General features: G+C 45.7%; 2 protein-coding genes and 1 long non-coding RNA gene across 8 annotated transcripts; 2 read left to right on the top strand and 1 right to left on the bottom strand.

Annotated features, from left to right (window-relative positions):
* Positions 1-1266: 1266 nt before the first annotated feature.
* On the bottom strand, positions 1267-21029 carry Nme9 (NME/NM23 family member 9). The gene is made up of 11 exons (XM_077795283.1): positions 20971-21029; positions 17840-17897; positions 13008-13111; positions 12070-12141; positions 10193-10309; positions 8696-8771; positions 6007-6089; positions 5649-5741; positions 4637-4791; positions 3392-3528; positions 1267-1406 (listed from the first exon to the last, which is right to left on the bottom strand). Exons 1-11 carry the CDS (start codon positions 21001-21003, stop codon positions 1342-1344), a joined length of 993 nt encoding a protein of 330 aa, XP_077651409.1. The 5' UTR covers positions 21004-21029; the 3' UTR covers positions 1267-1341.
* On the top strand, positions 3494-5575 carry LOC144253312 (uncharacterized). Its single transcript, XR_013343264.1, has 3 exons — positions 3494-3540; positions 3962-4061; positions 4876-5575. It is a non-coding gene; the product is annotated as an uncharacterized LOC144253312 (long non-coding RNA).
* Positions 21030-44894: 23865 nt separating the features above from the next.
* On the top strand, positions 44895-95373 carry Mras (muscle RAS oncogene homolog). Of its 6 annotated transcripts, none has more exons than XR_003300437.2 (6): positions 44895-45021; positions 65537-65747; positions 87542-87695; positions 88718-88817; positions 90183-91221; positions 91980-92352. XR_003300437.2 is itself a non-coding variant. In XM_026385007.2 (6 exons), the coding sequence occupies exons 2-5, from the start codon at positions 65555-65557 to the stop codon at positions 90237-90239; spliced, it is 504 nt and encodes a 167-aa protein (XP_026240792.1). In that variant the 5' UTR covers positions 44895-45021; positions 65537-65554; the 3' UTR covers positions 90240-90264; positions 91980-92330. The 6 variants fall into 6 exon arrangements, 5 of the variants coding, with proteins under 5 accessions (XP_026240792.1, XP_026240791.1, XP_026240788.1 ...); XM_026385007.2 differs by having other exon boundaries at positions 90183-90264; positions 91980-92330; XM_026385003.2 differs by lacking the exons at positions 90183-91221; positions 91980-92352 and adding exons at positions 93081-93160; positions 94524-95373 and having other exon boundaries at positions 44899-45021.
* The last annotated feature ends 21787 nt before the right edge of the window (positions 95374-117160 follow it).

Here is a 117160-nt window from a genome sequence, read left to right on the forward strand (position 1 = left end):
ATGACTTTTGTACTCCAAGTCTTGCCAGCTCTGTCATGGGCACAGACTTGAGCCCATGTACAAAGGAAGAGCACAGCCCCATGGTGAGCAGTGTGCCCAGGGCTCTGGAACAGTAGATCCCACTTTTCTGACAGCTCTGCTGGGCTTATTGTTTGATGCAGAGGCCCAGGACAGATGCTGGTTTGCACTGGGGGCTTGCACGTCTCCATTCAGAGGCAGCACAAGGTCATGGGAATGCAATGGCCTTCAACAGTAGGGTCAATCCAGTGTCTCAGGCCGTAGTTCTTCAGGCCAGGCTTGTCCATTTCTCTCCAGAACCAGCACAGTTTCACACTAGGCTGACAGGAAATGTAATGTCCCTGTGAAGAGCTGTCTTCTGGGAGCCAACTGCCCATGTAAAGAACTTCTTTAAGTTGGAAGAGTGGACTCCTCTGGGGGAAACCAGCAAATGAGATTGCTGGCATTTTCCTCTTGGTTTTAAACAATACAGCCTTTTCCTCAGAAAAGACAGAGGATGCCTGCACTTGGTGAACTTAAAATAGCCTGAGAACAAGCTGGTAAGAGGGAGTGGGAATATTTGCTGGAAAGCTAATAGTTACTTTTTACTAAAACCCTGCATCCTTCAAAGGAAGAACCTGGAGAGACAGCTAACCCAGGCAGTTCAGTGGAAGGCAACCTGGGGCCCCACTCAGAGCTCTAAAGTCTGAAATTAGGCTTTAGCCAAATCAGAAGCCAAAGAACTGGGGAGGGAGATATCAAGTAAACTGGGTGAACTCTGGTTCCACGTGTAACTTCCAAGTATTGCCGATGAATGTGCTCTGACGCATGGAGAACCTCAGGTGGGCAGATCAGGCACCACTGAATGGCCATGCATGATTTGGACAGGAAGCAGGAGGCCCCGCCAAAGCCAATTGACACCTGACCCCACATTGGGAAGCTGCCTTTGTCAGACCCTGGCTTGTTGCACTACTTTTAAGTCCATAGTTACCAGGTTGGGATCTAAAATGGTTTAACCATAAAGGAGGTTTACTCTTAGGAAGACACTGCCCCCATGTGGCTCAGTATCCTCTAAGATGACACCAGAGTACAGTAACCGATGCCTATTTGTTTTTTAAAACCTGATGACAGGATATGGGAGAATGTGTTCTATATACTGTTTAATAAGGAGAAAGTATATGCTATTTTTTATTTCCACAAAAGACAGGTAAACAAGGAAGCATCGGTGCTTATAAAAGCATGTTCCTATTCTGAGGTTCCTTCCAGGCAGGCTCCAGTGTACTGACATCTCGTGGCCCTGTGGCCTTGCCCTTGGTCATATGCTCAGAAGAGCAGCACAGCATCTCAGTCCATGTCCTCAGGGATGCAAAGCACCTCCATGGCGCATGGTGCTCCTTTGGTTTCAGTGCCTGTGGGATGACAGATGTTCTGCAAGACTTGTGAAGCCAACCCTGCCCCACCCACCATCTGTAAAGAAACAGGGAAAGGAATAGCTACCATATCACTGAGGACCAAGCTAGGTGTCAGGCTAAGAGGTCAGCAGAGGGGTCCCAATATGTCTTAGAATTAAAGAACTAGGAAAACGAGTAACATCTGTTGAGTACTTAAGATATGTCACCAGGTTAAGCTTTACATCCTGTCTCTGCAACATTTCTGTGGAGGTGTGCCCAGGGCTCTGGAACAGTAGATCCCACTTTTCTGACAGCTCTGCTGGGCTTATTGTTTGATGCAGGGGCCCAGGACAGATGCTGGTTTGCACTGGGGGCTTGCACGTCTCCATTCAGAGGCATCACAAGGTCATGGGAATGCAATGGCTTTCAACAGTAGGGCCCAAACCATGTTATTAGTTTGGGGTTATAATGGGCATATCATTATCTCTCCATTTTCACAGATGAAGAAACTGAGGCCCAGAAAAGGTAAGTAATTTTCCAGAAGTTATTTAGCTGATGAATAGTAGAGCCAGGATTCAAATACAGTATCATCGTGTCCTGAACCTTTGTCCCCCGCCCCCATGCTTTCTTAGCAGAAATGCTGGGTAAGTGAAGGCACATGCTGCTCCCCAGAATTGAGAAGATGAGACACATCAAAACAAATAAGCAGAGGAGCAGCATTCCAATCAGGTAGCTTCAAAGTGGTGGGCTGTTCCTTCTGGAACTATCCCCTTTGCTCAATATCACCTGGGGCCAAAGTGAGGTTTGACATCTCCCAATACTCTCCCCAGCACCCCAGTGAGTTCACCCTCCTCTCAGTTCTGAGTGACACCTCCATGCCTCCAGTCATCCCTTAGGTGGATGAAGATGTCCCATGACTGTGAACACATAGGAAATGCATCATAAGCCGTCCCAGGCCAGGTCCTTGGGAACGCTGGCCCCAGCGGGGAATGACTGGAGAGTAACAGGTACTTGGATGTGGCTTGGGTCTTTGATCCACAACAGTCACACTTCCCTGCAGGTTCAGACTCCCTAGGCTCTAGGTGCACTCAGCCTGTTCCTCAATTGCCAGTGGGAATAGTCACCTCAGGGCAGTGGCAAGGACTCAACAAGGGCCAGTGCAGGTCAGCCCCTGTCCACTTTCTGTTGTGGCTGGGTTTGAGACCTTGAAACCATGAGCATAACAAACATTTAGCCAAATACCTTGGGTTAAACCCAAACATTTGGACATACATAGGTTATTACACTTCAGATCTGCACGCAGCCTTCTCCAAGAATGACCTTCATGTCCTTTGGTTTTTCCCAGAGCATTCATGTGGATATTCCCAGCTCCTTCCACCTCACTGCATGCTCAATGCAGATGTAACTTGGGCACAGGAATAGTCCTGGCCAATTCCTCCACTGGTGGCATGAGCTGTCATATGCACTCTGGACCCTGTGGGGTTCTCACCCAGATTTGGAGGTGGTGATGACTCAGGCTGCCTTTCCCAGAGGCTGAGTTCTCTTCATGGAGAAGATGACCTGGAGCTCGTGCCACAGTGGGCTCCAGGAAGAGGGCCCTCCCCTGCAGCCCTTGCTTCTCAGCCCACTAAGGGATTCAGGAAGGGGGAGGCAGAGCACAGGGGACATGCAGGAGCAACACCGGTTTTTGCAGGAGATTTCACTAAGTTGCTAAGACCTTCCCAGTGGTTTTCACAGAGAAATACAAAATGCCTTTATAGTGAAAATAGGATTCCAAGATAAACTAAAGATGTAGTGAGGTACAGAAAGGCATCATTGTTTCTCTATGAAAATATAAGACAGTTTAATATTCATATCCAAGTTACCTGATGACCCATATTTTCAGAACAGAATTTTTTTGAATTAGTTACCAAATGATTACCAGTTCCACACACACCCAAGCACTTAGTCACAAACTCCTATTCACCGAGGTTGGTCTCCCACAGACTGCCTTGGTGACTTACCCTGAGGGGCCTCCACATCTTCATCTGAAAACTTGACACTGGGGAAGAGTAATGCCAGCTCTCTGCTGGCATCTTCTCGGTCGCGGCTCCCATGGACAGCGTTGAAGGGCATCTCTGTGCCATACAGAGCCCGGAGACTGGGGACATCGGTAAAAAGTGAAAGAAACAATTGTTTCATTTGAAAAGAAATGTCTTGCTTTCTGGCAACATGATTTCCAGATACAAATCAGCACTCTGCATTTCTGTGAAATTGCTTTCTTTGTAGAGATACCAAGAACAATAGCGAAGACAGCAGTAGGCAACATTCATTTGGTCCTGGCAGTGGTCTGGACCCCCAGCTGGGTGTTTTACATGCAGAATCTCCTGCAGTTCACCAAAGCCCTCAGGGGAAACCCTGGTATTTCCATTTTAGACAGGTGTAATTGTGTAAGCACTGAGCTGCCATGTGGTCAATATTACTACCATGCACTTGATACAACTATTTAGCTGGGACTTCCTGTGTGTCGAGCAGTGTTCTAAATGCCTCTGTCCTCCAGTGATGGTTATTTTACTTATATCCTCATTTTATAGATGAGAGAACTGAGGCTCGGAAGGACTTGCTTTAGTGACACCCCAGGCTTTCTCACTAGCCCAGCTGCCTTTATATGAATGCTCTCAGCCCCTCACAACTGTAAGTCTGACTGCAGCTCCTTGGCTTCTTGCTAAGCTCCTTTCTGTTGTCTGGTCCTCTCAGCTTCAAAGGCTAAGACATGCAGATTTGGCATTGGTGACACACAGGGCCAAGGAGAAAGCCAAGTCAACTCAGAGCAGTGTGCGAGCAGGGTACTCCAGATTTCAGGGCCTTGGGACACCCTGGGTGGAAGGGGTTGTGTCTATAATGCAGTTTCTCAGGCAACACGGCAGTGTCTCTGGCTTGACAGGCTTGAATGGGGCCCCAAAATCTGTATTCTGGAAGCACTTGGTGGGACCCTCTGGCTGAAGAGAGAATGGTGACCAAGGACCATTGGACCAATCTAGCAGCAACCTTTAGAAGAGGGTAGAGGAGGGGAGGAGGCAGCTCACAGGGGTGCTCAGCAAAGACTGGGCACTGGATCAGAAGGGGATGGCCTCAGGGTCCCCCTAAATTTATAACAATGATGAGGTCTCCTGGTCAACAGAGAGCTTCGTTACCCACAATTCTGCACCGAACACCAAGTGGGGTAGAGGTTTTGAGATGGACGGAAGGACCACAGCTGCTGACATCACCTTTCAGGCTGCTCTCTCCTGGCCACACAGGGGTCACGGGGCCCCATTAGGGTTCGCCAGGCAGTAATCACATCCTTGCTGTCCTTGGTCCTGGTGAGGATAAGGAGATGGCTCGGTCCACTGCACATGTGATGTACCAGCTTTTCAAATGCCTCCTGGGCACAGGGAAGGAAAACTGTTGACATGGGGCAGGGTATACTGGGGCCTGAAGAGGGTCAGAGAATCCATCCTACCCACAGGATAAGAGGGAGTCAGTGAGCAGCCTTGCTGGTGTGTGCCTGTGGACACTTAGCCATTTCCTGGCCACCTCTGCCTGTTGTGGGGAAGATGGTGGTAGTGACCCCCCACCCCCAGAGAACCCAGAAAGGTGAGCCTTGAAGACCAAATATATGGAAATTGTGTTGATGCTGCAAATCCAAGGGGTAGGATGTAACTAAGTGTTTTGTTGTTTTGAGATGCTTCTCAACCCTTCTTCTTTCTTCAAGTACCAAGGCTCTGGCTCCTCTTTGGGGAACAGCTCTTCTCCATTTCATTTGGTCCTACTTTGACAACCATGATGCTTAGCACCCCCAACGCACCTCTAACCTGAGAGGTAGGGGCTGTGACCTCTGCTAGGTCAACTAGACTCCCAAGGAGGTGAGTCTGAAGTAAAAGCAAATGGAAAGCAGCTGAATCTGGGTTGTCTTAAGTTTTGTGTTGTAAGGCTTTGGCTTCTGAGCTCCCTTCATTCCTTTTCTCTCCAAGCACTTTGTTCATTTTTTTTTTTTTTGTTAATTCTGTGAGCTACAGAGTACCCATCTAGTAAATTCTTTATTTTGTTACTTAGTGTCAAAATCTTTTCCTTGAACTGATAAAAGCTATGACTGTGATTCTGAGTGCAAATTCATGACCCACTTGCTATTCATATCCTTGTCCTTCATAATGTTCTATCATCTCTCAAACTACTGTTAATCTATAGGCATAATGTTGGAGGAGGAGAACGTGGTAAGCATATGGGAGCAGATGAGCTGACCTCTCCAGCTCTGTGTTGGTAGAAAAGACGCATTTCTGCCTCGGTCATGGTTCTCTCTTCGTTTGTTAGAATGTCAAACCCAGCTTCTTGGATCTATAGAACATATATAAGTATTCTGAAAGGGTAAATCAAATCCAAATGTGCATTTAAATTAGTTGAAATTTAAAAAATAAAGATAAGCAACTTTAAAAACAGTGAGGACCCTCATTCCCCCAGCATCTGTCCCAATCAGATTTGAGTTCCAACCCTATGGAATCCTCCTTTCCTCAGCAGGAATCCACTGCCTGCTACCCCATCCCTACTTATCCAACAGAGAGGAAATGAGGACAGTTGTGCTTGGTAAGTGTTTCCCCTTTACCTTCATAATAATCTCATCAGTCTTTCCATGGACCACTGCATCTGGCTTAATGATTGCCAAGGTACAGGTCTCCTCTGATGATACTGAAATAAGCCAGGGGATGTGCAGTCAGATTTTGGTGTTTGAGGCACTAAGAGGCCACTTGAGGGGACAGTGCAGCCTCTACATAGGTTCCATTGCAAACCATGTTCCAGGCCAAGGCTTGAGCTCCTGGTTCTCTCCCCTGGCCTCTTTGCTTACCCTGCAGACCCTGACTCTAGTGGATGCACCCACCTAATTCAACTTCAGCTGGGCTGTGGGGGACAGTACTTGGTCCCTGGATCAGGGGACACACAGGTAAGAGGATTGCTGCGAAATTAGGAACAGGAAGGCAGAAACAACTCAATGGGTAGGACTGGGAACAGAGTTGCACAGAGGGTGCTGGAGCAGAGACAACACGGGCCCAGGAATCCTCACCCCTTCCCATTAGCTCCTGAAGACTCTGAGCCTCTAACTGCTATCTGCCGTATTCCCCGCTCTGCTGGCTCCTTGTCTCTGCCTCTTTGAACCTTTCCTGCCGTGTGGTAAGTATGGCTGCCCCAAGTCCTGAATCAGCATGACTTTCCAGCTCCAGCACATGCTACCAAACTGCAGCTTCAGTGCTCTACCAGTGAACTCATCTTCTTGATCCAAGGCACCACCCAAAGCCCACTGGCTAGTCTACGGGTTGGCTGCCCTTCAGTCAGTGCCCACCCGTCCAATCAGATGTAGCAATGAGAAGAAAAGAGTCCACTGCTTAGGCCAGGTTCTGGAAAGGTCTATAAGGAAACCAAAGTCTGTCCACAAGCCCATCTCCATCACACTCCTGCTTCTGTGGCCTTGGTGTATTACCTGCTCTCCCCACAGGATCAGCATACCCCCCTCATCTATTTTCTGTTTCTCAACCTTTATACTTGATTATGTTGCAGTGAAACAAAACAATATCTACATATAAAGAGGACCTTTGGCTCTGGAAATCTGAATAAGGTGCTGAAAATACATGTGGGTAAGTGAAGTCTGGGTCCTAGTCTGTGACACTATTGGTTGATGGTGGAACCTATATGAGGGGTCCTGGTGGGGCCCTTGAAGGATGCGCCCCTCTCCTCCCATGCTGTGCTCTTACCACAGGCCCACAAGTAGCAGGCCCAATCAGTCATGGACTGAATCCTCCCAAGCTGTGAGCAAAATAAATATTTCACCTTTATAATATAATCAATTATTTCAGGTATTTGTTACAGTGACAGAAACTCAACAGTATAAATCATTTTAAGCAATCAAACCTGTCAATTTTCCTGGGATTACCAACATGCTATGAGCACTTAGTCTTTTATAATAAATCCTGTTATACATTGGCTGACTCACAAGACCACCTGGAGGGTAGAGTGAGAAGAGGCCTAAGCAGGGCCCTGGAGAACTCTAGCTGGAATGAAACTCAATGAAGGAGATGCTGAGGAGGGGCCAGGGATGTGAAGGAAAAGGAGAAGAGTCATGATACCTTAGTGCCCAAAAGAGAGAACAGTTTCGAGAAGAAGACGCTATGAATATCATCCTGCTCTGCAGGGAGATCCCACAGAATATGGACCTGGCACCAAGGAGGTCCAGTGCCCCCTGTGGGCACCCTTTCAGGAAGCAATGGGTACACCCAGAATGCAGCAGGTCTAGCACGAGTGGAGGGTGAGGGGTGGCCCCAAGAGTATGGACAAAGTTCAGGAAGCTTGGCTGTGAAGGAGACGGCTCAGGACAAGGACAAGGTTTTGTGTGGTTTTCCAGGTTGGAGAGACTTGGGAGGAAATCATGGAGGAAGAAAGAAAGAGGAGATAATGCAAAAAGGAGGCAAAGAATGTTTCCTGCAGAATCAAATGGCTGATTTTCTTTTTGCACTTGATGTTTTTTTGCTTTCCTAAGCCACAACTCCAAATAGCCTTATTTAACAAACAAAAAACACTTAAAAACAGTCTCTCTACTTTGTGCAATAATAATTTAAAAACCTGCTTTTGTGTACAACCAGAGATATGAAAAATCGTGCTCTATTTGTATAACATGAATTGTAATGCATTCTGCTGCCATATATAACAAATTAGAATAAAACATTAAAAAAAAACCCTGCATTTGTCATCAGCTCAGTTCCTGAACTTGATCCTGGTTCCCTGGCATCTCAGTTGCCACCAAGAGACGCCTTCCCAGCAGTAACCTAACTCCCAGCTGTCCTCACTGGCCAGCCAAGTTGCCCGTGAGTGAAAATGAGTTGATGCTTCAGCAGTAAGGGAAGAAGAGCGCAGAGCTGGGGAGGGAAGGTTTTCTGATGTTTGAGAAAGAGATGATTCTAATAGAAACTCGAACTTTCCAGATCAGCCAACGACCAAGGAAACACCAGCATTATTGCTTTGCATGACCAATTCTTCTACCCTCCATGTAACACTTAACAGAGGCCTGGTGATTGCCACGAAATCCATGCTTGTTATATTTGAATCATGATCTGAAAGCTGTGAAATGTAGCCAAGATGCTTTTATAGGGCAGAAGGGAGATTTGACCACAGAACATTTGAACTCAGGTGACTGGAGACATTTCATGGTCAATATTGCCAGAGTCCAGATAGCTCAATGACCTGATTACTCACATCAGATCTGAACCTCCTTTGCCTTTGGCCTTGCTCATTGGTTCTGCACTCACCCACATCCTCATCTTCTCCATCGTTTCTTTCATGGAGAAAATATTCGTCTTCATCAGAAAGAGCCTCATCTTTAATCTAGTACAAATTGGTCAGGAACAGAAAATAGTTAGCCAACTTAAATTACCCCTAAGACCTTCAAAACCCTACAGAAATGACAAAAAAAAAATAAAGCTACAAAAGGTGGAACTAGTGGCAAGGGCAAGGTGATGAAAGTCCTGGAGACTTACAAGATCCTTTTTAGTAGCAGGGTGATGGGTCACAGAGAGGACCAAGAAATTCATGCTGATCTTAAATGTTAGAGTTTGCCTCTTTTCATAAGCATTAAGTAGAGACTAAGGAAAAATAGAAAGTTGGCAAGAGAAAGAATTAAACTGTAAGTAAATGTTAAGTGATAGGCTAAACAGTGCAGAGAAGTAGAGGGAGAGATCATTGTTCCCCAGAAGAGGCATATAAGAATGGAAGCATTTGCAGATTTCTTTCTTGAAGAAAACTGGTTTGGGGAAAAATATGATTCAATGCTAATTCATTCCATTAAAAAAGAGCTTTGCTATTTGGAATTGAATAAGAAAACTTGAGCAGTTTAGCAGATTACAAAAGCACCTGGAAATACTGTGTGTTGGTTTTCAAAAGCAGACAATTATTTGTGAAGAATGTGTAGTCTGTGTTATTGTGGAAGTAATCAAAATCACTAGCTAGGCTGATCCTGTTTTTATAGTAATGACAGCTTGGTTTCTAAATTAAGGGGATTACAAATAAAACCTTCAGGAACTTGAGTTTATGGGTCACCCAGAGAGACTTTACCCCAAGGCTGAGTGGGAGACTCTTCCTTGTTATCATTTGGATAGGTGTCTCCCAAAAGCCCAGGTGTTGAAGGCTTGGTCCTCAGCTTGGCGCTATTGGAAGGTAGTGGAATCTATAAGAGGAGGGGCCTAGTGGGAGGTCTTAGATCATTGGAAGGGAATTGTGAGACAACATGGTCTCTTCTCTGCCTTCGTGAGGGAAAGTTTCCTCCATTGCATGTTTCCATCATAATGTACTGCCTAACCACAGGTCCAAAAGCAACATGCCCTACTGATCATGGACTGAAGCCAGCCCCTAAAACTGTGAGCCAAAATAAACCTTTCCACTTTTTAAGTTGATTATTTCAAGTATCTTGTTATAGTAACAGAAATCTGACTAACATACCACTACTCAATTCTGTAAATTTATTTTCCTTTCTGAACTAATGGTTAAAAATTGAAGTGGAGGGTGAAAGAAAAATGAATAAAAGAAATTAAAGGGTCCTGGTTGAAGGGGACAGCTTTTAAAAGGCTTCAAAATGCAGATATATCACAGCATTGTGCACTCTCAGTGAGGAACAGATCCAATGTGGGACATTCATGAAACTTTCCTCTCATAGCTCCAAGAAAATCAGGTGAAGGTGGGAGTGGGGGGACTGCTGGCTTCCCATACAAGCAGACATAAGTTTGTTGTTTGTGGAAGTGACCTCTACTTACCACTTTCCGTTCTCTGCCTTCAGCTAGCACCTTCTTTTCAGCCTCCAGTTGGTCGAGGATGGTCTTCTCCAGCAGTGGAGCATTTGCTCCCCTGACCACAGCCACCAGTTCTCCTCCCTATAATAAACCGCACACCTCATGAGAGCGTCTTCACACGTTAATCTCTTTCAACATTGGGAGTGTTTAAGAGTATGCCCGGGTCAAAGTCCATTGACCCCAGGCCCACAGCCTCTACCACCCGTTTCCAACATGGGATATTCACTTCTTCTGCCACCTTCTGGGGCCCTCCCCAGTAAAGTCAAGTCTGCTTTAGATCTGCTTTAGTTCCTCAGGTCTGCTCTTAGTTCTAAAATAATCTCTCGCTGTGATCTCTACCTTCCACCTTGTGCCCCTCCTTTCAAAGCTTCCTTCAGGGCAACTGGTAGTTAGTTAAAGGAGGAACAGTACACAAAAAGTTGGGGGTGACTTACATATAGCCTATTTTTTAACAAATATTTATTGAGCACTTACTATGCCAAGCACCCAGGCAGAGGCACACACCCTGCCCCAGAGGGGCACTAAACTTGAATAGGCACTAAACTTGAAAAGACATAGTCACTGAATGAATGAAGGATGGAGTAATCATTCCAAATAGACAATTAGGCTATGATAAGGTAATCACTTTAATAGGGGAACTTATAAGGTGTTTGGAACTTGGGGAAAGAATTCCCAACACTGGCTGGGGTAGTCAGGGAAGACCTCACAGTGGAGGTGTGTTTAGGGTGAGCCTGAATTCTCTGTTTCACTTTACAAGAGTCTCTATATGCAGTACCCAAAAGGAGTGAATCTGGAGAGAGGGAAGGCCTTGTAAAGCGAGCTCCCTTACATTTCCAGCCATCCTGTAGTGGCCCATAATAGAGTTGGAGATTGAGGCTTGTGTTCCCACCCAGCCAGGAATGGTTTATATGCTTTCATCACCAGGGACTTACACAGCCAAACCATTGTGAAAATGATCCCCTTCCTGCGCTTGAGCTCCGTCTGGTGTGGCCACAGACACTCATCTCTGATCTTCCCACTAATCCCTCCCTTGCCCCAATCTTAGTTCATGGTATAACTTGAGTCTCTACCGAAAACTGAAGCTCAAATGTTTCGTTATGTTTCCCAACTTGTAAGACTTGCAAGGCTGTAACAAGCCCAGGAGGCCTACGTTTTCCAAACTAACAACCCTGGCCTGGCTCTCAGGAGCCCTGGGAGAGAAGATCCCACTTTCTCTTAATACAATGAGGGGCTGGACTGGGTTGGAAATAGCCTGTTATTCCATTTCCTTCAGGTATAGCAGTTGGCCTCAACCTGGGAAGCCAGATCTGACATTGGGCCCTAAGGGGCATGGAGTGGGGCTATGGATGTCACACTCAGAGACATCCACATTAGATTGTCAGAACACGGTGCCATATAGCTTTCCTCAATAGTCTCTCATGTTTCTTCACATTTTATGATTGAAAAGATGAATGCAGAGCTTGTCTGCCCCATAAGGAAGTATTCATTTTTGCTAAAATTTCCTCTTTATGAACAGAGGATAGAAATCTTCAAACCCTGTGCTCTGAGAGTGAATCCATAGTCTAATGTGTACAGGAGCCAAGAAGGAGCATGGGTATTTGAGTGACTCATTCTTTCCCAAGTACGGCCAGTCAGGATGGCTGCCCCAGCCAACCGTAACCACCAGAGAACTGTGTCCTCTCTCTCCTGGGGAGTAGGGATGACCTGAAGGCCACTGTCCTAAACAGGGTCAGGATGGTGTGTGTCATCAGGTCTGAGGGAATAATGACATTGAGTTGCATCTATTTGAAAGCTAATGATCTGTAACCATCAAATAGTTCTTATTCTACAGATGTACTTACTGCATAAAACAAAAAGGTTGGCGCACACTTCCCTCGGTATTTTTCGAGGACATCAAGACAATCTGCCTCTGCCTAAAGAAGACAAACTGTCAGCAGGCACCCACTGGACCTGGGCACAGGGCCCTGGGAACTCCATACCCCCCGTGACCAACCTCCCCAGGTGAAGCCCAACTTGCTCTCCTGCTGCTCACTCTAATCACAACTGTCCTGTCAACATACTGGTAATTGTGAAAAGTGTACTTCCTTAAAGAGTCTAATGAGGAGGAAAAAGACTTTCTCTTTCTCTCACCCAGCTGCTCCACCAGTCCAAGGAAACTCCACCATCTGGTGTCCTTCTGCAGCCATGACTGGCAACAGCAGACATGAAAAATCCTCAGACATTGCCTTTGATGTCTGATGAACCCACTGTATGTAGACACCACAGATCCCCCAGGGGAGCCAATCAGCAACACCCTTCCTATAGAAGCACCAAATCTGAGTCCCAAGGAGAGACTGAGTCCCAAGTGGAGAGTCCTGGAAATCCAACTTCTTGAGAGATCAGTGTATGTTATATTATCTCCTGTCTTCACTGTCTGTGAACCTTGAACCCATGCAGCATATGAACAGTGTCTCTTGCACACTTCTCTGAAATTTATTTCCATTTCCACACATGAAACAAAGCAAGCATTTGCTATAAGGTCCCCTTTATGAAACAGTGGTTGGAAATCTTGAAACATGGTGCTCTGAAAGTGATGTTTCAATCAATAGTGTTCATGAGACCAGGAGTATATGCATAGGAGTGACATGGATTCCTTCCTTTCACACAGCATAAAGAGACTGCCTGAGCCAAAAGGACTGCAGGGGGTGGAGGGGTAAGGATCTCTACATCTAGAGAAATTAGAAGGCATCATGACAATGTCAACAGTGTTTTATGACCTTTTGTTTGGAGGGAATCTTACTAATGCAAAGTGCAGAAGGTCCAAGCCAACCTCAATCCTCATCTTCTGGAAGAGGCTTACCACAGGTTTGCAGGGGCCACACCAGCCTTGGTAGACATCAACAACTGTGAGGAGCCAAGAAGCAGGGTCAGCAGGCACCCTACCCTCCAGACAGGCACAGCCATTCCCGTACATTCTAATGCCCTCAAGTCTCATCTGTTTGCAGGGATACTTAATGGTTAAAGGAGTTTTTTATTCCATCAGACTGTGAGCGAGCATGGAAACCACTGTCCCTTGTTCTTATGAACTCAGTATTCTGAATTCAAAACATATTGAAGAAAGTATGGCAGAAAATAATTTTCTTACAGTGGCCTCTTTACCTTACAGATTTTTCAGGCTACATTCAGGGTCAAACCTGGCACAGGGTGACCCTCAATGATTATCTGAATTGGACTGAAACCATCTGTTCCAAAAGAAGAGCCATGAAGGTTACTGTGGGTGACCAGTCAGCATATAATTGACTTACCTACTCAAGAGTAAACACAATTTTAAACTTTTCCCTGATTGATAAAAGCCATTTGCTTTGAGTAAAATAATTTATTTTATAAAATCAGTACTTTTCTCCTGTAAAGAGAACTTGTTGGAGAATGAGATGGGAACTTGGATTCCATTATCTTTTTTGATCCCGATCTATAGAGGGTGTCATGGCTAGGCAGGCTCAACCAACTCTTGTGTACCAGATATATGCAGGAACTGCCCAATCAGGAGGCAGCAGCAAGAGCTAGACTGTCACTTACTGGAGGCCACATTGTAGAGGAGTGTTTTCAAGGAGCCTCACCACTTAAGAGTTTGTGCCTAATCCACACAGGTGGGTATTTCCATTCAACAGCTACCATAACCTAGTTATAGGCAAATAGTGTAAAAATTGCTTATAATTTATTAGGTCTACCAGCTTTAATAGCATGCAATTTTTAATTTTTTAATGCAGATTTATATTTCCATACTTTCACATCAAGTGAGTATGATTACTCTAACAAACTATCATGACAAAAATTAAGCATAGACTCTGGTGGCACAGCATTAACACCATTTTATACTAGCCAGAGAAGGCATCCTTCTGGGTGGAGGGCAGGTGTACTGGGCATTGCAGAAATGCTGGCCATGCATGGGTAGAGAAGTAAGCATGCTGCAAAGCCTGGGCAGCTAGGCACACACAGGGGGAATTCAGGGATCCTGGGCTGCCTGCCCTATCAGACCTGCCCAGGCCTGTGTGATGGGAAATGGTGGTGGGGGCTCATTGGAGAAGTCTGAAATGTGAACTTGAAGACCTCCATCTGGATTTATGTGGCCATAAGGAAGGAGTCACAGTAAGTTTCAGAGAGGAAAGGAACCTAACTTTTCTTGAGCCAAAGCAAGCATCTGTGCTTTGCTTTTTTCTCAAAAAGCCCACTGAGTTGAGAATCATCCCAAGATAGAGATGAAGAAACTAAAGTTCATAGAGGTGAAGCTGCTGGCCAAAGGTAAGAATTCCACACAGGGTGGTTTATAAACAACAGACAGCTGTTTCTCACAATTTTGGAATATAAGAAGGCCAAGACCAAGACTGGCAGTTTTGGCGAAAGCTGTTGTGTTCACATGTGTTGGAAGGTGAAGGACAGGAGGGACAAACTCCCTCCATCAAGCGCCAATCCCATTCTTGAGGGGAAGAGCCCTCAGGGATCCACTTCTTAATGCCACCATTTTGGCCATTAAGTTTCAACACTGGAGTTTTAGAGGAGACATAGTCAATCCCTAACCTAGCAGAACCAAATACTGTGCCTGGCTCTCTCAGGTCACAGGACGCGTTCTTTCAGCTGCTCCTGGAAAGAAGGAAGACACGCCAGTTCAAGAGCAAGGGCTGGCTCAGCAGGCAGCAGCATTTTACAGAATGTGAGACCTAGGCTGGGTGGGAGGGGAGGCAGCCAGACAGGAGCTGCAGTGGGGTGAGAGGCCAAAGAGGTGGGGACCACAACCTCTGAAAAAGGAAGTGGAGATGTGGATGAACACCAAGGGGTGTGAAAGGGACTCCACCTCTGAGCCTGGCAGAAAAAGACCTGGGTGGAGTTGGAGAGAGAGTTGAAGGGATGGGGAATGTTGAACTAGTTCTAGTTGGGCTGGTTTTCTGGTGCTAACCAAGAGATTGCACAGGTAACCAGACACTCAGAAGGAGAGCAGGGGCAGAGAGGGGGCTTTGGCCTCCTCAGTGTCCAGGTGGAGGGATCAGACGCTGGGCTTGAGAACAGGACTCACAATTGGCCAATGTTTGGATTTCAACACTCTATGGTGATGTGGGCGGAGGCAAGAAAGCATTTGAGTCAAACTAGGAGGGCAGGTTCTACTGCAAAGAAAGACAGTGGGCCTGGATCAGCTTAAAATCCCCAGGCAGTATTTGCATCGACAGTTCACCTGCCACTTCTACCAGCTTCTAGTCCCCTCTCATTCTCCTTGGCTCTTGGCAGGAGCCATGGGAACAAACTCCACCAACTTAGGAGATAGTCAGGTGGGGCCTGAGGGACGCTGGAGAGGGCATTAGGAGGTTGACTCCTAATGGCAGGAAGCAAAATGGAGAAGACCCCTGGAAGAAAGGGCAGAGATAATGAGAGTGCCTGAACCGTGTGACCTGACTAGACTCGCATGTTTGAAGGCAGGTGCAAAAGAGCCAGCACAGGAAGACTCCCAAGACCATTGTTGACCTTGGAAGCAAGTTTCTGCTGGCCCCATGGAGAACGAGCATCTATACTGTGTGTGTGTGTGTGTGTGTGTGTGTGTGTGTGTTTTCATCTAGCTGCCTGATGATCAGGGGCCAGGAGGAGCCTGGCTGCCTACAAGGCCCTAGAGCATTAGAGCAGGCTTGGCAGAGTCAGTGTTTGGTATGGTGTTGGTGCTTAGCAAGATAGCTGGCATGCAGGAAATTATCAGGAAATCACTGCTGCTGAAGAAACAAGCAGTGGTTGTCTCACCTTGGAGTTGGGTTCCAGTTGCCCAGACAGAACACAATAATTCAGTCTTGGCACATTGAAAAGGCTTTATATAATTCCTCAAATCGGAGCGTGTGGCAGTACTCACACCCACACAAATGGATCAATGAAACCAGCATTTATTTAGCATCCACTTGGCCCAGGTCTGGGAAGGTGGGCTATAGATGAGAGATGAGAGTGCCAGTGCTGTGTGTTAAGAATCTAATGGCACCCACATGGATGGGGGTGAGGGGCTTGACAGAGTCCAGGGGCTCCTGAACCATACAAAGTTTCCGCAAAGATTTCACCCAGGGAGGCTACTTTGGAGCTGGGTCTGGGAAGGAGAAAGCTCTCAACAGGCTGAGATGAGTCATGATATGCCAAGGAGTAGGGACAAGAGTCCTCTTCCCCATGTGGAAGAGTCATCCAAATGGGGTGCAGAGACATGGATAAGAACAGATAGAAGCAGACATGCAGAGAATAACAGAGCCCAGAGGTAATCTGGAGAAAGATATCTAGAGGGAGAGAAAGGAATAATGAGTGCGAGGGAGGTAGTAACCTCTAAGATGTCTCCAAAGATCAGCTTCTTGGTACTCCCTGGGCTGGACCTAGTGGGTTTCTAGTGATCAGAAGAGGGCAGGAGGATATCACTTTCAAGATTAGGTTAATAAGGACTGACTTCCATCACATGTGCTCCCAGAGCCCTGCTTTAAAGGAGCAAGTTGCCATGTCCTGAGCAGTCTCATGGAGAAACTGATAACAAGAAATTGATGTCTCTGGCCAACAACTAGTGAGGATTTGAATCCTGCCAACAGCCACATGAGTGGACCTGGAAGTGGACCTTCTAAATTTGGCCAAAAGCTTAGAAGCCAATCTGCCCCAAATTGAGCTTTAAAACCTTCCAACAACTGTACTCCTGAGCCAGAGGCACCCAGCTAAGCTGCATCTGAATTTCTGACTCACAGAAACTGTGGGACAATAAATGTTTGTGGTTGTAAACCACTAGTTTTGGGCAGCAACAGATGACAGATACAAGAAGGATAAGAACAAGGAGGCCCCTGGGCAGTGGCTATGCTACTTCCTAGTGATTACTGTGCTGTTCCTGGTTCCAGTGCCTTATGATGCCTGGCTCTTCCTCCTATCTGAGAGTTCCAAGAGATCCCCATTTTCCTTCTAATGCATTCTCCTTTTGTGCCTCAGGTAATTAGAAGAAGTTTCTGTAACTGAATACCAAACAACCCTGAGAATGACAATCAGCTCTAAAATAAGGAAACCCTGCTTTCTGACAGTACTGACTCATTTCCTGAACCAAATTTATGATGTTCAAGCCAGATATAAATACAATACCCATCTTTCTCCTCAGGAATTTGTTCTAAAACCCCTAGAGGATGCCTGATACTTCAAATAGTACCCAACATTTTATAAGCACTTCAATACCATGACAGTCTTTTGGATAACTAAGCAGGATACTCAAAAGACTAACGGGCAGGTAGCATATACAGTGTCGATTCACTGAACAAAATGATGATTCATGTCCCATCAACCCATGGGATGATGTAAGAGTCCATCATGCTATTCAGAATGGTGTATGTTTTAAAATTTATGAAATGTTTATTTCTGGAATTTTCCATTTAATGTTTCTGAATTGTGGTTGACTGCAGGTAACTGAAACTAGAAAGCAAAACCACAGACAAGGGGAGAACTACTGTACACACAGACACAAAGAAAGCACCTGGCTGTTTATGAGGCTCAAGGTTATAGGAAAAGGTTATTGCAGCCTTCTCTTTATGGCTCAACACTTCAATCAACATTCTTGAAAAAAATGGATCTGAAAAAATATATTTTATTTTGAATTACCAGTTAGTCCTTTGGAACTCAGCATTTCTTCCCAAAGCTCCTGGGTGCTGATGTTGACCTAAATTCAGAGAATCAAATGCTGTAACACCGAGGGCACAAATGGGGAAACAATTTCATGAATTTTGTTTTTCTCCAAAATACTTAGAAATACATTCAAGTTTTTCTCTCTCCCCAATCTTCTTTAGTCCTTCCCTTTCTTCCTGTTTCTTTCCCCCAGGGTAAAAAAAAAAAAAAAAAAAACACTAAACTAAGAGTGATATATATTATAATTAGCATTTTAAAAAATGTTACATGTTATTTCTTCAGAAACAGTATATAAAATTTCTTGGTGTCTTTAAAATGTACATGAACAGTATAATACTATAGCTTTCCTTTTGCAATTTATATTTTCACTCAGTATCACAAATAATTAAGAGTTGAATTTATTACTATTCATTCACTTCTTTTTTCTTTTATCTAAAAAGAGTTCTGGTTTATATTAGACATGGAATTCAAGGAGAAGTGCATATTATCCCTCTTCATTAATAGTAGACATTTTTATAAAGTATACAGAATGTATTTTACTTTGAAACAATTTTAAACTTACAGAAATTTTGCAAGTACATTATAAAGTATGTGTGAGGGTATACTTTGTTGATATTTGAAAGGAGATTGTTAGCCTGATATTCCATCATTCCCAAATACATTATCCTATATATCCACAATAAAATCATCAACATCAGGGGGAAAAACACTGATATACTCTTACATTTAATCCTTACATGCCATTAAAGTTTTACCAATTGTCCCAATAATGTCCTAGATAGCAAAGGAGGTAATCAGAATCCCACACTAGTCAAATCTCTTAGCATCAATTCACCTAGAATAATTCTTAACTCTTTTATTTTCAAAATCTCAAAACTTTTAAAAACTATATGCCAATTGTTTTGTAAAATGGTGTGTCTAGTTCCTGCTGATTAGGTTCAGGTGGTACATCTTTAGATTGGTTGGAGTATTAGAGAAGCTGAAGAGAGTTCCTCTCCTTACATCCAATCAGGTGATACACAATTTCCATCTGCCGATTAACCACCAGAACAAGGTGCTACTCTCAGACTCCTGCACTAAAAAAACCACTCTCTTTCCTCTTGTAATTAATAATTGGAATACCATGAAAATTACAAATTTTTTTAATACAAGTATGCTAAAGTCTGTATTCCTATAAAAGGATAGGATACATTATCTGTAATAAGGGCAGGAATCATGTAACATCTGCAAGTCCTCTGTGAGAAGTCTCTTTTTTTAAGAAAGCATACTCCTGACTTTTTGTTTCTATGACAAAAAAAAATCAGGATATAAAATTTCTTAGTGTCTTTAAAATGCATATGAACAATATCATACTGTAGGTTTCCTTAAAAGAGGTAAGAGCCTTAAACATCTGTCATCCTGGAGGCACAACTACAGTCCTGGGGCAAATGACAGGAGAGATCAGAAAAGCTCCCACTCCCGCCCAGAGGCTCAACTGTAAGTCACTGGCAAACTCTCTGTGGCCCTTCCTGTCATGGAATGAGCTACATCACCTCTGGGCCCAGGACTCTGGGTAGCTGAAGAATCTCACCCCTAGAAGAAGGGCAGGAGGAGAACAGAATAGAAACTATTTGAACTTCACTAAGCCCCACGTTTAGTAGAGAAATAATGGGAAATGTGTTAACACCTTTGAACAGATTGCCTCAACATCCTATCATTTCTGATTCTTAGTCACAGAAGGAAACCCAGAGAGAGGACAGGGTTCCTAGGATGGCAGACCCTAGGCACTGCTTTCAAGAGGTTTACTTTATACGTAGGTGATACACAGATTCCTTGGTGTGAGTGGGGAGGGGCTGCTGCTCCCCCTTCTCCTCAGCAAATGGTACTTAGAGCTCTGAAGAATACACATGAAAAAATAATATTGCTAACATATTACCCCCAATGGGGATATAGGACATAAACCTATGAGATGATAATCATACGGGCCAATAACATCAGAGAAACCACAGAAAGCATTCAGACTGATCTGGAAACTTCCAAAAGAATCTCATTACAACTCTGCAAGTTATGTATTCCTCCCCTCCCCATTTATATAAAGGATATGGGACTCATATACGCTGAAAAAAAATGATACACACAGAAAAAGTGGGAGGGCAAGGTGCTCAGAATCTACTACAGACAGAAGATTCCCACCTTCAGAGTCCTAGAATAGCAAAGCCAGAAGACCCTTAGGGATATCACACACACACCCTCATCCCACAGATGGGCAAGCCATAGCCCAGAGAAGTTATGTAATATATTTTAAATCACAGAATTGACTTAGAGAAAATTTCAAGAAGTATATCTGGCTTCTGCAGCCTAAGCATGTATCTTTTGGGGTTCAGTTGATTTATGAGACATTCTAAAGCTTGTTTTTAAATGTACCCATATTACAGATCATTCAATGATCTTATGACAAAGAACTCTCTCCCAATTCCAGGGCCCAGGCATGCATGTTTTTACCATAGCTGTAGAATCACCCGATACTTACTGTCCAGGACCAAGAAGAAAATAAGAGGTAACAAAAACTTACAGTTTCACTTGTCTTAAGTGCAAATGAAGTTAGGCACTCTGTATAACAAATGCTCATCACATAATACATCTCAAAGCATATTGTTAATAAGCGAAGAGAACAGTGATGGAGAAATCTGCACAAAGCACAGAGGTACAGAGCCATGCCCAAACTCAAAATCATCTATATCATATTCTCCATGCAAGTTTCCATGTTTCAGCAAAGAAGTTCAACTATCACCTGGGAATTATGCTGGGTAATCTTTCCTTAGTTTTGATTTGTGATAACGCATGTTCGGGTCCTTACGGTTGTATATGCACTATAAGCAAAAAAGCTTTTGCCCAATTTTGTTTATATATATTTATGCATAAAAAGTTTGTCATCACGAGGGGTCCGAGATAATTTTTTTTTAACTTTAAGACATAAGGGTAGAAAACTCAAGTTCTAGAATACCGTTACATACTGCTAGCAAAGAGAACATAACTTTCATACTGCACCCTCCCCTTCTCTCCCCTCCACACCACACCACACTCCAACCCTAACCAAGTGCTAGAAGCTAGCGCCCCTGGAGGCTTACCTGCAAAACAATTTCCTTCTTCTTGCTGCCCATGGTTCTGCAAAGAAGACGAAGCCCTGTTACCGTCTGGGCCCTTCTGGCAGCGGACTCCCTATAACCGCTGTGCCAATCAGCATGCGCAGAGCCTTCTTCACAAAGCCCCCCGCCCCCTTTTTAAGGTGCTTCTAAGTGGCAGCAAATCAAGTCTCTGATAGCAAATGAACACCGCCTGAGGGGAGCGGAGCCTGCAGGCCACAGTGGGCGACCCGCCAGGAGGTTTTCTGGGGATCTGCGAAGCCCCTTCGCCACCCCGGATCCGGGCTCAGCTGGAGCAGCCCGTCACACACCCGAGGGCTGGGGGGGGGGGGCGGTAATAGGGGGTGGGGAGGAGAGGATCCTGTTGTCCGCGCGGTTCCCCACGTACTACCGGGAAGCGGCCACTGCGAACGACCTCTCCACCGGTACTCAGTCCTCTACGCGCCGGGAGTCTCCAAACGACTCTGCTACTAACCCGCTACGGTCGTCCTGGCAACCCAGCACCCCGCCCAGCCGTCCCGAGAAGCCGCCGACACGTCAGCCACGCCTCCTGGGGCTTTGCGCAATCTCCTAGCCGCACTCCCGGTACGTGAGTGGCACGGGGGAGTCCCGCCCCTTGAGGGCAGCGTTAGGCTCTAGGAAGGCCCTCATTGGCTGGAGCGTACGTATGTCAATGTCGGGCGGATTTGAGGCAAAGACCTGACCCTTGCGTGCATCCTAGAATCGCATTGCTGGGTCCCTGCATCCTTCCTCCCCGGCCTGAGCTGATGTGATGCTTTTCTTCCATTATGTACTTGCATAACGCGTCCCAGGCAGGATAGGTTTTGAGGGAGTTTGAAAGGGTTCTCTTGAAGACAAAAATAAAATAACATAAAATTATGAATTTAAAATTAAGTATGAATGTCAAGTATAATAAATACAAATATGAAGCAGTTGCAAACAGGGTAGTTATTAACCCAAGTAGTTCAATAAATAATCACTTTAAATGTGAACAGTCTCAATTACACCAATTAGGATATTGGGGATTTTTTGATATTTATTTTTTAGTTGTAGTTGGATACAATATCTTTATTTTCTTGATTTATTTTTATATGGTGCTGAGGATCGAACCCAGGGCTTCACACGTGCTAGATGAATGCTCTACGGCTGAGCCACAATCCCAGCCCCGTAATTAGGATATTGTAAAAAGCAAACAAAAAAACAAGGCTGAATTGTGTGTTGTCTGTTTAAAAAAAAAAAAAAAAGACAACCTCTTCATTTTTGTTGTTGTTCCAATGTTGTATTTTTGTCCCTATTTTTATCGGCGCATTATAATTGTACATAACAATGGATTTGTTGTTACATTTTCATACCTGCTCACAATATAACAATTTGGTCAGTATCATTCTCCTGTATTTCCGTTTTCCCCCTTTGCCTCCTCTTATTCCCTTTCCTGGACCACTCTAGTGATCTCCCTCCAATCTTCATGAGATTTACCCTCCTAACCTTTCTTTTCCCTTTTCTTCTTCAATGCATGAAAGAGAACACAAATTTTGATTTTCTGAGTTTGACTTATTTCATATAACATAATGTTCTCAATTTCCATCCATTTTCCTGCAAGTGACATAATTTCATTTATCTTTATGGCTGAATAATACTCCATTGTGTATATCTACCACATTTTCTTTATCTATTCATCTATTAATAGATATCTTGACTGGTTTCATAGTATGACCACTGTGTATTGTGCTGCTATAAACATGAGCATGCATATATCAATATAGTATGCTGACTTTAATTCTTTAGGATAAATACCAACAAGTGAGATAGCTGGGTCATATGGTGGTTTCATTCCTCATCTTTTGAGGAACCTCCATACTGATTTCCACAGGGGTTGTAGTAACCAACAGTGTAGACGTGTTCTTTTTTCTCCCCATTCTCTCCAGCATTTAGTATTTGTGTTCTCCATGGCTGCCATTTTAACCAGAGTGAGATGTAATCTTAGCATAGTTTTGATTTGCATTTCCTTAATTGCTAAAGATGTTGAACACTTATTCATATATATGCTGGCCATTTGTATTACTTCTCTGGAGAAGTGTCTGTTTACTTTGTTTGCCCACTTATTAATTGGGTTACTTGTTATTTTTGTGTGTGTGATAAGTTTTTTGAATTCTTTATATATTCTGGATATTAATCCTCTGTCACAAGAGCAGTTAGCAAAGATTTTCTCCCATTCTGTATGTTCTTCACATTAGTGGGTTTTTTTTCCTGTGCAGAGGCTTTTTAATTTGACGCCATTCCATTTATTAATTATTGATATCATTTCCTGAGCTTTAGGAGCTCTCCTAGGAATGTCAGTGCTTATGCCTATATGCTGGAGTGTTGACCCTACATTTTCTTCTAGGAGTTGCAGTTCTGGTCTGATTCCCAGGTCTTTGATCCATTTTGAGTTGACTTGTGCAGGGTAAGAGATAAGGATCTGATCTCATTCTTCTACATTTAAATAAGCCATTCTCCCAGCACCATTTGTTTGAAAGCCTATCTTTCCTCCAATGTATTATTTTGGCACCTTTGTCAAGGATTAGACAACAGTATCTGTGTGGGTTTGTCTGTGTGTCTTTTATTCTGTACCATTGGTCTGTTTTATCTGTTTTATGCCGGTACCATGCAGTTTTTGTTACTATCACTCTGTAGTGAAGCCAGGTATTGTGATGCCCCCAGCATTGTTTTTTGACTTAGAATTGCTTTGACTATTCTGAGTCTTTCATTCTTCCAAATAAATTTTAGGACTGTTTTTTTTATATTGCTGTGAAAAATGTTATTGGTATTGGTTGCATTAAATCTATCTATAGTTTTTTGGTAATGTGACCATTTTAAAATATTAATTCTGCCTATCCATGAACATAGGAAGTATTTCCATCTTCTGAGGTCTTGTTCAATTTTTCTTCAATGTTCTATAGTTTTCATTATAGAGGTCTTTCACCTCCTTGGTTAGATGTTACTGGGTAATTTTTTTAGGCCTCTGTTAATGTGATTATAGTCCTGATTTCTTTCTCAGCAGATTCATTATTGGTATATAGGAAAGGTGTTGATTTTTGTAGTTAATTTTGTAAACTTGATTCCTTTCTGAATTTGTTTATTATCTTGAGCAGTCTTCTATTGGAGTATTTTGGATCTTTTAATTATAGGATCATATCATCTGCAAACAGTGATAATTTGACTCCTTCCTTTCCAATTTTTATCTCTTTTATTTCTTTCTCTTGCCTAATTGCTCTGGATAGAATTTCTTCTAACCCTACCTTCCTTGGTGATTTTATCATGAACAGTTGCTGGAATTTTATCAAAGGCTTTCTTTGCATCTATTGAGATGCCTATGTGATTTTTAACCCTTAATTCTATTTATGTGGTAAATTACATGTATTGATTTGTGTAGGTTAAACCATTCTTCGATCCTGGAAGAAAATCATCTTGGTAAAAATGTGCAATCTCTGAATATGGTATTGGATATGATTTGCTATATTTTATTAAGATTTTTTTTCATCTAAGTTCAATAGGGACACTAGTCTGTAGTTTTCTTTTATTGATATATCCTTATTTAGTTTGGGTGAGAGTAATACTAGCTTCATAGAATGAATTTGGAAGTGTTCCATCCCCTTCTTTTCATGGAATAATTTGAGGAACTTTGGCATTAGTTCTTTTTTAAAGGTCTGGTAGAATTCAGCTGAGAATCCTTCTGGTCCTAGACTTCTCGTTTTTTGAAGGCTTTATTATTTATTATTTATTAATTTTTACTTCTTATCTTTATTGTTATATATTTATTAATGGAAGGCATTATTGCTTCAATATTGTTGCTAATTATTGATCTGTTTAGATTTTCTGTGTCTTTTTTATTTAATTTTAGCAGGTTGTATGTGTCTAGAAATTTACCCATTTCTTCTAGGTTTTTAGTATAAGTTTTTAAAATAGACCCTAATGATCCTCTGGATTTCTCTTATGTCCATGGTGATTTCTCCTTGTTCATCTCTAGTTTTGTTTATTTGGGTATTTTCTCTTTATTTTAGTTAGTTTGGCTAAGGGTTTATCAACCTTGTTTATCTTTTCAAAGAACCACCTCTTTGTGTATTGTTCAATCTCTATGTATTTATATAGTTTCCTTAGGGTTTTTTTTTTTTTTTGTGTGTGTGTGTGTGTGTGTGTTGATTTCTAATTTCATTCCAGTAAGATCAATAAGATACAAGGAATAATATTCATTTTTTTTGTATTTGCTAAGAGTTGCTTTGTGTCCTAAAAGATGGTCTGTTTTGGAGAAGATTCCATGGACAGCTAAGAAGAAATTTAATTTATCTGTTTTTGGATGAAATATTCTATAGGTGCCTAAAAGGTCCATTTGATTTATAGTATTTTTTAGATCTAAAGTCTTTACCAAGTTTATGCCTGGATTCCTATCTTTTGGTGAGCAATGTGTGTTGAAATCCCTCAGTATTATTTTACATTTCCTTTCTTTGTTAACTAAAAAGCCCAGTGGAAATAATATCATTGAGGACATCTAACACTGAGATTTAGGTTTCTTTCTTATATTTATTTTTTTAATTTTAGTTGGACACAATACCTTTGTTCCATTCATTTATTTTTTATGTGGTGCTGAGGATTGAGCCCCGGGGCCCCTCACATGCTAAGCAAGCGCTCTACCGCTGAGCTACAACCCCAGCCTGAGATTTAGAAAAGAAATCAGCGATCCTTAGAGAAGTACCTGATTCTAGGACTATAGTAGAAATATGCAAAGTGAGCCTGGGATATTTTGTGGAGTCAGAAAGTAAAGAAGTGGAAATAACTAAATAAATAATAAATAAATCCTACATTGATGGACTATGTTAAAGAGACAAGATTCAAATGAAAGAAGTCCTAGTGACCAAATTTTAGCAAGAAGTGGAATGAAGGGCTGGGGATATAACTCAGTGGCAAAGCACCTCTGGGTTCAATCCAAAAAAAAAAAAAAAAAGGAAAGAAATAAAGAAAAAGAAGTGGAATGAGCAAGAAAGTAATGTAATATTGGATTATAATCCAAGTTATAAATAAATATCTAGTAATTCATATTGGTATAAATAGATTATTGAAAAAATTAATAAATGGGAGAGAAGAGACACATCTCCTCTATAGAAGATATCCAGATAATTTATGTAAATATTCTTCCCTAAAGGAGGGGAAGCTTTATTTACTACTCCTTAAGTATGGACTGTGCGTAGTAGCTTCCTTCCAAAGAGTATGGAAAGGGTCAATGAGAGAGTGATCAACAATGGGAAAACATAGCAAATACTACCTCAGCTAGGTGACCAAGATCAACCATAGTGATAAATCAAACTGATAGTATGAACTCTTGTGTCTTTGATATGATATGATGAAACTGCATTTTACCTCTGTGATTTTCTTCCCCCTACCTATAACCCCCGGTACAGTTATGAGAAAAATATTAGATGGATTCCATTAGATGGGCATCCTTCAGTATAACTGACCAGTACTCCTCAAAACTGCTAGGTCATAAAAAATGAGAAAAGTCTGAAAAGTCTCTCAAAGCCAAAAGAAGCCTAAGGAAATGTGATGACTACATGTAACAAGGTATCTTGGAAGAGATTCTGAACAGAATGTAACAGAAAGGGGAAATTGGGTAAAAAATTAAGGAAATATGAATCAACTGTGGATTCCAGTTCGTAATAATGTGTCAGTATTCATTCATCGTTGTAACAAATATGCTAATGTGTCATGAGCCATCCATGGGCTGTGTGTCCCCCTCAAGCTCTGCCTTCCTAGGATCCCACACCACACCTGAGATGGGTGTGACCTGCCAAGATGTCAATCAACCTGACTGCAAGACATTACAAAGCAAGACTCCACCCTTGAAACCTTACTCCTGCCTTTGATGTGTCCCCTTAAATAAACCACAGGAGCCATTTTGTCTTTGTCTAGTTCAAGAACCCATGTGAACTAGATCTATCAGGGGCTTGCTTCGCTTTTGTAAGTATATTTCTGAGTGTGTTTTATTACTTGTTAATTATTTGAGATATTAAGATTTAGGGTGGCTTAAGTATTTAAGATATCAAGACTTAGGGTGGCCATTTAGGATGGCTTGGATTCCTCTAAGCTAAAGAACCCTCCAATGAGACACTGGCCATCTTCCCCTTGAAACAAATGTAAGATGGTAATAGGGGAAGCTGTGGGGAGAGAACTCTGTACTATCAATTTTTTCATAAATCTACATCCATTCTAAAGAAATAAAAGTTAGAATTTTGGTCTTAGGCTTTGTTAGATATGATCTGAGATGTTGAATACAGTTTTATGTCCACATTCCTATTTTTTGTTTTGTCTTGATGTTCTCCTCCTGAAAAACCACAATGTAGAAATAAACTCTGGAATTATTCTTTGTTTGCTTATTATAACTCCTCAGTCAGCAGGAAAACATTACAGCCAGAGATACCTCCATACCTTTCTCCCCAGTTTTGTCATTTCTTGCCTTTGGCCAAGATCTCTAGGTACTTCCTTATTACTAAGCAACACTCTAGGTTCTTTGGGAAATGAAAATGTACAAAACAAACATTTTGTATGTGGAAGGCTCAAGGCTGATTTTTTTAAAAAATGAAAAACAAACAACAACAGCAACAACAAAACCCAGATGTTTACAAACCATTACAATACAGTGAGGGGCTGCATGGAGGGCAGATCTTTGAGGACTATCAAGCATTAGAGATATTGGGAAGAAGAGCTGCCTGCTAAGGTAACCAAGAGGGCCCCATTAGAGAAAAGATAAAAAGAAACAGAAACTGAGAAGAGGGCTCCAAAGAGAGGGTAGTAAACTATTGCACAAAGGTTAAGTAGGTTGAAGGCTGAAATGCATACATTGAATTTATTGATTTGAAGGTCAGTGGTGATTATGTTAAGGGTAGTTCCGTGACATAATGAGGGAAGGAGGCTGGAAACTTCTATACTGAAGAGTTAGTGGGCACTGAAGAATTGGAGACTGTGGACAGAATGTGGTGCTAAAACATACACCAAATAATCTCCATCTAGGAGCATTGGTACTTGGCCAACAATCTTCCATGAAGTCCAAGGAGAAGGAGATACTAAAGACTGACTCCTAACTCTGATCCCACCACACTCCTGCGGTCACCCACTTCCGCTATGAAGCCACCTATATTTTTCTTGCATTTAGTTCCATGACAGCATTTAGTCCCATGACAACCTTCCCCAGAGCCACGGAGTCAGTCCGTAGGACAGCATTTCAAACTGAGTTGACCCTATGCAAGTCATGTTCATTGCCCCCAGATGGTGGCTATTCAAGTTCTTGAATTGTTTGGCATCTCCCTTCAAACTTAGTTTCTCAAATAAAATTCCAATCAGATGCAAATTCCTCCTGCCAGTGCTTTGAAAGAATTTTATTCCTTTTAAATGCATTTAATTTCTTAACACATGGTCTCTACTATAAAATGTAGTCACATCTTTTCCAGGCCGAACCCCAGAAACCAATTTAGAAGAAATACATTTCCCCATTTGTCTGGGATACCCCTAAAATTCCTGTAATCCTATGCAATTATTAATAGTGTGGACAATATGGAACTTTGTTAACTTTTCACCAAATGGATCATCTTGAGCCACCCCTGCTTTTTACATCTTGATTTAATGAAAATTCTGTCTTTCTCATGTTTGATGATAAAGGTCAGTGATTTGCTCTTGTCCAAAATCCAGATGTCTTTCTCAGAGACATCTGTTTTTAATTAACCTGGCATAAGGAATGTACTTTTTTTCATTTTAAAATTTGCTTTGCTTTGTTTTAATGCAAAACTTTCTAATTTTAAGGGTTACTGAAATGTTTTAACATCTGTAAAATTAAAAACAAATTATTTCTCCTGCAACTCATGTTCTTTGCCACCAGGTGGCGGGTTACTCAAAGGAATCTCTTCTGAGAGTCAAAACAGCAGGAGCATTTTCTTCATCAAAATACTCCAGAACTTCTTTTGTTGGTTTTATATAAAGCAGAGGGAAAGTGTATCAGGAAATGCACTAGAATATTAAGCATGTACACTTGTGGCTGGTTACGGCACAGCTGAAATCCTGGCTCACTCAGTTAAAGCCATCTGTTTAAATGGTTGTTACTATCAAGTAGAACTGGCTACTTTACATCTTATAATTAGTTATTTTGTCGCTGTGTTGACCCAATTTATGTGAAAGGGTTTTTTTCTTTTCCCCTAAGAATTCACACATCACTTGAGCTTAATTTAGCTACAAATATTAGTTTTGGGGGGGTGGGGGTGGGGTGGGGTGGGGTGGGGGCTATGCACTAATGTCACAAATGCTTTTATCTTATAGGTCAGAGCTATCTTGTCTCCCAGAACATCTTTTTCTTTTAAGCTGAAGAAGGCCTAATAAGTTTTGGTGTTTACAACTCCTCTCTCAGTCTTGGAAAAAAATAAAAACATTCTCCTTTATACTACAGCTAGGCAATTTATGTGAAAATAAATATACTTCAAAACTATGCATATTCACAACATAAGAAATTCTGAATTATTTGAAAGAGATATCTTGCCATGTGGCAATATTACAGAAATATTTGCCTCCAGATTTCTTTCTTCCTTTGAATCTTTGGCACTTGATCTAAAGGCCAAATATTGGCATGAAAGAAATTTGAGTATATATCCACTAGATACTGGGGTTAAAACTGTGAGGGGCTGGGGTTGTGGCTCAGTGGTAGAGCACTTGCCTGGCATGTGTGAAGCACTGGGTTTGATCCTCAGCACTGCATAAAAGAAAGAAAGGTATTATGTCCATCTACAACTAGAAGTAAATAAATAAGTAAAACTACCATGTGACAGCTGGACACCTTTCTCTGGCACACTTCATCTACCTGTTGAAGCTAACAGTTCCTGTAGAGGACAGCTAGTCCTACCCATGGCTTTGCTGGTGAGGAAACTGAAGAGTGTGGGTGTGTGGTTGCCCAGATCCAGGGAACCCTTCAGTGGTTGGCAGGGCACAGAACCCAGATTTCCTTACTACCCTGTCCAAGGTCCTGGTGTCGAACCACCCTGAAAAACTAAGCCTGAAGTCAGGAGGGATGCTCTGGAATAAGTCAGTATTCCACCAAGACCAGCTGGTCAACTGAAGATGATGCACAACATCCTGCAATGTGACAGAAAACTGGATTTAGGTGTGGCTGGTGGAATCTGTCTACTAGACAGTTAATCTTGTATATGTGTGTCTTTTGTTTTTCTTCTTTTTGAAGATAAAAGGAAGGGTCAAAGAAATTGTTTCCATTGTATTTTTTAGTTAGCCTTTTCTACCCCAGTCAGTAATCTCTTTCCTGAAACCAATTCCTTTGTTTTATCAAGTGGTTTGATGAACTACTGTATAAACCAGGGCTTTTTCTTTCTGTAGCACATGCTTAAAATTTTGTCTTCTGCCTCCCAGAATAAAATATTTCTCGAGGGAATAGAAAAGATTAATTAGTGACCTTGCATTCTATTAAACCATGATGAATACGTATGTCTCTAATAAAGGTAGAAACATTTACTCACAACTGTGGGTCAGTTAAATATGCACCATGAACCTTCAAGAGCAAAGTGACCACCGCTTGGAGGAGGGAGAGGGAATATTCAATCACAGATACATGCAATGGATTCACAAATTGGAAATACATATCAAAACTATAACTGCAAAATCATATTTTATAAGTTAAAATTGTTTTTGTGTTAACTTACTATGACTACTGTTCAGACTTTGTTCAGAAATACTTTTTATAGGCTTTCTTAGCAACAAAACAAAACAAACACATATATCTATGGATAATGTCTCAATATTCTGTATATATATTTATTAATATGTAAATATTCTGATTTTTTAAAATTACTATGTTCCTTAAGAAAGAATTCAATGCAAGCCTAGTTGTGAAAATGGTATGTAACATTGTGTTCTGATATCAACTTCCAAGAAGTTCTTTATATCTGTTCTGGCAGAATACAATAAATTATTTTAAATTAAAAAAAATACTTCAGAGGGCCAGGGTTGTGGCTCAGTGGTAGAGCACTTGCCTAGCATGTGTGAGGTCCTGGGTTTGATCCCCCACACCTCATAAAAGCAAACAAATTAAATAAAGATATTGTGTCCATCTACAACTAAAAATATATTTTTAAAAATACTTCAGAACTGATGTGACTGTGTAAAAGAAGAGTGAGACCTATTCACTTTTTATAGCTCAGTTTGTAGAGCACTTGCCTTGCTTGCACAAGGGTCTGGGTTCAATCCCCAGCACCATCAAAGAAAGGAAGGAAGGAAGGAAGGAAGGAAGGAAGGAAGGAAGGAAGGAAGGAAGAAAAGAGCAAATTAAAGCTGATAAGAATGAGGGAATAAGTACATCTTTGTCTGACCCGACTCTTTTCTGCTTCCACTTCTTTTCTTTTTTCCACAAATGCCAGCCTGTCTCTCTGGTGACATGCTCTGAGGAAGTCAAGAGCAAGTAGTAGAACTGGAAGCTTAGAGCCAGACAGATTGGGAATGGATCCTGGATCCACCTACTACCCATGTCCTATGTACCTCAGGTAAATTACACCAACTTCCTTAGTCTGTTTCCTCGTCTTCTTCCACCTTTGGGGAATGTTGTAGAGATAGATAGACTCTTCCACCGTTTCTTGACACTGAAGCCAGTGTTGTTTTCAAGTCCCCTTTTCAGGATGGAATCCTACTGGCTAGCAGCTCCCCCGTCAAGGATCACCAAGGCAGTGCCCGCCACCCCTGGCACCCTGATGGAGACAGCTGATTAGCTTTCCTCAGTCAGCAGAAGTGATGAGTGTCCATTCTGGACTCAAGTAGCTAAGTATAGGATGTCAAACCCTCCATACTCTGCCTCTATCTGACAGCTTGATGTCACCAGAGTGACTGACCACCCCAAATTTTAAATGTTTGTGTGCTTATTGCTCTCTTTGTGCCACAACATCTTTGCCTACCTCTAGGTCATGAATCTATTCCCCTTATTTTCTCCTGGAAATTATAAAAAGTAATAATTGTAGAAATTAAAAATCATAAGGAATTATTACAAAGTTACCTTTACATCTAGGCTTATGAACCATCTCATTTTTTTTTTTTTTTTGAGATAAGGTCTCATTATGTTGCCTAGGCTGATCTGGAACTCATGGGTGCAAGCATTTCTCCTGACTCAACCTTCCAAGAAGTAGGGACTACAGGTGCACACCATACTCTTGACTCAAATTCATTTTTCAATTGAAATGGTTACTGACATCGTTGTAAATTCATACAGTTGCAAGAAATAGCTCAGATAATCCTGCACACACTCCACCCAGTTTCTCTTAATGGTAGCATTTTATGGAACTATTGTATAGTATCGCAACCAAGATGCTAATGTTGATAAAATCACTCATCTTAGACAAATTTCCCCAGTGTTAGTTGCCCTCATTCCTGTGTATATATGAGTTAAGTTCTATAGGATTTTATTCCCTATGCAGGTTGGAGCATCCACTGCCTGGCTCACCACTCTGAGCACAGGATCCCCTGTGTGGCCCTTTATAACCACACCCATCTCCCTCTTGTGTATCTCCCCTAATATCTGATAACTGCAGTTCTCCAGTTCTCTCCTCCATTTCCAAAATGTTGTCACTTTAAAAAATGTCAATAAAAAAGCTATACAAATGATATACTACAGAATGTAACCTTTTGGGTTAAGGTTTTTTTTCCCCCCCAGCATAATTCTCATAGAATTTGCAATTTCCCTGAACACTCATCCAAGTGCTTGTTTGCACACATTCATATTTTAATTCCTCTCTGTTGCTGCAAATTCCATGGTATTGGTATACCACAGTTTGTTCCAAATTAATTTTTGTGTGAGATGTGAAGTAGAGATCAAGGTTCACTTTTTTATGTGTTTCTGGCTGTGCAAGCACCAGCTGTTGAAAAGATCTACCTATACTTCATTGAATTGTTTTGGCCCCTTTGACAAAAGTCATTTGGCCATGCAAGTGTTTCTTTCAGAACTCTTGATATTCCTCCTGATTACTAGAAATCAAGATTACCTTAAAATCAGGTAACCTAAGTCCTCCACCTTGGTTTTTCTTTTTCAAAATTCCTCTGGCTATTCTAATTCCTTTTGAGTTTTATATAAACTTCAGAGTTGATCTGTTAATATTTTTCTTCAAAAAAATCCCATTGAAAATTTGATGAGTATTGCACTCATTCTAAAGATGATTTGAAGAGAGTTGACTCAATATTGAGTCTTCCGATCCGTCAATATGTGTGTCTTTGCATTTATTTTTTAAATTTTAACAAGATTTTATAGTGTCAAGCAACCTTTGAAGTCATGTATATTTTGTTCTAATCAATGCTACTATTAATGAAATTGATTTCTAATTATTTGTTGCCAGAACATAGAAATACAACTTTTTAAAAAATATAGACCATATATTCTGAAGTCTCACTAGACTCACTCGTGCTAGTAGTATTTTTCATTGATTGTGAGGATGACTTTGAAAACACAAGCTAGTGACCACAGAATGGAAGCAACTTGTCTTTCTGAGCCTAACAACCTGCATTAACTGTGTGGCATTTTCTTCAAATTGTAGAGTTGACCATCCAACTGCTGACCTATATCATGAACCCCTGTAGGGCAGATTGTCCTGGTGACTTCCCAATGAACCTTTTATCACAGAGCCTCAGGTTGCCATCACAACAAAAACCAATGAGCCCTATGCTGCCCACGGTTCTTGAGAAGTTAGGGTAGATGGCAAAGAGCCATTCTTCATGTCTACATCAGTCTGATCATAGGTCCCTTCTGTTGGCAGACTTTTCTCCACCAGGCTCCCATGTTTCTTCCCCAGACTGTCTTTATTCCTGACTATCTTTTCAGGAATGTGTATAGACTGAACAGCCTTGAAAAATAAAGACTTCTAAAGGAAAGGAAAGGTTTGCGTACAGCTTTGGAAGAAATAACGTTTCCCTCTATAGAAAGCATATTTACTTCCCAGTGTAAAAGCTTTTGGTTTCTTGAAGGTGGGATTCTCCTGTGACACAACCCACTCCAAGTACAGGTGTCACCCTTATGTGACACCCGGCCCTCTGCATTGTCCTGTGAAAACTGAGCTTCAGGAAACTGGTGCAAAAATTCCAGGAACCTGGCTGCTGCTTTTGCTTGGAGTAGTAAACTCTCCTTCATCTCTGACTCAGAACTTTCATATATTCTGCCAGCATCCATAAAATTTGGGGAGGATAACTTTTTAGCTTGCAAGGAGGATAAAAAAATCTCAGACATTTCTGTTTCCTGTCTTGTCTTCTCTGAGATGAGGTCTCCCTGTGATGCCTAGGCTGGCCCAGAATTTCTGGGCTCAAGTATCCTCCTGCCTCAGCCTCTCAAGTGCTGGGTCCGCAGACACACATCATAGCATCAGATTCCGCTTTACATTTCTTGGCAGCTCCACAGAGGTAATGAAATTTTCCCTTTGATTGTTTAGGCTCCTCTGGGAGATTAGACAGCATGAACTTTTAACTGCCCAGATTACCCCTTGCCCATCCAGTTGGGCCAACAAATAAGCTTTTGAAGCAGAGCTGTATCTCAGTCCCACAAAGTCCTTATTACCAAGAACCTTTCTTCCAAGCACTTCCCCAGTAACTCCCTGAATGGTCCTGGGATTCCACGGCTGATTGGTACTCCATGAAAGCCTTCACCTTTTTTCCCCCCAACCCTCTCTCAGTGATGGGCATCAAAACTCTTTCCAAAAGTTGAGGGCTTAATTCTAAATGACCTTCTGGGACCTCTAAATTCCCCTGATAATTATCTAAAAGATTTTTTTGTGCATATTGGAATGCTACGTACTGTATTTATATTTGTTTTGATATAAAAATAATGTTTGAAATTCTAAACATTGGGGAATGAAAAGCAATTTCCCGACTTGTTTGTCAACAGGAGTGATGCTATTGGATTTCCGAAAATTGGGCTAGATTGAAATAAGGAAGCCCAGCATTTCAAGTTCAGCATCTAAGCAATTTTTTTTCCTCTGTCTCGGCATTACAATATCTTAAATATTAAGAATCACAGGGCTGGGGATGTGGCTCAAGTGGTAGCGCACTCGCCTGGCATGCGTGCGGCCCGCGTTCGATCCTCAGCACCACATACAAACAAAGATGTTGTGTCCACCGAGAACTAAAAAATAAATATTAAAATTCTCTCTCTCTCTCTCTCTCTCTCTCTCTCTCTCTCTCTCTCTCTTCTCTTAAAAAAAAGAATCACAAAAATATGGAGCAACAAATGATGATAAATTTTCACTGCTTTACATGCTGGGGCTGGGAGAAAAAATGAGAAGAGGGAGAAAAATTGAGCCTTATTCACAGGTCAGATTTGGACAAGGGCTGGGACCTGAGCACAGGCTAAGCTTTCCTGTGCCATCAGGGGAAGGAACATACCAGCGTGGAAATCTGCCCTGATCACTGGGTCCTTGGACAGAATGATGTAGAAGATCTGTGCAAAGGCATTGTATCAGACCCAACTTATTGGCCCACCTGCTCCCCAGGCCCTCAGCCACTTTCCCCATGGAGAGCCCAGCTGCCACCACCACCAGCTCATCTCTTGCACCACCAGCTGTTTCAGCCTTCGCTTGGGCGAATGCCAAGCCCTCGCAGGGTTTCCTTTGCACTTGCTGCAGCCAAAGCCACAGCAGTCCCAGAACAGCCCTTCTGAGCGGATCCCTGCACCCCTCTTTCCCACCTCTCAAGGCAGGTGAAGCACAGGATCTGGGTCCTCCAGTGGCTGCCTTGAAAAGGTGAATGATCCAGCCTGGAAATGGAAATGTATCAGGAAGGAACTTTGACCCATGAAAGACAGAGACAGGAAGGAGATGAATTCTTCTTCTCTCCTTTCCCTAATGGACACCCCTGAGTCTCGGTGGTTGCACATACCCTGCACCATCCATGGACCCAAAGGACATTTTCTTATGAATCGACGGTCTGCCTGGTTAGGGGACCACCTTTCATCTGCTTCCCCCTCTTTACTCTGTCACTTTCCTTTTCCTCTCACTTTTGCTTCCCTGGGATTGTACCCTCCTTCGAAGGGGTGTCAGTATGTATGCTTGGCTCTGGCCCTGTTTTCCAGGTAATTCAGGTTAAGAGGATCCCCTTCCGCACTCCTGTTCCCCACCACACTCCCACAGAACACATTCTAATATTAGAATTACATACACAATTGCATTGTGTATGTAATTGCCAAATCTAATTCTGTTGCACGTGCATATGTATTCAGTTATACAGGGGTTATTGTATTCTACATTTCATTCCTCACTCTATTTCTGATGCTTTCAATCATCTCTGTTTTTAAGATCTGTCCGTGTTGATGTGTGAACCTCTGGTCCTGGTACTCCACGGCCGCTTGGTACTCCATGTAAGCTTCCCAACCCTCTCTGCAGTGATGGACGACATCAAGACTTTTACCAATTCTCTCATCTCAAAGCAACACTATGCAAGTTTTTTTCTTTTTTAATATTTATTTTCTTTTAGGTGTAGATGGACACAACACAATGCCTTTATTATTAAGTGGTGCTGAGGATGGAACCCCGGGCCCTGCCCATGCTAGGGGAGTACTCTACCGCTGAGCCACAATTCCAGCCCATTTTTTTTTTTTTAATTCCAGTACTGGAAATAGAACCCAGGGGCACTTTACTACTAAGCTACATCCTCAGTTTTTAAATTTATTTTTTAACTTTTGAGACAGGGTCTTGCTAAGTTGTTGGGGGATCTCTCTAAGTTCCTGATTCTCCTTCTCACAATGCTGGGATTACAGGTGTGTGCCACTGCACCTAGCTACTCAGCTAATTTTTATTGAAAACTCTCTGATTTCACCTGGGGTCAAATGAAGTCTTGACCAGTTCTGTTTCATAACAGTAAACTCGGGTTTTTCTGTTACTTACTGTTTCTCTAAACTCACCCCCAATATGCGCCCTTTTGTTGGAGTTGCCTTACAGTCAGAGAAGACTTACCTAATGCCACTGCACAGTGGGAGATGCAGGTGGTCTTTATTACCTGGCTTCTCTGGCATCTGCAGGTACCTACACATCTGCTGGGATCAGGTTGTTGGTCCACACAAATGGCCACTGCATCCTCCCATGTATTAAGGTTCATATGATCCTCTGGTCTTTCTTTTCTCTTCTTTCTCATTTATTTATTTATTGGTATAAGGGATTGAACCAGGTGTGCTTAACCACTGAGCCACATCCCCACTTTTTATATTTTATTTAGAGACAGGGTTTCACTGAGTTACTTAGGGCCTCTTAAATTGCTGAGGCTAGATTTGAACTCATAATCCTCCTGCCTCAGCCTCCCAAGTGTCTGGGATTACAGACCTGCGCCACAGTGCCTGGTTTTTCTTTTCATTTTTTAAAAAAGATTTTATATTGTTAGACCTGTTTTAAGTGCATAGCAAAATTGAAACAAAGGTGGAAATTTTCTATGTGCTACTTGCCTATGCACATGCATGGCCTCCTCTGTTTTCAGCATCCTTCACTAGTGTTAAGTTTGTTACAGTTGAGGAACCTAAATTGACACATCACAGTCACCCAAAGTCTACAGTTTACATTAGGTGTACATTCTCTGGGTTTTGGCAAATGAGTATCTATCATGATGGTGTCATTATAGTTTGACTGCCCTAAGACTCCTCTGTGCTCCACTTATTCATACCTCCTGCCCTCAACCCCTGGCAACCACCAATCTTTTTACCGACTATATACTTTGACCTTTCAAGAATGCTAGAGAATTGGAATCATATAGTGTGAAGCCTTTTTAGATGGGCTCCTTTCACTTATTAACATGTCTAAAGTTTTCTTCCATGTCTTTTTAGGGTTTGAGAAGATCATTTCTTTTTAGGGCTGAATGACAGTCCATTGTCTGTATGTACCATGGTGTAATTATGCACTCAGCTACTGAAGGATATCTTGGTTGCTTCCAAGCTTTGGCAATTGTGAATAAAGTGGCTATAAACATCCACTTGCAGGTTTTTTGTAGACCTAAGTTTTCAACTCCTTCAGGTTACACAAGTAATACCAAGGAACACAATCGCTGACTCCCATGGGTTTTATAAGAGACTACCAAACAACTGTCTTCCAAGTGGCTGTTCCATTTTGCAATCTCATCCGCAATGAGTGAGAGTTCCTAATGCTCCACATCCTTAGAAGAATTTGGTGTTGTCAGCTGTCTGGGTTTTGGCCATTCCAATAGGTGAGCGGTTGTATCTTATCAAAATTTTACTCTGCATTTCCTTGATGACAGTGATATGGTGGATTCTTTGGCTTTAGAGAGCCCCCCCCCCCCGCCCCGCTGCCCCAATGATGTTCCTGCTGCAGACATGTCCTGTTCATCACCTCACTAGGAACGCCATCAACACGTTTGCTGTCTGTTTTCTCCTGTCCCTATGCTCTGTGGCTTGGGAGCCTCTGAGAAAACTTTGCCAGAGAGGCATAGCTTCCTCTCTGCTGAGATCCTCCAACCTACCTGGGGACCTTTAATTTCCACTGCAGGAGAACAGGCTTCTCTTCTCGGTTCTCATGGGCTCGCTTGGAAGATTTCTGCAACATCACAGCCAGAATCACACAGCACATCTCTAGGGGCACACTCCACATTCCAAGGATTGACTCACCATGGGTTATTCCTGTGGAAAGTTTTCCAGCAACTTCTATGGTGTGGCACCTTTCTGTGGATAGCTTCCCCTGTTGGATGCTCCCTAGGGGATTCCATCTGCATGGAACATCAGTGAACTTCATCATCCACTGAATCACGGCTGCACCATTTCCATATGAATCTCAGCTTGATGGTAGGAGGCAAAGCGCAGGACCTTATCCAGATTTGTGCTTTCCTTGGGTGTTGCTATAACCAAATTGTTTATAGTTTTCTCTTCCTGAGTAGATAGACCCCTCTTACTTTTAATAATTCTTTTTGTTAAATATCCTTGTCCAAATTACTGGGTGATTTCTGTATCCTGAGTTAGCCCTGACTACTGATACATGCATATACCAATTTATGCTTTCACCAACCACGTGTGAGACACAGTTCTTCTAAATCAGGGTATTTTTGTTTGTTTTGTTTTTTTGTGCTATTGGGGATTAAATCCAGGGCCTTGCATATGCAGGACAAGTGAACTACCACTGAATTACATCCCTGGCTCCTACAATGAGTTATTTTAAAGTCCTTGTCCGCCAAACACAACATCTGAATCACCTTTGTGTCTGCTTCTACTATCTGTTTTTTTTCTTTCTCTCTCTCTTGCTTATCAATTATATTTTCATGTCTTCTCACAGGTCTAGTTTTTGTTTATTTGTTGGGTTTTGGGTTTTGGTGCTGAGGATTGAACTCAGAGCCTCTCACATGCTAAGCATGTCCTCTACCAGTGAAGTATACCACTAATCTTATCTCTGTTTTAGTTTGGTTTTTAAATTTGTTTTGTTTTGTTTGATTTATACTAAGGGTTGAACCCAGGGGTGCTTTATTACTGAGTTACATCCCAGCCCTTTTTATTTTTTTATTTTTAGACAGGGTCTTGCTAAGTGGCTAAGGCCTTGCTATATCACTGAGGCTAGCCCCAAACTTGCAATCCTCCTGCCTCAGGCTCCCAAGTCATTGGGATTTCAGGTGTATGCCACCGCATTCAACCTATTTATTTTTTATCATATGCAATCATTGTGTATAATTTTCCCTTTTTCCTCTGTTAAGCAGATGGGGGTGAGGAATGATCACAGGAATATAGAATTGAACTGGCTTGGGACCGGTTTTGATTTAGAAAACTCAACTTCTATAGAGTCTTCCTGTTTTTAGCATACTAATCTCATTTCACCCTATTCCTAGGGTGAGAACCTCACAGGTCTCTGTATCCTCAGCCTTGGAAGACTGGAGATCCAGCTCTGCTCTCCAGGAGTTCCTGATTCAGCAGTCCAGACTCTGTCCCCATGAAGCTTCAGAATCTGTTCACTGTTTAGAGGTGGGAGCTGCCTTGGCATTTGAGGCAGGCCCTTTTCTGGGGCAGTGCGGGGGGGGGGGAGCCTTTGTTTTCTAAGAACTGTAGAACTGTGGAAGATTTCATTATGCTTTTATATGCATTCCTAGGCCCAGAATTCAGCAAATGTTATGTGGAGAAAATTGGTTATGTGTTTAAGGCCCTCTATGTTCTAATTTGTCATCCCAGCACATGTGGCCACTTTGCTGGTTCCTCCTTCCTCCATTAAAGTCCTCCTTCTGGGCAAAACTTGATCTTTAGTGAGTGCCCCAAATTGGCAAGTGTCCCAGACAGGGGTGGGGAGGGATGGGGGAACAGCTGGAAAGCCTCATCTCATTTTGTTGCAATAGGGACATTAACCTGCTGTGACCTATTGGATCCTACCTTGAAGCAGAAATCTGGGCTTTTAAAACTCAAACTGAATTTTTTTTCTTTTCAAACTATTGTCTCTAGCAAGTTAAAGTTGACCTTTTTTTCTTGACAAATAACTGCTATAATATCACTCCATGGAGGCTCTGGCTGTCAAAATGTGCATTTCACACTGTAGGACATAACCCATTAGTGGGGTAGGAAATTGATTTAGTAGGTCTTGCCAGCATCTTTTAATGACAGAATAGAGCATATTAGATCAGAGGGCATCACACATAGTCAAGATCCACATTGTGAAACTTTTGTTACACTTCTGTGTGTGTGTGTGTGTGTGTTTTCTGATTTATAGTGCAAAACCTATTTATTCCTATGGGTTGCAATTCTCCCCCCCAAATGTAAGAGCCACTGAATTTTAGTTTAAATGGGGGAAAAGCCAAGACAGAGGAAACAAATGCTTAGAAACAAACCTGTTAGTTGAGGATGGACAACCTTTTGAAGTTTGGTGGAAAGCGGGAAGCAGACTGATTGGAAACTGCTCTCTGGCCCCAAAGAGCAAGAGGGAGCCCACGAGAGGGATGAACTACAAGCACCGAGAAGAAACCCTGGGAGGCCTCACTCCTGAGGAGACTGCAGGAGGCTAGGAGGAAGGGTGAAGAGAAGTGACTGGACCAGGGTTGGCAAAGGCCTTGGAAACCTGCGAGCAGACTGTAGTTCTTGGTGCTAAATCATGGACAGAATATGAAGAGCCTTGTACTTGGCTCAGGAGAAAGGTCTCTTGAGAGCAGGAACCTGCATGGGGCTGGGGAGAGCTTCTTTTGCTCACCTGTGGTTGGAGTTTCAGGGTCTGGAACAAGTGCTGTTCTGCTCACCTTCCTCCTGCTTCCCCAACACCAAATACAGGGGACTGATCTTTCCATGGAGGCCACCTGATGCAGTGGAAAGAGCACTGGCTTTTTGTAGTCAGAAGAACCTGACTCTCAGCCCACCACCTTGTGGGCATGGCTCACAGCTGGCTCATATCTAAAACAGGGCGGTAAGACCTTCAGGACAGGGTGGTTAGAGGTGTATGTGGACCCCATCACCATGCTCAGAGTCGGGCACGTCATATTGAGTGCTCAGGAACTCAGAGCTACTTTTACCCCCAGGGACCATACTGGGATTAGGAGTTTTAGAGGAAGATTGGACCACACTGACCTGGCTGATTCCAGCCCTGCAGTCCCCAGGTCCTCCTGGGTTGCTCAACAACTAGGCACCATCTTGAGTTTCTCTGAGGCACCGCATTCAGCAAGCTCAGGCAGAGAAGCAGGCACAGGACACAGCACAGTGGATGAAACACTTGCTTTGTCACTAACTGGGGAGGTCCCAACTGGGTCAGTCCAGCATCTCTGTATTTGCCCCATTTCAGGAATTGGTTCCTAACCCAGTGGCTGGCCTTGGACCTTAGGGCATGAAATCTGGGCCTGAGCCCTGCCTGGGTTCTCGGTCAGGGGTCTGGCCTTCTACCATGATTCAGACACACCATGCCGATCTGCTGGAATTTGGGGAAAAGATTTCAGTGCAATCGTGCCTCAGTGTAGGGTCTGACCCTCCCTTCTCAGCCTAGCTAGTGCTATGTGTCCCTTCCAGACCTGGCTCAGTCATCAGCTTTTACTTACCCCCACCCACAGCTTAGGTTAGATGCCCTTCCTCTGGCGCCCACCAACCCCCATGCCACTGACCCTGGTTGGCACTCAGCTTGTTGGCAAGTAGGTACTCTGACAAGTAGGTTGCTGCTCTGGCAGTTTACTTAGTGAATAAACTCTCAAACCCAGGCCCTGGTTTTCTGCTCAGTTACCTGTTCTCTGAAGCCTCTGCTTGCCAGCGACTGAGCCACATTTCAGGTTTCCAAGAACAGGAGGCAGCCCAAAGGGGACAGCCCACCCCTAGCCACAGCCTGCAGGGTTTCAGCTCACCCTTGGAGGAGCCCAGGTTACCTGGATGTGCCTACTGTTTCATTCAGCTTTTTTTCACTGTGGCCAAAAGACCTGACAGATACAACTTCAAGGGGGAAAAGATTATTTTGGCTCATGGTTTCAGAGGTTCAGTCCATAGATGGTTGATTTCATACCTCTGGACCTGAGGGGAGGCAGCAGCTCATGACTGAAGGACATGTTGGAGGAAGGCTGCTCATTTCGTGACAGCCAGGAAACAGAGAGCAAGCTCTGTTCAACAGGGACAAAAGACAAACCCCAAAGGCACGCCCCCGCCCCCCCCTCCCCAAGGATTGCCTTCCTCCAGCCACACCCTACCTGCCTACAGTTTCCACACAGTTAATCCATATCAGTGGACGGATCCACTGATTAGGTTTCAGCTCTCATAATCTAATCATTTCCCCTCTGAACATTCTTGCCTTGTTTCATGCACGAACTTTGTGGGGACATCTCATATCTAAACCATAACAGCTATCAGTTGTGAAAGTTCCATTTTTGAGAAGACCTGTTGTTGAAGATTTGTATATGGAAACAGTGTGACGACATCTTTTGACTCTCATGGAGATATTATCTCAACTCTGCTAAGGGCCACAGTCAGGGACCAGGAGAGGACATTTCTTGACAAAAAGAGCCCACTAACGGTTGACAGATAATCAGAATGCCTCTGATCACCTTCCCTTGGGCCTGTGGTAAATGGTAGGGAGAAGAAAAGGCAAGTTCAGGGCAAGACCCAGCCAGTCAAGGTAACCCATCTCTGAAGTTTCCAGCCGCCTCTGTTACGTCCCATTGCCAAGGTGAGGTACTCTTGGAGGCATCCAATCTACTCTCCCTACCCTGGGGCCTCTTGGGGTCCACTTGACCTTGGAGCAGCAGAAGGGAGTGGGGGCAGGAGGCTACAACCACTCTCACCTAATGGCTACATGGGTGGCTGGGATGCCAATGAGAGCTTGCATCACACTGAGAGCCTCTGCAAAGCCCTCAGGACACAGGATAGTGAAGTCCCCTTAGGTTTGGGATGGAGGGAGAGACTCTCAAATGGGAAGGGAGTGGGTTCCCTGGATGTGTAAAGTTGGCTCCAAGTCACTTACTAAAAGAATGTCCTCAGAAATGACACTGATCTTCAAAACCTCAAGATGGGACTGGGGATATAGATCAGTCACTAGGGCCCAATATGGGAGAGGTCCTGGGTTCAATCCCCAGCACTTGCCCCTCACCCCCACGCACCAAAATGCCACTTCATCCCCACTAGAATGGCTATTAAAACAAAACAAAACGAGAAAGATTGTTGAGGATGTGGAGGTGAAACCCTCTGCATTGTTGGTGGGAATGGAAAATGGTGTAGCTTTGGAAAAATTTGGTGTTTCCCCAGGGAGTAACCCATATAACCCAGCAATTTCACTCTGAAGTCTGTATCCAAGAGAAATGAAGACAAATGTTCAGACATGTACAGGAATATTCATTGCAGTTTTATTCATAGCAGCTGGAAATTGGAAGCCTAACTATCCATCAACTAATGAATATATAAGCAAAATGTTGTATTTACATGCAACAGAATATTATTCTGTCATGATAAGGAATTAAGTACTAACATGTGAGGACACATATGGACCACGGAAACATCGTGCTAACTGAAAACAACTAGTCACAAAAGACCACATGTTGTGTGATTCCATTTAGGGGAAATGTCCTGAATAGGCAAATCCACGGAGACTGGAAAGCAGATTAGAGGTTTCCAGAAGCTGGGGGGCGGGGAGAATGAGGAGTGACTGTTCGTAGGGTTATTTGGTGGTGGTGAAGGTGGGGTGATTAAAACGTTCTGGAATTAGATCAGAGTGTTGGCTGCACAACTTTGTGAATATCCTAAAAACCATTGGGTTGTATACTTGAAAAGGTGGAATTTTATGGCATGTGAATTTTATCTTAAAAATTTAAATGGGGCAGGGGGTACGATGCGGATGCGGGGGTGAAACAAACGAACTCGTGTAGAACGTCGCCTCTCGCCATTATCCGCATGAACTTTGGGCTCTGGATCTTAGCACCCAGAGGGCCTCAGGGAAACGACTAGGGCTGCAGGACCTAGGAAGAAGACGGCTGGGGACTTGAAGGGGACGCGGTTAATTAAGGTGGTGGCCTGGAGCTGCCCAGGACTGGGGCAGAAGTTGGCCCGGAGATTTAAAGGCTGGAGCGCCGATGCTTTTAAAGCGACCGGGGCGAATTCCCATTCGGCGCCCACCTCCAAGCCAGCTGCCCCGCGCTGCGGGTGGGCTCTGGGTAAGTGGGGGAGGCAGCGGTTTGGGGCCCGGCGGGTGGCCTGGCCTGCGCACCCTGCTGGGCCCTGGGGACTCGGCGCGGGTGGGCCGGACCCTATCTCGGCGTGCGTCTGCGGGGGCCGGGGTGCTCGCGGGGGCGACAGGGACTCGGCTCGGTGGCCGGGCTCCCCCGGCGCCCGCGGTGGCGCTCTATTTTTAGCAGGCGCTGTTGCAATATAAGGAATGCGCGGCGCGCCAGGCGCTCCGGGCGCGCGAGGGCTGCGCGGTCGCTTTAAGGAGGCGCCGGGGCGGGGACGGCCGGGGCGGCCGGCGGGCTGGCTGGCGGGGAGCCGTCAGTCCAGCTGCCGCGGGGCCCGGCGGGCGCGGCGCTGCCTCCTCCCGGGCACGATCGTGGAGGAGGCGGCCTGCGGGCCAGAGGCGAGCGTGGCCGGAGCGCGCGGTGAGTGGCCGGCAGCCGGGAAGGGGAGGGGGCCCGGCGCGCCGCCCCCAGGCCGGGCGGGCGCTTTGTTCCGGGGCGGGAGGTGTGGCCGCCCCCCGGCTCCGCAGAGCTCTCCACGCGCGGGCTGCGTCCTGGGACTGGCTGTGCGTGGCCTTTTGCCCTCGTCGCGGGCTGCCGCGTAACGGTGTGCGATTGAGAGATCGGTCCGCCACCAAGACCCCAGAGGGGAGGGCCTGCTCGCGGCTCGGGGACCCTTCCACGGTAATTACCCTGGGGTTCCTCGGAGGGGAGGTGGGCTGCGGGACCAGGTCGGAGCGCGGGGGGGGGGGGGGGCTCTTTCCTCCTTTAAAATGGCCTTAATGGGGGCCAGGGATCCTCCCGGAGAGTTGTCAGATTCATCTGAATTATAAAAAAGCAGCCTGCTGTATAAACAACTCTTAACTGTGCCTGGATTTGGGGAGGTGGGGCTCTGGTCACAACTGAGGCCTGGGCTCATGCATAGAACTGATGCAGCAGGGTCCCCACGGTGTGTCAGGCATGGTGCCAGCTCCTCCCCCGCCAGAAAGAGTGACACCCCAGAGTGGTTTGTGTTGGGCTCTGGGAAGCCCAGGGGTGTGGGAGCCCACTCCAATATGGGAGGTCAGGGAAGGCCTCCTGGAGGAGGTGATGCCTGGCAGCAGCGGGGGCCCTGGACACCCAGTTAGATCCTAGATGCACAATGGCCCCTGCTGAAGTGTAGTCTGGAGAGGGGAACAAAGACCTCTTCACCCGGGGGTTTGATCAGAGCTTCAGGACTCATGCTCTCTCCTGGACCAGTTCAGAGAGGGTGACTGATGAGACTTGCAGTTGTAGCCTCCAACCTAGCTGCAGGAGTAAGCAGATCAGACCTAAAAGCCTGGGAAGACCCCAGTAATAACCGCAGGACTAACAAGGATGAAGCACTTGAGGTGGACTTGCTCATCATTTGCCAGTGCACCTCCAGAAAGATTTTATGATTATCCTTGTATGCAAATGGTGAAATTGGGCCTCAAAAGAATCAACAACTTGCCCAAGATCATATCTAAGCCCATGCTTTTGGCCATGTGTCTGTTCTGGCCCCTGTTGTGAAAGTCTGGCTGTGAGGGGCTCAGATGCTCTTGGTGCAGCCTATGTTATGCATTTAGAATACAGCATTCTCTGCAGACTCACACTGGTGGGTTCAAGTGTGAGGTAGTGGTTGTGTGTATTATTAATAACTGACACGTGTCAGGGCTCAGCCGTGAACAAAGCACTTTCATAGAGACAGATCTTAGAGTTTCTTCTGCTTCTTTTCGCCGGGAAGAAACTTGAGCTGCTAACATTTTATAAACCTCCCCAATTTCCTGTAAATCGCGTGTCCCTGCTGACTGGGGCTGAAAATGTTTCAGGCCATGGTTTTCACCCGTGGGTCTGTTCACACTGCCCAGCAGCCAGTTAACATCTCTGTCTGTGGTTTGTGGTGTAGTTTGGCCTTTCTCTGCCAAGGGTGGGAGGCATGGGCTTTGGTGTTCTGGGGGCTTCAAGGTCTGCCAACCTCTTTGGGGGAGGGGGAGGGGGAGGGTGTTGAGTAAGCCCAATGCGCTGGTGGAAACTACCCCCTTTCCCCTGATGTGACCTTGTCATTTCCTAATGCAGAGGGGAGGTGGTCAAGGCCCCCTGGGGAGGCAGCTTACTGCTTTTCAGAGTAGTTACCTTTGTTCCTGCATAAAGCAGATTCTGTTTTCCAATTCTCATGTTTTCAGCTATATATAAGACATTTTTGTGACAGGTGTAACTTTTATATTAGTATTGACTCTAGTCACAGGTATTTTACACTTTCTTATTAAGGGACAAGTCAGCTACCCCCTGGGGTTGGTTTCTGAGCTCCAGTGGTCATCTGGAACAGGAGGGACTGCTGGCTCTGATAAATTGAGCTTCTGGGGTGACTGGTCCTAACATCAGTCAGAATCACATATTGACCAGGCTTCTGTGTCTAGTGAGTTCTCAGGGAAATATGACCTCTGGTCTGTGGTTTTTTTACCTGGCTTAATCATTATAATTTATTCTACCAATGAAATGCCCTAAACAGAATGTGCCTCCCTGAAAGTGATAGCAGACATATCTGCTCGGGAGCACTCTGTAGTTTGTATAAGCCATACTCATGTGAACCAAGTGGGAACAGGTTCTTGTGCAGAGCTGGAATGTTCTCAAGTGTCCAGAGGGCATGCATGAGTTCCAGAGGCTCAAGACCTGCCAGGCCTGAGCAGGTATGAACCAGCTATGAGGTAGTCAGTCACCTTTGTCTGGACATGGGAAAATCTAAGGAAGGATCTGGGTGAGTTCCCTGTGACCTGGGGCATCTGGCAGGTACCCATTGTCTGGGGACTGAGCAGAGAATTAAGCTTGGAGAGGAATTATTTTGGTAAACTCTCTGAGGTCTTGCCCTCATCATCTTTGACACTGCCTCCGGGCTTTGTATCCTGAATCAGTGGGGATGCTTTTGGCTGCAAGTAGCAGAACGAAAACAGCAGTAGATTAAACAGACCTCCGATCACCCAAACATGCTCTCAGCTCTTGTGAGGTCACTGTGTACTTGTGGCAAGTTCTTGCACGGTACAGGTAGCCATGAAAGCTGAGGGTCTGGAGTTCAGAGTTACAGTTTTAGAATCACTGCCTTTTTAAGATGTTAATGAGAGGTTCAGAAAAAAAAATTGTTTGATGTGCAGAGTTGGGTGGATAATTCAGGGGATTCATGGAACTTTGAAAATGAGCCCTTCATCCATGTTGCCCACCCCTCATCTAAACCATGCTGCTTCAATAGTGTTTACTGAAGACCTGCTTAATAAGCCAGCCAGGCCAGCATATCATCCAGGGCAGACTGGGAGGGCAGAGGTGGTGTCAGAGGTACAGAAAGTAGTGACTTTACTGTTACCCAGCCTGCGGTAAAGTCAGTGAGCTCCGCGGTCTGACTTCACAAGGCCTCACTGATGTGGTGGGGGATGAGGGAAGGCTGGGTTGTGCTCCTGGGCACCTGCCCTGTAATCCATGGTGCCCATCTCTTGTTCTCCAGGGAGCATTCCTGCCACATGTGATGAAGTTGGTTTGATCTATTCCCAGAGGGCCCCCAGCCCTCCTTGGCCTGGCCCCACCACGGGGCCTTATGCAGCCAGTGTGTTCCCAGGCTGCTCTCTGCAGCCATTGCTCTTGTGGGAGTCATGAAGCGGCCATGTGAATGTAGCTTCTTAATGTCCCTAATATTAATGTCCTTTCCTATTCTTGGCAGCTTCACAAGATGGGGGCCTGCTGATGGCCAGATGGCCAAATGACAATGTGGGTCATCACCAGTTGCTGAGTTGACATTCTGGGGCTCAGAAGGGCATATTCTCTGTCTAGAGAGCCGGGCAGCAGGCTTTTCCATGGATGAAGCATCACAATTTTAATACGAGTTGTTCCACTAGTGAGATCGCGGGCAGTGCCAAGACAAGGATGGATTCGGCTGTGCCACATGAAATAGTGGAGCCCAGGGGGTGGGATGGAGAGTTGGAGCTCTGCGCTCCACTCCTGGTCCTCTGTGACTATCTACAGGGCTTGGGTGGGGCCTGCGCTGTGCTTCAAGGGCCCAGGCTCCATCTGTGACTTCTCTGCCTGGCCCTCAGGGTTGTCAGGGGGATTAGATGCAATACACAGATGAAATATGCTGAGAGATGAGAAAGGACCTGCGGATGCCGAGCATTATCAGTGTTCAGGCAACCTCAGATAACAGAACCCTGCGCCCGACAGGGCCCCAGAGCATGTTTAGTCTAGATTCATACCCAGCAGAGCACATTTCTCATCGTGAGGGGGAGATGGTTCTGTGGGACACAGACAGCCTCTTCCATCCTAATGGTTACATACTTGTTTATATGCATTGTAAAAAAGCATCACATCAAACCCGTTTCCAAATGAATATTTTACTCACATTAAGGCTGAAGATTATAAATTGAAAGCATGCTTTTTTTTTTAAAGTATAGTGATTTTAAGGTAGGGATTAATAATAGTAGTAGACAAATATGGCCAGAGTGGGAAAGTGACCCTCTGAGCCAAGACTAGGGAATTGTCGACAGCTACCAAGGATGGGGCTTTGTCTGTGAGTGGACCCTTTTAGAGATGAGGCTCCTGCTGCCCTTCAAATCAGTCCACTCCCCTTAGGGCCCGTTCATCCTTAGAAAGCCGTTTCCTTTCTCCCCTTAACCTGTTCCATACAAACCTTCCACAGTCTTGCTTTTCTCCACCATGAGCAGTTTTACTTTCTCAGCTTCTCCAATGGCATGGTTTGAAGACAGCTTCTTTGTATCACTGCTTCTCTTCCTCCCTCTCTCCTTCCCTCCCTTCCCTCCAGACATCCCTATGTTTTTCCTTCAACAAAGACTTGTGGGCCTTCCCTGTGCTGTACTCTTCCTACTCACTAGCTCTAAGCCTCACAACAGTCAGCCTTTCACAGATTTGGATACTGAGGCTCAGGGAGTTAGGTGGGGCCCCACAGTTTGTCACCTGAGAGAAACTGAGGCAGAAAGGAGTCTGACTGGGTTATGTTCTAAAGCACATGCCCCTTCTACTACGCCTGTTGTCCCCAGGACTGGAGGCACAGTCCTTTCTCTGCTGGCACTGAGGGTGTGACTATATATAATCAGTGGTACCATCAGCCCAGGGCCCCTGAGGAGAGGGGGCTGTGCATAAAGTGAGGCAGCAGAGGTCATGGAGGGTGTAGCCCTGGACAAGGCAGAGAGAGTCGGCAGTCATCTCCCCCAACTCTCACTAACCCTATATTCAACTGTGAACCCCTAAATCACTTGTGTACTTTATTTTAATTTTTTTTTTCTGGTAGGGGGATTGAATCCAGGGGCACTCTACCACCAGTCCTTTTTTTTTTTTTTTTTTTTTTTTTTTGGAGTCAGGGTCTCATTAAATTGCCCTGGCTGGTTTCAAACCTACTATCCTCCTGCCTCAGACAGGCAAGCGTCACTGTACCCGGCCTTTTTTTTTTTTTTTTTTTTAATTTTGAAAAGTAAAAAAGGAAACATCATGCACCTATTACCCAGAATGAGCAGCTGTGACCATCTTGTCTGCACTTGACCGTTCACAAGGTAGGGCAGGACTTAGAACAGATCCCTCATCAATTTTCCTGACTGGTTTGGGCCCATCCTGAGCCTGTGGGAGGGTTTGGGAGCCTCATCCTGAGTTTCCATGTCCTGGCTCTCTCTTGACTTCAGGTGGCCAGCTAATCCACTGGAAATGCCAGCTGGGCCTCCATCAAGGATGTTCATAGATGCTCCTTTTGTTACCTCTGACCACACAGAGGAATGAGATGAATATGCACTTTTGGCTTTGACCTTCTTCAAAGATGCTCATCCACCGTCACAAACACCTGCCTTGGCTGTTGTGGGTTGCAGAGCACAGTTTAGTCACAGCTGCCCCAATTGAGCTGTAATGTAGAGGGAAGGTGGCAGGTGTTCTTGGGAAAGACAGAGAAGACACAATTCTATTTTTATGACTGACAATGACTTGTTCAGCAGCCTGTCTCAGACAATCTTTAACAAAATACTTTTTGTATTGTAAAGTATAGAACTACTTTAGAGGAAGGGGACTAAGTCCACAGGGCACTTTCAAATCCCCAGGGTGACCTTTTCCAGATCTCCCTTAGGAACAGACCCCAGGTGCCCAGTACTGGGTCCTCCTCTCTGCAAAGTGGGAGTGAGGTGGCATAGTTGGCTCCCTATGAGAACAGGCCATGTCTCCTCCCCCAGCTGCGCTCAGCCTTCTCCTCCCCACCCTGGGTACACTCTGGAGGCTGGTGTGATCCCATTTGCACACAGCTTGAGCTGGAGTTAGAACAGCGAGCAGAGCTCTGCTTTTTAAAGCTGCGCAGTGAAGATCTGGACTTTTCTGGAAAGGCCTTCCTCACCAATCAGAATCCTTTTCCAGCAAGTCACAACGGGGGAGCCAAGAATTGAGCTAGTTTCTGAATACACGTTGGAGACCCAAGGTGGCCCCCAAGTCCTGTTTATTAAGTGGGGAGGATGAGGTGAAGCGCTTTCAGTCCCTGAGTTGTCAGCAAGGAATCACACCTCGGAGTCCTTCTCCCTCTAATGGAGATACTGCCAAAGTCAGCAAGGGTGGAAGGCGAAACCTCAGAAGGACCCTCTCTGCTGGGGCACGTCCCACTATAGAAGTGTCATCGATGAAAGCAGTTAAAGCCATGTTAAAACCAGGTCCTACTTAATTATACAGAAATATTCATGCGTGTCGTCCTTACAGGCCCATTTTTCTAAGGAAAGTTGGGGTTTACAGAGAACCTGCTGTAAGTACTGTGTGTTAGTCTGTCCCCAGGGTTCCAGCTACTGAATGCAAAGTACTGACAGGCACATGGACCTGTGTGGAGATTGCTAGAAGTGTGGTGGAGTTTGGAAGGGCCACTCACCCCTGCAGGAGCTGGTCATTTGGGGGAGGGGTTGGGGACGGGTTCTTGCCTCCTCAAAGCATATTCATTTCAAAAGCAAGATTAACTTTAATTCCATTTAGTATTTTTTTTATCCCTTGTTATCTCTTAGAGTTTCAACATACTTTCTGGAAAATTCCCTCTTTTGAGATAACCCACAATTCACCTCTTCATGTTTTCACTGGAAACAGAGACCCTGAGGAGCAGATAGAGGCAAACGCATCTTTCTCAGCCAGCACCATTCCCTCACGAGTCAGGCCCAGAAGCCCAAAATAGCCTCTCTCATGTTCTTCTTTCAATGCCTGCTTTATTGTAACCGGAGATGAGGGAAGAAGGGTGGAGATGCTGTCCCAAAGCCTCAGGGGGCACATATATGAAAAAGACCTCATGGGAGATGTCTCCTCAGCCTTCCCTGCTCTTGGGTTGAGATTCCTGGCAGAGCTGAAGGGCTCACCTGGGCCCCTCTCCCCTCCAGGGAGTCAGGCTCTCCAAGGCCCTGCCCTGTTGGTGCCCTCAGCATCCAAGGCCAGCAGCCTCAGCTTTCATGTCCACCTCCACTCACTGACCCCCCAGCCCCACCCAACCTCAGTGGACAGCAGCCTGAGTCCACTTCTCTGGGGCTGGGTGGGTGTTTCCTGCATGTTTGAGATTTTATGGAGGAAATCAAAATAAAGAAACAAAGCCTTTGTTTTATTTCTGGACTCCAACTGGGGATGGCTGGAGGGATGGAAAGGGACAGCAGGAGCTGGTCACTTGGCATGTCAACAAAATAGCCATTCTAATAGAGCATTTCACAGGGACTTTTCTATTTAGGGTTGGTGTGGGCGAGTAGGAAAGATGGACGGAGGGCTGAGATCCAGGAGGGCTGAGATCCATCTGCGTGGGGAAGAAGAGGGTGGGGTAGCCTTTGCCCCAAGCAGAGTCTGTGGCAGAGCTTAATATCCAGGCAAGGGCCTGGGACCTCCCAGGTAGGCCACAGAGTTGGGGTGCCCTAGGCACTCTCCATCCTCCCTTCCTGGGGGGACCCCCCTACTGCAGTTTCTGCTCCACTCCCTGTTTATATGAATCATCTTGAGGGAGTCCCCTACCTCCATACCCAGCGAGGGGAATGTCACCACTGTCCTCTGTGTCCCTTTCTTCTCTAGTCAGGTTATGTTTCTACATGTGTAGAAATGGGGGAGACGCACTTCCCAATATTTCCTAATCTTCCCAAAGGATTCTCTCATTGGAGAACTTCTCCAAGGGTATCATGTGTTTTTGTTTGAAAATTGCCCAAGTATCAGTGAAATCCCTGTTTGATTCTCCACCCTGTTGTATATCACAGACTTTCTCCAAGGGCTTAAAAGAAAGAGGGTGTGCTGTGGCTCAGAACAGGGCAGAAGTTAAAATCCAGTGTCAGAAATCCTCCCTTTGTTTGATCAAGCCCAGCAAATTTCTCCCTGGCTGTCTCTCTCCTCAAACTTACTTTCCTGCCATTTTCCAGGGACCAAGTTTCCTGGACGCCTAGCCCCAGACCTTCTGAAAACTCCAAATTTCCATGACTTTTGATTGCAGAGGAATGATGACCATCTATTCTGAACGAGGCTATGAACTTTTTACCTTTTCTTTTTCTTTTTCTTTTCTTTTTTTTAATCTGGAAAGGGTCATTAAAGAGTTTGTCTAAACAAGAATTATGCACCCTGGAATTACAGTAAGAACCAAAAACTAGAAGTGTGGAATGGTTGTAGTCATTATTACCAGCCAGATCAGATTCTTAAGTCAGGCCTTCAAACTCAGATGTTAATTTTTTTTTCGTGCTTTCCTCTTTTTTTTTTTTTTTTTTTTTTAAAGAGAGAGTGAGAGGGGGGGGAGAGAGAGAGAGAGAGAGAGAGAGAGAGAGAGAGAATTTTTAATATTTTTTTTTTTTTTTTTTTAGTTCTCGGCGGACACAACATCTTTGTTGTTATGTGGTGCTGAGGATAGAACCCGGGCCGCACGCATGCCAGGCGAGCGCGCTACCGCTGAGCCACATCTCCAGCCCCACCTCTTAGAACATTTTGCAGAGTAGCTGTCAGGATTTGAGATGATGTAGATCAACAAATATTTGTTGAGCACCTCTGTGGCCAGCTCGTGCTGGGTACTGACAATCTACTAAGACACATTACATCATAAACAACTAAGCATTAAGTACCAGCATGCAGAGTACTGTCAAGGCAAACAACTAGGTGCTTACGGAGAACATAACAGTAATCTCTCCGAGTCTGCAGTGGGGATCAGGGAAGCGTATGTAAGGTGCTTAGCATGCGGTCCGGGCTTAGGAAACAGGCATTATAAATATCAATCTGGGTCACAGGACTCAGCCTGAATCCTCATGCCACTGGTTGCTGCTACCACCCACCAACAGTTTTGCAGACAGGTGTTTAATTGGCCTGAGATTATGCAGCTAGCACAGGGGCAGACAATTTTTAGCTGTGACTTTTAATGAAAGCGCTGCATGTAGAGAGCAGGGGGTGGGTGCTTGGCCCCCGCAGCTGGTACAGATGTCTGGGTGAGCCCTGCCTTTGGGAATGGAGCAGCCTGTCAGCTCTGTGCTCCTTCCACGCTATCGCTGCCAGGCCTGGCCAGCCGGGTTTGGAGGGCAAAGAAACACAGCAGCCCTTTAGTGCTTGGAGGGCCGAGGTGTGGAAGGTGGCCTCCTGCCTTTCCAGCTAAGCGGGCTTAGAATCCTGGGTCCGGAGGGCCCTGCCTCCAGTCCTGGCTGGACCCTGAGCACCGGGCAGCCGTTCCTTCTCCTGTCCTGCTCTCTAGGCCTTCGCAGAGGAAAATCCCACACCTCCCCGGCCTGCTCATTGCCATGCCCAACTCGTTCTCAGGAAGTTTCTCTTTTATTTGGCCCCAGTCCGGCTCTCTGCAGTCGGGTTACTCTTTAAAAAATGGAGATTGGATCACCTCACCCCACCTCAGGGAAAAGCCTGGACGGTTTCTTTTGATAAGCAGAAAAAAAAGTTCAGGTTCTCCGTTAATGGTGTTTAGTATTTTGAATATGAATGATGAGAGCCAATCCCAGCAATGATTCCTTTTTGGAGTGCCTTTGGACCCTTCACCACCCTGGGTCTGACACACTCCTGCGCAGGCTGTGCCCTCCCCCTGGAGAACACTCCTCTGGAAATTTTCCTCCGGCCTGAATAACCCCTGCTGCTGCTCCTCAGGGTCACTTCCACTTCCTTTCATCTCAGCCTCTTTGCAGCCAAAGCCAGGCCAGGCCAAGGCAGCCAGAGAAGGTCTTCTGCCTGGGAACAGCCACCCCACTGGATATGTGCCGCTCAAAAAGGGCCAAGGTGGCAGCTAGTGACCCGGGCTGGGGCCACCATGAGGGGTGGGGATGATTTGTTTGCTTTGTACCATGTGTAAAACTTTTAAATTGGTGGTTAGTATTTTAAAATCTGGTCTACACATAACTCAAATTTATGGACACTTTTTAAAAAATTTAAACTGGTAGCTCTGTTGCAGATAGTCTGTGGTTGCTGTGGTTAACTGTGTAGGGCCCTCAGGGGGCCCAGAGACAGAGAGGACAAGGTCCAGCCCTCAGCCTCCTGTCCCAGTCTAGCTGATGAAGCATCCCCAGCTCCTGGATGTGAGGGGAAGTGGAAAGGGGCACTTTCCAAGAAGAGGTGAATGGCTCTGAGGCCAGCCAGAGGATGTATACTCATGGCCTTGGACAAACCTCAGAATTCTCTGTCCTTCAGGGTTCTGGGGGCTAACAGGGTCTTCTTGGCAAGGTGTAGGTGAATTGTCAAGAGGAGTCATGGCTGTCACCTGGCACCTGTGGAAGGAGACTCCAGGAGGTAGCAGAAGGCCCAGAGGAAGCAAGACTTCTGGGGCTCAGTTCAAAACATCCTGGGGAAACTGAGGCAGCTCCCTATGATGGGTGGTTTCTAGGCAATGTCAGCAGAGAGCACTCACTGGTGGACTGTGCCTACAGATGCCCGTGCCCTATCAGGGTCTGGAGCCTGGTCACTGAGTACCATCCTTGGAGACACAGCTGGGAATCAGCAGGAGCAGAGACTGCACAGAGGGTGGGAGGAGCTTCAGGCACCCTTGGGTGAGCTTTCCAGGAGCACCCATGAGAAGCAACAGTGCTGGAGTGGTGGGGGACTGTGCTGGTGGAGGGGGTCCAGGCCAAGGGCAGACACCAGCCACTGAGTGGGTGAGCCTCAGAGTTGCTGAACTTTGACCTTGAATTTTAAGTAAAGGGCTGAAGTAAACTGAGAAAGGAAGAGAGAGTCAGGGCAGAAAAGTGGATGGGAAGATGCCGTTGAAGCAGGGTTGTACAGGGTTGAACCTGAGCAGCCCAAGACGGGGCCGTGCCAGAGGGGTCAAAACAGGGAGAGGCAGGACCTCAGCCCTCTGGCTGCAGGAGTGCAGGGCCCTCAGAGTGGGCAAGCCCAGGGTGTGTGGAGCCAGCTGTCCCTGTACGGTGACTGCTAGCATGACCTTCTCGGTCACAAGCAGATTCCTGTGGAAGGCTGCAGAGGTTCTCCTTAGCTGCAGGTGCAGCTGACCCAACACTAGGAAAATATTAATAGGCCTCCAGGGACTGAGATTTAAAAATAAAGCCACTTACCCCTCTCTTGCCTCAGCTGCCACCCAATAAAACCATGAACCCGAGGGCAGCCTCCCCTCACAGAGCCCACGCTCCACAGGACAGGAGACCCTTTCTCACCCCTAGATTGAGATCCCTCCCTGTCCTCCGCGAGTCACAGGGACACCGTGGGGGCAGGGGTGGAACTAGAGGCTGTGCTTAGTGTAGGGATGCAAAGATGAAGATCCCGAGTTTTCAGGAAGCCAACAGTGACCTCCTCCCCTGCCACCTGCCAACCCCCCCATCACCTCTGCTGTCCACACGTCCACACCCCACACTCAGTTGCAGTACCCATCGCCTTCTTGTTTTTTAACAGCCCTGATTCATATTTTGAGGCTTCTCTTCCTCATGTGGACACACTTGTCCTATTGTTTACCTGGATAATACCTATTTGGCCTCCAAGACTGCATTCTGGCATTATCTCTACTATGAGGGCTTCCTCAATACCCCCAGACCAGGCAAGATGTCCCCCCACTCTTGGGCTCCCACATTACTTAGCCCTCTGTCTGTCACCTCTCTCTGCCTCCTCTTTACACTGTGAGCCCCCCTAAGGGCTGAGCTGGGCTCAGACTCCTTCATCCTGGTATCCCCTATTCTAGGATCCAGCACACAGCAGGTGCTCTGGGGCACTGACTGGGGTGTCGGTCCACAGGGTGAATGGGTGTGTGTCTGGAGAGGAGAGTGGCTTCCATTGATTCCTCTACCTCTCCTGGTTCATTCCTTTGGGTCAGGTAAAACCGGGCCCATCCTACGTCCTGTAACCTGTCGGCCTTTTTCTCTTTTTTAAGAATATACCCCACAAGCCGCAGGGCATAGAGAGGGCTGGGTTTCTCAGTGCAGAACACTTTTGGATTTTTGGAGACAGTGGGTTTAATGTTGGGTTCTCTAGCAGTTTGGTATCTTTCCTGTACTCTGAATCAAGGAAGCATCCCCTGGGTACTTGGGGACATATAAAAGAAGGCATGGATCCTGTCTCTGCAAAACTTAATTCTCATCTGTCATTCAGTCAACAAGCACCTGGGGACTTGCTGTCCTAGGGTGTTGCTGTAGAGATCAGCACCAGGCTGAGACATGGGAGCTGCCTTCCAGGGCAGATTGAGAGCTGAAGCCAGGTCACAGTTGGCAGGAGAGCCTTCCAGGGAGAGAGATGCTGGGTTACGTTGAGCTGTTCCCTGTGGGACAGTCTGAAGGGAGCTCCAGAAATTCAGGGAGGGCTTTGGAGCAGCAGGGCTTCCTGCAGGAGAGACTTGGGATGGATTTTGAAGGATGCTGATGTTGGATCAAGCAAATAAATATCCCCTTTCATCCCACCATGAGACAGATGCTGCTGCTGCCCCACTTGTAAGAAGGTAAGCCACCTGCCTGAGTTTCCAGGCTGTCTCATCCCACAGCTCAAGCTCCAGGTGAAGGACCAGCCCACAGCTGGGCAGGGAACAGCTCATGTGTGGACCACCAGGGGATGGGCTGCAGTAGGGACCAGCACAGTGGGAGGGTCCCCCATGGAGGTGCTAGAAAATGAGTTCTCGGAGCAGCCTGGTGCCCACAGCTTCCGTTCTGATCCTCATTGCAGGGGACCGCAGCAGACCTTGTCCCAGTCAGGATCTGGGGTGGCAGGGTGTCTGTTCACTGTGATGAGTGTCTGCCCTGGGTGCCCCCTAGTTCCTGACCTGTCCTTGGTTGCCTCCTTCACTCTGATGCCAGCTCCCTGGCTCACTGCTGACCTCTCTATGGCACTCCTGGACCTGCCACCTGTACCCTGGCCTGGCTCCACACACAGGTGTCCACCACCCTGCCAGCCGTGGGAGGTCACCTAGCATTAACAGGCTGGCTGTAGCTCTGGAACCACACCGGGTGGTTTCAGATCCTGTTGCTGCCACTTTCTAGCTGGGCAACCTTAGAAAAGGTATTTCACTTCTCTGTGTTCCAGTTTCTTCAGCTGTGAGGTGGGGCTAATCCAAGCCCCTACCTGATAGGGCTGAGGGGAGTTAATGAAGTGTCTTCCAGCAGCACCAGACGCAGGTCTCCTGGCTGTTTTACCATGATCTCTGGTGGAAGAGGCCTGGAATCCAGGGTGATGTCTGCCATGGCTCTGGGGATGGGGAGGGGCTGTACCCATGCCCCACACTTGCCATCTAGAGGCCCTGTTTAAGGTCTTTTGCAGCAGGAGATAACATACCTGGCTGGCTGGGTGGTTGTCTTAAGAACAAAGTGAGCCGAAAGCCCAGGGGGCTTCCTGGAGGAGTTGGGTGGTCTAATGACAGGGTTGGGCTGGAATCAGCCAAGATATGAAACAAAAGGGCTGGGGCAAAGTCTTGCAGAGGGCAGAGTGAACCATTAAGGGATGCCAAGTGGCCTGGGCCCCTGGAGGGTCAAACGCCATTTATGCACCACCCGCAGGTCAGTGACTCTGGGGAAGCTGCCCATTTCTGGGAATTGTGCAGAAGGGAGGGGCAGCTCCTGGAATGCACAACCATTTCCTCCACATGGGTTGGGTTACTCCCCCCAATGTGTCCTCATCCCCTAGAGCTGGGCACACCCAGACATCATAAAGATGAGATTAGCTTCCCAGGACTGATTTAGCTCCATGTGAACTCACTCTGTCTGCCTTATATATCTAGAAAACTTGCAGCTCAGCTAATGAGGTTAAGGGGGCAATCTTTAAAATAATTAGTATTGAAATAGGCAAAAGAGCAATGATTACCAAACCGTGAAATCAGCAGCATGTTTGGGAGAAGCGGTGGGTTGTCCACTGCCCGAACCTCTAGCAAATCTGTGGTCCTGTAGTCAGGGCCAGGGAAGCAGCCGCAGGATGCAGGATGCCCTACAGGGTCCTGACTCACCCTGACAGTTAAAGCACAGCTGTGGGATGATGCAAACAAATAGACGATTAATTGACAGAAGACTTGGAGACCGTGTGGCGTGGCAGTGCGAAGCATGATCGTTGGTGTCTGAGCGTCCACAGCAGAGGTCCACTACACAGTGGCAGTTGTTGGTTGCTGTGCAACTTCTCCAGGGCACCACTGGCTCTGGTCAGGGCTGTATGATGCTGCTTTGCAGCTAGGCCTGGGATGTGGCCAGGCAGCCCATGCGCCCTTCAATGGCCTCTGTAGATGAAGCCATTTTTTTTTCCCACATGTACAGCTCACCTGGAGCCACAGACACAGTGGGAAACAAGCTCTGTAGAAGCCCTAGAACCTGGGAACTTGGGAAGAAACAGATTTGGAGAGGAATTCTAGCTAGTGGGCACTGCTATCTTGGAGGATTTCTGGGGCCCACTGATGTCCAAGGTATTTATACCTGTTAATGTGTTAGATCCTGCCATAGTGTACGTGTTGTATAGGTGGTGATGGGTGGGGCCGGGAAGTGGACTAAATCACCAGAACCTGCCAGGTCAGAAGGGAGAGGAATAGTTGTGATATTAGAGTCATATGGTCCCTGGGTGGGGGGCAGGGAGGGTTATAAGTCCAAGGACATTGTGGCTCTTCCCTGGCTTGCTTCAACGAATTTGCCTATCAGTGCAAATATGTCCTTGCTGAGTGACCCTCTGAGTTATTGTCACTGGGGCCTTGCACATTCTTGGGACTCTGTTTTATACAGGAGGACACTAAGGCTCCAGATAGTTAAAAGCCTTGTCCCAGACCATACAGGGAGCCCATGCCAGAGCCGTGAGTAGAACACAGGCTGCCTGGCTACAGAGAGAAGGCTGTGACAGACCCCCAGGCTGCCACACTGAGAGCCCCTGGAACTTTGCACACGACTGTTCCCAGGAGGTTCCAGACCCACCCGCCACAATTTGAAAATTGCTTCATGAAGAGCCCATGTTGGGGTCACCAGGCCACCCAGCCACCCACTTCCTAGGGGTGTGCACCAGCCCCTTTCAGAAGGATGGACATCATTGTCCGGCCCTTTGGCAGGCATGAGGGAGAGCTGGGTGGTAGAAGGCTACATTGGGGCAGGGTCAAGTGGTCTATCTATGCATAGACACAGAACCTTCCTTAGTTTGAACCCTACTCAGGGTCATGAGAGTCAAGGGACAAGAAGACGTGACTCTTGTCCTCACAGAGCTTACCACCTGCTTGGAGAGGTGACTCCCCTAATTGAGAAACAACTGTAGATCACGCAAGATGATGCCAATTATGGGTAAAGAAAGTGAAAAAACAGGCAACTCCTGGGTGCTGTGGTGAACCCCAGCATCTCAGGAGGCTGGGGCAGGAGGGTCACATGTTCAAACCAACCTCAGCAACTTAATGAGGCCCTAAGCAACTCATGAGACCTTTCCTGAAAATAAAAAATAAAAAAGGGCTGATGTAGCTCAGTGTTAAAGAGCCCCAGAACAAATAAAATAAAATAAAATAAATATAAAAAACAGCTTACTTGTCAGTTTAAAGATGCCTGAGGTTTTCATGTACATGTTATTAAAATTGTTGAGGAAGCGATGTTGCCTTTTAGGAAGAAGTTTCCAGTATGAGCAATGGTTCAGGTTGCTGGTGCAGCCTGTAGACTGGGTGGGGCCCTGGGAGTAGTTGGTTGCCACGGGAACCAGCTCAGCCGCCTCCACTGCCAAGTGGCTGCTGTTCCAAAAGTTGGTTTCTGCATGGAGGGGGCTGCCTGGAACCTCAGAGCCATTTCCCATGGAAACAATGCTCTAGATGATGGGTGACGTGCCCACAGAGGCCTATTTAATCTGGCACTGAGAGCTGAGATGCCAGTGTGGCTTCTAATGGAGGAGGAGGAAGAGGAGGAGGGTGACAATCATGGAGCCTCAGAGCAGAAGAACCATGAGCCAGAGAGAGAGGGGCGGGGGGAATGCTGCTTGTCTTCTGAGATCAAAGGGAAAAAAGTAAGAGAGGAAATAACTGAGCACCTTCTCTGAGCTGAGCATATTCCATACATTTCTATTTCATGCTCAGAGCAATTCTGCAAAGTGTGATTCTCTAACCAAGCCCTCTTTATAAGTAAGATTCTGAGGCCATGAAAGGAACTTGCCCAAGGTTATTCAACTGGCCAGTAGGAGAGTACCCGGCACAGCAAATTAGTGGGGAAACTTTGAGAAGAACCCAGGTCTACCACTTTCCTACCTCAGAGGGGCCCATCCATGGTCCCCAAAGTGAAGATCCAGCATTCTAGAATGATCTCCAAGGTGCCTTCTCGCTGAGAGGACTGGAAAAGAGAGGGAAATTGCGAATGTAAGCACTTTGCTTCTTAACCACTGACTGACTTTTTATCCCGCAGTGACTTCAGTCATAGCCTATTAGTGGCTTTTTAAAAATTCTCTGTGCCACGTGAGATCAACTTATTCTGTAGGAGAGGGATGCCTGCCTCTTGCCATCTTGGCCATACTTCCTATTTACAAAAACATCATTTGGTCAGAGGGTTTTTCTGGGTGGAAAGACATGCCCATCAGGAGAGGATTCAGCCTAGAGCCTTCGTGAATTGGGGTGTTCTCTGGACTCATTCTCCCTCTTTGGCAATGCTTTCTTTCCTTCTGAGCTTGTACTTGTTCCAGAAGGGTCCTATCTATGGCATTGGCCTGACCTCTTAGAGTCAGTCCTACTCCCTGGCTGAGAGTTGCCCCTTAGCCCTCTGCATGGTAAGGGCCAGCTCTGGATGGTAGGTCATCTGGCGGCTGTTCAGAAATACCAGTGTCCAGCACATTCCCGCCCTATGCCAGTGCTGTGCCAGGTGCTGGGGACAGAGAGGAGCAAGATGCAGCCCCTGTCCTTGTGTGCATAGGAACATGTACAGGATCCAAAGTGTGATGGTGGCCTCTGTGCCAGGAACCACAGGGCTCAAAGTGCAAGGTGGTATCTCCCTTGGGAGGTGACTCTGGGCTTGGGCCTGACCCAAGAAGGAGTGTGTGCCCTCCCAGGTGGCTGGGTATATGTGGAGTGTGCTCTGTGACCACAGGGAACCCTGGGAGGACCCAAAGCTGGTTGGGGGTGAGAGGAGAGTATGAAGGGCTGTGGCACCGGTGTGGCTGGAGAGGCTAGCCTTAAATGACAAGGTGACAGGACTCAGACGTCCAGTGAAGGAGCCTGGACTTGACTTATCAGCTGTAGGCTGCACTAGAAGGGTTTGCAGCACAAAGGACCCAGCCTGGTGTGTGTCAACCACAGAGTTCCTCTTCCAAAAGTCCCAAGTGGGACAGTAACCCCATGACATGGTTCCCTGTGCCCTGTGGGGTTCAACCCCTGAGTGTAGGGTGCTGTGAGAAGGAGGGTGCCCTCAGCTGCCCATGTCCTGCCAGCTGTCTTGGCAAGCAGAGGGCATTTTTTGAGCAAGTCCCCAGGTGATTCTGCTGTGGGTGGTCCGAGCTCTGTCTCAGAGGTTAAGTTCATGGCCTCTCATATTTACTAGTGTGTTATCTTGTTTTCCTTCAAGAAGAAAATCAACAGAAATGATTTTACTTCCCCATACCTTCCCACCCACTTAGTACACTGTGGCTGCCAGCAGAGAATGGAAGCTTTTGGAAATCACCCCTAACACCAGCAGACACGTTTCAGCCCTGGCCCTGGGTCATGGTGCACCCCAGGCGAGAACTACCACGGTTCATGAGAGGTGGTGAGGAGCTACTCTGAGACGGAGAGGAGGGAGGGAGCTGGCCCTTCCTGTCCTCTCACTGTTTCTGCCACCCTCTGCCTCCCCTCTGGCCCCTATGGACCACCACTGATGTCGTGGATTAGCCATGAGAGAGCTCCGTTAATTGAAGCCACAGCTCATCTCCATCTTTGTAGCAAGATGCAGGAATCAGATTCTGGGGCTGCAGCCAGTGCTGATCCCATCCTGACCCAAAGGAGCTAAATAAAATGAGAGAGAACTGAAATTTTTCAGGTGGCTTGGACATTTTACTATTGTCAAAGTTTTCCAAGGGGGATTAGCTCCAGGACACCCCAAGGACACCAAAATCCTCAGATGCTCAAGTACCTTATATAAAATGAGACAGTATTGCATATAATACATCTTCCCATCTCTATATTACCTACATGCCTAATACACAATAAATGCCACAACAATTGTATTGTTCAGGGAAAAATGATAAAGAAAAAAGTCTGTAAATGTTCAGCATAAATGTAATTTTTAAAATATTTTCAATCCACAGTTGGTTCACTCTGAATGCAGACTCATGGATGAGTAGGTATGACTGTGCATACCTGTTATAGAAAATTGAAACAGAGAGGAAATCAAAGGACCCTGCAGGGAGACAACCTTCTAAACCTCTCAAAGCCAAATTCACCCCTGGATGTATAGATAGATTCATTGGCGGGTACCTTCCTAGAAGTGGGATTATATGTATTTGCTACTTTGCAGCCTAGCTTCCCCGCCCCCCACCGCTATACATACTACAACATTTTTTATATCATCCTTTTTAATTATTCCATTAGATAGACAAACTTCTTTAATTCTCTTCTCCAACATTTAAGTCATTTCCATTCCCCTCCCCCATTCCCAACATCTTTGTACACGTCCCTGATTATCTCCTTAGAATAAATTCTCATATGCTTACAGCTGTGGGAGAGGGTACATCCATTTTCAGTTCTGATATGTTTATGCAAGTGTCTCCCTCGCCCAGGCCTGAGGGTATCAAAGTGCATACTTCCCTTATACTGGGGGAAATCCTAAATGTCAACATCAGGCTTCAGTGACTGCAAAGGATTCCACAACCACTCTGGCCTGTAACCCCATGCAAATCAGGACGGCCACAGAACCCACATATGTGTCTAACACCCTTTCTGACACAACCTAGAATTGAAGACTCTTTTAGAGATGAAAATAGAAATAAGGAGCACCCAAGCCAGCCCTATAATCTAATAGATAAGGAAACTGTGGTTCAGAGAGATCAGAATCCTCTCCCAAGTAGGGGTGTCATGCAGGAGCCCCCGTCCCTTGTCCTCTGGGCCACGTTGCCTCCCTCCCATAAGACACACACAGTGGCTTTCCCCTTCCAACTTGCACGGGAACTTTCCCCTTTGCTTCTTCTGGAAGGTGGGGTGGAGCTTTCTTTCCCACTGTTAACACCCAGTTTTCATGCTACCAAGGAGGCCCCAACAGGAGGACGCAGCTCCTCCCTGGCAGGGTCCACAGTGAGCAGCGAACACTCCTAATTGTTCTTCAGGTGACACCTCCCTACCAGTGCTGGCAGCCTCCTCTTCCTGGAGACTGTTGCTCCTGTCACTGTGACACTTGCTGGTTTCCCTCCTGTTTTTTGGATTGCACTTCCTTTCCATGATCTCTGCCTGTCTCTCTTCCTTGACACTATTTCCAAAGGTTACTCTTAACTCCTCTGCAGTCACCTCTTCACATCAGTCCTTATCTGTGAAGGGGCCAGGTTGCCTCCTCCTCCTCCTCCTCCTCCTCCTCCTCCTCCTCCTCCTCCTCCTCCTCCTTCTTGCGTCTTGCTGTATTGCTCAGGCTCATCTCAAACTTTTGCATTCAAGTGATGCTTCTGCCTCAGCCTCCTGGGTGGCTGGGACTACAAGCATGCACCACGATGCCTGGCTTCTGCAGAATCCTGTCCCACTTTTCCAGCTGCCTCCTTAGCTTAGGGTTTTTCAGCTTTGGCAATGCTCTGTGATGGGGGACCATCCTGTGCAGTGTGGGATGGTTCAGCAACATCTCTGGTCTCTGCTGACGAGATGCCAGGGGCACCCACTCAGTTGTGACATCCAAAAATATCCCCAGACATTGCAAGAATCCTTGAGAGGGCAGAATCACCCCTGGTTGAAAACCGCTGCCTCAGTCCAGACTTGGCATCATCCAAATAAAACTACCACCTCGGGCTCCCCTTCCTTTTCCCTAATGAAAACAGGGTGGCCAGTTGCCCTTAGGTTCCAGCATGACCATGCGTGGTAAAGTCCAAGGAAACAGGGAGAGGAGCCAGAATTCAGAGAGTTGGAGGGAGCCTCCAGAGTCCCTGAGCATAGGAGTGCTGAGTAATTATGGCATTTCGCTCTAAGCTCCGACACAGCTTCAAATCCTCAGCATAGCATTCCTATTGATAAGAGATGTTCCAGTCGATAAAGACGAGGTGAAAGGTGGACCTTTGTGTGCTCTGATCAAAGCCCTCCTGTTTACCTGTAAAGTTCGAGGGCAGAGTTGACTGCTGAACTCCTTTAACACAAAAGCCCTAAAACAGAGCGTTTGACTGTGGTTTGTTAAAGAAGAACAGTGGTACTCTGTCCCCAAAACCAGTCTGGCACATAGTTGGTGTTCAGTAAAAGGTGGCAGAATTAAGTCCTTTGAACAGTGATGGGACCAGGGAGGGTGCTTTTATTTTCTTTTACTTTCCCTCATTTGGAATCCTTTCCACCTTGGGGAGTACTTGTTACTTTATGAGAAGGGAGGAAAACCCATGAATATTTCCCCCTAATTGAAAAAGAAAAAAAAAAGTCCCCTGCTTTATTCCACATGTCTTGCCTCCCCAGGTCTGACCTCCCAGCAACATGGCAACCAGCGCCGTCCCCAGTGACAACCTCCCCACGTACAAGCTGGTGGTGGTGGGCGACGGGGGCGTGGGCAAGAGTGCCCTCACCATCCAGTTTTTCCAGAAGATCTTTGTGCCTGACTACGACCCCACCATTGAAGACTCCTACCTGAAACATACAGAGATTGACAATCAATGGGCCATCTTGGACGGTGAGACTGGGTGACAATCCTGCTGGGTGTTGGTTGGGGAGGATCTGGGAAATTTAACAGGTTTCAGTGGGACCAGATGGTTTCCTTCTTGTCATTATGGGGAGGTTGGTATAAGGCTGTATTTGATTTGCTGGGTGAATTCCGAACAGGCAAGTCCTTCACAGAAGCCTTGAAGTGCTTTGTGGAAACCAAAATATACCAGAATCATACCAACTCAGCCATGTCATGTTTGTTATTGCTTGCTTGATCTGAAGCTCTGATTAACAGTTAAAGGTGTCTCTAGCTAATAAATGAGGGAAAGACAAATTATTTCTTAATAAGCAGAGTGTATTTTGTCATTGTCTTTGGGGAGGGAATCTTGATATGACATAGTGTTTCTCTTTTGGTCTAAATTAGTATTTCTCAAAGTGTGATGCCATGGAACTTATTAGAAATGCAAATTATCAGGCCTTTGCTAATTTAAAAATTCTGAGGGTGTGGCCAACAATCTGTTTTAAAACACCACCCATGTAATGCTGAATTCAGAGACCACTGCTGTAAATTCTTACTGATAATTAGCTCACTATTCCTGAGATTCTTAAACAAAGACCCATTAATCACAATATTGGTCTAGGAGGGAGCTCTGAAAGCCTCTGAGATACAAGTTCTCTATCAAATATGCGATCTGCATGAATTTTTTTCCCAGTCTGTAATTTGTTTTTATTCCTTTACAAGTTTCTTTCAAAGACCAGAGTGTTTAATTTTGATGAAGTCCAGTTTATCTGCTTGTTCTTTTATGTATTGTGCTTTCGGTATTGTGTCTAAGAAATCTTTGCCTAACCCAGGGTCACAACAGTTTTTCCTGTGTTTTTTTTTTCCCTAGAAAAATGTAATGGTTTTAGATTTTACATTGAGGTTTATAATAATGAGTTGATTTTTACATAAGACATGAGGATAGAAGAAAGTTCATTTTTCTATAAATGGTTATGCGGTCATTCCAGCACTTTTTATTGGAAAGATTGTCTTTTCCCCCCACAAAATGCCTTTGTATGCTGGTGAAAATCCCTTGTCCGTATAATCTATTTCTTTGATCTGTTTGTCTTTCTTAACACCAGTAACACACTGTCTTGATAACTGTAGCTTTATAATAAGGCTTGAGGTCAGATAATGTTAAATCGTTAAATCTCCAGCTTTGTCCTTTTTCAACATTGTTTTGGCTAGTCTAGGTCTTGAGTATTTCCATAGGTATTTTAGAATCCATCAAAATTCTGGAATTTAGGATTATGTATAGTAATTTGAGGAGTACTGAGATCTTAACAAAATTGAGCCATCTAACCCATGAACACATCATCATTACTCTTCTTTTATTTAGGTTTTCTTTAATTTCATCAATTTTTTTTGAAGTTTTGAGTAGAAAAACATTTTACATATTTTGTCAGATTTTTACCTACATTTGTATTGGTGCTATTGTAAATGAATTTTAAATTTCAGTTTTTCAATTGTTTGTTGCTATTATATGTAAGTACAATTGATTATTATGTTAATCTGATAGCTGGCAGGTTGAGAAACTGATTTATTACCTCTAATGGCTTTTTTTGTAGATTCCACTGAATTTCTCTGCATTGTCACATCAGTGATAAAGGCAGTTTTAATTCTTCGTTTCCAATATGGATAGCTTTTATTTCCTTTTTCTTGCCTCATTTCATTGACGAAAGCCTCCAGTGCACTGTTGAACAGAAGCAGGAAAAAGAGAAGTGCTTGTCTTACTCTAGATCCGAAGGGGGAGCTTCCAGTCCTTCAGTGTTAAGTACAGATTAATTAAGCGTTAGCTGGAGATCTGTTACAGATGGCTTTTGTTACATCAGGGAAGCCTCTTTATATTCCTAGTTTGCCAAAGGCTTTTCTTCAGAAACAGATGCTGGATTTTATCAAATGCCTTTCCTGTGGTTACCAAGATAATCATAGGGTTTTTCCTTTTTCATTTGTTAATTTGGTAAATAATGGGTTTTTTTTCCTACTATTAAACCAACCTTGCATTCCTGGGACAAATACCTTTGGTTATGATATGTTATCTTTTAATATACTGTGGACTTTGATTTGCTAAAATTTTATTGAGAATTTTTATATCTATGTTTTTGAGGGATATTAGTCTGTATTTTTCTTGTATGTCTGTCTGATTTTGGTACCAGAGTCATGCTGGACTTCTATAATGAGTTGGGGATTATCCCCTTTTCTTCAATTTTCTAGAAGAGTTTGAGCCACATTGGTATTATTTCTTCTTTATACACTTAGTAGAATTTGCCAACAAGGCCAACTGGAACTGGAGTTATCTTCGTCGAATGTTTTTAACTACAAATTAAATTTCTTTAATAGATACAAGCCTATTCAAACTATCTCTTTATTCAATGAACTTTGGTAGTTTGTGATGTGACTTTGAAATTTTGTTTGTTGGAGGTGCTGGGGATTGAACTTGGGGCCTCACACATGCTACTGCTGTACCACTGAGCTACATCCCCAACACCCAAAATTTATTAAAGTCATCAAAGTTATCAAGTCTGTTGGCATAAAGTTGTTTATAGTATTCTCTTATTATCTTTATAATATCTGTAGCATCTATAGTGATGTCACTTATTCCTAATATTGGTAACTTGTGACTTCTATTTTTTTCTCTAATCCTGCTGGCTAGAGATTTATGAATCTTATTGATTTTTCTCAAAGAATTAGCGTTTGCATTCATTGATTTTCTTATTTGGGTCCACTGATTTTTCACTCCTTTCCTCTTGCCTGCTTATTTTGGATGTAATTTTCTTTTTCTAATTTCTTAAAGTGCAAACTGATGTCTTTGAGATATTTCTTCTTTTCTAAGCTATTCATCTGGTGCTTTAAATTTCTCCTAGTCCTTTAGCTGTGTCCCATCAATTTTAATGGGTTTTATTTTCATTTTCATTCAGTCCAAATTCTTTCTAATTTATCTTTGGATTTTTTCTTTGACCCATAAATTATTTAGAAGTATATTGTTTAGTTTTCAAGCATTTTGGAATTTTTCAGAGATCTCTCTGTTCTTGATCTTTAATTCCATTGTATCAGAGAATGTGCGGTGTGTTATTTGAACTTATTGAGACATTTCTTATCACCTGGAATACGGTCTGTCTTGGTAAATGTTTCATGTGCGTGTGGAAAGAACTTGTGTTCTGTCATTGGGTGGAGTGTCTATGAATGCCAATTAGATCAAACTGGCTGAAAATGTTGTCTAAGTCTTCTACGTCTTTATTGATTTTTCTGGATACTTTTTCTATCAATTATTAAGAAGAGGGGTATTGAATTTCTGTGCATAATTGTAAATTTACCTATTTTTTTCTTTTCAGTTCGATGAATGGTAATGCTCTGTTAGTAAATACATAAATGTTTAGGATTGATATATCCTCTTGAAAAAATGGGCTCTTCAATTATTATAAAATGACTTTCATGGTTGCTGCATTTTCCATCCCTATACTATAGCCTGGAAATTGAGAAGGCCATAAGTTAGGGAGTCATAGATGCTGTCACTGATTTTATGTCCATCTCTCAGGGAACATTCTCCTTCATTGCCTGATGTTTGGTATCTTGACAACCATTGTTTCATATATTTTGCCTGTTTTTTTGGTTGTTTGGGGTGAGAAGGTAAATCTGGTCCCTGTTGCTTCATCTCGGCCAGAAGCAGAACCAAATCATTATTTAAACAAAACAAAACTACGTGTCATGACATATACCTATAATTCCAGTGACTCAGGAGGCTGAGACAGGAGGAACACAAGTTTGAGGCCAGCCTTAGCAACTTAGGGAGACCCTGCCTCAAAATAAAAATTAAGAAAGTAAAAAGAGGGGCTGGGGTTGTGGCTCAGCGGTAGAGCACTTGCTTAGCATGTGTGAGGCACCAGGTTTGAGCCTCAGCACGAGATAAAGATAAATATATAAAGGCATTATCCATCCACAACTAAAAAATGAAAAAAATAAACATTTTTTTTTTTTTTAAAAAAGAAAGTAAAAAGATCTGGGGATGTAGCTCAGGAGTAAAACATCCGTGGTATTTAATTCCTAGTACCAAACAAACAAAAACAACTTTGTGAACATACTAAAAAATTACCAAACTATACACTTTAAGGGGGGTGAAGAGTGTGGTGCATGAATATCTCCATTAAGAAAGCACCATCTTGGGCTGGGGCTGGGGCTCAGTGGTAGAGCTCTTGCTTATCCTGTGTGAGGCACTGAGTTCGATCCTCAGCACCACATATAACTAATTAATGAAGCATCCATCAACAACTAAAAAAATATTTTGAAAAAGAAAAAGAAAATACCATCCTTCGGGGCTTATCTGCAGCTGGGACTTTGACCAGTCTCACTGGGTACCAAGCATGTTCCCACTTTGGGGACTTGGCACATGGTGTTCTCTCTGTACTATATGTTCTTCCTGAAAAGATGCTCATTTCATTTAGGCCTCAGCTTAAATGTCACTTTATCTGGGAGATCATCTCTGACCAGGCCATCTGTACTGGTGTCCATGCATCCTGTCCATATCCATTCCATCTCCCTGCTCAACTCTGTTTTTCTTTATTCTACCCTTCACTGTTGAACATATCCCATATTATTTATGAGTTTCTGTCCCCCTTTCCACTAAAATACAAATTTGTGACAGCAGGAACTTTATTTACTGCAATATCTCCCTAGCATCTAGAATACTGCTTGGCTTATCATAGGTCCTCAGTAAACACTTACAGAATGAATAAATGAATGAATGAATCCTGAAATATGTTACGTGGTCACAGGTTTGATGTGATATCTATATTATTTTATTCTATTCACACTTATTTATATGCTGTGTGTGTAACTATTACAATTAAAAGTTTACACTTATGCACTTTCTAAAATAATTTCATGCATCATCTATTAGAATAAATATCACACTTGGGATATACTGAATTAAATAAATACAAACAAGTTTCTTTTAACTGTAGGACTTATAACAACCTTTAATATAATAAATACATATTAGAAGCATATTGGTAAGATATAGTATTCTTAAGACTCCCCAAAGGGACCATTTTTTTGGTACAGCATTCTGGGCTATGTTCCACAGGGAAAAAAATATTACATGATGCATTTAAGAGATGAACACTGTGTCTGGTACATAACTGTAGCTCAATCAATATTGTTTCTCTCTACAGCCTTATAAGCTTCTCTAACATTTTCCTAAATAACTTTGGACACTAGTTCCTGAGAAAAAGAGTCTTTCTTGAGTGTGATTTTTAGATTTTGTGATAATATTTAGAGCAGTACCAGGAGAGAATGGGGAAACCCGGCCCTGGAACTGCTCTGGTAGCTTGAATTGGCTCAGCTCATTCCTTCCTCAGGAGTTAGACCAACTCACGGCATTGCCCACCTGGCCCTTCCTCAGGAATAGACACCAGAGTCCAGACCAGCGCCCTTCACTACCCAATAAGATCTCCTATTAAGAAAAGGAAGATCTGGTGCAGTGGTACATGCCTGTAATCCCAGTGGCTCAAGAGACTGAGGCAGTAGAATCACAAGTTCAAAGCCAGCCTTAGTAATGGAGAGGCACTAAGCAACTCAGTGAGACCCTGTCTCTAAATAAAATACAAAATAGGGCTGGGGATGTGGCTCAGTGGTCCAGTGCCCCTGAGTTCGATCCCTGGTACTGCCCTCCCCCCCAAAAAAAGAAAAACACAGCTGGGTGAGGTGGCGTGTGGCTGTAATAGACTGGAAGATCTTGAGTTTGAGTGCCCCCCCCCAAAAAAAAAACTAAAGAAAAAGAAAAGGGATGCTTGAAACATTTCTTCTAAATATTAAGAATGGATTTTTAAAGTGTGCCCTGTATTTTGAGAACTTGAATCAGAGGAAGGTTATACTTAGACTTCAGTGAAACCCTGAACCGTGCTGGGGCCCACCCTGTTTGGATGGTTTGCAGCCCTGGGGTGCTCAGAACACCTCGTGCTCTGAAGGCTGAGTCCCTGGAGGCCACCCGCCTGGGGAGGTGCTGGGCCTGGAGATGCCTCCCATTGCCCTCTGCCCCACTCAGCTCCCAGAGCTCTGGAATCTGTGGTTTCTCTTCTTCCAAACTCTGAGCAAAAACATGACAGTAAGATACTGACGGTGAGGGTTAAGGTGATCATGCAGAGGAGGAGGAGGAGGATAGTTATCGTCAGTAATGACGTCATGGGGCAATTGCTGAGTGGAAGGCCCATGCTCAGCATACTTTATTTTTTTTATTAATGCATTTTATACAGAATAACGTGTTTCCTTATAGCATATTTGTACATGCATGTAACACACTTTGATCATTTATATCTTCCTTTACCCCCTTACCATACTCCTATCCCCTTCCTTTTTTCGAATAATCTCCCCCTTCTGCTTTCATGTCACCTTTTTGTCCTCCAAGATTCCATATATGAGAGAAAATATGTGACATTTATCTGAATTGGGCTTATTTTGATTAACATGATGCTTAGTTCTTTTCTTTTTTTCCCTGCAATAACATTTTTATGGCTGCATAATACTCCATTGTATGTGTGTGTGTGTGTGTATATATGAGTATTATTCTATATATTAGTGTGTATATATATACATATATATAATGGATATAACTTTTCATGCATCACATATATCCCATGTATATATCATTTTATATATATATAATCTTTATCCATCCATCTTTTGAAAGACACCCAGGCTGGTTTCATAATTGGGCTATTGTGACCTGTGCCATAGTAAACACAGGTATGCGGGTGTCTTCTATAGTATGCTGACTTGAATTCCTTCAGTTATCTACTGGGGAGTGGTGGAGCTGGATCACAAGGTAGTTCTTTGTAGTCTTTGAGGAACCTCTATAGTGATTTCCATGGTGGCTGTGCTCATTTACATTCCCACCAACCGCGTATAAGGTTCCTTCCCCAGTATTTTTTTTTTTTTGTATTCTTGACGATTTCCATTCTGCCTGGGATGAGATGAGGCAGCAGTGTGGCTTTGATTTGCATTTCCCTCGTGGATATAGATATTGAACATTTTTTTCACATAGTTATTGTCCATTTGTATCTCTTTTGAGAATTGTCTGTTTTCCATTCATTTGCTGGTTTATCAGTTGGGTTATTTGTTTCATTGCTGATAAGTTTTTTGAGTTCTTTATATATTCTGGATTTTAATCCTCTGTAGGAAGAGCAGCTGACAAAGATCTTCTCCATTCTGTAGGCTGTCTCTTCACTCCATTTCCTTTGCTGCGCAGGAACTTTTTAACTTGATGTTGTCCCATTTGTTGATTTTTGTGGCTTTCTGAGCCATTGGAGTCCTCTGTAAGAAGTCATTACCAGTGCCTATTTCTTGAAGTTTTTCCTCTATATTTTCTTCTGGTAGTTTCAAACTTTCTGGCCTTATACTTAGGTCTTTGATCCATTTAGAACTGATTTTTGTACAGGGTGAGAGATTGAATCCAGTTTCAATTCTATTTATTTATTTACTTATTTATTGTGGTGCTGAGGACCGAACTCAGGGCCCTGAACATGCTAGGCAAGTGCTCTGCCGCTAAGCTACATCCCGAATGCTTTTTATTTTTGTTTTAATTTTGAGATAGGGTCTCAATAAGTTTTCTAGTCTGGCCTGAAACTTGTAATCTTCCTCCCCTCCACAGGGGACAGAAACAGTGTCTCTGTCCCCTGTCTCTCCAGCAAGGGCTTGGTGTTTGCAAAGTGTTAAAGCCTGGCTCATCTCCTGAGCCCTCAGAAGCCAGGATATTTCTATGCTCAGCAGCCCTACAGCCAACTTCACATTGGGCACTGAATTCTCAGAGGTGAAATGATTAGATTATGAGTTGTGGCTTCATCAATCACCAATATGGATTAACTGGGTGGTAATGGTAAGCAGGTGGGGTGTAGCTTGAAGGAAGGAGATCATGGGGGGCATGCCTTTGGAGTTTAGATTTGTCTCCTGTGAGCAGAGCTCTCTCTGCTTCTTTGTTACCATGTCCTGAGCTGTTTTCCTTCTCCACACCCCTCCTGCATGATGTCCTGCTTCACCTCGGGCCCAGAGCTATGGTGACAGGTGTGCACTGCTGCACCTGGCTAAGCTTCTGTCTTCTACAGATGGATGTGTAGTTTTCCCAGCACCATTTGTTAAAGAGACTGTCTTTTCTCCAGCAAATGTTTTTGTCCTCTGTTCTATTCACTGGACTACGTGTCTGGTTTTAATGCTAGTGCCATGCTGTTTTTGTTAGTATGGCTTTGTTTGTAGTATATTGTGATATATACTACATATATGTGTGATATATACTATATATATGTGAAATTGGATATTGTAATACTTCTAGCATTGCTTGTTTTACTCAGAATTGCTTTGGCTATTCTGGATCTTTTGTGCTTTCACTTGAATTTTAGCATTATTTTTTTCTAGTTCCTTGAAGAATATCCTGGTATTTTCATGAATTATGTTGACTCTGCAGATCAGATTCACCAATATGGCCGTTTTAGCAATATTAATTCTGCCAATCCATGAACATGGGAAGTCTTTCCATATTCTAGTGTCGTCTTCAATTTTCTTCTTCAGTGTATTGTAACTTTCATTGTAGAGGTCTTTCACCTTCTTGGTTGGGTTTATTCCTGGATATTCTATACCTTTTTTGATGGTTTTGTGAGTGGAATTATTTTCCTGATTTTTTTTCTTATTGTGTTCATTATTTGTAAATGACTGGTTAGTGAGCTATTGATTTTGCACCCTAAATTTCTTTATCAGATCTAAAAGTTTTCTGGTAGAATTTTTAGGGTCTTCTAAGCATTGTATCATATCATCTGCAAATAGGGGTAATTTGACTTCCTCATTTTCTACATGCATTTCTATTTCTTTCTCTTGCCTATTTTTCTGGCTAAAACTTCGAGTGAACATCCTTGTCTCACTCCTGATTTGGGAGGAAATATTTTCATTTTTTCCCCATTCAGTATGATGTTGGTTTTGAGTTTGTCAGACATAGTGTTATTATGTTGAGGTAAGATTCTTCTATACCTACTTTCTTCAGGGATTTTTATTATAAAGGGATGTTGAATTTGATTGAAGACTTTCTGCATCTATTGAGATGATGTTGTGATATTTATCCTTGATCCTATTTATGTGGTATATTAAATTTATTGATTTGCATATGTTTAACCATCCTTGCAGTTCTCAAATGAAACCAGCTTGATCGGTATTATTATGGTTTAGATATGAGGTATCCCCCAAAAGCACATGTGTGAGACAGTGCAAGAAATTTCAGAGATGAAATGATTATATTATGAGTTATGGCCTCATCAGTTGGTTAACACACCAATATGGATTAACTGGGTGGTAACGGTAAGCAGGTGGGGTGTAGCTGAAGGAAGGAGATCATGGGGGACATGCCTTTGGGGTTTAGATTTGTCTCCTGTGAGCAGAGCTCTCTCTGCTTCTTTGTTACCATGTCCTGAGCTGTTTTCCTTCTCCACACCCCTCCTGCATGATGTCCTGCTTCACCTCGGGCCCAGAGCCACAAAGTCAGCCCCCTGTGGACTGAGACCTCTGAAACCATGAGCCCAGATAAATCTTTCCTCCTCTAAAATTATTCTTGTCAGGTCTTTTGGTCACAGAGATGAAAAAGCTGACTAAAAAATGGTGTATGATTGTTTTAAATGTGTTGTTGAATTTGGTTTGCAAGAATTTTAGGAAGGATTTTTGCATCTCTGTTCATCAAAGGTATTGGTCTGTAGTTTTCTTTTTTTGTTGACGGTGTGTTCTCTTTTTACCTGTTGCGGGAGCTACTGTCATAAGCTTGTGTTGAATGTGAAGAAAATAAAGCCAAGCATCCTACAGCTGGCGATGGTTTGAACTCCCCTTTGTCTCCGAGACAGTGTCAGTCTGGTTGTATAAGGAATTCCTTGCCCACATCACACAGTTGAGTAGGACCCTTGGGAATGAGAGTTGAAATCCCAGGGAGAAGGGCATATGACTGGCTTATCAGGATCAACAGACAGGTTCCCTGGCCCTTCTTACTGTGTTCTTGCATGTGTCCTTCTGGGGCCAGGTCCTTCCACCTTGCTCTGACTCACACATCAGATGTGCAGGTATTTCTCCCCCGGCCCCTGTGGCTCGCCACCCCAATCTCTGCCTTGCTAACCTCTGGAACCTCTCTTCCATCTCCAGAGAACAGCAGGGGCCCTGAGTCTGTGGAACCTCTTCCTTCCATCTAGTGGCTCCGGGCTCATCCCTGCAGCCTCTCTGTCCCCTGTCTCTCCAGCAAGGGCTTGGTGTTTGCAAAGCGTTAAAGCCTGGCTCTTCTCCTGAGCCCTCAGAAGCCAGGATATTTCCACCCTGGCTTCTGCCCAAACCCCACACACAAGTGCTGTTGTCTTCTCCGAGGGGCCTGGACCTGGCGTTTCCCCGAACACTTGAATCCACATTCTTTCTGGGGTCACGGAGTAGAGAAGGAGGCTGGAGAAGCAGGGAGAGCAAGCAGAACATTTATTGAGAGCTTTTTTTTCTGAGCTAGGGACCTTTCCAAGTAGGCACCTATGCTCAGCAGCCCTACAGCCAACTTCATATCCGGCACTACCCATGGGCTCCGAGTAAGAATGGGGTGCAGGCAGAGCAGGCTGCTCCTCCATGCATCCTCCCCTTTGCCCTACAGATGATGTGGGAGGAATTTCTCCCTTTGCCTATAGGAGGGAGGATGGCTGCTGGCCAGAGGTGATAAAATCACTCTTCTCCTTGTTACATCAGTTGTCCCTGCTTGGCTACTTCCAGCTGCCTGGAGCCCACTGGTCACCAAGTTGCCTGGGGTAGGACTTGCTGGTAGGAAGCGCCTCCTCACAGGGATGCTGGATCTCCTCTGGAACCTTCTTGTTGCTGCTCCTTGGCCCTCAGAGCTACGATAGCATTTACTACTGACCGCCCTCAGAGCTATGATAGCATTTATACTGACCACCCTCAGAGCTATGATAGCAGATACTGACCAGACTTTTCTTGAAGGCCAAACACCTCATGCTAAATTGCAAGGTTTGCTTCATTTCATCTTTGTGACAATTCTGCTCGATTGAGATCACGGAGATGACATTAGCTTGCTTTACAGCTAAGCACAGCTGCTCTTGTAGCTAGCATGCACCAGTCCTACTGAGCTAGTTGCTAAGATAGTGAAACACTCCACCTTTGAAACACTGCTCCTGCTGCCACCTTGAGCCCCAAGGGACCTTCCCCTGGGAAGCCCAGACCACCTACCCCAGCAGCTGTCCAACAGTCCCTCTAATTAACGAGGCCCCTGCAGGTGAGGGAACTGAGACTCAGAGAGGTGATCGCTCTGCTGATGAGAGCCCCATTCCCTCTGCCCTCAAAACCAGGGATCTCTATCCTGCCCTGTGCTCACCCTGGCCCAGGAGCCAGAGGACCTATCACCAGCCTCTGACCTGGAGTCAGTGCATTAGGCTTGGACTCGGTGGTGGAGGTGCGAGTGAGGGGCGTGGCTGCCCGGCCTCCGCTCATTCCAAGCTTGTCATCACCCGCCTCCAGCTGCTGTTCCTTCTCTGTTGCCAACACTCGGGTTCCATCTTCCGCAGTGAGTGTGGGTTGTGCTATCACTCTGGAACTTCACATTGATTACTGTCAGAAGTCACGTGAACATTTTGGGCTCAGCACAGCAGCCTGACAGGTGGCTCTGAGATCTCACTTGTCTGCCTTGTGTTGGGTGATGTTCGGGGCTTTGAGGTGGTCCCTACCGCCTTGAACTCACCAGGCCGAGGCCTGGTAACCGGGGGCTTCTTCTCTCTTTGGGGAAAGACAGCCTCAGAACAAAGACCTTGCACCCTCATTGGTGGGGCCCACATCCACATGGGATATGTCCTCATAATTGTTGCAAAGAATAAGTGAAAAAATACAAATTGGCAGCTTCTCTAAGAGAGGGCCTCTGAACTTTTCCCACCATTGTGTCTCTGATCCAACCCAGACTTTCTACCTTTAACACCTCTTGAGCGAGCCAGGAGAGGAGGAGGCGCCTTACAAGGCATATGGTAAACCCCAGTAGAAGCTGCTGTTACTGTGGTTGCTCAAATATGATTTATATTATTATTTACAAGGGCATCTTCTACTTTTTAAGGGTAGGCCCTATTGCCTATGCAGAAGAAGGCTACTGACCCATGTCCTGTATCTGGAAAGGTCAAGAAGTGGGGCTTACACCCGACTTGGCGATATCACCTCTTTCCTCTGTGATGTGTGGCTTGGACCCTGAGTGTCCACTCATTTGCTCAACAAATATCTCTGAGCACTGCACTGCGCCTGGCTCTCTTTGGGAATCGCAGGGTGTGGCGATTGGCAAAGCTCTCAGGAAGCTTGCCTTACCGCTTGGGGGACAGAGCCTAAACCTGTGTGTATGGTGTCGGGTGGTGATAAATGCTGAGAAGGAGCAGGAGGCAAGGGAGGGGAAGCAGGAGGAAGGGGTTGCTGTCTTCTGTGGGCTGGTCAGGGGTGTCTTCCTGCCTGGGGGAGGGGGTGCGTCTGCAGAAGAAAGCTCTACCTGAGTCTCAGACAGTGATGGGGTCGGGGCGAAGGCTGTGAGGAAGGGGTACTGGCCTGTTTGGGGTATAGTGGGGACAGCAAGCGAGGGAAGCTGGCAGGAGAGGTAAGGAGGTAACTGTATGGGAAGGATCTCACAGGGCCCATAGAGAAAGGAGAAGCCACTGGAGGATTTTAAGCCGAGGAAGGACAAGACCTGACTGATATTTTATTTTTTTTCAGTTTTATAAAATTATTTTCATTTCTTTTTTTATTGGTTGTTCAAAACATTACAAAGCTCTTGACATATTTCATACATTAGATTCAAGAGGGTTATGAACTGATATTTTAAAGGCTTGCCCTGGCTCTGGTGTGGAGAACAGACCTTGGGGGATCCAGGGAAGAACCAGAGAGACTAGTTAAGAGGCTCCCGGTGGGGGACTAGGGAGGAGCTGTGCCCATTGGGTTTAGTGACATGGAGGTCACCAGCAACTTGACAAGATCAGTTTGGGCTCAGTGGTGGGGAATGAAAATCTGATTGGAGTGGATTAGAGAGAGAGTGGGGGAAAGGACAGGCTGGCAGGGAGCATGGCCTTGAAGAATAGAAAATGTGATGGGAGGTCGGGGGCGGGGGCAGGGTTCTCTTATTTTTAATCTTTTGGTTTTATTTTATTTAAAATGAAAGAAATTATAGCATGTTTACCTGCTCCTGGAAATAAGCTGATAGAGAAAAGGGTGCCCCTGGGGATGGAGGGGACAGCAGCAGCAGCTATGTCCTGGCATGACTGGCATGGGACATGAGCCTGCAGCTGGAGGGTGGTCTTGACAGGAGCAGGGAGGGGCAGGCCATCCGCCGTCACTGAGAGGGTCAGGTGGAGCGTGCATTTCAAAGAAAGGAAGGCAGGTGGGTAATTTCCTCATACACCTTCTCTATTGAGGTATTTCACATGTGAAGTCCAGTGGCTTTCAGTGTACTCATGAGATTGTGCAGGCATAAGTGGCTGATCAATTCACAAACCAGTGATCACTGGAATCAACACTACTCCTCATTTCCCCCACCAAAAATAACCACCCCTACCTGGCATTCCCCACATTCCTCTGCCCCAGTCCCTGCACCCTCTAGTCTACGCTCTGCCTTTATGGATTTGCCTTGTCTGAACATTTCATATAAATAATCATACAACATGTGCCTTTTGTGACTTTCTCTTAGCCTACTATTTCCCTTTTTTTATTTCTATATTTTTTATTGGTACATTGTGCATATGAGTGGGATTCACTCTTAAATATTTGTAATGCACACAATATAACAATATAATTTGGCCAATATCACTCCCCAGTATTTCCCCTTTCCCTCCTCCCCTCCCTCCCCCTGGTCCCTGTCCTCTACTGGTCTCCCCCACTTTTCTTTCCCTTTTTTCTTCTCTAGCTTCCACATATGAGAGAAACATAAGACCCTTGACTTTCTGAGTTTGGTTTGTTGTGCTTAACATAATGTTCTCAAATTCCACCCATTTTCCTGCAAATGATGGAATTTCGTTTTTCTTTATGGCTGAAAAAACTCCTGCCACGTTTTCTTCATCCACTCATCTATTGATGGACACTTAGGCTGGTTCCATAGTTTGGCCATTATGAATTGTAGCACAGTGTTTTCAGGGGCGATCATGTCATAGATATCAAAATTTCATTTCTTCTTATGTGTGAATGACGCTGCAGCATGTGGGTATGCCACATTTTGTTTTTCCTTTGACCAGCTGATGGACATTTGGATGGTTTCCACTTTGGGGCTCTGATGACTAATGTTGCTGCGGACATTCATGTGCAAGGTTTTGTGGGGATGTAGGTTTTCTAGATACGAAGGAGTGGGATTTCAGGATCATGAGCTTCACGGTTTGAGGAATTACCAAGTGGTTCTCCAAAGTGGCTGCGCCATTTTACACTGCCACCAGTAATGCAGAGGGCTCCACGCCTCTCTGTGGGCTGCCCAGTGGGGAGGCAGGTGGAGTTTATCTCCTGATGGACCCGTTTCAGTTAAGCCGAGAATGGAGCCTGAAGAGACCAAGGTGTCAGTGGACAAGGTCACGTGGTGTGTTCGTCAGCACTGTGTTCCTGTGACCAAGATACCCAGCAGGAACAACTTTTATGGGAGGGGAAGTTTATCTGAACTTTACTCCATGGTATGACTGACTCCATTGCTCTGGCCCAAGGTGAGGCAGCGCATCATGGCTGAAGGGTGTGGCAGAGGAAGGCTACTGGGGACATGGAGGCCAGGAAGCAGAGAGAGGGAACGGGGGAGGGGCCACAGTGAAGAGGCACATCCCCAGTGACCCAGTTCCTCCAGCCATGCCCCACCTGCCTGCAGTTACCACCCAGAGGGTCCATTCCAACCGGGAGGGACAATCCAATCATGTGACCTCCAGACATTCCTGTATCGACACAGGAGCTTTTGGAGACACCTCATGTCCAAACTATAACATGTGCTCACTGGGAAACAGGAGAATTACTGGAGAAGGATGTGTTTGGAATGACTAGATGCTTGGAAAGCCCTGGAAATCCGTGCCAAAACTGCAAAGGGAACAAGCCAGCATCCAGCACAGCGTGGTCACTCTCCTCCCAGGTACAGGTGGAGCCCCGAGGCAGGTGTGGCATGGTGAGAAAGTGATGTGACCATCTGGGGATGGATGTAGAAAGTGTGGCCTTTGGGCCTTCATCTCATCGCTGCATCCCCAGCCCTCTATCCTGACTCCCTCCCTTTAGACCTGATCCTCTTTGGGCCTTGGGACACTGCTACTGGCTCCCCACTCAACACCAGCCTAGTGCCAGGGGCAGAGAGGCCTGGGCTAGCCGGGTATGGGTTCTGGTCCTGCCCCCTGCTTACTAGCAGTATGAGCCTGGGAGATGCAGTGGTGTTGCCTGCCTCAGTTGCTTCACCTGTGAAGGCCTGACCTCCCAGAGAGGCTGTACGGTGGAACAGGTTTGGGGGCTACAGCCTGGCCTCCCGGCCTCCCCACTGTCAGGCTCTCCCAGGCTCCATCTGCCCCCGAGCTCTGGTCACACTGCTGAGACCCCAGCCGTGCTCTCCACTCTTTGCTCCTTTTCCTAGAGGGCAACATCTGAGGGAGGGGGTGTTTCTGGCTCCTCTAAGAACCCCACAAAGCCAGGGACCATCTTCCCAGAAGGTGCACCCACATGTGCAGCTTGTACCCCGACTCATGAAAACTGACCCCAAGGCCTCCTCTCTCCAGGCCCCATACTGCAGTAGTGTGGCCTCTAGAAGGAGCTCGCCCGGGGCTGGTGGCTGGCACTTCTCCTCTGCTGCTGTTGTCCTTCAGTGAGCGTGTTGAGGAAGTTGGGGCCCCTGCCAGAAGGAGTCTCCCCCCATTGCTAGGAAGCCAGCTGGTGCCTCTATAGGACTCTTAGCTCCCTCTCCTGTAGAGTCCCCAGTGGCCTGGCTTTCCACATTCTGTCGGCACTTTGGAGAAGTCCAAGCAAGTGACTCTTTTTCTGGGAACAGTGCTGGGTTGTCACAGCCACTCCTGCTGCCTGGCACCCACCCCTGCCCCTTATGTGCCCTTACCCAGAAAGGGAGCACAGATGCAAATGGTGGTGGTGGTGGTGGGTGCTCAGCACGGTTGTGCTCAACCAGGAGCATTATTTTATTGAATCTGTTCCTGGGAGTGGCACAGTCTTCCCCACCTAACTGTCCTGTAAAATGGGCTCTTTCATTCCCCCGGTGGGTCTAGGGATTGGAAATAGCTCTGACCATCTTACCCCTAGAAATCATTGTCTATTGTTCTAGGTTCCAGAAGCCTAGTTTCACCCTGAAGGTTGCACCAGGAAATTTAGTTAAAAAGTCAGTATTTAGTGATTTCCCTTAAAGCTGGAGTGAGCTGTTTTAGTGTGGTTACAGCATTTCCTGTCGCGTGCACTTGATTTGTCTCGTCACTGTGCACTTATTTTTCTGAGCCCTCGCTGGGTACTGAAGCTTTCTGGAGGCCCAGGGATGTGAATGCCAGGCTCCTACTGCAAGGTGGGGAGCTGAGCCAGGTGGAGAGGAAGCCTTCAAAGATGGAGGTCAGAGGCTGAGCCTTCTCCTGAGGAGGAGCTGAGGAGATCAACCACACAGAGCTGGAGGGTGAGCTGGAGGGTGCCTGGGACAGCCCGAGGGGAGGGGAACAGGCATTGAAGGTGGAGGCCACAGGCTTGGCTGGCTCTAGGTGGCCAGTCACACCCCTCTAGTTGGAGGAGGGGGAGGAGGAGGAGGTCTTGGCAGTCCCATTAGGAACCCAGGCTGGTGCCTCTCCATGTTGGCTGCCAGCCTGCCTGGGACCTCACACCATGCCAGTGTGTGTGTGTGTCTTGGCTTCTGAAATCTACAAGATCTGAGAGCAGCCACCACTTTAATCTTTCCCTGCAATGGAGCTGGCTCTCTTACCACCACCACCACCACTGTGAAAGGACTGGGGCAGCGAAGACCTGACACTGCCTCCAGAATCTCCCTCCTCCCTCTACGCTGGTGCTCCCTCCCTCCCCCACTCCCCTCTCTCTGTCACTCACACACACACACACACACACACACACACACACACTCTGGCAGAACGCCTCTTCTCCCGCAGTGACTAATACTCTGTGTCTCTGGAGTCCTCCTACTTCACGCTGTGAGGCTTGGCCCCGTGCATGCAGGTGGAGCCCTGATCTCCTATCAGCATAGCTGCCCATCATCCTCAGCCTTCCCTAAGAAGCCTCGAAGGCACGGTCGCTGCCATGTGGCTGTAGGAGGCATTCCCAGACATATGTGTGTGGAAGGGAAGCTGGACAAGGAATGGACCCCAAACCAGACTAGGTCCAGCTCAGCCCTACCTCCTCCCTGGCTGCGCCTGCCCCCACCATGGGGCCAAGAATAGCTTTTCTGCCCTTTGTGGAATAGATTTTTCTCTCCTGGGTTTTATCTGCAGTTATTGATGTATCTGGATTTTTTTTTTTGTTTTCTTGAGGTAGTTTTGATCCTTTGTTTTCTTAAATCATCAATTTCTTCTAGAAATGAAGGTGTGTTGCTATCAAACTGTTTTCTTTTATAATTAAATATATCTGTATCCATAGCCACAAGCCTTCTTCCCTTCCAAATGCTTACTTTTCTTTTCTTTCCCCTCAGACAAGAATTGCTAAAGATTTTTTTAAATTGATCTTTTAAAGAATTTTCGATATTTTAGACTTCAACTACTTTTGATTTTTAGCTATCAACTACTTTCGCCCTCATTCCTCTACTTTTATTGACTATTCCCCCCACCCCGTGTCTTTTTTTTTAATTTCTTAGTTGTAGATGGACACAATACCTTTATTTTGTTCATTTATTTTTATGTGGTGCTGAGGATCGAACCCAGTGTCTCACATGTGCACAGCAAGCACTCTACCACTGAGCCACAGCCTCAGCCCCTTTCTCTTTGGTTTTATTTATTCTCTTCTAGCTTCCCAATTTCAGTGCTTAATTAATTTTCAGTTTCGGTTTCTGAAATGCATTTAAAGCTATAATTTCCCCCTGAGAACCATTTTGGTCTCAACCCATTGTCCTTCAATTACAAATTATTTGTAATTTCTGCTTGGCTTTTCTCTTTAACTGGAGAGTTATAGAGCAATATAACTTTTAAATTTTCAAAGTGAATGGATTATTTTATATTCTTGTTTCTATTAATAACAGATCATTAGTGGGTGGGGGCATTTGTTCTATCTTTAAGACAGACCTGTTTAAAAGTTTCCATGTTTTAAGCTTCGTGACTTTGGCACTTTTTGATGTTTTTACCTTTTCTCATTATATATACCCTACATTTTTCCTATTTAATGACTTAACCTTGAACTTAATTTTGCAGATGCGTTTCTTTTGGTTAGCATGTGGCAAGTATATTCTTCTTTTATCCTTTCTCATTTTGTGTGTGTCATTTTCTTCTCATGGGTCTTTTTTAAGTAGCAGGCAAATTGCTTTTTGTACTAAGAATCTGCTTTTGACAGGTGAATTCATCCCATTTGTATTTGTTGTGATTGGATTTATTTCTGCCATCTTATTTCACATCTACTTTTTAATTGTACTTGCTTATTTCATTAAGTTTATTTTTGCCTTTTGTTGAATTGGTTCCATTTGCTTTGTTCTGTTTTTCCTCTCTTCTGGTGATTAGGAGGTTTGGGGTTTTATTTCTGTTCTTTGGGTAGGTCTGCTATATACATAAGAAAGTGTATACTTAACATTTTCCTATCAGCCTCTGGGTATAATTGGGATCTTTGGCCTCTTTCCCAATGAAGCAAGAAAGTTAGTACAGGCTGAGTATCCCTTATCTAGTACCAGAATAAGGATATCATATTGGGGCAACAAGTGTTTCAGGTTTCAGAGTTTTTCAGATTTGGGAATATTTGCATAGACCTTACCATTTGAACATCCCTAGTCCAAAAATCTAAGCTCCAAAATGTTCCAATATGTAAAACTTTTTGAACACCACATTGGTATACAAAATGTTACAGGTTTCAGAGCACTTCAGATTTTTAATTCTCAGGTGAGGGACACTTACATTTTCCTGGTCTCTTCCTTCACACATGGCTCATCATAGATTTTAGTTCCAATTTATCATCCCTTCTCTTCAAACTATTTAACATTTTATTTAAACTTAACTCTTATATTTTGCTGTTTTCTCTTGCTTATAACTATTTATAACATCCCTTATCCTTCTCTTTCATGAATCTGTTTTTCACTTTGCTTGAGTACATCTCTAAGAATTCTTTTAGAAAGTTGGCAAGATAATGTCAAAGACCTTCAGTGTCTGAAATGGCTGTTTTCCTTTCCAGAGGATCCATTGTATTTTCAGCTCCCTATTGAGATTTTTTTTTAATTGAATGATCATATTTTTAAACATAACCTAGAAAATATGTGAATATATTAATTATAACATGACCTTAATGTATGTTGCTATTGAATTTAGGCCTTCCCATCCACATGTCAGCCATTTCAAGTGTTTAATTGATTGCGGTTCTAAGTGGGATTTATTTGGGTGGGGGGAAGCTATAATGGAGGGATCCAGTTGAAGGTGCACTCTTCCTACCCCTCAGCCACCCCACTGGTCCTCACTGTAGGTCCCTGTCTTCTTATATCCAGATGAAAGAGTTGTAGGATGTCAGAGCTACACGGACCTCAAGGTCCAGAGTCCTGCCCCTCTTCCTGCATGAGCCTGAGGCCCGGGAGTGGGGCAGAGTAGCCACTAGCTTCTCTCACGTCTGGTGCACATCCCAGCTCCTCCTGTCCATCCATCGCCCCTCTGAAGTGCAGAAGGACTGGGCCTCACTAGTCCCTGCATCAATGATGATCTGATGGGACAGGTCACTTTCCCAGGCCCTGTCTGAAGGTACCAGAGGAGATGTGGAATCCTAAGTATCCTCAGTAGCTCGTTCTGTGGCTTTCCTTGCTGTCCACCCCCTGGTACCCCTACATCTGTCTCTTGCTCCCTCTTTTCTTCTCAGTATCTGACATAAGTCTCCAAATATCTGTCTGAAGTCCTATTCAGGGGTCTGCTCGGCTTTGCAAACAGTGTCAAAACTGAGTCCCCAAATCCTGCTTCTCCTCCTTCCTTACTGCCTTAGTCCATGACACCGATATTCACCCTGTCACTCAGGCCAGACCCAATAGCACCCCCACTGCAGCCCTGTCTTTGAAAGTGGCCCCCCATCATATCCTGCCTGGATTGCTGCACAAGCTCCTAACAAGTCCCCTTGCTCCCACGTGCGGCCTATTGGAAAAGGGAACTTGTTAGGAGGAGCCAGAATGAACTTGTATAAATAATACCATCTTCTGACAGTGACCACCCCCCACCCGGCTCTGTTGTTCTTCATAGTGTACGCTTAACCAGCTAACGTTCCAGCAGCCTCTCATTTATCTGTCTCTCGACGGGATCTTAAGTTCTTACCACAGCAAGGATTTTGCCACATTTGTCTTGTGCCCACAGAGGCTAGAACCTGCCCAGCACATTGTAGGCACTCAAAGATTTCTTAAATGAATGAACAGCATGGCTTAGACTCCTCATTTATTTGCTCATTCAAGTACTATTTGGGTACATGTTGTGCTGAGACTCAAATAGCCAGGTGACTCACATAGACCAGGTCCCTGCCTCTGGGAGCCAACAGTCTGGCCATGGGGGGACATTAAACAGGCAGCAAGATGTGTCTGGAGAAGGGTTGGGACAGAGTGGGGAGAACCCTGGGGGCTCAGGCAGCAGAACACGACATCAGAGTGAGCCAAGGCCTGGGAGGAGGGAGCCCAGGCCCAGGGTGTGGGAGAGAAGGCCCCTCGAAGATGGCAGGCTCCTGGCAGACACTCCCCTCGGCCTTCTTTGTGCCAGCACTTCTCTCTCAGGGCATTACACATAGTAACTCAAACCACCCTGGCCGTCCGTCCCTGTTTTAGGAAACAGAGGCACAGAGAAATGAACCTTCCCAGGGCCACGCCCGAGGAGTGGAAAGCCAGACACAGCGCCGTGGTCTGACTCCAAAATCTGTAACCACCAACTTCACTGCCTCGAGGGAGAGGGAGAAATTGGGTCTGGTCACAGAGTGGAGAGAGCATGGAGGCCAGTGAGCAGGGGCATGCAGGAGCCCACAGTTCAGACCTTGGACCGTGTCGGGTGGGAGTGGTCAGGCTGGCACAGCTGGAAGGAGACACCCCCACCCCAGCTGTGGCTGGGACTCTCTGAGCCAGGCAGAGGTGGAGCACTTGATCTCACCAGGAAGGAAGGGTGAGCGTCAGGGGTCCGTGGGACGATGGTGGCTTGGAGGGAAGGACCTTTCTCATGGTCTTGGGGGACCCTGCTTCCAGCCCCAGCACTGTTCCCGCCACCCCTGTGACAGTCCCATCCTAGAGGTGAGGGTCACTCCCTCCCTGAAGCCTGCCTGGTGTGTGTCCACACTGACCAGTGGCCTCCTCAGGGCTTCCCCCAGGCTTATCCACAAACACACGTTTCTCCACAGGGGGCAGCAAGATGGCGGAACTGGAGACTCAAAGAGAGTCTTTGAGCTTAGCTTCCAGAAGAATCCTGCTCTGTAAACGCTGCGGCAGGGAGTCACCCCGGCCCTGGGGACTCCTCAGTGGGTGTTTGTGAGAGCTGATCACTGATTTTAAATCACTTGTGGGTGGATCAGGGAATTGAGGCCCAGTGAGCACCTGGATCGAAACCACTCAGGCAGAGCCTCCCACTGGGGGGCTGTGGGCTCAGGGGACTCCAGTGGGACGCTGGCAGCCCCTGAGTGGCCTCATCTCTCCCCAGTTCTGGACACAGCCGGGCAGGAGGAGTTCAGTGCCATGCGGGAGCAGTACATGCGCACCGGGGACGGCTTCCTCATCGTCTACTCCGTCACCGACAAGGCCAGCTTCGAGCACGTGGACCGCTTCCACCAGCTCATCCTGCGTGTCAAGGACAGGTGAGGGCAGGGTGTCCCAGCTCCTGGCCTGCAGGAGGCTCCCTTCTGCCTTTCTTCCTCTTTCTCCTCCTCTTCTTCCTCCTCTTCCCCCTTCCTCTCCTGGAAAGCTGAATTCTCTCCTCCCCACAGATCTCCCTATCAGTTCCTCCAGTGCCACCCCTAGATTTTTTCTTCAGGACCAAACTGCTTCCAGGGACCTAAGGGGGTCCATCCCCACCCCGTAGCAGCATCTTTGTTTCAACTCCAATTTAGCCAAGTTATATTATGGACCAAGAAGTGAATTTTCTCTCTAGTATACATGGTCATTGATTAAGTCACATTTGACTGTGAGATTTATAAGCCTCTAATTAAAAGCACGTTTTTCCTTGTCTCATAATTGAATAATTTGGAGCCCATTTTCAGCCCAGCTGGTCTTTTCAGTTGATTGGATCTCGAAGAGGCAGAGTAAAGACAATAAACGGAGGAGCTAATAGGAAAACAGCAAGTTCTGACCAATCCGAGTAAACACAGAAAAATCCAGCTAATACCTATTCTAAAGCAGAAAGGGGTAATGACTTTACCAGGTAAAGGGACACACGCACACAGAGCTCAGTTATGCCCCTGAGTATATGAGCCTCAAAAGTGACTCAGGTGGGAAAATATTTAATTTTCTTGCTAATCAAAGAAATGTGAGGGAAATAGTAAAGTGCCACTTTTTCACCTGTGAAATTACAATTTTTAAAGAATAAAAATATCCAGTGCTGGATTCAACAGGGCAGGACCTCATGGGGCATAAAGTGAGAGTGACGATTTGGATGGCAGTTTGGCCTCTGGACCAGCCTCAACACCAGCCTTGTGACAGGCTTGAGGCTTCAAAACCAAGACAGCCACCTCACCTCCCAGGCCCCTTTCACCCAAGGGCTTACCTCACTCTGGGCAGGAGCTGGGAAGGGGTTCTGATGCGGCCAAGCAGGCTGATACACCTGAGGTTTGACTGCATCCCCTCAGCCAGGCACTGGCCCTCACTGTCCCTTTATTTCCAGGGAGTCATTTCCCATGATCCTCGTGGCCAACAAGGTCGATTTGATGCATCTGAGAAAAATCACCAGGGAGCAAGGAAAAGAAATGGCCAACAAACACAATGTAGGTGCACGTGCGTTGGGCTGTGTGGGGCCGGAGGATGTGTGAATGTGGGTGCTCCATCTCTCTGGCAGAGCTGGCCTTTGGAATTGGAACGTGGGCCTCCTGAGTAGCAACTGGATTTTATGGGGCAGGCCCTCATGGGGCATATGGGGGGGGGATATTTTTAAAACAAGTCAGAGAGAAAACACCCTCTGTAGTCATTAGAAGTTCTGATGTGGGGATCTGATACCTTCTGAGTGGCGTTCCACCCACCTCCTGGTCAAGGGCCACTCAGTCCCACCAGGACCCTGCAGATCCATGCCTGGGCTGTGCAGAGGGGTTGGCTTCTGTCCACCACCCAGTATGCTCACGCTCATTGGAGTCAGTTCTGTTCGCTCGCTGAGCTCTGCCCTGCACCAGGCACTGCTCCTGGGGAACAGACGCACCATGCCGATGGCTCCTCAAAGTGGGCGTCCTTAACCCCACCTGACAAGTGACCACACTGAGGTTTGTCCCCGGCCACAACCTGAATATCATCAGAAAATGTTAGGTTTTCTAGTGTTGCTAGGTGAGGTCTCTGGGCATCCCCAGCCCTTGTGGGCATGGACTGTGCCCTCTGGCTCCCTCCTCTGCTGCCAGGTTGAACCTCCCCTCTGACCATTGGCTCAGCTCTGCTAGTTGAAGAGGGGGTGCACTGGAAGTTAACCCTGCCTGTCTCTGCCCTCTGTTTGCGTCTTGATTCCATCACTCTAGACCCTGGACAACAATCATCCCTGCCTCATGGGGCCTGCCTCCAGTGACCGAGACAGACTATAATAAGCAAAGCAAATTAGAGTTCTGAAAGTTAGGTGTTATGGAAACAAACACAGGGAAAGGGGGTCAGGGATGTGGCGTGGAGACGATGCTTTCCAAACAGGGTAGTCAGGAAGAGGTTTCCGGAAAGGTTCAATTCAGCAGGGAGTTCATACACAAGAGAATGTGCCCTGCAGGTTACTGGGGAAAGAATACTCTACAAAGGAAATAGTGTGTACAAAGACCCTGAGGTGGGAGTTTGCAGAACATCAAGGAGGCCATCTTGGCTCAGCAGAGGGAGCAGTTGGGGTGACTTTGGGAAGTGAGGATGGATAGGTGGTTTAATCCTTGTGAGATTTTACTGTGAGGAGGGAAATCACTGGAGAGTTGTGAGTGAGAGGGATATGGCCCTACCTACAAATGAACAGTCTCTCTCTAGAGGCTGCATGGAGTAGAGTCCATGGGTGGCAAGGATGAGGGCAGGGAGATTAGGAAGGGACTGTCCCTACGGCCCACATAAGATTGACTTGGACCAGAGCGTTGCTGTGAAGGTGGTGGGCTGGGTTTGTAAGAGCTAACAGCATTTCCTCACAGATTGCTTATGAGGAGAGAGAAAGAGGAGACGGTTCCGGTTCCAAGGTTTGGGCATGAACAATTAGAGGAGACTGGAATTCCAGTAAGTGAGCCAGGAGGGACAGTCGGAGTCAGTAGGGGAAAGGCGGGAGCATGGGTTTCAATGTCTTCATTTGAGGAGCTTCACAGATGACCAAGGGGAGAGGCCAGGAAGGCAGGCAGAGCCCCCATCTGAAGACAGAATTCAAAACCACAATACCTAAGGGGGTAAGTGTAGATGGGGAAGGGGTCCTGGGGCTGAGGCTGGGGACCCTTCCTGTTGTGGGTCTGGGGAGATAAAGAGGGATCAGTGAGAAAGACCGAACAGTCAGTGATATGAGGACCAGAGTGGGGAATTTGGAAGCCAAGTAAAGATGGTGCCTCCTCCAGGTACCAGGAGTGGTCAGCCAGGCCAGGAGCTGCTCAGAAGCTTCCAGAGGAGCCTGGGAACTGACCATCATGGTCAGTATTAGACACAGGCCTGGGAGAGCACGGGAGGGCCTGGCATGCTGAACAGAGGTGGCCTGAGGAGCGATTGCATTTCACAGTCTTGACCTCCAAACAATGACCAGTTCCGTAGGTCTAAGGAAGGTTTGCTGGGGGCTTCCACAAACGCTGTCTGATTTTCCCTCCCAGCAGCTCTGGGTAGTGTGGAGGCTCACAGGTGCTGCTTAGGCATCCATAGCTGACTTTTGCAAATAGAAGGGAAGGAGACCCAGGAGCACCAGGTCTCTCCTCTCAGCCTGATGCTGTTCCCCAGGGCAAACACTGCTGCCTCATTTGTGTTTGACCAGAGGACTCTACCAGTCATTCTCAATGACATCCCAACTTTATAGCTCCTGAGACGAGTTCCTCTCTAGGTGACTGAGACAGGGTGCTCCCACCCAAACTCCCCACTCTGGTCCTCATATCACTAACTGCTCAGTCTTTCTTGATGATCCCTCTTTATGTCCCCAGATGCACAACAGGAAGGATCCCCACCCAATGCAAGAAGATAGTATTTTCTGCATGGAGTTCAATGGTACTACCAATTATTGCAAGGTTTCCCTTAGTTTAAGTCCAGTTGCTACTGAAATCCCTGAATTCTAAGAACCCAATGGATGCATGTCAGACTTTCTTCAGTGGTAGAGGCAGAGCCCCCAGAAAGAAGGTGGAGTGTGCCCAGGGACCTGAGGGATAGTGCAAGTCATGTATTTCTGAGCCCAGGGATTAGGACTGCGGGTAGCCAAAACTCCTGGAAGCTGGGGGCTTACTGAGCTGTCAGTGTACAGGATGTGAAAGGACTCCAGCCAGGTCCTAGATCTCAGAGCAGGTGCCTTCCGGCTTCCCTTCTGGGCATGCTCAGAGTGGCCATTGGCCTCACCCACAAAGACCTCAGAGCTCCACCAGGTGCTTCACAGAAGCACCTACCACACTTGGACATGATGTCAAAACCGGAGGCGGCTCCAAAACGGACCTCGGCACCCCCACCAGTGCATGGGAGGCCAGGTGGGGAAGTGGCATGTGTACCTGGTTTGACTCTCTGCTGGTCACAGTAGATCTTACTCAGGCACGTGACCCTCAGCCGTCTCCTGCTGCAGAATGAGATCCTGCCTGCCTCTGCTGGTTAATATGGGTATTCAATGAGGTCAGGGATGCGGGGACCTGGGAAACCAAACAGCTCACAGAGGACAGCATTTTTCTTTCAGTAAAATCAGATGCTCAAATATTTGTCAAATGAAGATTTCAAAGGCCTGAGCTCTGCCCTTTTGTGTGCCCTGCCCTTTGTGTGTCTGTCAGCTCCATTAAGACCACCGCTTGAAGCCAAAGCAGGGTGTGGACATCTGACCTCATGCAATGAAAACTGACAGGAAGAACCGGATTGTCCTGGGCCCTGGACAATGCTTTACAATAACTCCTCTGAAATAACAACTTACTCTGTCAGGCTCCACCACCGCTCCCACCCCGTGCGCTTAACCAACGGGTCATGTTTATTTTCTTAACTGTGCTTTTCTCCTTCAAATGTATTGTAATGAAAAGGACTAATTTTGTAATCAGAGAAAAGCCATGAAAAATAATAAAGTTCTGCAAACTCACCACAATCAGCTCACTTCTGTCTCATGCACGGAGGCCTGTGCCTATTTCTCCAACCCCCCACCCCCGCGTGGGGGACCACCAGCACTTCCCACTTTTGTGGGTCCTTGTCATAGGAGAAGATGAGCACTCAGAAGCCTGGTTCTGCCTTCATGAAACCGAGACTTGGTGTAGATACAGCCCATGGGGTCACCTCGGCCACAGCTCTCATGTGCTGCTGCCTTTTGGCCATGAGATGAGTCCTCAGGATCATCCCTGTGTAAACATGGCTGAGCTCCCGGACTCATAGACACAGACCAAACAAGAGCTGGACTGGGGCGGGCGCCGTGGGGCGGAGACCAGCATGGCCCAGAAAGGTCACCTGGGTTCAGAGTCCTGCTTGTGGCCTAGCCCCTCCTCAGCCTTTCCCACTGCGTTCACTCTGGGGGGGCCCAAAAGAGGGCCAGGGATTACCTCAAGGTAGAGAAGCAGGCCTCGGAAAGGAAAATGAAAAGAATCCGAATGTATCTTAGTTTGATGAAGGAAAAAAATCTTAAGTCTTCCAGTATATTAAAAGATCATTTATATGCTATTTTTAGGAAGCTATCAAATATCTCTGTGACTAGAGAACAAGAGGGAATCGGAAAAGCCATTAGTAAAACTTTCCAACCTCAGAGCGAGAAGCCACCAAAAGAAGCTTGAGGCTGCTGGGGACCAGGGCTTCCGTCCTGGGTTCCTTGGGACCTCTGAGAATTTGCCACCTTCAGAGTGGGGAAGGACTGTGTGGATCTCAGCGCCTCTTTGACCAAGTTGAGCTTTGCCTTACAGATTCCGTACATAGAAACCAGTGCCAAGGACCCGCCTCTCAATGTGGACAAAGCCTTCCATGACCTCGTTAGAGTAATTAGGTGAGCAGCCCACCCCTCTCTGGAAGGAGCCTCTGTGGCTGGGAAGGGCCCAGCCAGGCTGAGGGTTTGGTAAGGAACCCAGCTTCTGTTCTGGCCAGTTCTGGAGCCTCCTTCCATCTCTTGCCCCTAGCTTTCCACCCACCTCCGCCCTCCCCCAGCTGCAGATGGGTCTGTGGGTGGAAGCTGCTCCTCCTGCCACGTGGACCCTCCTTCACCTGCTGAAAGGAAGTGCCTTCCTGCTGGGCTGTGGCACCTCCGCCCCATCCAGCCACCCTGGGTGTTCTCCCAACACCAGAGCTTTCCACCCAGCAAAAACGAGGCAGGCCCCTCTCCCCATTCCCAGAGCAGAAGCCCTGGGTACGCAGTTTCCCCTGAACAACCAACTGTGTGATTCTGGGGCGCCAATTTCAGGGGAACCGTGTGGGCATCTCTTTTCCAGACCCACAGCTCTCAGCCTTCGAGCAAAGTCAGCTGGCCTGACAGATAGTTTCTTGAACATTCCTTTGCGAGGTCAGGGTCCAGGTGTAATGATCTGGTGCTCAGATGACTGGCTGCAGTCCCTGTCCCCATGTATCCCACTTCTCAAATCTCCAGCATCTGGAGCCACCCAGGCCTTAGTTCTCAAGACACCATGCATTGAATCCATTGCCCTCACGCTGGTGACTCAGAGGGCTGTCAGTTAGCTCTGGATGAGACCCAGAGCTCTAACGTTGTCCTTTGCTCGACACCTCCCCATCCACCTTGCATGTGCTCAATAATCTCATTTTCCCCTGTTATTTCAGCCTAATGGAAAATACAGCAGGCTTCACTTAACGTTTCTGCTGGCAGCTCTCTCTCTGCACACTTGAAATGATTTACTCCTGGTCATTCTGTCTCCTGTTAGGATGTGCTACCACCAAGTAGCATATAGGGACGTCCTGGTTATGATCTGTACATCTAAGGTCAGGTTTAGACCTAGGAAGAGTTAAAACATGTGAAAAGCTTTTGCAATAAAATGCCAGTTGGCCTGTCATTTAATTTAAAATATGGAACACAGAAACAGAGGACAGCACTCTGTACAACCTAAAGCATGATGCAGCTTAGGATTTAAATAAATATAGCAACACAGCCTGATGACAGTAATTCCCGTCAACAGGATGATTTGAGTTTTCCCCTCCTCTTCCTTCCCAGTTTCTTTGCCCTAAGAGACGCTATCCAGCCAGGCCCCTCTCTAGCAGCTAGGACTCCAGTGCCTCCAAATCTGTCCTCCCAACCCCCAGCCCCTACCAGAACAGGCTCCCTGTGCCTCTGACCCAGGAGTAAGGGGGAGAAGAGAAGCAAAATCCGTTCTGACTTTGTCTTTCTGTCCTTCAATGTTTAAAAGGCAACAGATTCCAGAAAAGAGCCAGAAGAAGAAGAAGAAAACCAAATGGCGGGGAGACCGGGCCACTGGCACCCATAAACTGCAGTGCGTGATCTTGTGACGGCCTGAGTCCCTGGGCACAGTGACAGCGAACTTGCCAGCCCTCGGGACCCCTCCACTGCCTAACTGCACTGAAAACCATTTCTAACCACAACCCTTGGCCTGAGGACTTGGCCTGGGAAGGGAGAGAGGAAGGGTGAGCTGGGAGCAGACAGGGCCTGGCTTTGCCAGAGGGCACGAGCTGTCTCAGATCTCCTGTGAGACCAGGAAGCCACCTGTGAACAGAGCAGCCTTTAGCCCCTCGCCGGTTGATACATCCGGGTCCCCCCCCTTCTCTTGGTGGGTGTGTTGTTCCTTTTAGCTACCTAGTGTTGGTTTGATGTGGGCGTGTTTATCCATGTGCAACGTTCCAAACAAGCCATGATCCAGCTTCCCCCCCGCCGCCTGACTCCAAGCCACAGTGTCTGAGCTCAGATGTCTTTTGTAGATTTTTAAATTATTTTAGTGATGATTATTTTATTTAGGGGGGGGGTCTGTGCCCACTGCCTGGTGGAATCCCAGGTCTTCAGCAGACCTCACTGATAACATGGACAGGATACTAATGTTGTCTTCTTCATTGAGTGCCAAACTCAACCCAGAATGAGCAGAATGGCCGAGAGGCCCGAAGTTAATGGGAATGGTATGTAGCTGGGGGTGGGGGGGTAGGGGTCCTCAGGCCATGGGTCATACCCTGGAGGGAAAGCAGCCCCACTCATTGCCTAGAAACTGAGGAGAAGAGAAATGCATTTACCCAGAGGGCTTTTGCTGAGGACGCAGATATCAGAAGACAAAATTTATCTCACCGAGATGAGTGGCAGGTGCAAGCATGTCGTTTCTAAAAGGAGAGTTTGTTATTATTGTCCTGAAAATATATAAACTAAGGTGAGTGAGTGGCTTTGCACAAAAGTGCATTTATTTTCAGAGAGCATGGGTTCGGTTGTTCTCCCCAGGCGGGCGAGAGGCCCTGGGTTTCTCAGATCTTCTCCTGCTCCTGTGCATCACCTGTGCTGCCCAGGGTTTCTCTGATACAAACTCACTGTCATGTCCAGGAAGCCCCTGTGGACTCCCTCCAGAAAACTCAAGGTCACACAGAATCTTAACCACAAAAGATTCAGTCTGGATCTCCCTTAAACATTACCAGGACCTGAAGCCATTTCCCTGTGAGTCAACCGACCACCACCTCTGTTAAGCCCAGTTACTGAGCAAACACCTTCCCTTCAAGGGTTAGCGGATCCCTTGTCTCTTTGGCACACACACTTTTATTACCCTCTTGGAACTCGACAGTAATACAAGAGCAGAGGAGAAAAGAAGGTGGGGCTCATGATGGGACTCCCAGGTATCTGTTTCTGCATGGGACAGTCCCCCCTGAGAATGCCCACCTCCCTCTCTGGTGCTGCTTGTGGGAGCAAAGACGGGATATTTCCAGCCCCGGTTGGAGTGGAGGGGCAGCCAGAACAACGGTGCCCCCTCTCAGAGGAGGTCAGAAGATGAGGTGGCTTGGTGAGTGACCTTCTTCCCCAGGTGTTACCAATCAGATCGCTGTGCAAATAGAACAGTCCCCACAGGTGACCAGGCTGCTCTTTGGAGAAATAAAGACATGGAAGGAAAGTCAAGAACAGTGAGCCTCCAACCAGTTGACCAGACACCCGGATTCTTCTCTGTTCAGAAAGTGTGCCAGGATCCTCACTCGGCCAGATCACCAGCACCAAGGGATCAGCCAGAAGAATGATTCTGCTGCAGGGGGGACCCGTGTTGGTTGGAAATCAAACTTCCTTTTTGTCAAAATGCACCCCTTCCCTTTATTTTTTCCTGTTCCTAAAGGAAAGGATAAGAGAGAACATTCCAGAGGAGGCATTTCAGTTTCCAGGATCCTATAATGTTAGCGAGTATTTTAAACACTAAAAGGCCACGGCTCTTTCTAACCCTGAGGCTCCTCTGAGCCCGGTCTGCAGCAGGCATGTGAGTGGTTTTGTGTGTGGTTTGATCTCCAGCTGCATCCTCAAGATGCAGAGCAGTGAGCACAGGGGTGCTTTGCATTGGGAGTGGCAGAGGAGGACAGGAAGCCCTGCACACAGGGCAGCGGCCACTGCCAGAGAACTACCGAGCACCACCCACCACCAGCACACCCCCTGCCCACAGGGAGCTGCAGCTCTAACCGCACCCACTGGGGGGTCTCCTTGGAAGCAGACCTACAACAGGGCCCTGAGCCATAAAGGTAACCAGAAGAGGGGTTTCCCATCCTGGTTCCCCTCACATACAAACGGGGTGGTGTATCTGCCACCATCCCCATCTTCCAGAGCATCTATCCTAAACTCAAGCCACAGCTGGACTCCACAGGGCCTAAGGAGACTCTGGTTAAGGGTTGGCCTCTGTTTTGGGGCCAATGGTGCGCTTTCTCCTATGACCTCATTTCCCCCTTTGGTGAGGTGGGTAGATAACACCCCATCTTTAGAAATGGACCCTTGGAGAGACGCTTCTCCAGCTACCCAGGTAGGCTGAAGTGGAGTGTATCCAGGAACATCCCCATTAGATCTTTGTCCCCACCTGGCCTGGCAGGGTCAGTCTGGGGAACCTGATAATCATGCTACTCCATGACTGAGGGGCCTACGGGGCTTATGGCTGGGCCATCATCATATTCCCACAGCTTTTCCTGAGAGTAGTACTAGCTGCACATGCCCTAGAGCATACCCTTCCTGAAATCCCCTCATCCCGTGGCTTAGTCCTTGTGTGCTCTCAGATTTCCTCCTATTCTGACACCCTCCTCGGAGGGTTCCATTTCTCCCCAGAGGTAACCCAAGCCATCTTCCCCATCCCTGCAGGCTGGGGCTGGGGCACACAGGGGACATCTGGATGGTTTATCTTAGGACTTTGCTCACCACCTTCTCATGGTACTTGATATGGAGGGTACCATGAGACCTGGTGTGACCTGTCTCACTTCACCAGGAGACATGATCTACTAACATGTGTCAGCTCTAACCCAAAGGCCCCTCAGACAGGTCCCAGTAAATCCAGAGCCACAAACAGGTCCCCTCCATTAGCAGCCCGTTGGGTTGGAAATTCCATGTCAGATTTACTTAGAAGGAGATACTTGAATCGCTGAGTGCCACTGGGTGCCCAGCTTCTGTTTCACAGTATTAACAGGTGGCCGTTGTTGTGAAACGAGAGTGAAGCCTGAACATCTCGATGATGCTTGAGCCTTTTATGTAACTTTTTATTAAGTCTTTGTGTATCTTGACTCATTAATAAAGAAATGAAGAGATGCCTGTCTTATTTCCTCTTTTTTCAAAGATTCCTAAAGTTTTTGCTGAGAACATTGCAGTTTGTCAGCGTTTCACCCAGTGTACCCATCTCTCCCAGAGTGTGACTTTGATCTTTACCAAACCTAAAGTAAGGAGGGAGCCCGCTGGTGGCCCCGGGGCGGGGGGGGGGTGTTTCCTGAGTGGAGCGAGAGGATGAAGGCAGGTTGGTGCAGCATTGAGGGGCATGGCCCCTCAGTGCTGGGTAGACCTGGATGTGGGCCCTGCCATTGACCTCTGTGTGCCCTTGAACTAAGGACCTGCTCTAGTCTTTAGCTGCTGTACCTGAATGGACAGTGATACCCACCTCCTGAGCAGTTCAAGGACCAAAGCTAAAGGTAGGGAGCATATGGTAAGGAGCCCAGAAATGGCGCTCTTCAGACGGGGTCCTATGGAGTTATCCCTGCATGGAGAATGTTCCCTGCCCCCATCTACTGGGGTACAGTCTTCAGTCAATGTAATTTCACTTCTTTGTTCATTGAACCCAGTGGGAAATAGACCAAGCTGAGACATCAAGACCTCCTTTCCAGAGTATAGAAGTCATGGATATCCTCTCATGGATACCTCTTTGGATAACTGTAGCTGAAACCCATAAACAGAGGCTGAGGATGCTTCTTACACCCCTTAGCCTGGGAACAGAGAAGGATGGAGGGGAGAGGGGGAATGTGGTAGATAGCTCAGGCCTGGCTTCCTGCCCTTTCATTTATTTATTCCACAAATATGTATCGGGCTGTGCTGTATGCCAGGCCCTGGGCTGGGTGCAGGTGTGTGGTGTGTGGTGGGCAGGGAAAGGGGTCTTCTGATGATTCGCTCCTCCTCCTCTAGCCCTGAATTCATTTCTTGTGGCTGTTGTAAGAAATTCCCACAAACTTAGTGTTTTAATATGGAAATGTATTCTCTCACAGTTCTCGAGACCAGAAGTTGAAGTTGAGCATCGCTGAGCTGGAGTCAAGGTGTCCGCAGGGCCATTCCCACCTGTAGGCCTCCAGGAGAGAAAGACTCTTTGTCTCTCCTAGAGTCTGGTGGCGGCCGACATTCCTCGACTTGAGACCGTGTCACCTCATCCCTCAAAGCCAGCGTCTTCAGATCTCTTTCTTCTCCAACTTCACGTTGCCTTCTCCGTGTGGGTCAAATCCCTCTCACTCTCAGCCAACGCCGCCTCCGTCACCGAGAAGCAGAGTTTCCAGACTTCTTCCCACCTCCACCCACCCTCCAGCATCTGCACCATAGACTCTGCCTTCTGGGTTATTCCAGACAAACAATCCAGGCTCCTAGCTGAAGCCAGCCCTTTCTTTGGGGCCCTAGAACACACCAGAACATTATTCTGGCACTTCTCCCTGCCCCCTTCTGTATCATTTCCTTCCTCTCCTGCATCTTTCTCATCTTAAACAAAAGCAATGCCTTTCTTTGACCCACTTCCTCTACCAGATACCACTTGCTTCTCTGCTAACTTTGGCCAGAAATTATCTTAAAAGAGTAATTACACTCACTGTCCTCTCATTTCTCTTTAAAGTGCTCCCGTTATAAGCTGAGATGACAATGAGTCACCTTTATAATTTCAAACAAAAAATTACTTCAAATGAAATTTCACTTGTCACTTCACGCCTTCCCGAGGGGCCGTCATCGCCAGTGGCCTCTACCTTGCCAAGTTCCAGGGCTGGCCCTCGGCCTCCACACACCTCAGCGCAGCTTCTCCTTGTAAACATCCTTCCATTGGCTATTAGGATGTGGCCATCTCGTGGTCCTCCTGCTTCTCCACCCGTCTGTCACTCCTTCTTAGTCTCCTCAGCTGGTTCTTTCTCTCTGGTTGACTTTGGAGCACCCCAGTGGACAGATCTTGGTCCTTGGCTCTCTTTCTTGATCTCTTCCAATCTTGAGATTTAAATGCCTTTGGTATACTGATGGTTTCCTGTTGACCGTCTCCTGTTTAAAACTCTGTCCCAACCCTGCTCCTACAGCCACCTGCCTACTTGACCTCTCCACTTGGATGTCCCAGACACAGTATATCAAAGCTGTGTCCAAAACTGAGTTCCTGGTTGTCCCTTCCCATGCCTGCCTCACCCGTAGCCTCCCTAGCACCCCCTGCTTCCCGGTGCTCGGGCCAGGAGACCGGGAGTTGCTTTTCATGCCCCTATTTCTCCCACACTCCCCATCCAGTCCGCAAATCCGGTGGGATCCCCCCTGCGTACTGTGTCCGGAATCTACCTGTTTCTCTCCACCTCCACCGCTAGCTTTCTAGCCCAAGGTGACTCCATTCCCACCTGTCTCACTCTTGTCTTGCTGAAGTTCACTTTCTACCCTGCAACCACAGAATTCTGGGTAAAATGAAAGTCAAATTATGTCTCCACTCTGTCCAGACCCCCCACCCAATGGCTCCCCCATCTCATTTTTCAGAAGTGTCAAGGTAGGCTGTCACTGAACGTCGAGGAATGAATGGCTGATGTCTATCAACCGCAAGAGAAGGGCAGTCCCTTCATTCTGGCAACAAGTACCCTTGGAGCTCTGAGCCACGCATCAGGGCCACAGAGAATAGTAAAACCCAGGTCCTGTGTCACAGAGGGGTGCAGATGGAAAAACCTGACGTCTCTGCATTAAGAGGAATCCCTTGACCTAGGGGATCTGAGAGGGGACGCTCATAAACCTTGCACGGACCTAGATGACGGAACAAAAATTAGTATTGGGCCCATGAATTCCACCACTCTTGGAAGTGAAAGGTTTGCCTTTTCAGCCCACGTTCCAAGGCCCATAAAAGAACTATTTTTAATGAATCCCACCTCCATCTCTGCTCACTTTTGAGAGGTCATGGATAAAAGTTCCCATATGTCACAGATGTCAGCATTGTCATTACTCCGGGATCTTATTAGATATGCAGACTCTTGAGCCCTGTTCCATATATGAACCAGAATCTGCATTTTACCACATGCCCAGTGACTCGTATACCCACTAGTTTGAGTGGCACTGCCTTAAACATCAAGCTTAAAATGGGAGTGAAAATCCAGTCCTGGATCCACTGTGCCTCAGGACCCAGCTCAACCACATCCAACCAGAGGAAGCTTTGTTCACGTGCAAACAGCTGCCAGATTCTGCCTGGCAAGCAGGGAGCTCAGAGGTGGCCTCCCACAGCCAGCACACATGTCCCTTAATGACAGGAGGCTTTTGTACAAAGGCCAGTGGGTTCTCAGTTTGCCTCTCAAACACGCTGACATTTTTCTTAAAATGTGGACCACTACGTTAAATATAAACAACAAGCAAAATCTGATGATCTGAGCTGGGAATTCTTGAAGCACTCTAAATAAAGGGTGAGATAAGTTGCAAGCTAGAGATACACTCATTTCCCAGAATTTTCACTTTCCGTTGCTCTTGAGCTCCAACATCGTGCCAAATAGCTCATTATTGGGCTAATGTGAATATTTAGACATAAAAAAAAAGGAAAGCTGAGTTCATACCAAGCAAAGAACTGATGAATGCGTTCAGTACAATGTACATCCTGACAATTGTGGGTCAACCATTAACTCCACCTCAAATCCAGCTGGTGACACAATCATGACTGTGCCTGGGCCTATAAACAAAGGTACACACCACGGTTCTCCAACTGTGGCCCCCAGACCATCAGCCTCAGCATCACCAGGGAATTGGTTAGCAATGCACATGATCCATCCCCACATGGGGCCCACAGAGTTAGAAATGCCAAGGTAAGTCTGAGGAATCTGGGTATAACAAACCTTCCAGGGGATTCTGATGCTCCCTAAAGTTTGAGAATGACCAAATTAAATAAATGTGGGTAAAAGTCAAAGTTCCTACCCTCATGGAGGTAAATGGCAGTTTGGTCTATTCTTACCTGCAAGGCAGCTGGGGGCCCTCTGGGAAAAGTTACCCAGGTCCTTCCTCTTTCCTCCCTGCACCCGATTCATGAGGATCCCTCAAGGTCTGGGACCAGCGTCCCCTGTCTAGGGATTATTAGCCTTGGCTCCACAGAGTTACAGGAGGGGCAGCTGACACCCTGAAATCCTATGCAAAATTATGGGTCTCCATGCATCATCCTGGGGAGACGGTTGTGTTCCATCAGATTCTCACTGTACCTCTGGGTGTTGCCCAGAGTGAAGCTGAACCAGCCTCTTAAACCTTGTGTTCCGATGGTCACAGCCCCAGAGAACGGGAAGAGGAAGTGAAAGGAGCAAAGACCCATCTACTCCACCGCTTCTAAGAAGCGCTGACAAAACTGTCCCCTGGGTGGATGCGTCCCTCAGCTCCCTCCCACGATGTCCTGAGGGAGGGGAGGGAGGCAGCTGCGCCTCTTCTCCCAGTTCCCCCCACGTGACTGAGGGTGTAGTTCACACATGACTCATCTCCCTCCCTCCCCACCACAAGCTAACACCACCAGCCCCTCTGGCCCCCAACACCCTGGTCCAAAACTGGCAAAGGAGCAGAGAAAATTCAGGGTATCATGACAGCCCCAGGACTATGGGGCAGCCCATTCCTAGAGTGGGAAACAGGGGCAGAGGAGAGGTGGGAGGATTGCAGAGAAAGTGCTGGAAGCCAGAAGCCAGATGCTGTCCACTCGAATTCACAACCACCCAGACCAGTGGTTTGCAACTCTGGCTGTATATCAGACCCACTCAGGGGGCTTGGGACATAAACTCACTGCACTGGGCTGGGGCATCAGGTCTTCTGACAGTGCCCTGGTGAACTTCTTCGTATGCAGCTGTTCTAAGATCACTACCTGCAGTGCATTTTATTAACGTCCCATGAATATTATGGCTTTTCAGTAATCATTTTATTTAAAAAATCAGCAGCCTGGAGAATCCAAGGTCTGAAGTTACTAAAGGAACCCAGCGTCCTTTGTGTGCAAATGAATGTTGAACCATGGATGATTTTCTCTTAGCATTAAAGCAGGTCTGCTCAGAGCCTGGCTGAACTTGTTCGCTTAGTAGACCCCACACCACAGTGGTTTCTCCTTTGCCCACATCCCTTCCATGTTTATGTTCCCAAGTCTCTGGAAGGGCCCTGAGATACAAAGTCAATGCCTTATGTTTATGGAGTGAGCTAATCCTTCCTACAGATGTAAGCCTCCATGCCTTAAAAAGTAAGTCAGGGCCTGGGGCTGGGGCTCAGTGGTACAGCGGTCGCCTTGCATATGTGAAGCCCTGGGTTTGATCCTCAGCACCACATAAAAATAAATAAATTAAATAAAGGTATGGTGTCCACCTACAACTAAAAAAAATATTAAAAAAAAAAAGTAAGACAAGTTGGGCCAAATGACCCTCTTCAACCTCAAGTCCCAGAGCTTGTGGTAGTCCCCAGGCCCACTGCAAACTTCAAATAGTTCTCCAAGGTCAGGATCTCCCTGGTGACCTCTGCATCTGTCTCCGTTCCCCACTCAACTTCAACCCCAGAGAAGTAAACTGTCATGCAGGGTCTCAGACCCAGGGAACAGGGTTCAGGGCTCAGCAGGTGGAAGCAGATTCCAGACACTGTCAGGATAGCAGATGTACTTTATTTCGGAGCTGGCAGCAGCCCCCAGCCAGTTCCATTTTGCCCCCATTTTCCGTAGGCCCTTTTTATATGTAGGCTGACAGGTTACATAAGGGGGCACATGCTCACAAGTTACTGTTTATGACCTTCAGTATATAGGCTGAATAAGAGTATTTCTGGCCTTGATCAGCCTTAGCATAGTTGGTTTCCAGCCCCAGCTACATACTCAAAACATAACACAGCCCACCAGAAGTCTCAGAGAGGGAGCCTAACTACAGCCATTTTGGGGGCCTGCCCCTACATAAACCCAACTCTCAGCCACCATTCCTGAGCTTTGCCTAGGGCTTGAGGGCCCCAGGGATGGTCCCTCTAATGTCAGGGGCCTCTTAATTAGTCTTCACACAGACCCTCCACCAACCCAGCTCCTCCCCAACCCAACATCCTCCCCCACTAAGCAAAACACCCCTCCCTCGGCTTCTCTCAACCTCATCTGTGCTCTTTAGCCACGAGGCCATCATCTCTTCCTAGAGTCAGTTGTGGCTCTGGCTGCTTATAGGGTGACCAACACCTCCAGTGTGCTCAGGACGGAGGCGTTTTCTGGGAGGCTGATCTTTCATTGCTCAATCAAGACAGTCCCAGGTCAACCAGTTCTGTTGGTCACCTTCCTGGTAAGAAGAAAATGTGCACTGTGTTCTATGATGATAGCACTAATTACTATAAATTAGCCAGAGGTTCTCAGTCTTTGGCAACCATCCTCATCTCCTGGGAGGCTGGTTGAAACACAGGTTTTTATGATTTAGCAGGTCTGGGTGGGGCCTAAGAATTTGCTTTTCTAAGGAGTTCCAAAGTGGTGTGAAGTGACTCATCTGGGACCCCCCCACTTCAAGGACCCTGGATTAGCAGATCCACAGCACACTTGGGCAGAGTGCTTGACCCAGAGCAAAGGCACAATAAATAGAGTGACTGACATGGTGGAGCACTTCCTGTAAACCAGACACTGTGGACTGTGGGTTTTGCGCATACTATCTCGTTTAATGCTCGCAACCACCCTCAGAGGTTAAATGATCTTGCTGGTCTAACAGAAAGGGAAACCCACAGCCCAGGACGACGGGAAGTGACTGAGCCTGGACGTGCATCTGGCTCTGGCTCCAATTTACCTGTGCTCCATTCCCACCAGCCCTGCTGTGGCTAAGGACGGAGCTCGTCCCAGCCTGGGCTTTTTAAAATGTCACCCCTTGTTTGAGGAAAAATTTTCAATGCATCTCCCACATCCCCGCCTTCTCCCAAGTGGGCTGCATGTAGATCAACTTCCCCAGGGTGACTCAGCACCCGTTGAGCTTCAGTGACAGTCATTTTCCGGAGCATGTGCCCTGGGCCTCCTCCCACCAGACCTCTCTGTGGCCCAAGCGAGGGCTGTGGCCTGGTCCTTTGTCATTGTAATGTTCCCTTGGTATAAGACACCATGACTGTTTTCTCATTATTTCCCAAATAAATCCAGACTTTTGGTGCCCTTGTTGGAGTGGCATTGCTAATGGTAGCAATGGCTACCATGCTGCTCCTGGTGCAGCGTGGCTATGTGTGGTGGGGAGGAACAGGCTAACTAGGCCTCTCTGGCAATGCTGCTCATGGTGACCTTTTAGGCAAGTTGTCCCACCTCTCCAGGTCTCCATCTCCTCATTTGTCAAATTGGGTTGACGATAAGGAAACTTGTTAGGTCTATTGGGCTATTGTTAGTTTTGAAGCCAATATGTAATTTCAGAATAATGGCTGACACAGAGATACTGTAAAGGTTAGCTGGGATCCCAGAATCAAATCCACAAGTGCTTTTTGAATGCCTCCTGGTCACTGCTGTCACCGCTTATTGAAACTTAGGATATACCAGTCCTGGTTTGTATGGGTTACCTCATTTAAGTCATGAAGGGGTTGGGTGACTTGATCATGCAGCAGGACCCCTACACACACCCCACCTGGGCCAGAGCATTCACCAAGGCGGCTCACACCCCATGTGCTGACCACAGCCCCTGCTCTCCCACCTCTCCTGCCTGCCCTTTGCTCCTTGCCCTGGAAATTCTTTACCTCCAAAATAGTATCCTGTGGTCCTCTAACTCCTGGATCCTGGGCTGCCCTAGACCCAGCTCTTCCCCAGCTTCCCTTGTCAATCAAAACAGATTGTCAATCAAAACAGGCTTCAGTATGAAGAAGCTTAAAATCTCTATTCAGAGATGCCAGTCCTAGGACCCTCTTCTAGAGGAATAATCAAGATGCAAAGAAAAATGAATGAAGATGATCTTTGCATTCATAAAACAAAAATTACAAAGGCTTGAAGTGAATCATAATTGGGAAATGATTGAGTAACAAATCCTATACCCATATAATAAAGAATTATGTAAACAGCATGAGAAATGTTCATTTCCTCTGTTTTCCCTATTCATGGGTGTTATCATGTGGGGGCATCTTTTCTTAGAGGAAACAGTTTTATTTTACTTTCTCTTTGCCCCTCAGTAAGATCGTACTTTCCAAGGCTTACGAATTTTTATTTCTTATAAATTGCCTGCTTATAATTTTTCTTTAATTTTTGATTAGTGATTTCATTTTCCATATTGGTTTTTTTAATTGTAAAATGCTTCCCTAAAACACAATTTCTCTTTTAATTGTATCAATGATTTATTTTTACACTATAGGCATTTCTCTCAACCCCCACCCCCTGCGGTTTAGAGGTCAAACCCAGGGCTTCATGGATCCTAGACAAGCCATCGTCTACCACTCAGCTACATCCCCAGCCCCACTACAGACATTTTCCACTTTAAACGTTCAGAGCTATCATTTTCTCCTTTGTGGTTTTTTGTCTTTGGTATAATGGTAACATTGTCCTTTCTCCTACAAATATTATTTTCTCCTAATACCTTTCATGGTTCCACGTTTTTTTACAGATGACATTTTATCCATAAAACAGAGAAACCGACTTGTCCATACCTCATACCGTTACATTGGGCATTAAATACCAAATTTATGAAGAGTTTTAGGAACAGTAACTGGCACACAGTAGGTTCTTTGTTGTTGGCTATTTTCGATTTAAATTTCAGTTTGTTGGCAATTAATTCTGGAACTCGGTGTGCAATAGCTTTTAGCTTCATGTGGAGCCTATTGTCCCGTCACCATTTATTTATCCTGTCCTGTGGCAGGAATGCAGTATTTTTGCTGACCCTAAGTGGGAATTCCCTTTGCAGAGCTATGAGCTGGGAGTGAGACTATTCCAAAACTCCCCACTCACCCTCCCACCCTGTACTCACCCCTGTGCCAAGTTCATGAAGGGTTTCCCAGGGTGCAGGATGAAGATGTGCCAGCCAAAGCCTCCCTCCTTTCCCAGCCCAAGTTCAGAGATGCATAGCCTCAGTCCTTCCAAAAAATCTGCCCCTTTCCCTTCACTTTAACCTCAGACCAGCAAGATCCCATTTTCTCCCCTCATAGCCCATTAAATACAATGACCAAGGTTGCCAAACCCCTACCTGCCCAGGCCAGCACACCCAGGTAGGAGGCAAGAGGAGGACACTTGCTTTGACCTACATTGGGTGAAAGCAAAGGGGTTGGGAGAGTTCCCTCCCTTCTGGGGACACCCAGGCAGACACCCTGGCCACTGCCAGTTCCTGGGCTCTAGTAAGGGTCAAATGTTTCTAAAGCCCAGACACTGTTAATTCCTCTCCCTTCTTAACCTTGCCATCCCTAAGGAAGTCTCCAGAAGCAAAACATTTTCTCCAGGGAACATGGTATCAAAGGTTAGGGAAGGAGATGGAATTCATTGATAGATCACATCTTTTTGAAAATAAAAAAAAATTGCCCAATGCCCAGTTGTGAAGGGCTCGCTGTATGCTAGACAGAGCCAATGCCTCAGAGCCCTGGGAGGGCTATACTGAGGTGGCTTTTGCAGGAATGGTGTCCCCTGGCTTTTGCATCTGTAAGGCATGTGCCAAGAGGTTTCAGGACACTCATTCTCACAGGAAGCTCCTCAGAGGGAGATGCTGAGCTTTAGAGACGTAAATACCTCCCAGGGTCTCACAGGCCTGGTGGCAAAGCTAGGACTCAGACCTAAGTGTGTCTGACTCGATCCCATGCCTATCCCAAACTAGGATCAGAGGACATTTCCTCACTAGCCATGTGGCCCTGGGCAAATTATTTTAACTCTGTGTGTCTTTGTTCCTGCATCTGAAAGCCCAGAATCATGTGAGTACTTACCTGTACGGCTGTTGGGAGGACTGAATGAGTTAAAGCACCCACAGAACTGGCATAGGCACAGAAATTTCTCAGGACTCCATTCTTGCTATTTTTAGCATTACAAGCATTAGCCTGATAATTCCCACTTGTTCTGCCTGGAAGCCTGGACAATGCCTCTCTAGTCCACCAGAGGGCGCCATTGCAGAGAGAACGGGTCCCTTTCCAGCAGCATCTCTGCGGGGATTTGCAGGGAAGTCCTCCCGCTCCACAGAGCCTATCTTCTCCAAAAAGATCTCAAAGGTGAGACCCCTCAGCCCACCTATCCCTGCTCTCACCCCTGCTGTCTGGAGGCTTCCTAACCCTCCAGAGCTGCTTGTCCTGAGGAAATGTGTGTCCAGATTGCAGGTTCACCATTTGCATTTGCCAAATGTTTGACTCAGGACCAGGCCATCGACACCTCTCAGCAACTGTTCCTCAACCTGAGGCCAGCCTGGCTCTTCTGGACGCATCATGCTGAAAGCCAATCCCAGACCTGATACAGCTAACCTCACATGCCTTCCAGAAACAGATGACACCATCTGTCTGAGCTTTCCAGGGAGATGCAAGGGACGTGGGGTCCCCAACAAGGACTTTCTGAAAGGCTCTGTTGACTCCATTCTCCCAGAGCTCTACCCTGCTCCTATCTTAGGACCTTCAAATCCCTGACTTCTGGCCTCTTGCCTGTTCACTCTGAACACAGCATTTCACTAAGTGCTGTGTGAGGGCCTCCTGCCTCAGATTGGGATTAGAACTTTCCAGGTAGACTCTAAAGCCCCCCTTTGGGCCAGGGATCCTCCAAGTGCAGTCCTAGCACTAGGACAACAGCTCTCCTGGGAGCTGGGAAGAAGTGCAGATTCTCCACTCCTCAGACTCACCGAATCCAAAACTATGGGTCAGAGCCCAGGGCTGCACAGGGAGGTTTGAGACCCTGGCCAGCTCCCTCCCTATTTCCTGGAGCTACAGGATCCTTTCTGCAGATAGGGCTGTACTGAATCCCCTCCTGCAGTGCTGCAGTGGATCTAACTCACCATTCCATGGGTGCTGTGGTGCACCATCTGACATGGCTATGGTGAGTCTTTTCCCATATGATTATGACCAAAGCTACCACCATGACTTTAGTTTTTAATCTTAAATGAAAATTTGTGATGTTTTTGTTATAGTCACTGAGCAAGTAGAAAGAAGCCTGACTTGTGGCAGCCAAACTCCATTAACAAGTTCCTTGATCTATCTCGTTTCCTACAGCTATATTTTCTCCTCTAGAGCAGGAGGAGGTTGCACTGAGACCCAGGTAGGGAGGACAGGCAGGCCCTCTTTTGTCTGCCACGGTGTCCGTGAGAGCCCCTGCCCTAGGGAGGCATGGAACAGTATGATGCATGGAAGAATGAGAGGCCCAGACATGTTCCCTAGGGAGCTCCTAGTCTTACGTAAGCTTTTGGCACAAAGTATGAAAAGTTCCTTCTCTCTCCTGCTGGTCACCACCTCCAAGAGAAGAAATTCATGGAACCCAGAATCACCATCCATCCAAACCCCACACACATCTAGTTAGAGAGAGAGAAAGAAAAAAAAAGACTTATTTTCTGTGAAAAATGGATCCAGGGGCATTGTTATGGTTTGGATGTGAGGTGTCCCCCAAAAGCTCACATGTGAGACAACACAAGAAGGTTCAGGGAAGATATGATTGGATTGTGACAGCCTTAAGCCAACCAGTGAATTAATCACCTGATGGGATTAATTGAGTGATAACTGGAGGCAGGTGGGGTGTGGCTGGAGGAGGTGGGCGTTGGGGACGTGGTTATCGGTGTATTTTTGTATCTGGCCGGTGGAGTCTCTCTGTTTCTTGATCATCCTGTGAGCTGCTTCCATCTGCCACACTCTTCCACCATGATGTCCTGCATTACCTCAAGTTCCAAGAAATGGAACCTGCTGTCTATGGATGAAACCAGGAGCCCCTGAATAAACTGTTTTCTCCTCTACTGTTGTTCTGGTCGGGTCCTTTTAGTCACCGCAGCAAAAAAAGCTAAAACAGGCATCATGGGCTGTGGCTGTGGCTCAGTGGTAGAGCGTTTGCAGAGCATGTGTGAGACACCGGGTTTGATCCTCAGCACCACATAAAAATAAATAAATAAAATAAAGGTACCCATCTACAACTAAAAAATATTTTTTAAAAATAAAACAAAACAGGCATCATGTAAACAACGCTCTCTTAATGACGCTGAAAGCTTCTGGAAAATAAATACCAGGGGACTGCCAGAGCCAGGAGAGAGGCAGTGGGCTCTTCATCAGAGCCTAGAAGGAGCCAATCCTATCAATGTCCTGATCTGGGATTTCTGGCCTTACCTGCTGTGAACACATAAATGCCTGCTGTTTGAAGCCACCCTGTGGTGGTTTGTTAAAGCAGCCATAAGAAAGTTAAGTAACATTATGGTAACAAAGCGGAAGTCTAGAAAGAAAATGAAAATGCGGTGGCAATATTTATCTTGCCAAAGATGACTCAGAAAGAAGTGGAAAATGTGAACAGCTCGGTGACATTCACAGAACTGGGAAATCTTGTTTAAAGTTTTATCACTTTACAAATCACACGAGATTGTTTGACAGCTAAACTTTACTTAATTTCTCCCCCCGATTCCCTTGTCACACAAACTATAAGAGACTTGAGAGAAAAGCTGCTCCGTCATTTCATAAAGCTAAAATAAGTTGGTGCTGAAATCTGGCAAAGCGGGTAGGAAAAACAAAGGGGAAATTTTGCTTATGAAATAGAATATTAATAAACCTAACAGTGGATAAAAAGAATATGGAGGGACAAAGAGAGTTTGCTTTTATGAAAAGCTGCTCTTCCTCACATCTCAGTCTTGGCAGAACCCCAGAAGGAGGGAACAGGAGCAGACTTGTGAAGGCTGCATCCTCAAGGGAGGCCAGATGTCTGCGCCAGACCACCAGGTTCCCCTCGGGGCCGGGTGCGACTCAGAGGTACAGCCCTTGACTGGTGTGCACAGGGCCCTGGGTTTCATCCCCAGCATTGCAAAAACAAAAACAAGAGGTTCTCTTCAGAAGGATCAAGAGTGAGCATGAGGGGGTTTTGGAAAAGTGTGGCCAAGAAGCATCCTGGCCTCCCACTTTTCCTCCCTCCTCCTATAAAAGGAGGGTCCTAGGACCCAAGGGCCAGAGGGACCCATAGCAATTCCAGGGGCAAGGCTGTGCCTGCAGCTGCCCTTGTCTGGTCAGACCATGGTGATGAGGAAGACCTGTGCTTCCCCCCTGGCCAGCAACCAGGCACATATTTCCCAAGGCAAGAGGGAACCCCAGGGAAGAGAGCAGTACTTGGCGGGACTCCCCACTCGTGGCAGGACCACCCGGAGGCCAAGGGAGAGTGTACACTGCCAACTGGGGGTGTCCCTGCCTGGAACGAAGGCCCTGTTGGGAAGAGAACCTGGCTCAGTGCTGAGGAGAAAATCCTGTTGGTGATGGTAGGTGCCTTGGTACCCAAGGCTGCCAATGCCAGGCGACAGTGCACCCAGCCAGCGGGACCTGCCGGCTCCTCATCTCTGCCCAGGTGTTTTGGGTTTTGCTAGTTATCTTCTGGTTGTTGAGCCGGGGAATTAAACTGGGGCTCAACAACCAGAAAATCAATAAAGATATAGAAGATCTGAAAAACACTATCAAAAATTTTTTTTTTAAAAATCTAGTTCTATCAGCAGCTGACAGAGGGGTATTAAAACCTTCAATTCTAATTAAGAAATGTTTAATTATCTCTTTAATTAATTTTTTAATGTGAGAAAAGGAAACTAATATCCAATTGGGCTAAGAGAAAACAAAGAGCAAGCCACCTACTTAAACCCAAAATATATCAACTATAACATTAAATACAAAAGGACTAAACACTGCAATTAAAGACAGAGGTTATCTAGCATTTTTAAATCATGCTACTTATGTATATAAGGAACACTCTTGAAACATAAGAACAGGGATAGGTTACAAATGAAAGGATGGAATGAGAGAGGTGCTCTCAGGGGGAGCACAGGAAGCTGGCATGGAAATATTCCTAGCAGGCAAAATAGATTTCAAGACACGGAGAACCATCACAGATAAACAGGGACCATTAAAAAATGATAATCAGGGGCATTTTATCATAATATAATGGTGGCCTTGTTAGGAAGGCACAATTGTAAATATGACTAATAGCAGAGCTTCAACATACATGAAGCAATCTTTGACAGACCCAAAATAAGAAATAGACAAATCAACAAGGTGGAGATTTTAATTCTCATTGATTTATAGAACAACCAGATGAAAAAAATTAGTAAGGGTATTGAGTAATATTGTCCAAATAGAAGGACATCTGAATAATATTGTCAGTCCTCTTGATCTAAGTGACACTTGTAGACTATTAGACCCAGGACTATCAAATACACTTTCTTCTCAAGCACACGTGGGCCATTAAACAAGACTGAACACATGTATGAAGACTCAGATCATAGAAGGTATGTTCTCCAACCACAATGGAACTACAATGGAATTAAATAAGAAGTCACTAACAAATAGACTAGAAAGTCCCCAACGATTTAAAAGAGACTGCTAAATAATCAATGATTGTTCATTTCAAGAATCAATGAATGGAAAATAGAATATTGATAACTGAATGAATAAGGAAGTTATAACATATTGAACCAAAATCTGACATAAGAAGAAACAAAATGTTTGAACAATCCTATGTGTTAACAAAATTAAATCAATAATTAAGAACCTTCCCACAAATAAAACTCTAGACTTAAATGGATCCACTGGCCAATTCTACAAAATATCAATGGATGAAATGGTACCAAGCATACATAAATGCTTTCAAAGCATAGAGGAAAAGAAAAAGAAAAATTCTAAATTCATTTAAAGAGGGAAGCAAGCATAGTCCTGATATCCAAAATTGGCAAGGGATGTGGATGTCATTCAATGGTGGAGCACATGCTTAGTTTGGTTCAATCCCCAGCACACACATACCCCAAACTGACAAGGAACGAGTATCGCAGGAGCCAAAAATATCAGACCACTGTACCTCATGAACATCGATGAAAAAATTCTAAATAAAATATTAGAAAATCAAATCCACTAACAAAAGGATAATACCTAATGACCAACTGAGTTTTGTCCTGAGCATGCAGGATTTATATATTAATATATAATATATATTATATATGGTGAGTATGGTGACATAGTGATATATGTATATATCTTACCATAATTCTGCATTAACAGAATAAAAAAAGGGAAATCATACAATCATCTTTACAGATTTAGAAAAAGCAATCGATCAATTCAAACATTGTAAACTAATATAAGAGGAGAAATTCCTTAATCTGATAAAGGACATCTTTTTAAAACAGCTAAATTATAATGACATCATGATAAGATAGTGAATAGTTTCACTCTAAGATCATGAATGAGACAGGACTTAGCTCTCACACCTATTCAACATTTTCAACATTATACTGGAGGCCCCAGCCATTCCAAAAATAGAATGAAAAAATTAAGAAGTAAAAAATGTGCTTATTATCAGATAACATGATTTGGGGGAGAATAAAATAACCAACAGGGAAAATTATGATTGCTCTCTGACCTTTAAAAATGTTTAACAAAACATTGAAAACTGTGTTATTATTAATTATGAATACACAGGGAAACAAGAAAAACAGTGAAATAATTATTTAGTCCTCTGTAATTTAAAATATTAGAAATATTGAAATATCTACTAAAACAAAAAAATTCATATATTTTATGACCAAGTAATTAATTCCACATGACAGACAGCATATACCATCTAATAATATGTACTAGAATTTTCATAGAAGTTTTATTCACAGTAAAATAGCAAAACATACTAACAAAAAAACTAGGAAAAAAATTTATATTTTCATCTTCAGGTGAATGAATCAGGAAATTGGAGTATATCCATAGAATGGAATATTACATAACAATTTTTGAAATCTAATTCCCATACACAACAGTACAGATGAATCTAGAAAACATTAAATTGAGCACAAAAGGCAGAGAAAGAAGTGTACATTCTGCTGGATTACTACTGGATTTGATCTATGTGAAGTTTAACAGGAAGTACATATAATCACTGATTGTGAAAGTCAGGAGAGTAGTTATCCCTGAACATGGGTTTTTTTAAATAAAAAAATCTTTTAAAAATATTTTTTAGGGCTGGGGGTGTGGCTCAGGCGGTAGCGAGCTGGCCTGGCATGCGTGCGGCCCAGGTTCGATCCTCAGCACCACATACCAACGAGGATGTTGTGTCCGCCGAGAACTAAAAAAAAATAAATATTAAGAATTCTCTCTCTCTCTCTCTCTCTCTCTCTCTCTCTCTCTCTCTCTCTCTCTCTCCTCTCTCACTCTCTCTTTAAAAAAAAAAAAGCTTTAAAAATATTTTTTAGTTATCAATGTACCTTTATTTTTATTTATATATGGTGCTGAGAACTGAACCTAGTGCCTCACTCATGCTAGGCAAGTGCTCTACCGCTGAGCCACAACCCCAGCCCCAGAACAAGGATTTTAACTGGGAGGAAGCAGGAGAAAATTTTCCAAGGTGATAAAGTTGTTCTGTATCTGGATGTGATGGTTATGTAAATGTATATTTGGTAAAAGTTGAGTGAGATGCACCATTAAGATTTGTGTATTTTACTACATGTAAATTTAATAAAAATATAATAAAATAAACATAGAAATAGGATGTTTATAAAGCTTATAATACAGGCCTTTCATACAGTATGACATAATAAATGTTAGCAATTTATTATTTAAAAGATCTGGTTAGATATACTTATAGCTGTGCTTAGAGGGAAAGGTCTAGAGCTCTAAATGTAGCTATCATAAGAGAGTTAAAAATTAATTACCTTAATCTCTATCTCAAGAAGCTAACTAAAAGAAACAATAGAAAAGTTAGAGCCAAAAAAAGTAAAGGAACTAAAGATAGGAGCAGGATCAGTGAAATAATTAGCAGATACACAAAAGAAGAAAACATAATGAATCTAGAACAAGAATGTAAAAGGAACATCACTACAGATCCTACCAATATTAAATGGAAATAGTGGGGCTGGGGTTGTGGCTCAGCGGTAGAGCACTTGCCTAGCACATGTGAGGCACTGGGTATGATCCTCAGCACGACATAAAATAAAATAAAGGTTATTGTGTCCACCTATAACTAAAACAAATATTTAAAAAAGGAAATAGTAATATTATAAACACCTTGATGCCAGTGCATTTTAGAGCTCAGACTTCCTCGTATGCTGCATTTATCCCCTCTTGTTCCACTTGTGTCCCACAGTGGGCAGCCTGGGACTAGAACAGTGCCTGGTGCCACTTCAAGACTCTCATTTCTGGTCCCAGGACCTCCTGTGCCCAGAAGAGTGCCTGACATTAAGCCCTTTCCAAGGACTGCTGCACAAAATACCACAAACTATATGGCTTAAAACAAGAACGTATTCTCTCACAGTCCTGGAGGCTGGTAACCTGAAATCAAGGTGTAGGCAGAGCTAAACTCTCTCCAAAGGCTATAGGGAAGAGTCCTTCCTTGGTTTCCCTGTCTCCTGGCGGTAGCCAGCCATGGCAGTCCTTGGCTTGGAGCTGTGTTGCTACAAGTAGTTGTTTCAACTTCTGACTTCATTTGAACTTCTTCCCTTTCCATATCTCCTCTGTATCTCTATGTACAAATTTCCCTCTTTCTAAAAAGGTGCTAGCCATTGGATTCAGCGTTCACCCTAATCCAGTATGATGTCATCTTAACTTGATTACAACTGCAAAGACTATTTGCAAATAAGATCACATTCACAGATGCCAGGGGTTGGGATTTCAGCAAAGCTTTTAGGGAAACACAGTTCAATCCACAACAGAGGTCTGTAAGTATCTGAGCTACCATTCAGTGAAAAGCCCGTATATAGTGTAAGGAATGCTCAAGTGAGTGCAGGAAAGTAGCTCTGGAAAGCAGCCTTCTCCCCAGGTTTTGCTGTGATCAAAGAGTCCATTAAGTGTTTTTTGGTTTTTTTGTTGTTGTTGTTGTTGTCGGCTGTAGTAACTAGAATGAATGTCCAGGTGAAGGGAAATAAGAGTTTGAATGTTCTAGGTGTGAATCCAATCTCAGGTGGGTCAAATTTTAGATGTCAAGATTCTCCAGTTTCATTTATAAAAGTAATTTAGTGATATTATAAGTTTTTGAAGGGGGGGAAATCAAATCATGATCCTATACCCGGACTTACTGAGGTGGAGGGAACAGTAAGCATGAAAGCCTCCAGGCCTGAATGAGCTCTGTGTCTCCAGGAACAGAAAAAGCAATGCAGCCCAGACAGCAGAGTCCTGCAGGATGGCTGGATGTGCCCACTGTCCATTCCAATCCTCCCTTTTTCTGGCAAGTTTCTCTCAAATGCACTACCTTTGGCATTCCCTCTACCCAGCTTGGTGGGCTTGGGTGGGGCCCAGTGAGTGGGAAGAGGGAAGGGAAAGATAGAAGCAGTTGAATCTTCAACAAAGAATTAAAACTGAAACAGCATCAAGTCCATCTTTCTGGATTGGAGACACCCATGCCCCACAGCCCTAGAGGCTAAGGGAAGGTGCCGAGCTCTTAAGGAGTGAGGCAGGTAGGGATGAGGAGCAGAGTCCCCACAGTCAACTTCCTTGTCCATTCTTCCTGGCAGCCAGCCACATTACCAAGCGACACTGGGAAATGAAAGTGTGTAACAGGATGTTAATATGAGGAGCTTCCCACCTCGGTTTTGGCTGAATCCAAATAGGCCAAGAACAGTAGAGGAGGATTCAGGTGTTCTGACCAACGGGGGACACACCTGTTGTTGAAAAAACTCATCGAAGCAAGTACTTTTATTGAGGAGAGATTAATAAAGCCAGAGAGATATACAAGGGATAGAGAGAAAAGAGAATACAATGATCTTTTGCTTTTTGTCCATGGGGCTCAGCCTTTTAATAAAACAGTTGAAAGAGTATAAAGGATCATTCCAAATCATGACAATACACCTGTTGACTTCAAAATCACATTCTGGTAATTGATGTGACCTCTCATATGAGCTGCCTACAATGTCCGCCCTGAACTTGGAGGTTCAGAGGGGGTTAGATTAAAACCAAGTGCTTCACCACTGACTCCCAAGCACCTCGGGGACTTGTTCTTCATTTCTCTTTTCAATTCACAGGTCACTCGCCCTTTCTGGGTGCCCCACAGATGAAAGTACCGCCCAGTCCCTGAAAATTCCTGGTTGGAAGATTCAGGGAATGAAGATCCACACCGAGGTGCGGAAGCGGGCGCGGGCGCAGGAGTGGTTGCAGTGGGGCAGAGAGGTTTGACGGGTACAGAAGAGACCCTGAGCTCTGCTTGGCTGTGCTGGGGGGCAGATGCACGCTTCACAGATGGCAGAGGAAGGGACAGAGTTGGGACTTTCAGGGCCAGTTGCAGGGTCCAGATGCAGAGTTAGGCTGATCCTGGGGTTTGCTGAGGCCAGGGTGGGCGTCCAATCACTGGAAGGCCTCGAATGCTCAGCTGAGGGTCTAGAC

The sequence above is a fragment of the Urocitellus parryii genome, chromosome 2, assembly GCF_045843805.1.
Source record: "Urocitellus parryii isolate mUroPar1 chromosome 2, mUroPar1.hap1, whole genome shotgun sequence".
Lineage (NCBI taxonomy): Eukaryota > Metazoa > Chordata > Mammalia > Rodentia > Sciuridae > Urocitellus > Urocitellus parryii.

Excerpts from the sequence above, each read along its gene's own strand:
- Nme9 (XM_077795283.1), bottom strand. The coding sequence starts at position 21,003 with ATGGGCAGCAAGAAGAAGGAAATTGTTTTGCAG. Across the intron at positions 12,142-13,007 it reads ACCTTCTGCACTTTGCATTA|GCAGAGGCAGATTGTCTTGA; the intron begins GTAAGATTCCCT and ends TGTCTTCTTTAG. Across the intron at positions 4,792-5,648 it reads ACCAACACAGAGCTGGAGAG|GAGGCATTTGAAAAGCTGGT; the intron begins GTCAGCTCATCT and ends CCCTGTGCCCAG.
- Mras (XM_026385003.2), top strand. The coding sequence starts at position 65,555 with ATGGCAACCAGCGCCGTCCCCAGTGACAACCTCCCCACGTACAAGCTG. Across the intron at positions 88,818-93,080 it reads AAATGGCCAACAAACACAAT|ATTCCGTACATAGAAACCAG; the intron begins GTAGGTGCACGT and ends TTTGCCTTACAG. Across the intron at positions 93,161-94,523 it reads GACCTCGTTAGAGTAATTAG|GCAACAGATTCCAGAAAAGA; the intron begins GTGAGCAGCCCA and ends AATGTTTAAAAG.